The following is a 142,484-nucleotide window of genomic DNA, read 5'->3' as shown; positions in this document are numbered from 1 at the left end:
AAGAAAGTAAAGCAGCCGTAGCTGAAAGAGTACACGAAGACCTTGGAGAGCCGATTCGGACTGACTTATGGAACGACTTGACGCATCGAGATCTTAAATTGAAAGCGAACAAAATACAACTTGTGCAAGAACTGAAGCCGCTTGACCTTCCCAAGCGACATCGCTTCGCTCTATGAGGAGCTCTTGAAAAGTTCTGAGAAGATCCGACGTTTTCGAGCCAGATTTTATTCAGTGATGAGGCCCATTTCTGGCTAAATGGGTATATAAACAAGCCAAATTGCCATTTGTGACGAAGAGCACCCTGAAGAGATTCAAGAGCTGCCATTTATCCATAAAAAATAACGGCTTGGTGGTGGCGGTCGATCTAAAGTTTAAAGTCTTTGCGGACAATCCTGTTTCGATTCAGGCCTTAGAGCAAATCACCACTAGTGTATGGAAAATTGGATTAAGCGTCGTTATGGTTATACTACAGTCACCAACGAAGAAATTAACGCATTTTTCAACCCATATATTTATGGGAGATCGTTTTTCTATTAATGCTCTCTTAAGATTTTTTCAAGTTTATAGTGATCCTTCATTATTTATTTATGTTCTGTATATAACACCTGATCAAATTTTAGCCGGACTGAAAAAAACTAAATTTTCGCTTATTTTACAAGTATAAATATTTATTAGCGCCTTCATTGGTGACTCAAAAGAAGCCTATTTTGACAGTCGTTCTTTCTTTTCGCAATTTGGCGCCAATTAGAGATTTCAAGTGTAGCCAGGTCTTTCTCCACCTGGACTTTCCAAAGGAGAGGAGGTCTTCCTCTTTCTCTGCTTCACACGGTGGGTACTGCGCCGAATGCTCTCAGAGCTGGAGTGGCACTTTTTAGAGAAAGATTTGTGGAAAAAAGTTTGATAAAATATTTTTTTTAAGTGCAATGCAAGTTTTTAGATATTTTTGTGGGCAATAACAATAGTGCCAAATATGAAAACTTAAAGAATCCTTCTTCCAATGTAATAAGGATATTCAGCTCTTTTAGAACTACTAGGGATGATCAAAAATATCGACCAAGCATTCACAGCTGGTTAGATTACATATTTTCCGTAACCCTAATAGACACGTCCAGAACGGCCATAAACATCAACTGATGACCAACACAAAAATAAAATAAAGAAATTGAAGAATCGACGAGTAACAGTAAGAGATCTTATTGGCATCGAAGGAATATCGGAAGGATCAATGAAAACCATTTTGAAATATCATTTGGTGCTAGAAAAAATGAAAGCACGACTGGTTCAAAAACACTCACCAGGTTGTCATGAAACGTATTATTACTGTCGATGGATCTATGTTTACGACCCGGAAACAGACGATCAATTGGCCGAATATCTTGGCAAAGGTGAGCCGAAGCCGACAAAACCACGTCAGGGCAGATCAAAATCAATGTTATGTTGACAGTTTCCTTCGACTATCGAGGTGTGGTGGACAGCGAATTCTTTCCGGCCGGCCAAACTGTCAACAAGGAATACTAAAACGTAAAAAGAGTCCTCTTGGTTTTTGCACGACAGTTAATGCATCGTCGTCTACCGCATCGATTCTTCGTGAGTTTTTCGTCAAACTTTTCAACCAATATTGTGCCGCAACCACCGTATTCACCGTATTTACCTCCATTTGACTGCTGCTATTCAGCAAACTCAAACGTCCCCTCCGGGGAAACCGTTTTGAGTCAGTTGAAGTCATTAACCGTAAATCGCGACGGGCTTTGAAAGCTGTTTCAGAAATTAACTTTAACAACTGTTTCGAGGATTGGAAAAAACGTTGGCAGAAGTGTTTTTGGGCCAAAGGGGATTACTTTGAGGGGACGAGATAAATTTTGAAGAATAAAAAAATAATTTTAAAATTATGAATAAAGTCTTACTATTTTTTGCTCATAGTAGTGTTATACAAAACTAAACATTATTTCCAGCAGTTGGAAGCGAGATTTGAATTTTTCGATAATAAGAAACAAATAGAAAACTGTTAAGCGGAGAATCTTCCAATTTTTCAGAGTATTAAGCGAAAAGTAAAAGTTTGTTTTTTTTTGACGCACCTTAATTGTACATACGGATATTAAAAATGTATTGGGTTAAGAGCGCTAAATATACATATGTATATAAGATTATTTTTTTATAAACATTAAATAAATATATATACATATTTACGCAATAAAGCAACAAAATTGTGTAATATAAGATACTTCATAGGCATCTCTTTGATAAGGAGCAAATTTCTTAACCTCAAATTACAACTTTTTAGACGAAACGCTTTAAAGAAATCAAAGGCAGCTCAAAATGCATTACTTAATCCAAAAATATTTGTGATCTCTACGAGATAAGAATTCTTCAGCAGGCTCAAATAACTTGTGCGCCCGACTGATACTCGTAAAATATCGAGAGCAAAAGGTCCATGCTGAAGAAGAAGCAAATCGGCAGGTAATTTGTAGACAATTTGTCTGGCAGCTAGAGAAACACAAGAACAATAATTAGACAACCTTTTAACAAGGCACAGTTAAAGGTTGGATGTATTTATATGTATATATAGATATATGTATATATTTATTAAAGGGACATTACACACACATTATCTAATTGATATGTTTTCAATGTCAACGCGCATTGACCTGAGCTATTTTGTTCTCTACTTTTTTTCTTTTAAGATTACAAGTAGAAAAAAAATGCCTTAGCTAAGAGAGGCAGGACTTGTCGTGTCTGAGAGGCGCAAAGTAGAATGTGACAAAGCAAAGGATTATTCAAAGATTTATGCATACGCTTGAACTTTTCATTTCGTTTCGTTCGATGAATGCATTTTTAATTGAATACAATAAAATTGAAACAAAAGTCTAAATCGCATTTTCGTTGACAGAAGGTCGACAGGTCTTCGTACGAGAGAGTGACGAGTCGACAGTTGTGTGACGGAATTAAAGGAGCGTGTGCATGTGCGCTGCTCGTAAATTTGTTGACACACACATACATACATAAACACAACTAAAATTTTCTGATATTTACAGTTGTGGACCATATATAAATATATAAACAGCAAATAAAGTATTGCCACCATATATGTACATATGTATTTGTGTATGTATGTAAGTATGTGTGTGTGAGTGTTTGTGCCGTAGGTGCCAGCAGCAAGTCAGTCACCGTAAGCAGCCAAAGTATTAATTTTAATCTCTTCCTTTATTGTCTACAGTTGCATGTCGTGGCCTCGACTCGTAACAGACAGACAGACAGACAGAGCCGCAGCTCAGCAGCACACATTGCTCAACACTCAACACTCAACACTCCTCAACATGTCCACCAATTTCTGTGCTGAAGTCCGACACCAAACTCGAAAACTCAAGCGTACAGCCAAGGCAATTGGCATAATATCACACACATACAAACATAAATATATGTATGTGTGCATGTGTGACAGTTTAGAAAAGCTTCAAGTCCGAGTTGTGAATAGTTGAACGGCTGACAGACATATGGCAGAAGGCTACAACACACATTTACAAACACGCAAGTGGACAGGCGAATTGTCAATCAGACAGACTCACACCTCGCGTGAAGACTTGCTTGGAAGAAAGCGTGTTGGGTGGGTGTGGGTCTAAGCATGTAATTTAAAACCTTACGAAATGTAAATGTAGAAATGCATACATTCATACTTGTATGTGTATCTGAAATGTATGTACATATGTATAGATATACACTTACAGTCGCGATCAAGCAAAAAGTTTAGAAATAACTTAAATTCCATAATGACTAATTTTTGATTCATCCACATATGTAAATGTATAAAAATGATTCATGTACGTGTGTGCTGTCTCTAGTATGTATACACCTTGAATTCACCGGGCTGGTTTCGATTAAAAAATTTAGAATAGCTTTGCAGAAACCCCAGCCCTGTAAAGTTTAAATCCGCTAGATGGCGCTAATATTGGATTTTTATTGCGGTTTGAATTAAGTTAATTTTTTTCATAATTCGGTAGGGCAAGCCTTTAACAATAACATACGGAAATTTTAAATCCATATCTCAAATAGTTTTTGAGTTACAGCTTTTGAAGGGGTTACATGGGTTCACGGGTTTCAAAAAATCGTTTTTTTTATTGTCTTATTAAATTCTACAATATCTCTAGAAAATTCTCCTAAATTTTCAAGTTGAACCGGGTAATAGTTCCGGAGATACAGTCTGGAGAACTTGTCCGCTCGAGGTTAGCTAGGCTAAGTGCACCGGCTTTAAACGCGTTTTTCTCGAACTGTGTTTTTGAAGTCGGCTGGCAAGACTTCTCGAGAACTACTCAACCGATATTCATGAAATTTTACACAGGTCTTTGAGATACAATTCTTTTTTTCGATTACAACTATTTGAAAAAAAATTTCTCGAAATTTTCACTGAAATTTTCATCTTGTTGTAAAAATGTCTGACGAAAGTCCAATTTTCAGTGGTTTTTCCTTCGTCCGAGTTCTCAGTTAAGGTTTTAACTAAAAAACGTATTTCTTCACTTTAGATGATCTTGTAAGGAGTTATTCTGAAACCCCGGACGTTTTTCGAGGGGTCACTGGAAATGGCGGCACAATGGCAGAGTTTAAAATATGGTTACCAAAAATTTCAGAATTTCCTTGTGAATAGCGTATGTTTGTAAAAATAAATTGTAGTAAAATATTTAATTTTTTATATGAGAAATATGTTGAAAAAAAGACTGTTTTTACCCGAAGAAACACATGTAACAACTTAAATTTTACCCCCTCACTTCCATCACATCCATAAGTGTATCTTTAAACGCCTTTCTCCTAGAACTATATTTTTCAAATTTGATTGAGTGATTACTCAGAGTCAAATGAGTCGACTACCCACACATTTTTTTTTAGAATGAGTCAAACCAAAAACGGTCAAAAATTTCGGATAATTTTCGATATTTTTTTTGAGCCGCCATTTCGTCAATTTTAGGTATATTTTTTCGAGACAATATCTTCTAGTAGAACTTTTTTTCGGTTTCATCCATGGTAGCCATCGCATTCACTATAGTAATGGAGGACCTTTTTTAGCGGCGTCGTAGATTGCGTGTAACTCGAAAAATTTTGAAAATTTTCGTTCAAAAATTATAGAGCGTATTTTTAAAATATATCTTTAGATACCCTTAAAATTTTAAATTAAATGATAAAAATTTTCTTTTTTAGGCTATAAAAAAAGCTATTTTTAACTGCTCCCATAAACATGACCAACACTGTAATAAACATAAATACACTTAACCGTATATATACTTGTATAGACATGTGGCATAAAATAAAAATGTGTCAACGAATATTTAGTTTTGCATTCGTCTGGTTTCCAGAACTTTTGTGGAAACCTCCAGCTAACCTATGGTAGCGTTAGTTAGAGTGTCAATAGACAATAATCCAAGCCAATGCAGCTGGTTAAAAACATTGGATATAATGGCAAACTTTTCAGTAGTAAGAGGAAATAGGTGGCAAGTCGTTAAAAATTTATCAAGTAACGACACGAATGTGATACCCTTAGATTGTTCTCTAAAAATATAAGAGATACATGTACGTATATAATCCAAACTTTTCGATATTTCGATAAACTTATCCAAAAATTTTATAAATTATTTTGGTTCAGAATTTCTTTTCAGATTTTATATTCCAAATACCACAAGTTTGAGGCCGAATGCTAGTATCCCAGTACAACACCCTTTCGATTAATTAGCGGATGTTTTTTTAGATGCCTTGATTTCAATGAGGCAATATTTTTTTTGAATTGGTCCTTTTGACATCTGTTACTTGATTCATACTCAATTTAGTTTGCTTTCAGTCTAAGTTTAGCACAATATTTACAGATCGTGCAAACTTATTATCAAAATAATGTTTCTGTTCTCGCGGCGAATCGCGCAGTGCGTTTAATATTCGGTCGACCTAGTCGCTCAGCAGACTCGGTCGAGCAACCATGAGTCGGATTTGCACCGTGTTTATTCTAGTGGATAATGATCATAATCAGAGACGCCGTACTACGCACAGAAGACACCATAGCTGTTGTGGAGCAGAGAAGAAGACCTGAATGAGTTCATCCGCTATCGCGCGGTACAATTGGTGCTATGTTAAACCACTTTATGGGAGATTTTGCAGTAAGATCTTAGTTTGCGGGCTTGTAAAATCCAACTCGTGCAAGAATTGAATCTGAAGGACCATCAAGCGCGTCGCACGTTCGGTGAATGAGCCCAAAACAAGTGGCCTGCGTCCCCCAATTTTACAAGAACATGTTTTTCAGCGACGACGAAACTTCTTTTTGTTTGAATGGTTACTTTAATAGGCAAAACTCTCGCATTGGATTCTTTAAAAGGTCACTGTTTGGTGTCCTGTATAGAGGGTTCATATTTCTTCAAAAATGCGGCCATAATGTTCAGTCAATGGGGAACATTATAGAGCCATGTTTAATGACTTTTGCGTGCCTCTTTGAAGGATGTCGATGTGGATGGCTTTTGGTTCCAACAAGACGGCGCTACATGCCATACAACCAACAAAACCATCAGTTCATTGAAAGAAACTTTTGATGAGCTCATACATATCTCGTGTAGCGGGCATCTAAAATTGTACGATTTAATACCGCTGGACCATGTTTAGAGAGGTTATGAGAAATCTCTTGTCCACGAAGATAAGCCCGAGGCGATTGAAATTAGTAAGATCCCTCCGATTAACGGGTCGATAGGCGTGGATAATAGAACTTTTGAGTTTAAGGAATACTTAAGAATTATAGATTAGTATTACCAGAATTATAAACCGTCCGAAAGGACTTAGTAAAAATCAGTCTATACTAATTTTGTAGTGGCGTAGCTTTTTGAACGACCTTAGGTTAGGTTAGGTTAATCTGACAACCCAATAAGCCACGCATAGACCAGTTTTCGTTTTTTGCGATATCATGCTAGGTCCAAGAAATAGTCATCCTTTAGGATGTCTGCGCTTGATGCGAATTGTAACAGACTCTGCGGCTTCACTATCGATACCTCCTCCTCTGTATTATACCTTGGGAACCCCAGATGCTTATAGCGTAGTCTTACCAATGCGGGACAAGTCCACAAGAGATGCTCCATTGTTTCCCTGGTGTCCTGCTCTAGACATTTCCTGCAGTCTTCTCGATCTGTCAGCCCCATTCTGCGGGCGTGTGTCGACACCAGAATAACCTTAAGAATATATGTATGTATTTTAAGATCTTGCAGAATACTTTTAAACTTTCTTAAGAAGGACTAAGATATCAGTTATTTAACGCCTTCGATCTCTATTCATGACATTATCAAGTTTAGGGAAGCTAAAATTTCATATGTTCCTGCTATGACAAAGTACCTATGTATAAATATACAGCATGTACACACAATCCACGCACATAACCGAGAATATTCAATCAGGCTAATTTTGTTTTCTTTTTTATAGAAAAAAGATTTTCACAATCATACCATGCATTCCTACATACATACACACATAAGTATATGTATAAACACATGCACCGAAAAGTGGAGTGTAATTGAAGCGGGTAACACACGGGAAATGCCCTAATTGACAGTTTTTAGATTTTAATCGCATACGTGAATTTGATTCCTCCCGATGTCAATACAAAACAAAGAAACCGAGAAAAGAACGAAAGAATCAATGCAGAAGTGAAATGAGTAGAAATATGAGGGAAACTGTAACCCTGCGCCTTTTAATGCAATCTTAAGCCTATACAAGGTGTTCAGCAAAGGGGGCATGAAAATAAATTATATTCTTGATTTCGAAAAAGTAATGCATTTAAAAGTATTCTCATAATTTTTTTCTGAGATATCTAATAAATAGTTTTAATGAAAAATCAACAATTATCTCAATACGACTGGAATAGCAATGGAAATTGGATGCCTCCTGGATCTTAGAGGTATTTTTAACATTTTATTAGGATTTATAGTAAAAATAGGTTCGCTTGCTGACTAAAAATATGGTATATGGCACGGGATTTATTTTCAAACATTCACGAAGGAAATGCTAACCTAGGTTACTAGCTCGATCCCAACACGGATCTCACTTGGACAGCTTAGAGGTTAGGTTACTAGGTCGAACCCAACACGGATCTCACTTGTACAGATTAGAGTGCCAGTGCGTTGTGGTACCTAAAAAGTCCTAATAGTATATACTGAATCATCAGACCCTTACAAATCGACAAAGCGTCTTGAGCCTATCACAAATTTTTTGAGACGGCTAATGTCAGTTTCGGCTATGTCTTCTGGTCAATAGAGAAGAAGGTGTCTAGATGTTCTCCTCTCACTCTCCTCTATACAAATATCAGAACTAGTGTCCGCCAAGTTTCTTAGCCTTACCGCATGAATGCCTATTAAACAGTGTTCAGTAAGAACTCTTTCGATTGCGGCAAGATGAACTTTGCTCAAGGTAAGTAGATCTCCTGCGTTCTACCTTAGACCAAGAAGATCCCACATCCGCGCAAAAGATGGCCTTCGTCCAACGAGTGCTAAGCGAACGCGAGATCCATTGAATCACTGCTAGAACGCAACACGCCAAAGGAAATCCAACTCGGTGCCATTGCGATGTGAGCGGTGCAAGGGTAGCTCTCTGTCTAGTTCATCTGTTTTGTAGTTGCAAGCGATTGCGCGGTGACCAGGCACCCAAACGAGTCGGTTGGTGAGGACATACGCTCCTTGACTAGCTTTGAGCGCACAGTTGGCGAGCTCAGAGCTGGTATTGTCGCTTTGCTGTCGGAGTGAATGCTCGCCTCCTTGAAGGAAGCTGCACTTTGTAGCAGTCCATCGCCATCTTGATATCAGTCACTTCTACCTGAAAAACACTAAAGTGATAAGTCAATTAGCTGTAAATCTTCTTACAGAAAACTCCTCCTCCACCTTTTCCTACTAGCTTCGACCCAACGGTGAGGAAATTCACTTCGCCTCTTCGCCAGCGGCTTCTCCCGCCACAAGCGGCCTCAGAGATGTGTGATCCATGTTTTCCAAAATTTAACGTGTCCTGGTTCGGACCCCTTCATATACCCAGAGCCTTAAAGCACGCTTCATTCATAGCAACCGCTTTAAATTCACTGAAAGCTCAATTGAATTTTTTTTTATTTATGAATACACAAAACGATACACCCTGTAAACAAAAATGATTTCCGCCAGCATTGCCTACTCGTTGATTGCCTAATTGCGGCGAGGCGTGGAGTGCAACATATCCGCATCATGCCGATTAGAGAGTGACATCTTGGGCTTTTACTGCCAATAGCTTTTAATATTTCGGTTAATTTCGATTTGACTTCGCTGCAATGGTGGCGAAGTCACCGTCCAACACTGCAATATGATGACTGCAATACACATAACCGCTTGCCCTACAACTGCAGCAGAGCGAAGCTGAGGCTGGGGCTGCGGCTGTGGCTGGGTTTATGACTGAAGCTGAGGCTGGGGCTGTGGATGTGGTTGTTGGCTGTGGCTGAGTTTATGACTGAGGCTGCGGCTGCAGAAAGAATTTAAGTGCAGCTGTCAACCGGCCGCCAAGTTCCAATCACACATGGGTGGCATGGATTTGAAATTTGAGTTGTGCCCTAAGACGTTGTCAATCGGTTGGTTGGCCGTGATGTTGCAGCCTGCGCGCTGTGCTGTGTGTGTGGCGTGGACCTTGCCCACCAACGGCGTGTGAAATGGCATTTATCATATGCTTTTTGTCAACGCGCCATAATGTGAAATCAACAGGAAGCTGCCTATCATAAATCGATCTGTTGAAACCCGCTCAGCCTACGTGAACTTTCCGACGCTAAAGGTAAACACGGCGGTGGGGGAAGCGAGCACTTGACCAAGCCAAGGGTCCCACGAAATTAAATGCCAACTGCGGTGAAGGCAAACTCATAAGCGGAAATTTCGCAAATTTCAAACAAGTGTTCTTTGGTATGTATGTATGTATGTATGTGTGTGTTATATAAATGAAAAAAGTCAAAATTTAATAATAAGGACCTCATGCGGTGCTTATTAGTGTATTAAAGAATGTAACAGTAGTGGAAAAAATAAAAAAACACACACATACACACAAACACGCACAAAGCGTGAGTTGAAAGGACGATCCCATTGAGAAACCCCGCCAGCCACACCCACTAAATTGCAGTAGCGCCTCAGTCATTGTGCCGCGAGCGACCACACAAAGGTGTGTAAACACTAATTGTTCGCATTTCGAGTATTTGAAGAGGACCGACATGCACTCAACAGCCTGGCATTGCATTCATTCCAACCCACTTATGGACTCATAAAAAAGCGAGCAGAAGAAGAAGCACCAGAAATAGAAGAGCAGGAAAAAAGCCGAGCATTACTCAATGCACTGCGGCAACGCAATAATAAAAGTCTTACTAAGTTCATAATGAAAAATGGTAAAGGTAATAAAAAAGGCGCACACACACACACACTCAAACGCGCACACTTAGGGGCTCACTAGTCAGCAATGCGTGTGTATGTGTTGCTGGTAGTTCGTAGCAAAATACAAATTGAATAGCTTGACAAGAAAGTCACTCACAAGGGGTTGCATTTCTTTATGAGTACCGTTATACACACACACACACGTACGTACCTTCATATACGAAATGCACACACATGCTGCCGTTGCTGCCTCTGAATTGCTCATTTAGAAAGGCACACTTCAGCGTTAAGGAGCACACATCAACAACAACAACCACAACAACAGCGCAAACAACTTTTTACCATCAACGAAGCTTTGTTGCAGCGCACCACAAGGAGCGCAATAAAAAAGGCAAAAATATATTGTATAATGGGAAAAAATGTCAGGAGTGGCTCCACTTAAGTGTCGACTTATGCTTTGCCTTGGGAGTCAAATGCGTCGTTTTTTCGTCACAAAAAAAGAAGAAAAATTAAAATAAAACCCAAACTAAATACTCACAAGAAATGCAAAGGAACTTTAATCCTCCTACTTCTGACTGAATGGGACGGAACTAATATCAAGCAAGCTAACACCGTACCATAAATCGAAAGGAAATATTCGAGAAAGCGGGAGATTCTTCGCATGACATGTTCTTGGGAGGTTAAGATTTCCAAAATTATTTGAGAAATCAACGACTTTTTTGAGGCTTTGTTGCTAAAAAAGTGGCTGGAAATAGGTTCTAGAATTAAAGACTTTTAGCACAACTGAAGAATTTTAAATCAAATAAAATTTAAATCTGAGGATATCATCATCTGCTGTACTTGAAATTTTCTTTCCACAGGATACCGAATACTTTTTTGTCTCTACAAGAATTGAAACAGATAGACGCTTAAGACCCGGTTGTTAGGTATGAACTAATTTCACTTTTAATTTGCTAGATTTTGTCTGTCCTAACCTATATTATATATACAGATTCAGGGTGTTCTAATATTTTAGAGAAGGCAAGTAGAACCAGTTACGGCGCCGGCATTTCGAACTACATACATATGTGACTGGTGATTCTAGTAGAGGTACAATAGCAATAGCCTTTTTTTTGACAGATCATGCATGAGTTGTGTCAAGCTGTTATGTTATTTTTGTTCGGTATTCTTTGGAATTTCAACGTGGAAACACTTACGCCTGATCAACTTTTACAAATCGTTCAACTTTATTGCGAAAATTCACGTTCTGTAAAGAATGTATTTCGCACGCTTCGCTCAACTTATGGTCGATATAAAAGGCCTACTGAGCGTTCTATACGCAATACCATAACCCATCTTGAGCCCCAGCATTCATTACTGAATAATATTTGACCGAATAGACCACGTCCAGCGTATATTATGCAGTGAAAGAAATATTGCAGCCTGAGAGTGTGCACGGACCGACGTATGGAACAACTTCGTACATTTTACGTCGAGATCTACATAAAATTCAAAAGCGTACAAAATACAGCTTGTACAAGAACTGAAGCCGCTTGACCTTCCCAAGCAACATTGCTTTTTTCTATGAAGAATCCGACGTTTTCGAGCAAAATTTTGTGCAACGATTAGGCCCATTTCTGGCTCAATGGGTATGTAAACAAACAAAATTGCCGCATTTGATACGAAGATCAACCTGAAAAGATTCAAGAGCTCCCATTTCATCCAGAAAAGAACAACGGTTTGGTGTGATTTGTTGTCCGGTGAAATCATCGGTCCATAGTTCTTCAAAAATGATGCCGGTGAGCACGTAACCGTCAGTAAGGACCATTATCGCGTTTTAATAACCCACCATTTCATACCTGAAATTTAAGCACGTGATCTCGGCGACATTTGATTTCAACAAGACGGCGTCACTTTTTACACATCGCATCAATCTATGGATTTATTATTTATTTTGGGCCGGTCGATTGGCCACCAAGATCATGTGATATCACACCGTTAGATATTTTCCTCTGTGAAGATATGTTTAAAATCTGTGCGGACATTCCCACTTCGATTAAGGCCTTGGAGCAAAACGTCACCCGTGTCATTGAATTTCCAGGTCATTGAAGTTATCAGGTGAAATGCTCAAACGAGTCATCGAAAATTGGACACAATGGCTAGATTATCTGAGGTGTAGCCGACATTTGAAAGAGGAAATCTTCAAAACATAAATGCTGAAAAATGTTCCTTCGAATGATAAAAAAAAAAATTTGCAGTTTCTGTATTTTGTTTTTTTTTTTTTTAAATAGGATATCTCGAAGTGGATCATCCTTTATAAAAAAAAATCAATAATCCATCATTGTTTTATTTTTCAGATGACATAAGGGTAGAAATCAAGGAGACCAATCAATGAAAATTTTTTTTATTAATTTTGTGTACTCTTCAAATATAAATAAACAAATGATAAAAATTAATAGCAAAAATATAAAATGTTTTTTTTTTTTTTTTTTATCAAATGCCAAAAAAACACTCCACATTCGGGCCTATAGACAAAAGTAGCTCCATAATTCTTAGAAAAAGATCAAAGAATCTAAGGTATAGTTTTTAAATATATCATGACTTTGGGGAGTGAAGAGAACCTTATATTCACATGCTGTGACATCAAAATCGGTAATTTTATTTTATAATTTCCTCTCAACCATATTAAGACCGTCTTTCGTGACATTTTAATTAGTATCCATCTCAATTCCAAAATATACTTGTATATTCAGGTGACGAGTTTCATTGACTTCTCCACTTCAGGATCATTTCGGACCACTTTTTCAAATTTCCATATCTAGGTCACATTATCACAGTCATCTAAGTAATTTTATATTTGTAAAAAATAAATTAAACAAAACGAAATGTGTTGATGGAAATCATTATCGATGGATGTGAGCTTAGTACGTCTACATGCAAATGTGTGGGAAAAGTTTTGACGATTACTGAACGATTTTGAGGAAAGTTTACGTCAAGACTTAAAGACTTTGTAGGGTTCAATTTCTGCAATGTCCTTGATATCTGTAAAATGTGCTAGCATTTATAGATCACCGAAGTCTCCATATTCGACTCCTGCCCAAACTATTTTTGTGTAGTTAATTGGAAAACCAAATACATTGGGTAGGTCTCCGGTATTTGACTAGCTCAATGGAAAAATTCGTTCCAAAATAACCACTACACTCCCCATAATGTTCGACAAAGTAAATGAAAATGCAACAAGAAGACCCACATTGATATTGTACTGAAGTCATTCAAAGTAATGTATTAATTAAAAAATAATAATAAATCAATAAGTATATTTTCTTGTTAGTTCAATATTCGAATATCGATAAATGAAGGCGCACTCTAAATTTAATTGGTCCAATCAAATTCCTGGGACATAGGACAGTTGTGGAATTACTGTTCGTTTCGGAAACAAAAATGAAACCAATTTTTGACTTCTCTGATCACATGCCGACGAGAGATATGAATGTGGATGGATAGAAGTCTCTGGAGAAGAGGCACTGTGTGATTCGCGGTTGGTTCGAAGATAGGAAGGGAGTTTGGATGAGAAGTCTTCTGTAAGAAGCTTTCCGCCAAGCTTAGTTTTAGGCTACAAGATCACTTTAGGATTTTTCAAGCGGAAGTGGCTATTGCTCCTAAGTGCAGTGTTTTGAGAGAGGGGAGTATTCAAACCGACGGCAGAACGACAATACTAGCGTCGAGCTCGCAAACTGTGCACTCAAAGTCTGTGAAATAGTGTAGCTTGAAGCTACTTATTTCATTATCGGCCTCATTTGAATGCCCGATCATAACGGAATCGCTGGATATTACAAAGTCGATTAGCTAGCAAGTTGGGCTACTTTTACACCGCCACTTCAAAGTGGGTAGTTGAACACTGGACCTATGGACCATACATGAGTTGATCGGTGGTAGGAAATCTACTGAGCTACTTGTCCTTAAAAAAGTCCATCGTAAGGCCCTTATGAACTATTATATAGTATTTTTTTAGGTACCGTAAGGGGCTAGTGTTATAAGCTGTTCAAGTGAGATCTCTGTTAGGATCGACCCAGGCGATTTAAGAATATGTCGATTTCTCTTTGTGAATAATTGCTTTTCCGTTTCAGAAAAAAATATGGGATATACAACAAATAATTACATTTTATTTTGTAAAGACTTTTCTTAAACGTTTGATTCGATTTCGTACGAAAATTCAGTTTCGACTGGTCACTAACCACAAGAAATCAATAAACACGAAAAAATTTAATATTTTTACAAAAAAAACCCAACTCGGAATGATTTTTGCATGTTTTCGTTTCCTGGCAATTACATGCCGGCACATTCACAAGCCTTCAGCAGTAATACTGAAAACAACAACAACAAAATAAAGCATAGACAAATCAAATGGAATTGTTAAACAAGTGAAACACATTGCGGAATAATTCTTAAGTATTTATTTACATATAAAATCTCTGAGAAACTCGGCACAGGCTTGAGTTGGAAGCATGTTGCACCTTTGTTGGTTTAGTTCAATGTGGCGTTGCTACTTACAGCTGTATACATGTACCATATATATCTACAATATATATTTACCAAAAATTCCGAGTAAATTCATGGTTGGACGGTGTTAATGCGCTGCCTAGACAACACGGCTCGAAAAAAATTATATATTTCAATTGTTGTTAAAGCATTACAACAAGACAACAACCTTAGCAATTACAATAACTGCAACAAGAAGCTGAGCGAAGTTAGTTCAGTTGTGGCGGGCTGAGCCGATTACCAAATTAAGCTGCGTGTTGACATGGATTCGTTTTCATTGATTACCCATTTAAGAGGGGAAAGGGGTTAATATAAATAATTGTATGATATCTAATACATTTTTTCCACTTTCATGCACTTCCTACTTGCAGTGCTCTTTACACGCAGCTGTAACAAGTGTAATGACGAATACATACATACAAACATTTGCGAAAACAATAAGAAAGCGTTATTACTTTCTATGCACGCAATGAGAGCAGGGAGTTGGGTAGAGAATAATTTCTTCAACAACATGAAACATGGCAACACAAGCCACCCACTTGCCTCTCCTTCAGCACACTTGCATGTTTCGCTTATCGGCAAATCTCAGCGAACACATTTAACTTCCAAAATTTAATAACGACATTTGTTACATTTCATTCATGATAATATACATATATATGTATGTATATAGTTCATGAAATCAATCAGTCAGCGCTCGATTCAGTGGGTGGTGGTCATTTGTAGCTGACTCAGTGAGTCGGGTAGCAAGTAAACAAGAACTTATTAGGGTGGCACTTTTTTTATCAGGAAATTTTTCACTCTTTTTAACTGAAATTGAATTCACTTACTAATATTTATAAAGGTTTCAGTTTGTTCTAAATCTAGAAAACATTTGATTTTACCTAAAAACAAAAAAATAAACATTAAAATCCAAATATCTTTCACTACAAATATCTCCAAAATATTAAAATATATAATTTATTTGCTAAAAGCACTATCGCGAACAAATCTGAAATCTTGACAATTTATCAAGAAAATAACTTTTTAGTTAAGACATAGAATAAAAAATATTGATACATTGTCAATCTTGACAAAATAACAAGAGGTTGAATTTGCCAAGTACACAGAATAAATGTGATAATGAAGAACTGAACTTGGACAAGTGAGGAAGGGTTAAGTTTGGGTGTAACCAAACATTTTATACTCTTGCAACTTGAAAGAAACAGTTCCAAAGAAATACCTTAAGCTGTAAAAAGCCATCCAGAGAATCGGAATCCAAGCAATTTTATACATATGTACATACGTTCACTGGTCAACATCTTCGACATACGGTATGTTAGAAAAAAAGAAAAACATTACACTTATATTGGGACAAAAAAGTACCCAGAAATTGTAAATAAAATGAAAAATGTTTAACTAATCTCAATATTTATTTAGTTGCCTTCAAAGTTATCCCTATGTATATTTCTGTCCACGAAACACGCTTCATAAGCGCTTTTTGGGATGACATTCAGCTCCTTCAGTGAATTTTGTTTTATCTCTTCGATCGACTGAAAGTGGGTTCCATTCCGATGATTGTTGACTTGTTTGCATGACAAACTCATAAGCCCCCGTTTCATCGGCAGTTATGATGCTTTCCAAGATTGTGCGATCGGTATACGCACGATTAAGCATGTCCAAAGAGACCTGTTTGTTTTACTATTTTTGAAAAAAAAAAAATCAGCTTTATCGGGACGAGTGGAGCAAGAAAGAATTTTATAGCCAATGTATCCACAAAAATTATTTGATCGGACTCGCGAGAGATATCCAGCTCTCTAGCACTTCACTTTTGTTTTTTTTTTTGAAGACGTCGAAGGTCGTCCAGAACGAGGCATGTCTTCAGCGATCTCTCGACGGTCTTTGAAGATTTTTTAACACTCGTTTACCAATATTCGCAATGATTCCGCACACTAAATTTGGCTAGAAATACAAATTTGAGACAAATTCTTTGTTCGTTATTTTTATCCATTGTAAAAATCGCAAAGCTCTACTAAGGTATACCGACGTGAGCAGCTGCTGCAAAGAAACTGGTTGACATATCGCGCTTATATTTGGCATAGTAATTACGAATAGTCCTATAAACTTGCCAAAATCAATTTTTCTATAAAAATCATTAATCCTGGGAATTTAATTACAATTTCTGTGTGCTTTTTTGTTCCTATATATGTAGTATATGGGAGTTGGGGGTAGTATCGACCCGATTTTATTTATTTTTGATAGCACCACATTCTAATAACATACTATATACTGAAGAATGGTTCCCTAGATTTCATAAAATACTTCACATACAATCACCAATCATATGGAGCCGGATGTTCGAAAATCCTGATATTAGTTATATGGGAGCCACTCAAGCTTTCGACCAATTTAAACACGGTCTCCTCATTTCTTTGACATAACTCACATATTGGAAGAAACTTGCGGTATAAAATCGCCCGCAAGTTCTGAAATCATAAAGATTCATCAGGTATATGCGGGCTAAAGGAAGTATTGACCCCTTTCAACTCATTTGACGGACTGAATTCCATTTATAAATCTGACACATTTTGACCAATATTTTCGGTCAGAAGTAAACTATGGATTCTGGGGTCCACACATTCGGTACTAAGGGCTTGAACATTTTTACTTTGAATTGGACAATCTTAAGGTGGCATGCCCTAAAGGCAATACTCGTGCAAATTTTTATCCCGGTACATTAATTGCTTTTTGATAAGTGTACTAGAAAGTGAAAAAACCAGAATTGAATTTAAAGTTGTGCTATATGGAAAGTAAGCGTGGTTCCAGTCCGATTTCACCCATTTTCACACTGTGACAAGAATATGAGAAGAATGCCACGGACTAAATTTAGTCGAAATCGGTCGGACAGGTTCCATGATATGGGATTTCACCTAAAAGTAGGCGGTGTCACGACCATCATCCAATTATTACGCCGGCTCCCATAAGGTCCTATCGTATTTTCATATCATTGATTTATCGCACTTTTAATAGGTTTTAAAAGTGCCGTTATATGGAGAGTGGACGGGGTTATTTTTTGGTTTCATCCATTTTTACAGTGTCGGTAGAGGTACTAATGAAGTTTAATCTTTACATGTCGGCGTATGTCTGTCGGAATCGTTGGAAGTGTTTTTTTGTGAAGTTTGCTTTATCATAAGCATACATGTTTGAGTGGCACGAAGCATTCAGTGAGGATCGTCATCGAAAATATACCTCAGTTAATGACGATAACATCGAAAAAGTTAAAGAAATAGCGCTTGAAAATCGTCGTGTTGGCATCAGAGAGATAACAGAGGATCTCAACATTGTGTATGGATCGACTCAACACATATTGATTAGGCAGGGTTTTCACACGAAGACTTTCGTCGCTCATTATCAGAGATCATACTAGACAATCATCTTACGCGTCATTACTGGTGATGAGATTCAGGTTTATTAATATGACGTCGGAACTGTACAGCAATCTTGTGAATGGCGATACAAAAATGAGCCAAAACCGAAAATACCAAAAAATTCGTTAAAGGCCATTCCAGGCGAAGCTTAAAAGTGTATAGAAAATTGGATATTTAGTACGGTTTATATTTGATCAGATGGCAGACCATGGCATTATGGTGTCTGGTGCAGGTCTTGACTTTACTAGGCCTGCTGTTTTAATTTTTTTTCTAAAACAAAATTTCCTTAGAAGCCTTAATAACACAATCCGAGAGAAATTGACTCTGCGAAACAGGTATTAAGAATAGGCATTTAAGGAATAGTTTTTTTTAAGGAGGCAACGATATTACAAATATCAAGCATTTTCTCTTTAAGATATCCATAAATAAGAAACGTATGTAAAACACAATTCGCTTCGATCTGAAGCAAAAAAGTCTAAAAAAAAAATTCGCAGTGCACCCACCCTAAAGCTATATCCAACATTACATTTCAATTGAGCATGTGGTTAGTGTGGTTTAACCCACAGCGCAGCGACAGACGATTGAAGGAGAGCAGTTCTGGCGCACTTCAACAACTGCCAACCGGCAACTGACTACATTTTAGTCAGTCAAACAGCGTGGCGGCTTGCGCAGCAGTCATCGCTCGATCAATTCCACTGAGACCGTGGATATGTAGGTCTATTAGGGTTAGCTGACTTAATCGAAAATGCGAAATTCGGCCAAGCGTGCTCGTACATTGTTGTTATTGTTATTATTGTTTTTGTTATTGTTATTATTGTTGTTGTTTTCAGTTACATTTCTTTGTTCGGCTGTTGTTATTATTCAATGCTGACATGTCTTAATGCGAAATCTATTAGCGCCTTCTGTTGCATGCCACACACAAAGCGAACGCCCATCAAACACGCCCTCTAACACACATACACACACACATACACACACACACACACACACACACTTATACATACATAATTACATCTCTAAACTCTCAAGTGGATTTTCCACCGGGCGCTGGCACGAGTAGGTGTAATTCGAGAAACCTGTTGGGCCGACCGGAGTGGAGAAAAATGGGCAGGCTGTGCACATCATCTGACCACCCCCTTCAGACAGTCACTTGCTCTATTTAAGTAATTGCAGTGGAAAATATGTGCTTTCAATTTGTTTCGCATTCATACTCGGACAAGTACTTAGAGCAGAGATAGACACTCATGAGCAATTGTTACTGGTAATTGTTTTTTGTTGTTTTTGCAAGCAAGTCTGTATGTGTGTGTGTGACTGTTGTCTGCCGTCTGCTATTTGCCGCATGTCGCTGTCATACTTATTACTTTTTTATGTTGATGCAAAAGTATTGAATTACTATTAGAACGGAGCGGAGCGCAACAAAAGTGACGAGTGAGACAGAGGGGAGAGTGCTGAGGAAAGCTGAGCAAGCTTTTTTTGGTACATTTGTGGCTTCGGCAGCAAATCACAGGGTGTAGTTGTTGTTGTTATTGTTTTTACATTTGTTGTTGCACTTTATTATTTTGTTGTTGTTGTTTTGATATTTGTTATTGTTATTGTTACAACATTTGTTGTTCGTGTTTTTTAGATTTGTTGTTGCGGTTTTCTTACTCTTGTGGTTGTTATTATTTCTGCATTTGTTGTTGTTATTATTTCTACATTTGTTGTTTTCATTTTCACATGTTGCTGTCTTTAGCTTTATTGTTGTTGTTTTTGTTTTGGTCTTTGTTGTTGCTGCTTTTCCGTTTCTTTGCATTTGTTGTTGGCTACGTATATCTTGTTGTTTTTGTTTGCATGTTTGTTGCATGTTGTTTTCGTTGCTGTTGTCGGTTACGTCAATGGCATGAGCAGGTGTCACGCTGGGCGGTGGTTGGCCCGAGTTAATATGCCATTTCCCACAGGACTTGTGAAAATTCATTAGTTTCTTTTCAAGATTTCAACGCGCTCTGTCACTTTTCTAACATTCTTCGCATTCACTTTCATTTCGTTTATGTAAGTATCTGTGTATATTTAGAAGATAGCTACATTATCTTTGTCGTTGCTTCTTTTGAGGGTTTTTTATGATGGCGATACAGAAACAACTTCATGGAACTTAGACCATTGTGAGTTATTTTTGTCATTCAATCTCAATCCTGACAATATTTGCTGTGATTTTTTGATTGCATTTGTATATCTTGCAGGGATTGGAGAAATTTATAGCTTTGCAAAATCTTGTTCCGACTATGGTTCCTGGGGAAAAACGGAAAGACTGATGAGCTTGCTAGGACCGGTACTAAGTGCGCAATGGGATCGGGTAGGAACTCTGTTGGTTTCCTGGGCTTCACTACAGGTTTGTTGGAACTCATACTAGCTCAGCAAGCGTTGGTCAACTACTAGCAGCTGTGTAGTCGCAAGATTCTTCTATCGCAGGGTACAACGTAAGAGGTCTAGAGAACTCCTCGCTCTCAACAAAGTCAACTTTTCCGTGAATACCCTGCATCAACTGCTTGAAAGAAAATGAGAACACTTTCTAATCGAAAGTTCCTCTTTTGCCAGATCAGCATCTAAGCAGACTTATGTTAGGTTCAGGACGCTTTGCTGTCTAAGTCTAAGTGTGATCTACCGCCATTTTGAGGGATCAGCACTCTAACCTAACTTATCCCAACATTTGGTTATATATAAATAACTTTTTATAGGTCGGTATATAGAGAAACGGAGAAGTCTTGTGTAGAAGTGAGAAAAGTTCTCGGATTGCCATTCACATTGGAGTGGCCAGAAAAGATTCTTTTACATATGGCTCAAGCAGCACACGACTTCCGGTCCTACACCAAGTATCTTCTGGCTAACCAAACAACATCCGTTTGAAGGCGAGTTAAAGTGAAACGGCGAAGCATCTCTTTCCAGGGTTTGCACCCGTCACATAAAAAAAACGTCCCTTTTGATGACGACCATGACAAACGTATTAAAGATAACGATTTAAGGGCATGCACTTGAAATGTCCGGTCCCTTAATTAGGTAGGTGCCGTTGGCCAGATGTCTTCGTTAGAGTGAAGGCTGACATCACCGCCGTCCAAGAAATGCGGTGGACGGGACAAGGACTGAGGCGAGTATGTTCTTGTGGCATTTACTATAGTGGCCATATAAAGGAACGCAAATTTAGTGTGGGATTCGTGGTGGGAGAGAGACTCCCGAATACTGGCATTCACCCCGGTGGTGAAACGGAGTTCTTCAACATATCGCTTATTTGCGCCCACGACACGACGGAAGAGAAGGACGGTGTGAGCAAAGATGCCTTCTATGAGCGCTTGGAGCGCACCTATGAGAGCTGCCCCGCCACGAAGTCAAAATCGTGCTGGGCGACTTTAACGCCACGGTGGGCGACAACAGTAGGTAAATTCAGCCTCCACTAGAAAATATCCCCAAATGGGTTGAGGTTGATCGACTTCGCCGAGGTCCGAAAAATGGTTATCTGTAGTACTAGATTTCAGCTTAGGAAAAGTTACCAAGCTACCTGATTGTCTCCGGATTGGAAGACATATCTCCAGTATTTTAAGCGTGCGTCCGCTGCGAAGTTCTAACATCGACTCCAACCACTAACTTGTTGCAGCTAAGATACGCATCCGCCTCTGTGCAGCAAAAGCGCGGTTATAGCGTTTACAACAGCGCTCTAGTCGTTTTTCCTCTTCGCTGGCGCTAATTGCAGATTCTAATTGTAGCCAGGTCTTTCTCTACCTGGTCTTTCTAACGAAGTGAAGGTCTTCCTCTGCTTCCCCCGGCGGGTACTCCGTCCAACACATTCAGAGGTGGGGCGCTTTCATCTCTTCGGACGACATGACCTAGCCAACGTAGCTGCTGTCTCTTAATTCGCTGAACTATATTAATGTCGCCGTCTATCTTCCGCAGAATCTTTCTCTCGAAAACTTGTATCGTGAATTCATCAGATGTTGTCATCGTCCATACCTCTGCATCAAAAAGCAGGACGTGGATGATGAGTGAATTGTTCATCGAAAAGAGACTTTACTTCTGAATTTCCTACCGAGTTCGAAGTAGCACCAGTTGGAGAGAGTTATTCTGCATTGGATTTCGAAGCTGACGTTGTTGTTGGTGTTAATGTTTCCAAAATAGACGAAATTATTTATGGCTGTCAACAGTGACGTGGAAGACAAGTCACGAGAGCGATGACTTTTTGATTGATGACAGGTGGTATTTCGTCTTCAAATCATTCGCAACCGGGGGCGGTGGTTGAGGCCAATGATATCAATATCATCGGCATACGCCAGCAGCTGCACACTCAAGTTGAAGAAGTCGTTTGATAGGGAATCGCCTTGTCTGAAACCTCGTTTGCTACCGAACGGCTCGGTCCTACCCGATCCTGACGGAGCTTTTCTCAACGTCAGTTTACACAGCCGTATTAGTCTTGAGGGGGCACCAATTTCAGATATCGCGGCATAAAAGCAGCTCCTTTTCGTGCTGTCAAAAGCAGTTTGAAATCGACGAAGAAGTGATTCCCAGATTTGGCACATGGTGAATATCTGATCAGTTGCTGTTTTTCCAGGTCTAAAGCCACATTACATTGATAAGGTCGAAACAGTTTGTGAACGATGGGCTTTAGTCTTTCACACAGTACGCATATAGCATATAGCTCTCATATAAACTGACCTATCAAAATCAAGATAAATATCTTCTTTACCTCTTTATGCTATAAGAAAGACACCCGTAAAGTGTATTATAGCAACCGTGCAGCCGAACTTTGTTTCTTGTTTAACTTTTTTGAAAAACCCCAAACCTTCAGTTTTGCACAAAATTCAGGAATTAAAAATATCTATTGAACTATTGTTTTTTGCAGAAAATTTGTTTATGGTTTGACGATTTAGATAAAATGAAATGGGTCAACTTTGAACTAAGATTTGCATTCTTAAAAATGTAGTGTTTTCCATTATAAAAATAAAATAGATTAAATTTTAAATATAGGACTGCTAGAGCGGTTAAACAAACCGTTTCCTACTTATTTCCTCCAACTTAATTTATATATATATTTTCCAAGTCTTTTACTTTCGCTTTTTACTTCCTTTTCAAAATCTATAGCACTTGTTATCGATATTGTCAATATTATTTGTAGTTGCTGTTGTTGTACGGTTACCCAAATTCATTGTGGCATTTATTATTCCGTTTGACAGCATTTGTAGTTCATTAAAATTGTAGCAGTTTCGTCGCAATATGCCAAGCACTACGTGTATACATATACATATATATATACTATAAAAACATACATATATAGTACATCTTTACATACATATATACATACATACGTAGCCACCCATGCATTTCACGCTCCCTTACCACGCTCAGCGCGCATTTCTTTGCCTCGAAAAGCCTGTGATGTCGCAACCCACACATGTCAGTCAGTGGATTTATATCCGCAGATAGTTACTGTTGGAAAACGTTCGACAAAATACGCTTGTGAATGACACGCTGCAATACAATAGTATTTTACGATGCACCTACTAACACTGACACGACCGACCATCCTCATCTCTTGGCTGACATCAAAGGACACAATGGTAGCTTTGTCAGCTCTTCCTGCCAGTGCGTTCCCGCTTTTTGTATTACTTTTTCTTCGATTTTCCGAAACTATTACCACTTTTATGAAATCTTCGAATTTTTTTTATATTACATTTATGTTTGTTTGTGTGATTTTGTAATTTTTATTCGAGGAACTGCAGTTTCCCACACTCTGGTTGCAGCAGCGACGCCGTTGACGTTGCATGCAACAACCTTACCTGTCAAATACTGAAGCGGCACAAAGGAAGTGTACTCCAGACGCTCACCAGGCGTTCCAAACATTTCCTCTCACACTTCCTATGAGCACCTATACAAATACACACATATGTACATACATATATATGTGTGTATGTGTATGGAAAACTACCTGCAATGGTCGCGCTAATTTGAAATTGGCTTCTGAATTTTGTTGTTCATTCACCTCCACTGATTATTGTCACCGGCACTCTCCCCTTTTGTCCACAAGTTCATACACACGAACATATACTAAAATGCTTCGGCTGCAAATTAGCTCGGTCCATTAACGAACTGTCGCAATGCCTAATGTCTCGCCTCATTTTTCGGCCAAAACTAATTTGACAATTGTCACCTCGAAGAAAATCAAAGTCATCCCGACAAATTGGTAACACCAACGTAAGGTCAATACAAACACACACACACGCACACACTATACGATGCCAATCAGCGCTCGCATTCTGTGTTCTAGCTGTAGTTTTATATGGAGAAATCGTAACCGATCTGCTTTTCAATTAGCCTTTCCATTCGTGTTTCCTAACTGCCGCAGTGTGAAATCGCTGTTGACTCGGTTGATCATTTGCCGCCACTCCCGCTCCCACTGACGCTGCCGTCGCCCACAATTGTAGCTGTGAAAATTGCTTCGTTATGCTGCGCTGCGCTCGGCTGCTCTGTCGCCCGGGGTTTGCGTCGTTGCACTCATACTTTGTTTTGATTTCTATTTCGATTTGCCCATTCTCATCCAGGTCCGCTTTCCATCAACTCAATTGCCGATCACTGATCTGTTTCGAATTTGTTTGGTAAATTTTCACTGCAGTCGCCTTTGTTCGCGCACAATCGTAGGCAGGAAATATTACAAAGGAAGATGGTACCATTGCAGGAAGGAAATTCGTTGGCTGCTCTCATTTCGCTCCTACTTCCACTTTTCTTCAATGACTCGACTCGCATAGCGGTTGTGCGCTATGAGTTGAATTTATTGCCTGTCAACGGTTTATTATTATGGCAGTGATTTGTTTACATGAAGTCAGCGAAACGCATTGTCCGCGCTCAATGGCGCAGCGTAAAAAAGGTGAAACGTAAATGAACCAATAAATAACCATAAAAAATATGTTTGGGTAATACCCAGTGGAGGGGGAATAGATTTTAACAAATAAGAACTAAAAAGCTATAATACCCTTCACATATACATACTATAGATTCGTTACAAGAGCTTGGTTCCGATTGTTTCTATGGTAGCTACATACATATATGCTATAGTTTTCCGATCTGAACACTTCCTTAGGAAATATCTCGTCAAATGAAAAATATAATGAAAATGATTCCGATTGTTCAGTTTGTATGGCAGCTATATACTACTTGTATAATGGTCCGATAAATGAGCAAGTGAGAAAAGGACGAGTGCAAAATATCAGATCAATGTTATCAAAAACTGAAGGACTGGTGCGCATATATACAGACAGAAGGGCGAACAGGCGTATAAAGGGTTTGTCCGGAAAGTAATAGGACTAATTTTCTTTCGCCGCGACTGTACTTTGGAGCGTGCGCGCACCGACAGGATTGGGTAGAGGGCGTTGTCAGTTATCTCCGCGCACTTGGAGAGTCAGGACAAACATTTTCGCGCGACGTGTTTCTTTGAGTGGTGCAAGCCGAAAATGCAGCGTTCGTTAGAGCAGAGGTACGCGATTAAATTCTGTGTGATACTTGGTAAATCTGCGACAGAGACGTTTGATATGATCAAGCAAGCTTACATAGATGTTGCTTTAGCAAGAAGTACCAAGCCTTTTTGGAGGGCCGGCAAGAGGTCGCTGATTAATGAGCTAATCCAAAGTGAAAACGATGCTCATTGTCTTTATTGGCATCAAAGGCATCGTCCACCTTGAATTTCATCCTCTTGGACAAACCGTCAATGCCAAGTTTTGCTTGCAAGTCCTCAAGATACTCAAATGAAGGGTCAATCGGGTCCGGTAAGACATCGCAGCCGATTGGAAGTTGCAACACGACAACGCCCCTGACTTCACACCGCCTATTTGTGAACAGCTACCTAACAAAGGCCGCCAAGCAGCCCAAATGTGGCTCCCCGGACTTTTTTTGTTTCCTTGCCTGAAAAGATCGATGAGAGGCAAGCATTTTGTGACGACAGAAGGGATCCAAGTAGTATGCATCTCGGCTCTCAAGGCTATTCCGGAGAATGCCTTCCGTGACGCCTTCTATGCTTGAATATCTGGCAGCGCTGCATCGACGCAGAAGGAGTCTGTTTTGAAAGTTTTTAAGAATTGTAACGATTGGTTAACTAAATTTTTTTAAATCCGAGTTTTCTTCAATTATCGCATTTAGATACATTATGAATACGTTCCTGAGCGTCGAATAGATACTCGTAATATGAAATAATATTTACTAGTGGTTTCGACGAAAGTCGAGGATTTCAGTAAGGAACGTTCATGGTTAAAACAAAAGTCAGTACTGGCTCAAACAGTTCAAAAATCTATTGATAAATACATATGTATATGTTCCATTATCAAAGCTTCCAGAATGTCGAAAACGTCTGTGTACAAATTGAGCTTACTTTTTGTCTTTGGTCGCGTGTTCAAAATGTGTTCAGGAAGTGGTTAAAGCACATTCGTGTCACATATACTATACTATGCCGACTAAAAAGTTTGTATCGTTGCTGTTAGAGTTCGTGACTCTGACTTGACATTGAAAAGACACTTTCATGTATTTGGCTCGTGAGATATAGTTTTATAAGAGATGCAAGTTTCAACATTTCGGGCGAAGCAAATACTGTTTAGTGGTTAGTGGTTTGCTAAATTCCGCACAGAGGCTCGAAAAGAGGTCTTATGGACTTCGAACAAAAGATTGTTAGGGAGGTGAGCATAAAAAATATACGAAATAATTTTAGATGACCCTAAAATGAGGTTTATCGATAAAACTCACACTCGATATAAGATTTGAGTAGACAAAATCTCGTTGCTACCAAGATCATGGCTCCATAATTTCATTTCGGATATTACTTTAATGAACGGTGCAGGAAATAATTGTCACGACTAACTTAGAAACGTAAAAAATTTTGAAGTGACATTATTGGATCGCTTGAACGGCGAACTCGCGGAAAAACTCGAATTTAAACAACACGAATGCAGTTTTATCAAAAAAAAAATACCGTTTCAAGAATCTATCAGAACGCCAATTTTATGCTAATATTAATATTCTCTAAATCTAAACCCTGAGACTTTTTCTTCTGCATGACCTCAAGAAAATGCAATTTTTTAGCTACTCGTATAATGAAGAGACAGTGGCCCATACCAAAGCCTATTTTATAGCAAAGGACCAATTGAACTTTGAAAATGATATCGAAAATTGGAAGATCGCATTAACGATGACAAATATGTTGAATTACACCGGCTGACACCATTTTCCTTGTTCAAGTTCTGATTATTTTTTTCCACTAATTTGGTAGTGCTGATCACGAAATTATACCTCATTTTATCAATCACATCAAAAAAAAGGTGTTCTTTTACACAACACTAATCACTCTGCTTCTGTTCCAGCCGCCCATTCTGTTCATTTGAAAGAGACTTATGAAAATTTAGAAACATTGTTAGATAAAATTGGATATGAAAAACAACGTTGGCAGCTTTGTAGAGATCTAAAAATTATAACTATGATATTAGGCCTGCAGTCAGGATATACAAAATTTCCATGCTTCTAGTGCGAATGGGACAGTAGAGCACGAGACAAGCACTACGTACAAAAACAATGGAATCCTCGTAAAAATCTCAAAGTAGGAACAAAAAACGTTACACGAAAATATTTAATTAGTCCTGAAAAAATTTTACTACCTCCCCTTCATATCAAACTCGGTATGATGAAACAGTTCGTTAAAGCATTAGATAAAATCCATGCTAGTTATGAATACCTGTGTAAAAAAATTCCAATATTATCTGATGCAAAAATTAAAGAAGGAGTGTTCGATGGACCGCAAATTAGATCTTTAATGGTTAACACTGAATCAGAAGCTTGGCTGGCGTTCAAAGATGTTTTCAACAATTTTCTAGGAAATAATAAACGCCCCGACTATAAAAATAAGGTTGCGAATTTATAAGATAAGTATCGAAAATTGGGGTGTAATATGAGCATAAAACTCCACCTTCTAAATTCACATGTGTACTTTTTTCCTGATAATCTTGGTGATTACAGTGAAGAGCAGGGAGAAAGGTTCCACCAGGACATAAAAACTATGGAGACAAGGTATCAAGGTCGATGGAATGTGAATATGATGGCTGATTACTGCTGGTATATTACTGAAGATACTCACAAAAAAACTACACCCAGACGTAATTTTGTCGCGAAACGTAAAAGATGTCACTCCAAATAGTCCTGTAGCATTGTTTAGACTCAATGTTTTCTTTGTAAATGTTCAAATATATGTTTTTGTAATATGACTATTGATTTTTTCTTTACATTTTGAAAAAATGCTTTTTCCTTCTTTTAAAAAAATCCGATGTGATAGGGCAAATATGTAGGTGCTTTCGTGTTTAAAATAGTAAAAATTGTTGATATTTGTGGCACAAATACAAACAACGTTCAAAAAATTTTCATTTGTCGGCCGGTGTTATTTATATACTGATTCGTACATATTAAGTTTAGCACGAAGTTTGAAATACCCAGAAGGAAAAGATGGACAATGTATGACAAGTCAATTGAAAAGTTCCCGGCCTGACAAATAGATAGCGCTACTAGAGTTGAATCCATATGATTTGGTTAGCCCTAACCTTCAAAAGACGCGTGTATTTAACAGCTGTCGGATTATAAATTTGTGAATTATATAACTTTGAGTGAAGAAACTCTTGTTAATGTGAAAAAAATGTATAAAAAAGAATGTCGCGTGTGAATAAAATATTGCTTTTTAAAGAAAGAAATACAGTTGAAGCAAAAACTTGGCTTGAAGACAAGTTTCCGGATACTGCACCAGAAAAATCAACCATCAGGCATTGGTATGCTAATATGAAATGATGTAAATGAGCACCGAAGACGGTGAACGCAGTGGATGGCCTAAAGAGGTTGTCATCAACGAAAACATCAAAGGAGTCCACAAAATAGTTTTGGATATGCGTAAAGTGAAGTTGTTCAATATAGACAGGCACTGTAAAGATATCAACTGAACGTGAACATCATATCATTCACGAATATTTGCTTTTGAGACACCGCTGTGCCAAATGGGTGCTGCGCGAGATCACTTTTGACCAAAAACAACAACGATGAGTTGATGAACTAGTGAGGTATGTATGCACCCGGTTAAGGAGCATAATAAACTCCTCCCCAGGCAGTTCCTGCTGGGATGCTATCACAGTGGAGCCATCAATACCTACACCGACTCCCTTCCAGTGAATGGCGTATTCGAAGTCAAACCACCACCCATTACAGAGGAAGAGCAGAGAGAAATGAGAGTGACTCTTCCGCAACTTCGTTCTGGATACTATAGCAGGTTAAACTCCTAACTATTCAGAATATCCGACATATCCAATACATATATGTCCTGCGTGCAATGAGTTTCCGCATGATATTGGCTACCTCTTTGCATGCCTCACGAAGCCCACTCATCTGACACCCCTCTTCCTTTGGTCTGAACCCATCGAAACAGCACGTTTCTTGGGCCTTCCATTAAATGATGTCGACCATAACTTGGCTAATCCTTACCATCCTATCGGGGACTAAAACAGCAACAACAACAACGATTTGATGAGCCGGAGCTATGTTTGGAGATGTTGAAACGTTATAAACACGAGTTTTCGCTTCGATATGTGTTAATTAATGAAACATGGCTCCATCATTTCACTCCGAAGTCCAATCGACAGTAATCCGAGTGAACTGCGCACGATGAACTCGCTCCGAAGCGTGGAAAAAGGCAACTGTCGGCTAACGGGGTAATGGTGTCTGGGATGACCATGGAATAATTTTTCTTGAAAAAGAAAAGATCATCAATTGCGACCATACGATAGTGTAATTGGCCCGTTTGATGGATGAAAGACAATTAACCGTGTCCCAAGTCAGTGAAAACGATGGCAAAAATCGATTGGGTTTTGAATTGTTTCCGCACCCACGGTATTCTCCAGAGCTGATCTCAGTGACTATTTCCTGCTCTCAGATCTCAAATCCTCGCTGGGAAGCAATTTTCGTCAAATAAAGAGGCGATCGCTGAAACTGAGGAATATTTGCAAAGGACAAACCGTACTACAAAAATGGTGTCGGAAAGTTGGAGAGTCGTTATGATCAGTGTATTAGTCTTGAAGGGAACTATGTTGAATAAAAAATGAATTTTGCCAAAAAAATGTGTTTTACTACAGTAGGACGAGGACTTTTCAATTGCCATGTTATATGAGTATATTAATACATATGATCAGGTGACGAGCTGAGATCTGAATTTTCGCGCACGTCCTTTTTTCTAAATAAACCACCGATATCAGACCACTATAAGATATGGTTGCCATTCAAACTGACCGATCAAAACCCAAATGTAGTAAATGTCTTTTAATATGTATACTTTTATGTCATACAACAAATGTGAAGGGTATTCTAGCTTCTGTATAGACGTAGTTCACATTTTTTTTAGTTATTTTTTCATATATACTGCACACATACATGAAAATATGTATTTATTTATGTATATATATACTCATATGACTTATTTCATTGTTATGCCATGCGACAGCGAAGCAATTATTCTTGATTACCCAATACTAACGACTGGCCAATGAGCAAAAGGCCAAAAAACAACCAAAAAATAACGAAAATTTTACCAATCAATATTTCTTTAGCGGACATAGTAATTAATTGATCGTACAATTATTGCAATGACTAGCAGTTGCCAGCTTAAAAGTCCACCGAAACAGTAATTTGGCATAAAGGAAAATATGTGTATACATACAAACATATCGCTAGCATTTGATTATAGGATATACATACATATGTATGTATATATGTTTATACATACATATGTATGTGTATATATATAAATATATGAATGTTTGTATGCGATATTTATTTCTGTATTTGTGGTAACTAATTTAGCTGAATTAATTGTATTTTTTTCGATGTTCTATTGCAGGTCTAATCTTTAAAGTAAACATTTCCAATTTAGCGTTTGAACATAAAAATCACTCACTGGTTAACTCCAATGCCTAATTATGGAGTGACAAACATGTATGTATGTATTTAAGTATTTTTACCTAATTAACCAAAAGCTCATGTCATCCAGTGGGACGTCAATTAGAGAAAATTCACAAATTGATTTCTTGTTAAAGCGTAAATTTGGGAGTCTAGATTTACTTTTTGGTGTAAAAATACCTTGATTGTTATAGATTATATACGCATATAAATATACAAGTAAAAAAAAAACACAAAACAATATTTTTATTTCACATAACATAGATGCTTCTTTTATATCCCTTAATATACAGGGTTCCGGCACTCGAAGTGTAACCAATTAAAAATTCCATAAATTCGGTTTGGAAAATTATTTTTATTTATTTTAAAGCACAAAATGTGTGAAAATAATCATAAATTCAGGACCAATTCACTTTTGCTCGATATGACCACCTTTTGCCTTAACTATGGCCTTGAGACGGTCAAAACACGAATCGCAAGCTGCCCGAATGTGACTTGCCGTTATTTTGGCCCACTCACGGACAGTGGCTTTCTTCAGCATCTAGAGACTGTTGTATTTTTTACTTCGGACCTCGTTCTCCAAAATAGCCCAGAGAGAATTATCCATTGGATTCGCATCTGGTGAATTCGAGAGCCATTGTGTGGTCGTAATGAAGTTCGGAACATTGTTTTTCAGCCATCCGTTTTGTGAGACGGTGCTGAGTCTTGTTGAATCGTCCATGGTTTGCGACCGAAATGTTTGTTTGCCCGCGGCTTCAAAGCAGCCTCCAGAACACTTTCCCGATAATATGTCGCATTTACTTTCGACGCCAGGCTGGATGAAAACAATTGTAGAGCGCTCATCTGCGGTGACAGCTGCCCAAACCATTATTTGTAGCGGCCAACCGATGATTTAGATTCTCGTATGAACGGTCGGTCAAGTTCAAGTAAACCTTATCGTTTTGAGAGTTTACGAATTGCTCAATTGGAAAAATTTTTTCGTCAGAAAACACAATGTTCGGAATTTGACCGCTTTCGGCCACGCGAAGCAACTGCTTCGCTCTCTTAAGTCTTACTTGTTGCTGCTTCGGTGTGAGATCATGGGCCTTTTAGAAGTTGTAAGGCTTGACCTTGAGCTCATTTTTCAATATGCGTCGGCTGCTGGGGTCGGATATTATCAGTTCTTTAGCCATTGGCACTTCGTCGTGGATTTCGCTCACGTCGGTTCTTCACTTTCCGAACCATCTCACGTGACGTTGCAGTCTTTTGATGAACACCTCCATGGCGTCTTGCGATGCTAGCAGTATCATTGTAACGAGCAATGGTGCGATAAACAAAAACTTTATTCACATTAAGGTGTTTGAGCTCACGAACAATTGCTGGCTGTGATTTTCCAGCTAGATATAAAGCAATCACACTATTATGTTTGAATTCCATCGCTGATCACTTTTTTTGCGTTCACTTTTGGCAAAACGATTTTGTACACTTGTGGGCAATACTCCGAACTGTCATTCAGCAAATTAAGAAACAGCTGATTCCAGTGCGACAGCTGCGTGAACGGTATGAAGTTGGTTACACTTCGAGTGCCGGACCCTGTATAGTGTTTAACAGCTGAGCCAACTTTCGATTGGCCCGAGTAGTAATCTTAAATGCAACACTGTTTCTCTCAACTACCAAACTTTGAATGAAATAAATATGTTATGTACACAGCAAGCCTGGATAGCACGGGTTCAATAACTCTCAAAGGAAGTCGAGGCTGTATTATAGACAGGATACTTTTACGGGTAATATCGGGCAGTAAGCTGAAATGGTGTAGGAAGCTGTGGTAAAGAATAAATGGGATCAATAATGATGTATATACATATATAGAAAAATATGGGTCTCTCAGTCAAACTCTGGCATTCTCGGATTCAGCTCAATTCGGAAGATATTCTATATTAACAATTAGTTACAAACGGGGACAACTAAACCTGTTAGAAGTTCGCAAGCCCTGTTTCATAGACCTGACAGCTTTAGTAAGAAGTTAATAATAGATCAGGAGAAGTGAAGAAGCTAAGTAGGGTCGAGGTTTCAAACTTACAACCTCTTTGTAGATGTATCCTTAATGAATAATGAGTATAATAAGAGCAGCCCAATCACCAGATGAAGTCCAATAAAGATGAACCCTTTCATATCTTCTGAACATATCATAGTTTGGCGAATTGAATTCGAAATCAGGTAAACAGAAGCGAAATTCTTAAGATACTTGTAACAAAACTTTTTGATCATCGATTTTTTGTGCTTTTAACAAGAAAATCATATGGACAATATTTATATTTCATATAGCTTATTTGCAAGTGAGACTTTAACATTTTAAATCTTACATATTTTCTACAGAAATAATATATTTTACTCAACAATTGATGAAATCACAACGCGATTTTCAGTTACTGGGTTCCAATTCAGTTCGCTAGAATGTTTGATATAATACGATGATGTATATAATTATTTGAGCACAATTACTCTATTTTAAAATAAGTAAAACAATTAAATTTTTAAATATTCTCACATCACATAACACACTTTTCCTACAGGGTTCTGTAGATTTACTCCATTACTCCGCAGATAAAATGGTTGCTAACTATGCTAGTACACTTTATCTTAGTGGTTTATGTCTGCAATATTTAGCACTTTTCGCATGAATAACTGCTAATAGTTTTAAAGCCACTGCTTAAAGTCTGAATTTTTGACCCACAGCAAGTAACCAACGGCAAAGTTAATACGAGGGTCAGCATGCCATGATTATTTAGTAAATTAAAAAAAGTTATTTTTCAATAATAAAATGTCTAAATTAAATACCGGATAGTTTAGCAAATGTACACATACAAGTATGACATACTTAATAGTTAAAAAAATTATGTAGTGATCTAGAATTGTAAAACTAAAGTACAGCTTCACTCACTCAGGTTATCATAATCCACCAAAATAAAAGACTATCCCAGTAGTTTATGTACAGCTTTACTATCGCGTCCGTAAGTGCCTAGCAAATATCAGGGCAGAGACGAAATCACCAGAAGCTGTCTTAGCAACACAGTCATCTAAATAGTTAGAAAAGATATTGAAGATATTTGTTGTCTACGACTAGAACCAATATATCCTATATCTTATCTACAAGTTGTATGGGCTTTCCTCTAGTTGTGAAAAACAGCCGGCACCTTATTCACCATATCCTAAATGTTTGAGTTCACAAAGGTTTTCTGTCTAGCGTTAGATATTCCAATATAAACAAAAGTGTTGGACTTCTTCACCTACATGAAGATATATTTTAATACAGCTTAACCCAAAGATCCCGAAACAGTTGAGAGTTGGACTTCTGAAGAGAATAATTCTACTCTAAGACCAAAGCCCCTCTTTACTAATGAACGCATAGCGTTTTTTCACTTTGGACTTAAATCGTGGAAGGAGTTGTTACTAAATTCAAAAAAGTGAACTTTCAAAATATGGTTCAGGCTTTACATTGTACCTTTCTAGTTATAATAATTTTTGACGTAATACAAGAAATATATTATTAGAAATATTCTCAATTACCTATGCATGAAATCGTGACATCTGTAGTATAATTATTACTGAGTTCTACGAACTCGGTGAGTTGTGGCTTCGACTCTTAGAAGTAGAAAAATGAAAACTTATGTCTTTTTAAAATAACAGTAAACACAACTTTTTCAAAAATTTGCAGAAGCTTAACCCAAAAAAGTTCACCAGTTCCAAAATACTGAGCGAAGCAGAGTTGAAGAACTTCAGTGAAGCTGACCACAAGTCAAGCTTATAAAAATTGTTCAACGACATGCGACGAATTCTCTTTCTCTCTCAATCCTACTTCAACTTTGTTAGGAGTGGGAGTCAACACCTGATGGCTGTGCTCTAACTTTTATTTGAGTCGCTTTTGATATTCTGCAGACTAACAAGACGAAGAAGAGTTCTTGACAAAAATTTCTATGCAACAAAGAGCGGAAGCAATGTATTTGAACTCTTCATTTACACTCTTTGTAATAGACTACTAGTCTAACATCGGTATATACAAGCATATATGTATGTATATTATAACTATTAGATAACGGTAGCAATATAAGTCACGTCTTTCGCAAATCATTTCTCATTCTAATATCAGATCAGTTAAAATGCAGTTGACATTCACACTTTTGGTTTCTCTGCTGACCTTTTTGGACTCGGCGCACAGCACAGACTACTGTAACCCCGATTTATGTCCTCATGGAACGAATATTGCCTGTGACAATGATGGGGTAAGATCATAAACTAATAAAGAACCCGAAACTCGAGAACGGTCCAACAGCTTATGTCCGTTACTTTATAGCAATTCTCTTCAAGTTGCATAAATCCGAGAATCGTTGAACTAACAACCGCGCAAAAGGAAGCTTTAGTCAACATGCACAATGAAAAACGGAACACTGTGGCCGGTGGTAACACAATGTTGAAGCCAGCTTGTCGCATGGCCACCATGGAGTGGGACGACGAGTTGGCCTCTATGGCGGCGTTTAACGTGAAACGTTGCGAAATCGAGCACGACAATTGTCGCAACACCGACACCTTTCGGCATTCGGGTCAAAATATAGCATGGATGAATTTCTACGGCGCCCCGAATGTTACAATCATGTCGGATCGTGGAATGGATTTGTGGTATAATGAAATTATGGACACCGATCAGCCAATTATCGATAAATATCCACGGAATTATGACGGCAAGTAAGTATTGAACATCACAAACAATCGATAAAGTTGTGGAATGATTATTCAGTGATTTTGCTTAGCGTTGTTGGTCATTTCACCGTTATGATGGCCGATAGGAATATTCGTGTGGGCTGCGCTTCGATCATCTATAGAGAGGAAGGCGATGATTTCGACGGTTTCCTATTAACTTGTAACTATGCAACGACGAATGTTGTAAATTTCCGCATTTACAAATCGTGTTCGGAACCAGCAGTTGAATGTGAAACCGGTAAAAACCCTGATTTTCCAAATCTTTGCTCCAAAAGTGAAACATACGATCTCAATAAATTTGTATAGACCATGTGAGTTCAAATAAAATACTTGTACAAAAAGGGTCGAATGTGTGGGTGACTAAATCATGGTGCGCTGTGATTTTGTGTATGAATATCGGGACAAATACAAGGTGCGTTCCAAAGTAAACAGGACTTAAAAAAAAAACAAGAAAAAACGTTAACTTCGGTTGCACCGAAGCTAAATACCCTTCACAGGTGCATTTCTGTTAGTAACTATGTGTTCAGTTTGTGTGGAAGCTATATGCTATAGTCAACCGATCTTATCAATTTCTTCGGAGATTACATTGTTGCTTTAGAAAATAACATATACCAAATTTCGTGAATATATCTTGTCAAATGTGAAAGTTTTCCATACAAGCATTTGATTCCGATCGTTCAGTTTGTATGGCAGCTATATGTTATAGTGGTCCGATATCGGTCGTTCCGACAAATGAGCAGCTTCTTGAAGAGAAAATGACGTTTGCAAAATTTCAAAACGATATCTTAAAAACTGAGGGACTAGTTCGTATATATACAGACAGACAGACGGACAGACAGACGGACATGGCTAAATCGACTCAGCTCGACATACTGATCTTTTATATATATACGTTACAGGGCCTCCGACGATTCTTTCTGGGTGCTACAAACTTCGTGACAAACTTAATATACCCTTTTCAGGGTATAAAAAAACAGAGCAAATGGTTTTTTCGGCAAAATCAGTTTATTATCTTCAAAATAGTCTCCTTCTTCTTCAATACAGCTTTTTGCACAGTCCAAAAACATGTCAAACGAGTGTTTCAGCTTGTTGGCCGGTATGGCCGCCAGTATGCCGGTGCAAGCCTTTTATATGGCCTTGACGTCTGCATAACGCTTTCCTTTCATGGGCAAATGCATTTTCCCGAAAACGAAGAAGTCGCCCGGTGCCATATTAGGTGAATACGGGGAGTGGCTAAGGGTTAAAATGTGATTTTTGGTCAAATAATCGGTCACAAGCGTCGATTGATGAGAGCAATTTTTGGCCGTCAGTCAATTTGTGCGGAACAAACCGTGCCCACAGCTTTCGTAAGCCCAAATGTTCGGTCAAAATGTGATAAATCGATGTTTTGGAGATGTTCAATTCCATTTCAATGAATTTCAATGATGATTTCGGCGGATTTTCGATGAATTCACACTCAGTTTCGATGGAAGTTCCGGTGATCATGGATTTTGATTGGGCCACATGTTGATCGTCAGTTACGTCCTCACCACCACTTTGAAAACGTTGAAGCCACTCGAGCACTCTGCTACGGGATAGGCAATCATCGCCATAAACTTATTTCATCAATTGAAACGTTTCGGTTAAAGTTTTAACAATTTTAAAACAAAACTTAATGTTGGCTCTTTGTTCGAAGCTCATTTCGCACCGATAACACAAACATAGTGACACTTAAATGGAATAACTTCACTTCCAATTGATGAAATGTCATGAAATTCTTACTGGACAATCGATAGAAATAGCAGATTCTAACGCACCAGTCGACATATAGAAGGCGCTATCAGGGGGCGCTAGATTCAAAAATCCTGTTTACTTTGGAACACACCTTGTATAAACTGGGTATGGTAGTTTTAAAGATGTTGCGTGATTTTTTGTAATCTATAATGTTATTTCGAAAAAGATTTATGGCGCTTGGCTAATTTCCATCTTCTTAGACCCTACAGGTAGTAGCAACGGAGTTGGGCGCACTGTATATGGCTCACTATTTTTAGTGTGATCTCTACAAAGGGTTACTAATAATGAGATCTAGAGATTGCGGCTTGTTTTATTGAATACTTCTTGGACAATTTCCTTTGAAGTTATATTACTTTCTTGAGAATTTGTTATATAGTTTTGAGGAATGAATGTGAGTTGACAGTTCTTCAAAAATTAAGGTTCATTCCGGTTACGCAGAGCCGACTGTCGTGGGAACAGATAATTCTGTCAATCGTGGTAATAATTTAAAGATGCATTTGTCAAAAGTCGTGATAGAAGGGTTCCTCCATCCTAACTAAACTACTATTTAGCGAATTTCACCACTCGCTTTAGGTTAGGTTAGGTAGAGTGGTTATCTTACGACGCACCTAGGTCTTTAGGAAGCCCATTGTGATACTACTGGGACCAAAGTCCCTTTACTCTATTATTTGTTCTCTGAACCGATACGTCGTCGATAAACCGTCTGCCGATAGTTGAGTTTCTTTTCCGGTATAGATTCTTACAGTCGCATTAAAGATGCTTAATGGTCTTCTCCACTTCTACCTCCTGAGAGCTTCTATATTAATCGTTTTATGGCATTCCTAGTGTACTGCATGCCGGCCAATTAGATAGTGACCTGTTAGCACTCCCACTAAAGTTCTTATATCATTCCTTTAAATTTTAATAGTCGGAATGGGCGGCTCATGTTCCGTTCACGTTTGCCTGCTTGTTGAGCAAGTCAGGTATTTTTTGTTCCGTGAATCACGTACTATATTTGTCGATTAAATATATACCAGTACGTAGAGGTGCCTGTTCTGGTTAGTTCATCTGCTTCACAGTTTCCAGGGATATCACTAAGTCCCTGAATCTTTTGCAGGTTGATCGTGAAGTAGGATGCCAGATCCACCAAGTGATCAAGGCATTCCTACACTATCTTAAACGAGACACTTTGAGACTTTAGTGAGCTCAAAGCCGTCTGGTTATTTGTATATATGAAAATATTCCTTGTTCTGAGCAAATTCCTTGTTAGAACAAGAAGGCTTTCTCTAATCGCTGTGATCTTCGCTTGCAAGAAACTGCTTATTGCTGTGCCCCTTTCATCTCGTCCCTTTCTTACTATGGGGGACGTACATATTTAAATTCATCTCTATAGGATTTCGAAAAACCGTACTATTGGGAAAAACAGGGAACTTTTTAATAATCATAGAATGTCCCTTGTTACTGCGACTAACAGGTAAGATTCGCAAACAAGTCTGTAGGCAGTAAGTGTGGGATTACGTTTAGTGACTGGCTTGGCATTGTTCTAAGAGTTCCACCGATATAGAAATTGACTGCTATTTGTATACCGTTTACCGTTACTGGCCACCATATCTTGTATTTACCGTAAGTCATAATCGGTCTTGTACTGCTTTAGCTGCTTTCTTTACCCTAACCCCCAGTTTGATTTCCATGAAAGCTTCCTGTCTAAAATTTGTCCTAATTAGTTTGCCTTATCTCCTTGTATTTCCTTGTGAACATTACTAGCTCCACTTTGGCCATCGACAAATATCATTGAAAACTGTCTGCATAAGGTTTGCGAGAGTATTACAGTATTTACCTCTAACCGAACCGTCTTCTTCACAACCCCAACGAACCCCAGATCCACAAACATTTTTTTTCATTGTTAGGATCCAGAGATCTTCTATTTAAGGACGTCAAAAGAATTTAGAGAAAAAACTAATTGACTTAGGCGGAAGGTGATTTAAGAGTTAAAACGTTCTGAGACTATATTTCTTAATTTGTTTATTATGGTAAACTAATAAATCCGTATGTGCCACACATAAACAGTTTACATAGAATAGTCATTTAATTTAAAATAAATTTGTTAGAATTTCGCAAAAGAGATATGAAATCATTTTATTTGAATGGAGTCGACGTCAAATTGCAAAATAAACACACGATAGTTCGAGAGAATATAAAGCAATTTTTAGGTCCTTCCTTTCAAACTTTATAGTATGAAATACTTTTACGAAAGGACAAATCTCATATTGAGATCTAGTCATTAAGATATACGACCTACGTAAGACATTTATAATAACATCATCACATGGCGTAGGGTAGAAAAAATCGGAAACTGCGGAAAGACAGAAACCCGACGTCTTTTGGAAGAAAATTATTTTTCAGCACTTTCAGAAATCTATACGATTATATTTTAAATTCCAAGCCATCATTTTGTTTAGAGACACCAGCTCAAATGACTGCGAGCTCCAATATTTTAATATAACAACATACCGCCGCTTGAAAGCGTGTATCTATTTCTCTTCCTCCCTGAACCAGAACAAAAGTTCCATTCCATCATGGCATCATGGAAGGATATACGACCCAACAATGAGTCGAAATTATTAAAATTTACCACCCAAGTTCGGAGTCAGTGGTTTCAATTTTAAGAGCGCCACGACTAATTTATGGTCGTCATAATCGTCTTGTCAGATCAACAATTGGCTTCGTCAATAAGCAAAATATGCGTTATTGGTCAGGCAGCAGTCAACACATACTCCATGTACCATTGTATTTCAAAAAAATTACGGTTTGGTGCGGTTTATGGGCCGGCAGTGTCATTGAGCCGTACTTCTTCCGTGATGATCGAGACCGGCACGTTACTGTGAATGGGAGTCACTACCGCCCAATGATAACCGAACAATTTTTGTACCGAATTGTATGATATGGACTGGAACAATATGTGGTTCCGACAGCGTCACAAGCCACACAACCAATGTCACAATCGATTTATTGAAAACCAAGTTTGGTGAACGCGTTATCTCACGAAATGGCGCAGCCAATTGGCTGACTCGGTCGTGCGATTTGACGCCGTTAGACTTTTTCCTGTGAGGCTACGTCATATCTATGGTCTATGCCAAGAAGACAGCGACGTTTGATGAATTTCGTACGAATATCAAACGTGAAATTGCGGTAGTATTGGCCGCAAATTGGGTTCAGCGTCTGGACTTCTGCAAGTGTGAACTTGGTGGCCGTACAAAAGAAATCGAGTTCCATATATCATCTATTTTCAATAGAAAAAAGAATTTCATTGGTATCCCCACCGTTTTTGTTTTATTTCATGGATTTCTCTAGAAGATTGAAAAGTTTAACAAATCTTGGTAGAAAGATCCTCAAAGATTTGGGTACAATTTTTCCTTGTTAAATGATAATCGTAGAAGAGGTTATTGTTTATTTAAAAAGAGTGAAATTTCGAAATATAGATCACGCTTTACATTATACCTTTCCGGTTACAGTAATTTGTGACATAGCATAAACAAATATATTATCAGAAATATTAGCAATTACCTCTGCATGAAATCGTGACATCTATAATATAATTATTACTGAGTTCTACGAACTCGGTGAGTTGTGGCTTCGAATCACAGACGTAGAAAAATGAAAACTTATGTCTTTTTAAAATAACAGTCAACTCAACTTTTTCAAAAATTTGCAGAAGCTTAACCCAAAAAAGTTCACCAGTTCCAAAATACTGAGCGAAGCAGAGTTGCAGAACTTTAGTGAAGCTGGCCACTCGTCAAGCTTATAAAACCGTTCAAAGACATGCGACGAATTCTCTTTCTCGCTCGATATTACTCCATCTTTCTAAGTAATAAGAGTTAACACCTGATGACTGTGCTCTATTGTCTGAATTGCTTTTGATATTCTGCAGACCAAAAAGAAGAAGAAAAAATCTTTATATTTTTCTATGCATCAAAGAGCAGATGCAACGTAACTCAACTTTTCGTTTACGCTCTTTGTAATAGAATACTATTAAACGATCCACCCTAATTTAGAAGTTTAGTCTAACATCGGTATATGTATATTTACATATTATAACTATTAGATAACGGTAGCAATATAAGTCACGTCTTTCGCAAATCATTTCCCATTCGAATATCAGATCAGTTGAAATGCAGTTGACGTTTACACTTTTGGTTTCTCTGCTGACCTTTTTGGACTCGGCGCACAGCACAGACTACTGTAACCCCGATTTATGTCCTCATGGAACGAATATTGCCTGTGACAATGATGGGGTAAGATCATAAACTAATAAAGAACCCGAAACTCGAGAACGGTCCAACAGCTTATGTCCGTTACTTTTTAGCAATTCTCTTCAAGTTGCATAAATCCGAGAATGGTAGAACTAACAGCCGCGCAAAAGGAAACTTTAGTCAATATGCACAATGAAAAACGGAACACTGTGGCCGGTGGTAACACAATGTTGAAGCCAGCTTGTCGCATGGCCACCATGGAGTGGGACGACGAGTTGGCCTCTATGGCGGCGTTTAACGTGAAACGTTGCGAAATCGAGGACGACAGTTGTCGCAACACCGACACCTTTCGGCATTCGGGTCAAAATATAGCATGGATGAATTTCTATGGAGACCCGAATGTTACAATCATGTCGAAGCGTGCAATTGATTTGTGGTTTAATGAAATTATGGACACCGATCAGGCATTTATCAATAAATATCCACGTCATTACGGCGGCGAGTAAGTATTATACTATACATCGCAAACAATCGGTAAGTTTGTAGAATGATTACTCAGTTATTTTGTTTAGCGCTATTGGTCAGTTCACCGTTATGGTGATCGATAGGAATATTCGTGTTGGCTGCGCTTCGATCATCTACAGACAGGAAGGCGATGATTTCGACGGTTTCCTATTAACTTGTAACTATGCAACGACGAATGTTGTAAATTTCCGCATTTACAAATCGTGTTCGGAACCAGCAGTTGAATGTGAAACCGGTACAAACCCTGATTTTCCAAATCTTTGCTCCACAAGTGAAACATACGATCTCAATAAATTTGTATAGACCATGTGAGTTCAAATAAAATACTTGTACAAAAAGGGTCGGATGTGTGAGTGACTAAATCATGGTGCGCTGTGATTTTGTGTATGAATATCGGTACAATTACAAACTGGGTATGGTAGTTTTAAAGAAGTTGAGTGATTTTTTGTAATCTATAATGTTATTTTGTGAAAGAAGAAATATACCCTATAGGTATTTCAAATGGAGTTGGGCGCACTGTATTCGGCTCACCATTTTTTGTTTGATTTCTACAAAGAGTTACTAATAATGAGATCTTGAAATTGCGGCATGTTTTATTGAAAACTTCTTGAAGAATTTCCTTTGAGGTTAATTTACTTTATTGAGAATTTATTACATAATTTTCACATATGCAGTTGAATTCAAAGCCCTTGGTCAAGATTCGTTTCGGTTACGCATAGCTGACTATCGTGGGAATAAATAATTCTGGTAGTAATTTAAAACAGCATTTATCAAAAGTCATGATTGAAGGGTTTCCATCCTAAATAGACTACTTTTTAGGGAACACCATAATCTAAACTCTCTAATCTATGACATTAATCGTATAGCTAAACTAATAAATCCATATGTGCCGCACATAAACAATTTACACAGAATTCCTCATTTAATTTTAAATAAATTTGTTAATAACGACAAAAATATGAGAAAAAACTTTAGAAAAGCCGACGTTTTTGGTAAAATATTAAACCTTATATTTAGAATTAGAATTTTGCAAAATAAATATAAAATTCTTTTATTTGAATGAAGTCGACGTCAAATGGCAAAATAAACACACGATAGTTCGCAAATTTAAAGCGACGCGTGTGACATATGTTTATTCATCTAAATACATACTTACACGTAAGAAAACAAGAATAAACGTTAATTTCGGTTGCGCCGAAGCTATAATACCCTACACAAAATACAACAGAGTCCTTACAAAAACTTTGATCGGCCAGTTTGTATGGCAGCTACATGCATATATGTCAAAGTCACTCGATCTGATCAATTTCTACGAAGATTGCACCGTTGCTTTGGACAATAACCCATGCCAAAGTTCGTTAAGAAACTTGATCAAATAAAAAAAAATTCTATACAAGCATTTGATTTCAATCCTGCAGTTTCTATGCCACATATATGTTCTAGTGGTTCGATATCGGCGGTTCCGACAGCTTCTTAGGGAGAAAAGGAGATGCGCAAAATTTCAGATAGAGATCACTGAGAGCCTTCTATATATACATATACAGACGGACATGGCTAAATCGTTTCAGCTTGTCGCTCTGATCATTTATATATACTTTGTAGGGTCTCAGACAGTTTCTGGTACAGGGTATATCGGTTCATGGTATAAAAAATAAATTTATATACAGTAGCCACTGGATAATTTGAATGAATGATTCAATTAAGTTTTTTGACTGCTTTGGTTAATCTATTTTTTCAGATCAATATACGTATGACTCAATGTCATTAATGGGTTAATGGTCTATGAAATCTGTGGTTGAAGGAAGATGTTTTGGGTTGTATCAATCCATTCTTTCTTTCCAATAACATTTTAATCTAATGCAAAGCATTTTTAGATCCTTCTTTGCAAACTTCATAGTATGAAATACTTCTACCAAAGGACTTGTCATCATTCCTTCGTCATCTTCTATAGGAAACATTCTCAAATTAATTTAATTTACATTTAAATTCCATGCTTTCATTTTGTTTGGAGACAGTAGCTCAAGTGACCGCTTCCTAAACCAAAAAATGCAAATATTGAGTAGTCGAAAAAGTCTTTTCGTATTTCAAACCAAACTTTAATTTTTTTTATTTATACTAATAAATAAATAAACAAATATGTACCATTTTGGTCGACCACTTTCTGGCATTTTTCCGCTGGAGACATTATTCCATCAGTGTAAAACTTTCATTAGTGTAAATCGAAATTTAGAATTTCCAGTACGGAAGTGAGCGAATCATTGTTGTGCTACATGAACTGATACAGCATTGTCTTCGTGAACTTCACAAATTTCATTCGTGGCTATGCCCTTTTTTGTACAAAAATTTCAAAATATAGCGAATATCTTCATTATTTTCAATCATTTTTGAGCAGCTGTAACTTTTTTTCAACTTCCCCGAATTAATTTTTTTTTTTTGACTGAATGAAACTTAAAATCTCACCTTTCCAATACTATATGGTATGACACAATGTGGTTGGAGATATACGATTGCGACAACATCTATTGACAAAATACGAAAAGACTTTTTCGACTACCAATAATATTTCTTAATGTCATATTTTTTTTCATTTTGACCTGCTCTCATTGGCTATATAAAAGGCGAAAATTTTTATATGAAATATTTATGAGTTGCGATCAGGGGATTCCACTGTTATCTGAGTAGTATATTATATATTTTCTTGAGCACAAATATTTATAAAATGCGCAGAACTTGGTAAATACTAAATATATGTATCTGCAAGTATTTACTTTTAGTGAACTTGGCAGCGTGTCGATTAAACATATGAAAGACAAGTTGATAAAAACAACTGTGGCCTTCAATTATATACACAGTCTGTCATTTAGCTTACTGGGAAGCGTACGAACTTAACTATTTTAACGGTATTATTTGCTGAAACATTGCAATGGAATTGAGGCTCGTGTTCGTCGTCATTTCACTGACAGCGCTACAATTCGCCGAAGCGGTAAATTATTGCAACACATCACTTTGTGGTGCCAAAAAGCACATAGCATGCAACAATAATGGGGTGAGAGCTGCGCTTAAGCGCTGCAGAATCTTCATGCAACATCTTCAGTTAATATCTCAAACTTTTTAAAGAAATTCGCAGCGTCCTGTCGCAATGCCGCCATGGTAACCTTAACGCAGGCGAATAAGAATCTTATCGTTAAGTTGCACAACACCAAGCGGAACACAGTGGCGAGTGGTAAGACCAAATTGAAGGCGGCCTGTCGCATGGGCACCATGCAGTGGAACGACGAATTGGCCGCACTGGCCGCGTTGAATGTCAAACAATGCCAAATGAAGCACGACGCGTGCCACAATACTCAGGCCTTCAAGCATTCGGGTCAGAATTTGGCTTGGTCCAGTTATTATGGCACGCCGAATGTACCGCAATTGTTGCAAAAATTGATCAATTTGTGGTATAATGAAATCAAGTATACGACTCAGGCGTACATCAATAAATACCCGAACAATTATAGTGGACCGTGAGTATTGCAAGAAGTTGGTGTTGTGTTCGGACTAATTTTCATTTGATTGATGTGTTTACAGCGCCATTGGTCATTTTACGGTTATGGTTGGGCAAGCGAACATACGTGTGGGTTGCGCTGTCAGCACCTACTCGGTGACGGGTCAATCATATAAGGCGTTTCTGCTGGCCTGCAATTATGCAACCACCAACATGATCGGTGCCGCGATGTATACGACGTGTGCAAAGGCGGCTTCTGGTTGTAAGAAGGGTACAAATACGGCCTTCCCCAGTCTTTGTGCGAAAACCGAAGTTTATTAATTATGGAAATATAGATATAATATAATTAGAAGCATATGCTGTATTTGTATTTGAGAATTTTGCGGGGAGAGCAGAAGCAGATGATTTTTTTTGTAGCTTAGTAGGAGTTTTATGACTAAACCGTTAAGCTTTTCAAATGTTTTTTAGGGGAAAAAGTTTTTTAACTCATAAAACCAGCAGTAGAAGGTAAAAAAGACCGAGTTAGAGAAAGAGAAAAGCATTTTTGTGGTTTATGTTTTTATACTTTTTGGCTGTTTTACTCTCTATCTCTGAGAGTAATTGCTCAACTTGCGCACTATTCTGCGTTTCTTAAAAAAAAACAATGCTAATATTTACAATAACTACAAAACCAAACAATCAAGCCCCTTCAAAGCAAAGAAAAAACTCTTCCGCAAGCTGGTAATTTTCCAGCCTTCAATAGCGCTTTTATGTTTAATAATACAATGCGAAAGCTCAAAGCGGCACTCAGTTAAGCCAAGTTCAAGTGTTACTCGCCAAACAAGCAAACAAAAAATTTAAATAAACAGTAAACAGTTATTTTATGGATATCGTTTAAGGGGGTATTCTGGTTTAGAAGCCCGAATTTTAGGTATTTTTTTGACGCGATAAAAAAAATTAAAAATTATTTTGATTATCCATTTTTTTACATGCTTTTTATTGATATTCCAAGAATACAAAACATAAATAATATAAAAAAAAACTAAATTAAAAAAAACTGCAGTTCGGCTAAGTAGAGACTGATGAAACAATGGCTTGTCCTGTTGTGCAGGATATAAATCCTTTCCGTGACCTAAAATGAAAATTTATGCGAAATCCGTGAAGAGTAAAAATGTACTTATCGAACTACGAAACGTTTTTGAAAAAAAAAAAAAATTTTTTTTTTACAAAATGGTGGAGGTTTGAAAAAAAAGTTTCGTATTTTCCCTGTTTTTTGTGGTTCGGAATTTTTTAAAAATAAAAAAAAGTTCTTTCGAAAGATCTTCGTAGTGCGATACTACAATGTATAAGAAAGCTCTGTGTAAAATTTCATGTTAATCGGTTGAGTAGAACTTGAGATATCTTGCACACTGTTTCTTGAAAAGTTGTTATGAGAAAAACGAGTTTAAAGTTTGAGAACTAGTCGCGCGCAGTCGGAGTCGGAGTCACAAAATGAGCTGTAACTCGGAAAATAATTTGAATTTCGAAAAATCTTCTTAGGGACATTTTCTTGGAGGGTTATACAATAAAATTATGCAAAAAAAAATCGATTTTTTCGAATTTCTAAACTTGAATACCCTCTTAAGAAGTTGGAATTAAGTACACAATGACTCTTTGGGTCCAGTTCAATTTTGTTTGGCAGAGAGAAATATTTTTTAGAGAATATTTAGACTTTTTATGACTAGTAAATAGATAGAGCTTTAACATATATTTTGACAATATAAATATATATTTTAAGCTGAAAATATTATGTAGAACAAGAGTTACAGCGCTCTGAACAGCCCTGCCTCGAAAAAATGGGCTCGCACCTTCTCTCTGATTCCGGCTGATTGGCTTATCGAAATAAATACATATAAGCGGCGTTTTAATCTGTAAGCCTAAACGCACGGAATGGACTATTATCAAATGAATATATGTATGTATTTAAAAATTAAAATTTTATAGACATTTGAAAAAAAAGTTGCGATTTTTTTGGGGTTTGCTATAAAAAATCGCAATTTTGAGAATTTTTTATTGCTCATATATAATTCCATGCGTTTACATGTGCTTAGTGTTCCCTAAAATAAAGTCATTGGGCCAAGACGTTTATTAGATACGATAGAGGAAAGTTTAGAAAACCTGTTCCGTGAAAGTTTCTAGTTCCCTTAATCATCAGCCGAACAGCTTCTTTTTCTAACTGCTGTATCTTTAAAACAGCTTCGAATTTTTAAAAATCCCTTTACTACCGCATTTTAGATGAGTTAAGAAAGTAATTTATGAAAAATAAAACAAAATCGATTTTTTGAGCCCAAAACATGGAATGACGTTACTATACTTAGTAAATAGATTTGTAGAAAAAAACTGTGGCCAACTTCAGCTATATACTATAGAAAACAATAACTGTGTTTACGTACATGTACTTAAGCATACAAGGGGTGTAGAAGAAAGGCGGATGGTGATTATCTTTCATCATTAGTAAGTATATGAATTCACCACGATCTTTCTTTTGAGTTTATTTCTGTTTTTTGTTCAAAAAACACCAGCGAAATCTCTCAGTTTACTGACTTTGGAACAAATTGATAATTTAAAAGCGAAACAAAACAAACGGTGTTAAAAAAGTATTGTGGAACCGACGTCAAAGGCAAAATAAAGTACCAGAATTCATAAAGACCACAGAAAAACAAAACAAAAGAAATATAACAAATAAATAAAAACTTCAAATTTGCTGAACTAAGACAAATATTTTCCAAAATATTACTTTTTTTATATTTGACATAAACGATAACAGCTATGGCCAGCTAGATAGATAAAATATATTATATTGTCGAAATACACTATCAGGGGTGTTGTAGAATCTGATAATTGTCGGAATCAGAATTGAAACCGATCAAAAAAGAAGTAGGTGTCATGAATTCTGATATTATTGGTTTGATATTCGAAACAGAATTTGTATCGGTTTCGGATGTCACGGAAACCAATTTTATCGGTTTTGCTATCAGAAACAAAGCAAGAAGATAGTCGCTCACAGATTTGAAATATAAGTTAATTCGAATATTGGTTTTGCGTATGTTCGAAAAGACGAAAATCCAATCAGATTCTGTGACACCATTGAAAATCAGAATTGGTTTGCAATTCTGACAGCTAAGCATTATGTCTTGGATTCCACAACACCCCTGTATATTATCGAAAACTGCGCGGCACGACTACTGGTGGCAGAAAAATTCACATGTAAAACTTTCAGGCATAAGTAGCTCATTGGATAATGGCGGTTTGTCAAGCACCGATTATATACTTCCACTTTTCAATTAGTAAGGAATGCTCAGGCATAGAAGACGATGGTTTACGTATACGAATGGTAACTGCAAGCACCACATTCAACATATACTATATATGGATGGCTCGATAGCGGAAGACAAAGTTGGGGTGAGTATACACTGCCCGGCGTTAGGCATAAAACAGCTTTTTAAACCGTTGGACCACTGCAGTATATTGAAACGCATCAGCAGATAACTCCAATGTTAACATATACGTGGACAGCGAAGCAGCAATCAAGGCTTTAACCTCGTTACGCATATCGACCAAAGGTGTCCTGGTAAGCAGGGTAGCTGTGGAAAGGACCGCCAGAAACAAGCGGCTTAGATTCTATTGGGTCCCAGGGCACGCGAAGGCATTGTAAGTAATAAGATAGTGGACGAGATTACCAAGAGTTGTGTATGGCTGTCATTCGAAAACGTGACTTATGGGGTTACATGGGTTTCCTCATATATAATTTCATGAAGATCGATTGAGGAGATCTCGAGAAATCTGCCCGACCGACTGCAAAAACACACTTTCGATAAAAACGCGTTTGAAGATCGCGCACAACTTCTTAAGACTGTATCTCCGAAACTATTACTCGGATCAACTTGAAAATTTGGGACAATATTCTTGAGGTGTTGTAGGTTAATAAGACAATAAAACAAAAAATATATTTTTTGAATCCCGTAAACCTATGCATCCCGTTATATTGATAAAATCATACATTATCTACGAACGACGACATAGACAGGAGCATGACAAAGAAGGTAAAAACACAATGGAACGATCTACCAGGATGCAGAACTGCAGAAGTCATATTTAAAGCGGGAACTCAGCAGTAAACTAAGTTTTTACTCCTGGAAGATTCAAACATGGTTGAAAATATCAAGAGCAAAGTTTCGCATTGGCTTGGCAATGCTGTAAGCATTTCACATATTAAGGGGTTACATCGGTTTACGAGTTTCAAAAAGTCGAATTTTTTTATTGTCTTATTAAGTTGGTTCGAGTAATAGTTTCGGAGATAGAGCCTTGAGAACTTGTGCGGTCGATGCTAGCTAGGCTAAGTGCGCCGACTTTAAACGCGTTTTTTTCGAAACTGTGTGTTTGCAGTCGGTTGGCAAGATTTCTCGAGAACTACGCAACCGATCTTCATGAAATTTTACACAGGTCTTTGAGATACAATTCTTAAAGACTTGGACGAAGGATTTTATTTTCAATTACAACTATTCGAAAAAAAATTTCTCGAAATTTTCACTGAAATTTTCGGTTTTTTTGTAAAATGTCTGCAAAAATCAAAAATTCAGTATTTTTTTTCTTCGTCCAAGTTCTAAGTTAAGGTTTTAATTAAAACACGTATTTTTTCACTTTACGTGATCCTGTAAGGAGTTATCCTGTCACCGGAAATGGCGTCGCAATGGCCGAGCTTAAAATATGTTTTTTCCAAAAATTTCAGAATTTCTTGGTTAATAGTGTATGTTTGTAACAATAAAAAATTCTAATAAAATATTTAATTTTTTATATGAGAAAACAATTGTTGAAGAAACGCAGTTTTTTACCCTAGGAAAACCCATGTAATCCCTTAAAAAGAGCATTATATGAAAAAAACCGATTTTTTAGATAAAAAATATTAAAATACTAGCGTATTTTTTTGCAGATATACTGTATATTGTATTTAATTGAACATAAAAATGATGTACAGAGTAATCCAAAAATGTATTGAGAAACTCCATCGAACATTTAAAAGGTACAGCTGACGAAGAAAAATTAAAAAAAAATGTAAATTAAACTTTTTTCTAACGTTCCTAATTATATGGCCGCAGCTTTTGCAATATTTATTAATTATTTTAGCTCAAAATAAATACAAAACAAAATTTGTTGTTGAAGTGTTATCTAATGTAATTAAGAAATGAGTTACGAAAACCATAAAAAGGCCGGAGTACCGGAAACTTATCATAGTCAATTATTACACAGCAGATAAACACAAAATATTAACTCACAATGGAGCTGAAATTTCTGTTACTCGTATCCTTCATAGCGGTGCTACAAATCGTGTACGCTCAGGATTACTGTGATTCGTCTTACTGTAGATCCGGCACGCACATTGCATGCAACAACAGTGGGGTGAGTTGGAAGAGCTAAACTAGCACCACAATGACTAATACACAATTCTTTGCATCGTTAGGCATTCGCAGCGTCTTGCCTAAGTCCAGCCTTGGTCAGCTTTACACAGGCGCAAAAGAACTCGATCATCGCTTCCCACAATGCCAAACGTAACACCGTGGCTGGCGGCAAGACAGCGCTGAGTCCAGCCTGTCGCATGGCCACCATGCAGTGGGACGACGAATTGGCCACACTGGCGGCACTGAATGTCAAACAATGTCAGATGAAGCATGACGCCTGTCACAATACAGCGGACTTCGACTACTCCGGACAGAATTTGGCGTGGATTACATTCTATAACACGCCGAATACTACACAATTGTCATTGAAATCTGTGGATATGTGGTATAATGAGATTAATAACACCAAAATGGAGTATATAAATGCGTATCCGAGAAATTATTCAGGCCCGTAAGTATGACTTTTTTAATTTTCGAATAAGTTTAAGTAATTTTTTTAAATGAAATTTCTGTATTTTAGCGAAATCGGACATTTCACCGTTATGGTGGCAGATCGTAATATTCGCTTAGGCTGCGCTGCTTCCACCTACAACGTAACGGGTCAACAATATAAAGCATTCTTGTTCGCCTGTAATTATGCAACAACAAATATAATAGGCGTCCCAATTTATAAGAGTTGTTCGGTAGCAGCTACGAATTGCACGACTGGTAAAAATCCGTCATACACTAGCCTTTGTTCGGTCGCGGAGGAGTATGATGTTAACACATTTGTTTAAAAGCGTGTAATTCATAATGGAATTCCAGTTTTCTTATGTTTAATAAGTCGATAAAGGTTAGGTTAATATATAATTAATATGCAATACATGGAATTATAAAGTGGAAAATACCGATTTTATTCGAGAAAAGCAGTTATCCAAAGCTCGAACCTCTCTAAGATCGTTTCAACGAACACTAATCCACTCCGCTTAGACCTTCTAATGAGGTCAACTGACTTAGTTTAGACAACGAATCACACCTCAAAGCTCTTCACAAATCTTATCAAATGTAGCTATTCTAATAGTCCTCTCTTCCATATTCTTTGTTCAGACCCTACCAAAACTAGGTTCATTCTATTACAGGAGAACCATCAATGATCGAGATTGAATACTGATTTGAGGGATCTCCTATCCAACAAATATTGCAGAGACCGAAACCAGTAATAGTCCGGTGGTGCCTAGTTTGGAGAATATGGTGGGTGTGATAGCACAACCCATTCAAGCTGTAAAAGCTTTTGGCGAGTCATCAAACTTGTACGAGGTCTTGCATTATCCTGGTTGAACACTCTACTCTTTAAGAGCAGCACTCAGTTCAACCAGCTGATGACAATACTATTTAGAATTAATCGTGTAATTAATTAATAACAATGTACATCAAAAATACATAGATCAAGATAAGAAAATTATAGTCGTTAATGGGACGAAGCAAATTTCCTTCTCTAAAAACATGGGAAACCCATATGTTAAGCTTCGAAATTAATCCTAGACGTTTCACGTGCTTCTGAACGGTCACGTTAGAAAAATTTAATCCTTGAGTAATCTCTAGAATTATTATTCAATCATTTGCATCGATCAACGACTTTATTTTACCAACATCGGATTACTTTTGGGATAGATAAATACAGGTAATGAATCAAAGAAATAGCCAAAATTTTGATTTGTGACTATCCGCCGCCATCTTCCCAACAAAAAAATCTTTTTTGCACAAAAATTTACACTTTAAAGTAACTTAAAAATCGAAAATAAAAAAATTTTATCAGAAATTTTATTCCTTCGATCATTCTGACAAAAGTATCTAAGAAGATCCTGTGAAACTTTCAAGTCAATCGGTCAAGCTGTTTCGCAGAAATATTCCTCACCGACTTTGAAAACATTGTTTCGAGATAAACGCATTTAAATTTTTGCTGCTACACCGGGATACGGTTGCGCCTACTTTCAAGCGCTCGGAGACATCTTTACAAATATGCTCATTACTCCGAAACTATTTACCGGAATACTTTGAAATTTACAGACAATATTCTCGAATATGTATACATTCAAAGTACGCAAACTTTTTTTTTCGATTTTTTCAAAACTGCAAGTGGACATAACCCCTTAACAAGGCCTTCCAAAACGTGGTGCATCCTCAAGATCGAAATTTCCGGAACGAAATTTTGCAAACCAATTAACGTACACATCCAAAAATTAATTAAACTGCATTTTTTACCTTTTTGATAGTAAAACGGTAAAATATGCCGCAATTGCTCTTTTCCAACTTCCATCTTCATTAGGACAGTAAAGAATATGTATTCCAAAAAATTTGAGAAATTTTTTTACAAACAAGCCTTGCAATGTCAGCTGTTCAAATATGTCACGGTAAATCGGTTAAGTGTGAAGTTGGCTGCAAAAAAATTAAATAAGATCAGCTTTTGTCATGAAACGAAATTGCTTAGTGAACGACCCTATATGTTTAAAGGTTGGTGTCTTCACTAATTTTACTGGAATTTTTTTAAAATATTTTTATAAGTCGTGAACATGGTTAAACGTGGTAGCTATTGTAAAAACTTAGAGCTGAGAATATTTATAATCAAATCGCCATTAAGCATAGGGCTCTGCAATTACTGGATTTTGCACTTATGTATCTTTGCTAGCGGAACTTAAGTATTAGTAGGGAAAATTCTCGGTAGTTTCCAAGTAGTATCAGAGAGCTTCACCCTATTAACTTTACCTACTAACTCTGTTCCATGAAACTTTAATCATATACAGTTCAATTAACTCAATAACATAATATTTCCCAGGAAGCTTGTGTGCTTAGCAGTTTCACTTTAAGTTATGGGCAACAGCGGTATAATTAGAGCTTGGTTTTTACGTAAGTAAATATGCCTTATCTCCAACAAATTCCTTGTTAAATTTTTTAAATAATTTTGCGCTGTTTGAAAGAAAAAACAGAGAGATTATATGACTCACTTCGGAGAATTATATTTACACCAGTGAAATCTCCCAAAGTACATAATCTCCAGTTTGTAGAGCCCTGGCAAGAAAACGGTATACAAATTAAACTCCAGAGGTACAAGAAAGGCTAGTGCCTGCCCACATAGTTTCCCACTAACAGTGCAATCATACCAAGCGATTTTCAGAAGAAGTTGAATAAAGACATCACTAATGTACATCTGAACATGTGGTGTCTTGAACTTCTTTGTAAAGGTAATGAACTCTGTCGCGAAATTAAATTGTGCCCAAAAAATAAGGTGACATTTGAATTTAAACTCCGCGCGTCAAAGGATTTGGATAATTTTTTTTTTTTTTAGGTTGGTAGTACTGTCAGTCACATTTATGTCAAATTTCATGTCAAAATAGTCATTAGTGTGTGAGATACGTGTCGTTTTGTGAGCTGCTAAAAGTGAGTTTTTCGGTTTTTGCGATGTCGAAATTTGTTGCGCAAAGAATTTGGACTAAATTTTGTTTACGGAATCAATTTTCTGCTGCGGATACGTTGAGGATGGTGCAGAAAGCCTTTGGTGATGAGGCTATGTCTTAAAAATATGTTTACAAGTGGTATAGTGAGTTCCAAGCCGGCCGTGAACGTGTCGAAGACGAAGAGCGTCCAGGGCGACCATCAACTTCAACCGACGAAGCTCACGTTAAACAAATCAAAGATTTGGTGTTGAAAAACCGTCGATTAACAATTAGAGACCTTGCTGATGAAGTTGGCATATAGAAAGGCTCAGCCAATACCATTTTGAAGGATGTTTCGGGCCTCAACTGCGTCAAATCTCGACTGGTACCGAAAACATTGCATTTTTTTTTAAAAAAGGCGTCGCGTTGAAGTGTGTGAAACGATGCTTTCCGACTACCAGGATGTCATGAAACGCATTATAACTGGCGATGAGACTTGGATCTATGCTTACGACCCCGAAACAACCGATCAATCGAGCGAATATCGTTCCAAAAGAGAGCCGAGACCAAAAAAATCGCGCCAAAGTCGCACAAAAATCAAGGTCATGTTCACTGTTTTCTTCGATTATCGTGGTGTTGTGCATTATGAATTCCTTCCAACCGGTCAAACAGTCAACAAGGAATATTATTTGAACGTTATGCGTCGTTTGCGTAACGCTATCCGCCTAAAAAGGCCGGAATTGTGGAAAGACAATTCTTGATTTTTACACCACGATAATGCACCATCCCATACTGCCCTCGTAATTCGTGATCATTTCGCCAAAAACTCAACCCATGTCGTTCCGCAACCACCGTATTCACCTAATCTGGCGCCGTGCGACTTCTGGCTGTTCACCAAGCTCAAAAGACCGCTCCGGGGACACCGTTTTTATACGTTAGAGGAGAGTCAAGCCGCAGCGAAGACTGAAGGCCATCCCGGAAAGTGACTACAACCAGTGTTTCGAAGATTGGAAAATCCGTTGGCATAAGTGCATTGCATCGGGAGGGGATTACTTTGAAGGGGATGAAATTGATTTGGAAGAATAAATAAAGAATTTTCAAAATAAATACAATGTCACCTTATTTTTTGGGTACATATATAGCACACTATCCATCATTATGCCTCATAACCTTCACTCAGCAAGCTGACCAGAATCGTAGCCTGCCCTGGGAATACATAATTTCATTTTTGAAATTCTTCGAATATATCTGCTTTTTACTTTGGAGTGGAGTACTACAGTCGTCTTCTTCACCCTTCATTATACATATGTCGAAATGGTTTACTGGGCACTAACAAATAATCTAGTAGAAAATGACTCACTTAGAAATGTAGGTAATTGTTCAGTAGAGTTGTGAGTGTTGTGTATATTAGCACTGATAAGAAGAGACAAATATTTGTAAATGAAATTAAGTTACGTCTTGAGATTATCAATTAATTTTTTGCATAAAAATGAACAATAGAAGAGTTGTCAAGCTTTTTAGAGTAATAAATGTATGTAGATAAGAACATCATTATTTCGGATTTGGAAGAGTTACTTGTATAATTAATAAAATATAATAACGGGTGATCCAAGTGGAGGTCATTTTTTCAATAACCTTTTTTGGACAGATCGCGCGTGAATCATGTCAAGCTGTCATGTTATTTTTGTGTCGATTCGGCGACGTTCGAAGCAACTCGAACTGACGTATGGACGCTTTCTACGTCGAGATCTGTAATTGAAAACGTACAAAATACAGCTTGTGCAAGAACTCAAGCCGCTACATACTCCCAAGCGACATCGTTTTGCACAATGGGCTCATGAAAAGTTCCAAGAAGATCTATGCAGACAATCAACGGACATCACACGTGTCATTCGCTAGTTATCAATCGAAATGCTCGAAGAAGAAATCGAAAATTGGATTCAACGGATGGACCATCTGAGACGTTGCCGCGGGCAACATTTGAAAGAGGTAATCCTCAAAAAATAAATTCCAAAAAATGTTCTTTCGAATTATAATAATAAACATTTCCCATTAGATTTGAAGTTTCTGTATTTTTCCTTTAAACAAGTAAGGAACCTCGAAATGGATCACTCTTTAAAAGCTGAACTAAATATGTACAACAAGGTGCTTTCCAAAGTAAACAGGACTTTTTGAATCCAGCACTCGTTCGACATGCTTTGGGACCGTGCAAAAAGCTGTATTGAAGCAGAAGGAGACTATATTGAATAAAACAAATTGATGTTTCCGAAAAAACCATTTGTTCTGTTTTTTATTTTTAAGTCCTGTTTACTTTGGAACGCACCTTGTATATGGTAAGTGTGATAAGTTCATACAAGGTTTGAATAAATAGATTTGCTTCTACAAAGCACAACTCTCGTCAACAGCCGATTTTTCTCATTTGGAAACAGCTAGACATAACTAGTATTTCGGAGCTATGCTATGCCTTGAAAGCAAAATTCAAGAGGTCTAGTCTTCATAGTAGAAAGTAAGGAATATAAATCGAAACTTAGCTCTGTGCTCAGCGATTATTCACTATATACTTCAATTCTGATATAAGTACATATACCGAGTAAACCATTAGTAACGTTTACTATTCGGTTGACAAGTTTTGAACATATGTACAGAAGACCATTCAAGATCCAACAATATCCTTAAGCCGGCATTTAGCCCAAAACCATCATAAATCCATATTTTTTCAAACAAACAAAACAATCAACAGACATCGATCTAGATCGATTTTCGCTCGTTTTAGACAACCACAATTTGTGAAGGAGGTCTTGATAGTTATTAAACCTAACAAGAAAGTGCCAAGTTAAACTGCGGATCAAAAACAAAAAACCTGCACAAAAAAATTCCCTGGTCGTCTGTCAAAAAGTGGTGACATTAATTGACATCCAGATCCACACATTAGATTTCCCGGATGAAGTTCATACCCAAGTATTTACAAGGTGTCTCCGACGAAAAATTACTCAATACACAGGTTGATCTGACTTTAACGATAATAATATTCTAAATAATCGGTTTAATTGAAAGTGTTAAACAGTACTAGAATATGAATTTGAAATCAGCATTAAAATATTTGCAAAACAAGCACAACAAACATAAAACATCTTTTATTTGAATGGAGTCGACGTCAAATGGCAAAATTACCCACGCGCATAAAGTTTGCAAAATAATTATTGCGACATGTGTGACATATGTATTTTCGTTCATCTCCAAATGTATATATTTACAGCAGGCACTAGAAAATTTTAACTAATCTCCGATCTATAAAATTTGTTGCAGAATAAAATTATAGTATTACGGGCTTATATATATTAATCTTTCCTTCCAACAATATTTAAATCAAAGGTAAAGATTTTTCTACATTCTTTCTTACAGGCTTGAAATATATACTTCTACTAAAGAACAAAAGCACTTACCTTGTCCTCATCCCTAGTATGGTTTTCTCATATTGAGACCATGTCATTGAGATCCACCATGTGATCCAAGGTAAAAAACTAGGTAGGTCAGGCTATATTTATGAAATTGATAGAAGCAATTCTTACACCTATTTATAAGAACTTTTTGTAGGATAAATTATGATTTTGATAAGGTGCTGTATATAGTATTAACTCTCTTAAAGATTTTCGAAAAAATATACCATAATTTGCGCCCGCTTCTTCTTCATGATAGTATGCTAATTCTAGCAGTAAAGAAACAAAGCTAATATTTACAATAATTACAAAACAAAAGAATCAAGTTCACTGAACTCGCAGAAAAAACTCTTCCGCAAGCTGGTAATTTGAGAGTCAATAACGTTGTTGTCTTTAATTATACAATACTACAGCTCAAAACGGTATTCAGTTAAGTTCAGGTAAAAAGGTAAAAAAAAAAAAAACTTATTGTATAAATATTTTCCGACTATATTTTTGTGTAATTAGTTGGCTAATAAACAAGCCATACAACGGTAATGTTTAAGGCATAAGAAGTGAAACGAATTTTGAAAGAAAAGGGATGCAGTAAGGTGAAAAAGGTTAGCTTTAGAAATGGGTCAGACCAAAAATTGGCCTTTGGGTGCGGCATCATCTAATTTTGGTGAAATGTATTTACCCAAAAAAATTAACAGCTGATTTCAAAAAGATTTTGTTCTCTCCAATATCAAAATACTGACTTTTAATAACCTGAGAATACTTGAAGAAACTATTGGTACTCTGCACATCCTATAATTTGAACTCTAAAACACACTGACAATGTCCTAAAACAGCATATATTTATAGCATAACAAGATTAGGAATATTTCCCAGATTGAGTACATTCGATGCCGTTATGTATAGAGCTCGATTTTTTTTGCTTGGCCACCACAGGCACGATTGCAGAAATCCAGACTCTGAGCCCAATTATCGACGGTTTTCAAGCATAAATCGGCCGATTGTGTGATTCGCTATGTGGCTTGTGACGCCGTCCTGTTCTATTGTCCAAGTCCTTATCATCCAGTTCGGGCCAAAAATATTCGGTTATCACTGACCGCTAGCGATTCCTATCCACAGTAACGTGCCGGTCTGGATCATCATGGATGAAATACGGCCCAATGACACCGCCGACCCATAAACTGCACCAAATCTTAATTTTTTCGGTATGCAATGATGACTCATGGAGTACGCATATTTTGCTTATTGAAGAAGCCATTCAGCCAGAAATGAGCCTCATCGCTGAAGATGATCTTTCGATGAAAATTACGAACATACGACGATTCTGGTGGGCAAACCTCGCCACAACGACGTCATAGAGATACCCAACGCTTGAGAACCACTCATGTGAGAATGATTTGAGTCTTCCTCAATTGATGCGTTAACGGCAGAAATGTTCTCGACACTACGATCACTTCTTCAACTCACTGGCACGGAAATATTTTGTACGGTGCATGTGAATTCAAATTTTTCCACTAGACGTTCAACTGTTGATATGACAGGACGATTATGACGACCATAAATTGGACGTAGCGCTCTTAAAGTTGAGGCCGCCGACTCCGAATTTCGGTAATACATTTTAATAGTTCCGGCTCGTTTTTGGATCGTATATTTTTCTATGGTGAAATGGCAGACCTTACTGAAGAGAAATGTCAAAAGAACGGGAAAAAATATGGCGTCCTTTGCCGTCCTATCGGCCTACTTTTGTAGCGTCCCTATTGAAAAACCTATTACCTTATGGCTACTATTCACTTCAAATGCTGGCCTGATCCAGAACACCTCTTTACATATCCTAAGTAGTCACTCACATACATTCTCATTGCTGAAGGCCTGCCATTTTTATTGTATTATCAGTCAATGTAGGAAAAGTTCGTGAGTGCGTTCTTGGATTACATACAAAAATGAATTTGCGCAATTACAATTGTCAAGGCTATGTTTTCGGTTCGTTATAACTTACAACTTTATGAGACTATATGAAAACCCTAAGTATATTGTGATTGGCTACATAAAATGTTCAGTTCAACAGGGGTTATTATCTTCCACGGGCCCCCTTGCCGACGAAAAGTGCATTCGAAGAGTAAATATTATTCTGTTATCTTATCATTCACGATTTCGCTTCGATTTCATTTGTGTGCTTCGTATCTTATCTCTCATTAATTGCATTTAGTTACTTATGTACCGTTACATGCATTTATCTCCGACGGTAGCTCTATATGTATATACCAAAACTAAAAAACGCAACAGCAGCACCTTGACCCGTTGTTAGCTCGTTTTACTTGGCGCGGATTGATACAGTCGGAAAATAAAGCGACAAAAAATAAAGTGAACTTCATCTCATAAATAAAAAAGTGTGGTTTTGGCGAGGTTCTTATCAAAATAATATTCGTGTATGTAGCTGAGAGTTTTACCCAATTGATACATTCTTATTTCTTGACGATTTCTGATATCTAAAAATCGTCTCAAGCCAACGAATTTCGTCATTATTTTCACTCATTTTTGAGCAGCTGTAACTTTTTTTCAACTTTAATTTTTTTTTGGCTAAATGAAGCTTAAAATTTCACCTTTCCAACACTATATGGTATGACACAATGTGATTGGTAGCACTGGAGATATATGACTGCAACGACATCTATTGACAAAATACGAAAAGACTTTTTCGTCTACTCAATATCATATCTCATGTAGTCCACAATCTACCCTAAATTTGAAACGAAAAAGAACAGAAACAACAAGGAAGGTGGTGTATATGAAAAAAGAAAACGAAAAGAGTAAGAAAAGTTCGGATAAGCTCTTTGTATTACAGACTTTAACGATCGAGTGATGATCACTAACTCAACGGAACCAATGTGTGGGGAGTTGTGGGAACTAATTTGTCCCTTTGAGGATTTCAAAACCCAATATTAATCTTCAGCGGGCCTATATGATATTTTCAAAAAAAATTGAATAGCCCGGATCATTTTTACCTATTTAATAAGAAAGTTTAAGATGAGAGCCATGAGAACAAGTGCTTAGTCTAATTTCAAGGAGAAAGACTGTATGTTAGAAAACTTAAATATATAGCTATAACTTATATAAGGCGTGGGAGAGGATGACGCTTAGCTTTTATCATGGGTGAGCAAGTAATTAGAACTCTATCTGTCTTTTCCAAACAAAAGGGAAACCCCTCAGTTTCGCAACATTGGAACAAATTGATAATTAAATGGCAAAACAAAAAATAAGGCGTTAAAAAAGTATCTTGAAACAGACGTCAACGACAAAATAAATTACCATAATTGATAAACAAACCTCAAAAACAAACCACAAAAAAATAGAGCAGTTAAATAATAACTCTAAGCGTGCCGAACTTGGACAAATATTTTCGAAAGATCTATTTTTTTCTCATTTTTGAGATAGAACAGCCATGACTAGCTCAATAAAGACGGTGCAAAACTAGATGGATATAAGGTTATTCAGATACAAATGATCAGGATGAAGAGACGAGCTGAAATCTAGGTAACTGACTGTCTGTTCGTCCGTCCGCCCAGGCAAGCTGTAACTTAAGAAAAAATTAATTTATCTTGATCAAACTTGGTATGTGCTTTCCTTGGCAAAAAAAAAAATTACGAGTTCAGAGATGGACGTAATCGGACCACTGCCACGCCCACAAAACGCCATTAACCGAAAACCACTTAAGCTACAACAACCAAATTCACTTAGCGCAAATATTATACGAACTCCTACCGACCGTATGAAAATGAGCGAAATCGGATATTAACCCCGCCCACCCACCATATAACGGTACTGTTAAAAACCAATTAAAGCGCGATAAATCAGTAACTGAATACGCCAGAAACATTAAATTTTACTTGCGAGATGGTATGACAGGTAGTTAATGGAGCCGGGGTCAAAATTAGACGATGGGTGTGGTACCGCCCACTTTTAGGTGAAAACAGATATCTACAGACTCGCCCGACCGATTTCAACTAAATTTGGTATGTCACATTTTTATATTACAGTACGAAAATGGGCGAAATCGGACCAAGTGCTCCGAAAGACTCCGAAAATGTATTGAGCACCGCACATCTAATAAAACTTTCGAAGAAAAAAAATTAAAGTGTCTTAAACTCTTTCCAGCGTTTCTAATTAGATGGCCGCTGCTATTTGCCAATTTATTTGCGCTTTAATTTAGCTTAGAACATAAATACAGAACGAAATTCTGGTTGAAGTGTTATCTGGAGTAATTAAGCAATGAGTTTAAAAAGACCATAAAAGCGGCCGGAGAACCGGAAACTTATCATAGTCAATTGCAGCACAGCGAGGCGTACTATCGTGCTTTCACACGCAAACACCGTAAATACAACAAGACTCTCACTTATTGTCTCACAATGGAACTGAAAGTTGTGCTAATCGTCTTCTGCGTCGGGGCGCTACAAATCGTAAATGCACAGAATTACTGTGATTCGTCCTATTGTGGATCCAGGACGCACATAGCTTGCAACAACAATGGGGTGAGTGGGTAGAACTAAACTAACACTACAGTGACTCAAATATAATTTCTTATACCGTTAGGCATTCGCAGCGTCCTGCCTAAGTCCAGCCTTGGTCAGTTTTACACAGGCGCAGAAAAACTCGATTGTCGATGCGCACAATGCCAAACGTAACACCGTGGCTGGCGGCAAGACAGCGCTGAAACCAGCCTGTCGCATGGCCACCATGCAGTGGGACGACGAATTGGCCAAACTGGCGGCATTGAATGTCAAACAATGTCAAATGAAGCATGACGCCTGTCACAATACAGCGGACTTCGAGTACTCCGGACAGAATTTGGCGTGGATTACATTCTATAACTCGCCGAATACAACGCAATTGTCATTACAATCTGTGGATATGTGGTATAATGAGATTAAGGATACCAAAATGGAGTATATCAATAAGTATCCGAATAATTATTCAGGCCCGTAAGTATGATTCTTTTTTTAATTTTCGAATTAGTTTTAATAATTTTTTTATGAAATTTCTGTATTTTAGCACTATCGGACATTTCACCGTTATGGTGGCAGATCGTAATATTCGCGTAGGCTGCGCTGCTTCCACTTACGGCGTATCGGGTCAACGATATAAAGCATTCTTATTCGCCTGCAATTATGCAACAACAAATATGATAAACTTCCCAATTTATACGAGTTGTTCGGTAGCAGCTTCGCAATGCACGACTGGTAAAAATCCGAAATACACTAGTCTTTGTTCGGCCTCCGAAAAGTACGATGTTAACAAATGGTATTGAAACAGTGTAGTGCTAAACCGTGTCCAAATTTTGTAAGATTTGAAATTTGAATAAAACGACGACATAATTAATAAATAATAATATACAATCACGGAATTATATTGGTAGATCAATGAAGGAAAAGTGGAAAAATAACGATATTCTTCGACAAAAAATCAATTACTAGGAACTCGCACCTCTTTAGAAGATCGTATCAACTGCATGTATTAACTTCTATTTATAATGAAGTTTCGTTCATAAAAAATCTGCTTCGTTCTTCTTCAATAAAAAAAAGAATATTCATTGCAGCAGTCCTCAAAACTCTACACAAAATTATATTAGATAGAACTAGTCTGTTTGTTCTTTCCTAAAACTAGCTTCAGACTTTCAAAGCAGAACCAATGATAATCGAGTATTCCGTTCCCACGACAGTCGAGTCTAAGTAACCGAAACTGACCCGGATTTTTGTCCGGCCAAGGACTGTCAACTGACACCATTCTTCGAAATTTATTCAGGAATGTTTTCTGTCACTACAACAACAACAACAAAATGATCGAGTATTTTTCAGTCTGTATAATATAGTATAAAATGTATCTAGCTCTATTAGGGTATGTGCAAGGCCCGAAATTTTGAAAATTTCTTTATAGACGCTAAACAGTTAAAAGCTTGTTTTGGCGGCGTAGTTCTCTAGAAAGACTGAGTTGGAAATATTTGTAACCAAATCACAACTAAACATTTGATTTTAGGCACTGTAATGTTGTAATCACTTATCTTTCCTGAAGAATCCCATGAATAATTTTCGTTAGGAGCACATGAGTAGAAAAAATTCTTGAAATTCGCTAATTAGGGACAAAGAACTTCACCATATCTAATAATTGTCTTGCAAGAAGTTTTAAAACATAACTCAATAATACATTTTCCCGAAAGCAATAACAAATAGAAGTTGAACTTAAAGTTACGCGCAACAGCTGTGTAATTAGAGTTCGGTTTTTATTTAGCAGGCCTACGGGAGCAAACATCACCAACAATTTCCTTATTACGTTTTGCAAATATTTTTTTTTTTTTGTTTTGAAAAATACTTTGTATAACAGAAAGATTCAATGACTCACTTCAGTAAATTACATTTAGGCCAGTGAAATACCTCCAAGTATTCCCCAAACATATACCCAGTAAACCAAAAGCAACGCATTGACGTATGAAATATGCAAATACACGAGTGACTAGTCCTAATTATACTCATTTTTTTTATAATAAATTAACAGCAATTATGAAAAAAGCCGAGAGCAAAATTAAGAAAAATCTCCAAGTAAACCTATGTTCTAAGTTAACTACGTTCTCAGCAATTACCCTTCTGAAGAGCAACAAAGCAGCGGGGGCGATCGACTGCCGGCCGAGCTATTCCAATACAGCGGCGAATTCCGACGATTGGAATTTAAGTAAACTCTGCTCAATCAACAAAAAAAGAGACCCTACAATCTGCGCCAACTTCCGTGGAATACACCGCCTCAACATCGCATAGAAGTATCTATCAAAGCTGAGTGTAACCGACGCAGTACCCACCGGTGCAGGCAGAGGAAGAGGGATACCTCCACTCCAGGTGGAAAAAGACGTGGCTACACTTGAAATTTCCTAGCGTAAGCGGTGTCTATGCCAATAAAGAAAAAACAACGTTCTTATATAATATTTGTAGGAGGCGAACAATTCTGATGAAAAAAATTTTATTTCTCCGGAATAGCCTTGAGAGTCGAGGTGCATGCTGCTTCCTCTGTGGTCTCAAAAGGTCTTGCCTTTCATTGGCCTTTTCAGGTAAGGAAACAGAAAAGTCTGGGCTTTAGGGCAGATGCGGAAGCGTTGGGACGCCGGCCTTGGTTAGGTAGCTATTCACAAGAAAGGCGGTGTGAGCCGGGGCGTTATCGTGGTGCAACTTCCAATCGACTGCAATGTCTTGTCGGACCATTTGAGTCTCTTGAGGACTTCCACGTAAAACTTGGCGTTGGCGGTTTGTCCAGGAGGAACAAATTCATGATGGACGATGCCTTTGATGTCAAAAAAGACAATGAGCATCGTTTTCACTTTGGATTTGCTGATTCATCAGCGACCTCTTTCCGGCCCTCCAAAAAGGCCTGGTGCTCCCAGCAACAACTGTGTTAGCCAGCTTGATCATATGAAACTTTTCTGTCGCAGATCTCACAGAAACATGTTACGCGAAAATGTTTGTTCTGACTCTCCAGGTGCTCGGAGACAATTGACCAGCCGCTCATTCGTTAACTAAGAACGCCTAGGCAATATTAAACCCAGAAGTGTATTGCTGAGATGATGAAACCGTTTCTAAAATACATCACGTCCTCTAAAGTGACATTATTTAAGTAGAAGAGAAGCTTCAATTTCCACCAAAAGTTTAAGTGTCCACAAAGAACATAGATTGAACTCCAAAGCTCCAGTCTTAACACTGAACCCGGACATGCCTTAATGACACAGTTATTTTCGGTATCCATGATCTCCCTTATACAAAATTAGTTCTTTTATTGGTTAACTCTTTAACGGGAAGGCTAATGAGTGTCAAAGCAGCTCCCTATCAACAGTATAAGAGCAAGCTACTTTCTGGAAATTGTTTCGGTAAAGGTCTAAATTACTTGAATTTTTTTGTAGAGACAATTGGCTGGTGGTTATGAAGTTACGATATATGTATATTCAATCTCTCTGCCCTGCGATTCTGATTATTCTACAAGTAAAAATGTCGCATACTTTTGCTGACTTCCCTTTATAAGCCATCCGAAAACGTTTACTGGGTATTTATAAACAATGTTGTAGACATGTAATCACTTAGAAACCTGTATTTGGATGGAGGTATGGTTGTTGTACACATTAGCGCTGATAATGATAAGGAAACGGAACGAAAATATTTGCGCAGGTAATTAAGTTATTACTTCGAATTATGGTTCTTATGTATTCATATATTGCGCTGGTTACGTCTTGCGATTATGAATGAATTTCTTTCGATAAAGTAATGTACATAAGTACATATTTACAAACAAAATATTTTGTAATAGGAGAGATATTAGAGATTTTTAGGAGCACTAAATGAAGATAAGAACATCTTGGTTTTGGATTTCGAAGACATGCTCGTAGAATTTATGAAATAAAATACATCGCCATTAAAATAGAAGAAGAAGATAAGTCGGTCGTGTTTAGATAAATGTGAGGCTTGTTTCAATCAAACACACTTCACGCTAACATACAATTTTTCTGATTGCAAGCACCAAACTTAAAGGCCTTTTTCAGAATTACTATACAAAGTCTGTCGCAAAAGAAACAGGACTGTTAAAAAAAACAACAAAAAATTTATATTTTTCAAAAGTTATATTTTTTTATTCAAAGTAGTTTCCTTGTGCTTCGATGCAGCGTTTAGCCCGGTTAATTAGCATTTCAAATGAGTGTTTGAGGTAATTTTTCGGAATGCTCTTGAGAATATCGGTCGCCGCCTTTTGGATAGCTGAAATGTACTGAAACCAGTGTCCTTTCATGGGCAAATAGGTAAAAATCACAGGGTGATTAATGAATAATATGGAGTTTTTTGTCAAAAAATCAGTGACAAGCGTCGGCCGATGACACGGCGCATTATCGTGCAACAGGCGCCAGAACCCTGCCTCACGGTATTGTGGTCGAGCACGACGAATGCGTGACAAAAGACGCTTCACACCAAGGTAAAATACAGCATTAATCGTTTGGTCAGGTGGGACGAACTCTCCGTGTACAATACCCTCGGAATCGTAAAAACAAATCAGCATTGTCTTTATTTTTGACTTCTGAAGACGACCGACTTCTGATCGTCATAGAGGTCCTCACGACCTTCTTGGAATCGCTTAAACCACTCATGCGCATTACTACGCGATAGGCACTGATCACCATATACTTTTTTCATCATTTGAAATGTTTCAGTAAACGTTTTCCCAAGCTTAAAACAAAATTTAATATTTGCTCTTTGTTCAAATGCATTTTACGAGCGATGACCAAAAGCTGCTGTCACTTTTTGATCGATAACATCGATTGTAGTAATCCAATTGTCTTAAAATTTTTACGAAATGTCAACAAGAGATCAAACTTTTTATTTCATGTACCCACCAATAGGTGGCGCCACCAGAAACAGTTATATTTAAAAAGTTCTGTTTCTTTTGCGACAGACCTTGTACATCAAGCATTAAAAGCGAATTTCAGGAGGTCTGGTGTTATGATAGGATGGAATGGATACAAAACGGAACTTAGCTCTGTGTTCAACGATTTTTGTTTAACACTACACTTGTCGTATGTACATAAATTTCACATTTTATTTTTAACATTCATAAGAATACCATGCAAGATCCCAAAACGCCTTTCATTACCAAAAAATGATTGCCTGGGTCGGCGTTTCGTACAAACCTATCATTAGTCCATATTTTATCAAACAAAACAGTTAACGGAAATTGATAATGATGGATCTTGGCTCATTATAGCTACCCGAAAATATGTGAAAAACGTCTCGATAATACCTACGTTTAATAAGAAGATGGAAAAAGTCCAAGCGCGAATCAAATTATTCATTCTCCATTTTTCCTAGACGTCAAACTGGTGGACTCAACTCTCAAGAAATGGTAGTTGACTGTCCGGTATTCTATTGCTCAGAATATTTGAAAAGCAAAGCTAACGCTAATCCTTGGACAATTGACGGCTTTAAGTCGTCGATAATGCCAAAATTGTGGCTATGTTAACCGAGGAGAAAAAGTAATGAAAAACACAGTAAAAGTAACATACTTATATGTGACCCGGTCTACGAAAAGGGGAAAGGGAGCTAACGTGCGAAAACTAGTTTTCTGGGAAACAGCTGTTAAAAATTTCATCTTCCATCCGAATCAACTAAAAGTGAAAATTGATTTTTTAACACCTAAGCCCCCTTTCCGTAGACCAGGTCACATATACGATTATAGGCGCCACTTGATTGGTGATGCATTGAAATTTTTTTAAATAAGTATTTAAGGGCAGACGTTGATTTACAACGGTACTCAATGTTTACATATTTGGGGCGATAACCTCCTCATTCGATTCAGATGACTTAAGGTGCCTTCTGCCTCGGCTTTTTGAAGGTGCAAACGAGGGAGAAAAGTATACTACATTCAAGCGCTCTGTGATCTTACTACCCGATTTCTCTTCAAAAAACAGGGGCCTATACACCCATCGATGCTCTTTTCACATTTTTCCCTTCAACTAAATACATACGTGACATCATGAACAAGAAAATTAAGGATATTTACAATTACTATAAAGGTGGGACTGGTCGTTTTATTTATGACTTTGCTTGTCGCAATCTTGTCTCCGTCATTCTTGATACTGCGGATTATTGATAAACGTTTTGTTATACTCGGAGTTTTTAAGTCCTTTAGCAGAGTGCCGACAAACTATAGACCACGTCCAGCACACAGTGAAGAAAATATAGGAGCCGTAGCTGATAGTGTACACGAAGACCAGTTAGCAACAACTCGGACTGACGTATAAAACGACGTGGCGCATGTTAGACCGATATCTTAAATTGAAAGCATACTAAATACAGATTGCGCAAAAATTGAAGTCGCTTGACTTTCCCACTTGAAACTTGAACTTGAAAAGTTCCAAGAAGATCCGACGTTTTCGAGCAACATTTTGTTCAGCGATGAGGCCCATTTCTGGCTCAGTGAGTATATAAACAAGCAAAAATGCCGCATTTGGGAAGAAGAGCAACCTGAAGAGATTCAAGAGCTGCCATTTCATCCAGAAAAAACCAGGGTTTTGGTGTGGTTTGTGGGCCGGTAGAATCATTGGCAAATATTTCTTCAAACACTTCGGTGAACAGATAATTTCAAGTTTTGTGCCGGTCGATTGGCCACTAAGATCGTGTGATATTACACCGTTAGACTTTTTCCTGTGGGGATATGTAAAGTCTAAAGTCTATGCGGATAATCCCGCTTCGATTCAGGCCTTGGAGCAAAACATCACGCGTGTCGTTAACCAGTTATCAGTCGAAATGCTCGTACGACTCGTCGAAAATTGGGCTCAACGAATGGACCATTTGAGACGCCAACATTTGAAAAAGTTCCCATTAAATTTCAAGTTTCTGCGTTTTCACTATTTATTTTTTATGTTCGTGAGAATTTTAAACTTCATATATCAATTAGTGTCTGTTTGACAGCTGTTTGTCAGCGACGTGAAAGGTTTGTCTGTCAATACTTAGCATGGAAAAAAATTGAACAACGCGTTTGCTTAAATTTTGTTTTCCCAATGGAATCACAGGTACGTAATTTTTGAAAGTGTTCCAGCAGTGATTTGTGTAGTCTACTTTAACACAAGAACAAGTATTTGAGAGGCAAAGGTCGCGAAATCATCTAAAACTTCCCTCAGACGAGTCATTCACCCGCCTCTGTTACTGTTGACAGTAAAGATCCAAGCCGCCGAGCAGCTTAACAGCTCTTATGGATCGACTCAACACATTTTGGTTAATGTTTTGAGTATGAAACGCGTCAATGCTAAACTTGTACCACAAAACCTGAAGTTTTTGCAAAGACGAAGTCGAGTAGTGATCGCTGGACAACGTATTTTTGAACCCCAAATTCTTAAAACGTATCATTATTGCGAAGATATGAATATGATGTCGACACTTTCCACAAATTTAACGATTTGTGCTCCAAAACTAGCGCCGAAGAAACGGAATTTCGCGGAGAACACTAAAGGCCATTCCAGCCGAGATTCATAGCAAAGGTGTGGAAAGTTTGATTAAACGTTGGCAGGCATGTATTGACTCAGCAGCCTATCCTGAAGGTGACAATTAAGTTTTTTTATTAAAATTTGTGAAAGTGTAGTTTTTTGATAATCCGGTTTAAATTTGATTTTAAGAGGAACCTTTATGAGATTGCGAAAAACCAGATATTTGAGTAGAAATCAAAACGTAATGGTGGGATGACACTGCAGACCGAGATGTTCTTATATATTCGACAAGGATCATAACTCAGTGAGTTTTAAATAAGTTGTTTTGAAGAATACCAACTCCAACCAGTTTCACAAAAATTCTCAGGCTCACATAAAAATTTCTCAAAACCAGCGACCATTTTTAAATATTTCGAAATCAACTATGGAGTAACAACGAAATGGCGAATAAACAGTAGTAGACACATATCACAATTCGGTCGAAAATAGAACTAACTTTTCTGGATAATTGGAATTTTATTTGGATTTTATTTAAAATGTTACAATAATTCCATATGTATATATTAACATTTCGTTGACTAATGCCAAGCCTCATATTTTTCCGAGGGCGAGCAAAGGTTACGGTAACGCCGATTTCGGCCAGTCTCGCAGAGTGAAGCAGCACTGGTGCAACTCTTATACGTCGGTGTGCCGACCAAATTCGTGCTTGCATAATTACAGGCGAATAGGAAGGCATATTGTGACTCATCCGGGTCCATGTATGTGGAAGCAGCACAGCCTACGCGAATATTACGATCCGCCACCATAACGGTGAAATGGCCAATAGTGCTATAAAACAGATATTTCAAACAAAAATTATTCAAAATAATTCGAAAATTTAAATTTATTACTTACGGGCCTCGATAATTACTCGGATACTTATTTATATATTCCATTTTGGTATTCTTACTCTCATCATACCACATATCCACTGACTTCAATGACATTTCCGTTGTATTGGGTGAATCATTGTAGGTCATCCATGCTAAATTTTGACCGGAATACTTGAAGGTCGCCGTATTGTGGCAGTCGTGGCTGCCCTTGCACTGTTTGACATTGAACACCGCCAGTGCGGCCAATTCGTCGTCCCACTGCATGGTGGCCATGCGACAGGCCGGCTGCAGAGCAGACGTGCCACCAGCGACGCGATTGCGCACCTTATTGTGTGCGCGTACGATCAAATCCCTTTGTCTTTTTGTGAAACTCACCACTTCGGGATCTATACAGCGCGCCGCAAAAGCCTAACGGAAATTTCGATTACTTAAAACTGTGCATGTGTATTCAAAAACAAAAAATTTCGTAGACACTCACGCCGTAGTTGCCGCAAGCAATATGCTTTGTCCGACCGCACAGCTTCGGATCGCAGTAATTTGTTGCCAATGCCGCAGAGACTGCCGTTAGAATGAGTAATATTAATGGCATTGCCATCATTACAATTTAACGCCGTTATATTGAAATTGGTGTAGTTCGTAGAATTCCGAGGATCGCACTGATTGTTTTTCGCCGCTTTGCAGCACTTTTATAACCGTAAAACGTCTGGCGATAATTGGTTTAAGTAACAACAAAAACAAAAAAAACGTTAACTTCGGCTGCACCAAGACTGTAATACCCTTCACTACTGCGTTCTGACAGCAACTGTTCTTATTTAACGGGTGATTGAAGGAGAGTTACTTTTTTCAATAGCCTTTTTTGACAGATCTTTTTGTTCAGTATTGTTTGGCATTTCATCATGGAAAGACTTCGCCTGAACCACGAAGATACGAGGTTTTCGAGCCAAATCTTGTTCAGCGATGAGGCCCATTCCTGGCTCAATGGGTATGCAAACAAGCAAAGTTGCAGCACTTGGGACGAAGAGCAACCTGAAGAGATTCAAGAGCTGCCATTTCATCCAGAAAAAAACAAGGTTTTGGTGTGGTTTGTGGGCCATTAGAATCATCGGTTGAAATTTGTTTAAAAATGATGATAGGAAAAACGTAACCGTCAATGGCGACCATTATCGCGCCATGACAACCAACTATTTGACGCCTGAAATTGAAGCTCGAGATCTCGGCGACATTTGGATTCAACAATCGAATGAATCAATGGATTTATTGAGAGGACACTTTGGTAAGCAGATAATTTCACGCTTTGGGTCAGTGATTGGCCACCAAGTTCTTGTGATATCACACCGTTAGACTTTTTCGTGTGTGGATATGCAAAGTCTAAAGTCAATGCGAACAAACCCGTTTAGATTCAGGCATTGAAGCAAAATATCACGAATACCAGTCGAAGTGCTTGGACTCAACGGATGGATCATCAGAGGCGTAGCCGCGGCCAACATTTGAAAGAGATAATCTTCAAAAAGTAATTGCCAAAAAATGCTCTTTCGAATGATAATAAACATTCCCCATTAACTTTGCAGTTTCTGTGTTTTTCCTAAAAAAAAAAGTAGGGAACCTCAATCGGAGATCGTAGCGCTTTCTTAGAAAATAATTCTTGCTAAATTTTTGAAAGATATCTAAACAGACAAGGACTCGATCTTGATTGTACTGTTTGTATGGCAGCTATATGTATACCATTGTGGTACAACATCGGCCGGTCCGACAAATGAGCAGTTTCTTAGGGAGAAAAGTATGGGTGCAAAAATTCAGATTGATAACTCAAAAACTAAAGGACTAGTTCGCGTATATACAGAGAGACAGACGAGCAAACATGCCTAAATCGACTCAGCTCGTCATCCTGAGGTGAACGTTGTTCAGGGTATAACAATTAATCAGGTATGTGTGAGTAAAACATGTGTTGCCTGTTAATTAAAATTATGTTGTATTAAAGCTGTGCTTTTAGCTGTTATGATGAATAGAAAAAACTATTTATTTTTTAGGATTAAATTATTTATGATCGTAAATAAACTGTCAGCATACTTTCAGCATGAATCTCGTTCCACTAAACCCACTAACAAACACTCATCAGAGAAAGTTACAATCGAAGGGAGAACGATGTGTTTCTTAGATGCAAAAAAATACACCCTTGTAGTGATTGCAGTACGGTATGATAGATTATACTGACTTCATCCAGTTAGCTACCTCGAAACCATGAAGTGAAAATTAGGGAGCATGCTAAGAAAAGGCCATAAAAATAGACCGCTTTTTCAACAAAAGAACAAAGAGAGGTTAGAAAAAATTTGGTAGGTTTAACAGACTCAGTCAAAATAGTTGGTTTCCTCATTAGCAGAGAGAAAGAATAATTTGAAGAGAAAAAATCTGAGTAATCGATTGTATGGGAAATATGTCATATAGTTGTCCGATCTGTCCGTTTTCGAAAAATTATCCATAGAATATCAAAATACATCTACGTATTAAATTTCATTACGATATCTCAAAAAATGACGTACAAATTATTATGAACCCTAAAAAACTTCGCCATAAAAATCGCTGACACGAAGCCAGTTTTAGATCCATTAGGCAAAGTTGTTCAGAATAAAAGGTAGAACATTTCCCGCAAACCCGATTTTCCATTTTTTCGGCTCCCTGTAAATCAACCCCCTCTAATATAAGTACATACATAAAAATGAATATGCCATATGTAACAGCATGGCGTATGAGTAATCAAGTAATTAAAATCTGGTAAATTCAAAAAATGAGTACCTAATCTTTATATGCAGCTAAGTAGCTGTACACTACAGCTATGTAGTTTACATTAACCTCAATTAAATATGCTTAATTTTACTAAAAGTTTTCACTATTTTTATACTTATAAAATATAAGTAAATTTTATATTTTATATTTTGTATATAAATGATTTACGAGCATCTACACATACACACATATATAATAACTTAACAAAGCGACATCTATATGTCAAATAACGTAATATGATGTGACCAACAAATACACACACACACACAAACGCTCTGTAAAAAGCAAACGTCAATACGCCATGACAAGTCAATAATTGTAAACTAAGTTTGGATTGCAAAATTTTTCTTAAGCAAAACAAATTGTTTTTAACTGCGTTATGCTTTAAATATTAGTTGTCTAATTTAGAAATTGCACAAAACTGTGAAGCAAGCAAAGCCATTGTAAAATGGTGTACATAGATCGAGGTATATGGTGAAAAAACTGGCAGTTCTATTAAATGCTTTAAATATGTGTCAACTTCCTGCATAGTGTAGCTGCTGATAAAAATGTTATATTCTCTAAAGTACACGTACTGCAATATTTAGCAGCTTTTGTTTACTATTAAATTTCTTTTGAAAAATCCATAATACGTTAAAACCAACAAAAATTTTCAAAAAGACAGTATGTACATATGTGTTAACTTCCTATGTAAGTATATATTGGCATGTGAGGAAGTTTGAATTCGTTAAAGTACACGTACGCTGTGTGTTGTTCAAAATAATATGCCGAAAATTTATTAAAGTAAACAGAAATCTGAGGCAATGCACAGCTACACGTTGGTTTGGAATAAAATAAATAAATAATAAATGTATGCACAAAAATATGTGCTTTGGAAAAGATTAGTTTCTCTGATTAAATATGGAAAAAACTAGATATATTTCATATGTGTAGATGTACATATGTATATATGTTTTTGTGATTTTGTTGATTTTTTAAATGTCCCTGACTTTATTTTGCATTCGTTTTGTTTTTTAATTAAAATGGTTAGATTTCTTGTATTATTCTTTGGGCTCTAACCAATATAATTAATTTATTTATAATGTATAATTATTTTAGGATACTGCTGTTATATATTTTAAATAAATTTTAAAAACAAACTTGAGCAATATTCCTTCTCAATTCACAGATGGCAGCGTTTTGCAACGCCGGCCTTGGAGCGTATCTCGCGTATTGGAAATTTTCACAGGCCTTTGGTTCATATCGATTACATTGTAAGTCAGAATATGCAATGCACTAAACTACTTATATATAATATTAATTTAATTAATGATTTCGTAATAGTTTCAGAGGACTACTATCGCCATTTATGAAGGATGAGCATAGCAGCAGTGGTGGTAATAGCCGCAGAGGTGGTTGGGGCGGTGGCTACGGCGGCGGCGGCGGAGGAGGTGGAGGCGGTGGCGGTGGTTCTGGTGGTGGAGGAGGCGGCGGCAGCGGCGGTGGTGGTGGTAACTTTGGCCCAAACCGTCGCATTGGACGCATAAATAACACATCAATGGACGCACCAAGTTGTGGCAGTTGTTGTGGATAAATGGCAATTATGCCTACTTATGGCTCACAAGACTTGACAAAAAGTGAAACAGTACTGCCTTACAGCATTTTGAGATTCGTTAAAACGAACCAGTTATACATAATATATACTACATATACGCAATTCCAAGCTATGAATCGGGCTTGACGAGGTTATCAAGTACCTCCGGGTCATTAGAGTTTACATAACTTTTAAGTTTGAAATATTTCTTGTGAAGTAAAAATTTTTGAACTGACTAAAATCAAATCCTGAATGCATATAATGCAATAAATATATATATTATATTTTTAAACGTTTGTTTGTTTAATAGAATTCCATATCGAAATTTTGTCTATTATTATATATAGTATTTTTCATAATATAAAATTTGTTTGGTGTTACACCTAAAATTTTTTAAATATCACGCAAAAATAAAAATCAATAAGCCCTGCGCTAACCTCCTAGGCTTGGGAATAATAAAAATGGTGACATTTATAAAATTGCCTATACTTTATTCACGTAAATCGATGTGTGTATGTATGTACATATATGTAAGTATGTATAAATTTGGTAAAATCTTACAATGAGTTAAAAATAATATATAGAATCACAATAAAATATGTAAAATTTTTTTTTTCCTTTTTTTAAAAATATGGTAATACGTATGTATATATGTATGAAGGTATACTTGTTCTACTGATCAGTCGAGGTGTTAATAAAAAACATTGGTATGCATTTCAAATCATTCACGCGCGGCGGCATTTACATTCAACTTTCTTTCACACAATTTCTTAATGTGCACCTGATTTGTGAGTTCGGCTTGTCGTAGTATACGACGAATATCACCAATACGTTCGTACTTATTCGCTAAGAGGTATGCCGATTTCAGCTGGCCAATAAAGATGTGACAAGATATACGCAATTCCACGCTATGAATCCGCTTGACGAGATTATCAAGTACCATTTTTACATCCGGGTCATTACAGTTGCAAGCCGAGTTGACGGCAATCGATAAGATTTCATCAATGTCACGCGTCTGTATGCCATTGTTGGATGTTATGCAGCTTATTAGCTTTTCCACTTCGGCAATGCGCTGATTGCAGGCAAGAAATTTGGCAGTCGCACCGAATACCTTCACCTCAGGCAGCTTGTAGTGGTGTATGATTCTATATTAGAGTTTAAAAAATGTATTAAATTGTATGTTGAAGACTAGAGTATTGTCACTCACCTGTAGGCTAAGCCAAAGCCCTCCTCGATATTCTTACCGCATAGCAAGATCAATATGCAAATTTGTATGCGCTCCTGCGCGCCATCGAAGAGTGTGGGCAACTTCAATTTAAGCGAGTTGTCAAGGCGTAACTAAAAGCATTTTGCATGGTGCATTTGTGAAATGAGCAAGAACTAATTTTTCACACTTTACACTTACCTGCTTAAGCATTTTCAAGGTGTTTACTTCATCGGAGGCGCTCAACTCCCGCTCACAATGCGACAAGAATTTCGCCACTTCCAATTGCATCGAGATCGTATTGATGTGACTGTTGAGTGCGCGCGCATCCATATGCATTAGGAAGCTGATGTTCGCAGCCGGTGTATTCGCACCCGAGCTCACACTCGAGCGCCGACTGCCCACCGAGCTCCTCCGATTGCGCAGCAACGGCTCGAAATTCACCTTATCCCACTGTGTCAGCTCCAGCTGGCTTTGCAAGTGCTGTTGCGCATTGTGCAAATGCATGGCGTTCGCATGCAGATGTTGGAAGCTCTCACAATTGGCCGAGTAGAAGCGTACGCAGGTCATGCTGGCGCGCACGGGATCGTGCAGTAGCAGCTGAAGTTGATAGAGCGAGTTGAGATGATTTTGTGTCTCCAAGTAGTGACAGGTCTGCAGCAGCGTCACACGCCATATGGCCAAAGTGGCGTCCATCTTCTGCATGTGCTCTATTAGCGACGGCAGACTGCCATAACGCAGCGAGACGAGGAAAATATTCTGTATAAAGTATTCCGATTCGAGATTTTGTTGCAGCAAATACTTGAGCGCCGCGTTGAGTTCGCGATGGCGCATGAGAAATTGCAGCACATCCGTGTGTGAGCCATAGGTGAGCACATAGTAGAGGCATTCCTCGAAACCGCGCGTGTGTTGCACATACTGCCGTGACTTATTGTCCAAATTGGCATGCGTGCCGCTGAGATTATTGTGCAGTTCGTTGTACTGACCCTTCGCGATGTGCTTCAGATTGGCCAGTGTGTTGAGTATGCCCAAGGCGGGTTCGTGCATGCGTATCGGGCACGGGTCTTTGCGTCGCGACAATAGGGAGGCGAGTGAGGTATTCGAGTTGCGTATGAGTGAGGCGCGCTTCAATGTTTCCGGCTGCGGTTTGAGGCAGGGTGTGCTCTCTATAGTTTTCACTATTTCTTGGAGTAATGGTGGGCCGCGTTGTGGACGTTTAGTTGTTTGCAGGTCCGTTTCATGGTGAGTCGATTCGAAGGGATTGTCATTCGTGTCCGTATCGGTGTTTGTCGTGGTCATTATGTATTTGCATATTTTCTCATTCATGTACTCGCTACTCAACTTCGTCATGCAGTAGGAGAACTTCTCGCGTGCTGAGAATAATTTTATTGTTATTGTTATTGTAATCTATCTTTAGGTTTTTTATGTGCGAGTTTTTTTATGTTAAAGCGGATTATTAGTAAATATCCAATGGATGAGTTTGAAACCAATGAAGTGAGGTTAGTTTTTGTATGTTGTGATATGATGATATTGAAATCCTTATTTTTGGTTATTTGAAAGAATTTTTTTTATATTTTTTTATCAAACAAACATTTTATCATACACTTTTATAACACACTTTTAATAAAATTTTCCACACTCACTGCTCCACAGACACACAAACAAATTTTGAAAAATGAAAAAAAAAATTGTTTGAATTATAACTAAAAATAGTTAATTCTACTTATAAATTAATAATGATAACTTTTTAAGATTTTTCCAAAAAAGAATTTAAATGGAAAAAATTATGGGATGATCAAAATTCGACAGCTTTTCATTTTCATGCAACAACAAACCATTAATTATGTTTTCGTAACTCTATTGGGTCCAAATTTCTATGCTCCCACCTCAGAAACATTTACCGAACATATTTCGGAGATGTTGTTGTAGCGGCAGAAAACATTCCTGAAAATAATTTCGAAGCCTGGTGCCGAGCTGACAATCTTTGGCCAAATAAAAATCCGAATCCGAGTCTGTTTCGGTTACTTAGACCCGACTGTCGTGGGAACGGAAAAGTTTTAGATTGCTACAACAAAAACAAGTCGTATGTGTGCTTCATAAAACAAAACCCGTTATACTATATGTGCGATGAATATACGCATAATACTGCTAGGGCAGTGAACCGTTACAATGATTCATTTGCAAATGTTGTTGTTGGGGACTAGATAGCCATTACAACAACAACATTAATTTGCATATGTTTTCGCAGAAATCAACCCTGCATTCATCTGCTTGAAGCGAAACCAGCGAATCAAGAACACATTCCTACAATATGTCAACGAACTTCCACAATCCATCGACGCCGTTTTTCGTACGCGATTATATTGACGTGTGCCAAACGGCATTCCCAGCGAAGCTGTAAACACCTTCATCGACTCGCTTCCAAAGGATGGCGTCCTTGAAGTGGAAACACCTCCCAAACACCGAAGTGACCCTAGCGCAACTTCATTATAGAAGAGAATAAACCCTGACAAACTATAAATATGTCTTGCGCGCAAAGGATTCCTGTAAGGCATTAATCACCTACCACTCATCTAACACGCTTCCATAAATGGTCCGAACCCCGTTTCCAGGACTTGCCGCTAAGTGATTGCAATAACACCAGATTTTGCACTTCCTCCCAATAGGGTTTAGGATTTAATAGAATTTAATTCTATAACATCGATATTTTATAAAAGCTAACCTAACCTAATTAAACCGTTATATGATATATAGTAGAACTGTGCTAACGTACCTACGTCAGTAGGACACGACAGGATCCGGGTAGCCGGAACGTACACGGATTTTTATACAGCCAAGAACTGAGATGTCGGTTGTTTTCCTCAAAGCTATTTGAACAATATCCCAAGTGACTACAACAACAACAACATGTAAGCGCAACTCAACAGGTTGACGTTCAAAAAGGACCTACTTAGCAGTATGACGAAAGCTGTTTGGGGAATGTTTTAAGACGCTACAACAACGACAACAAAAGAGCAACAAAAGAGCTAGACTTCCAGGGTTAAGTCCTTACTTTTATCTCTCTAGGTACATATTTGCCTGAAGAATGAGGGTTATATACAAAAAGACAAAGAAAATGTGAGACAAACAAAAGTCAAAAATAATTAGAAAACGACACCACCACACACATCACCATAGCCTTCACCAATGTGCATGAACCGCTTACTGATATCCAAATGATTTCGCATGCTTATAATGTTTAGGTAAGAAAGATTGCTACGATACCTAGTAGAAGAAGTGAAATAATATATGTGAACACTACTCACCAGTGTCAAAGCAGCCCGCGCGCAAGCAAGACAGACCATGCGCCGCCATCACACCGACAGTGGGAAAGCCACACTTGAGATGCACCTCGAAAGCCAAATCCCATTTTTCTGCCTGCACCAGCGAATCGCCCAGCTTGCGTAGGCTGTGATTGTTGAGCGGACCTGGTGGTATTAAAGACTCACAGCCATTTTGCACCACAGACATGATGATCATAGAATGTTCGCGTATAGTTTCAATTTCGGGAGGGCCACCACGCACCTATAACAGTGTTGGAAAACACATAAATAAAACTATAACACACCACTACTACCGTTATACATACCTTAGCGGCCAGTGCAAGACAGTTCATCATCTTTGCGACCAGCTCGTAGTCCACCTCTGGATTTGGCACAAACAGCTTTTCCAATTTATGGCAATGATACAACAGCAGATCGACGCATTTTTGCTGTCCCTGATGGAAGGCGAGTATGGAAAGACATAGCGCCACGCTGGGCGCGTGCTCATAGCAGAACTCTTCACGCAAGAGCTTGTCATGCGTAATATTGCCGCACAGCTGCCACTTGTAAGCGTCGCTATCACGCGCACGCTTACCACCGCCGGCGTTATTGGCCACGCCATCTTTCGCCGCAGAATGCGCATCCTGTGTACGCCTGCGTTGCACCTCCTCCGTTTTGCTGAAGCAATCATTACAAACGCGCACCTCGACATCTTCGTACAGATCGGGTATGCGCATGCGATGTGCGGAACAAGCAAAACAAACAACACGCCCACAACGTCGACAATGATGGCGACGCATGAGCATCGTGAAGGCGGCACGATGGCAGCACATGCAGTGTGTGGCATCGTCGTCGCGCACCCAATCCTCACGCGTCGGCGCCACCGCCGGCATTTGAAAGGCGCCACAAAGCGAGTCCAACGACTGCTGCATGTCGGTGGTTTGTGAGATGCGCTCGGAGGAGGAAGCCACATCCGAGACGTGATAATCCAGCGCCTTCGTGCCATAAATACGCAACAGCAAATCAATGCACTCATTGGTGATGACATGATGCTTCTGGTACAAATTGAAATTCAGCAAAATGAATGCCGAATTGTTGGTCTGGCCGATATCGGTGCCGAGTTGGAATTTCACTTTATGCGGCGAGTTCGTGCTGCGCGTATGTATGTCATAGATGTGCCCGCGTTTGTCGAAGCAGAAGGCGCACACTTGTGTGCCGCCAGCGTCGAGCTGTGAGAGCGCCGTACGTACAGCGGTCAGCACTTTGGTGAGCGTTTCGAATTTGGTATTCATCACCAACTGTTCGATGATCAGCAGTGGATAGGTGAAAAGTTTCCAAAATGGCGCAAGTTCACCGGGCGTCAGCTGTTCGAAAATTACAAGAGAAATTTTATAATTTCGATAGCTGTGACTCTCGTTCGGATTGCAACGCGTCAAATAATCGACGGTGTAGCGCATTAAGTGTACCGTGCGGAACTTGTCCTTGTGTGTGTCTAAGAAATTGGCAACATCGGCTGTGGGGAATGTCTCGAGTATCTTTAGTAAGTATTTGTTGACTTCGCCATCGGCTTCGCTGCTGCCGCTGCTACTGCCGCCATAACTGACATCGTCATGCAGCTCCAGCAGCGCGTTGAGTAGCACATCGAGAAAGCGTTGCTTCTGCGCCGCAAAGCGTTCGGCCAACTTGACCACACGACACCAATTGTAGCACAGTTTATACAAATGCGTTTGCAAAAGTTTCTCGAAAATTGCTGTCGGCGTTTTCATGCCGAAGTCATAGGCTTGCGGCCATGTCTCGAACTGCAGCACCTCGGAGACTTTCGCATAAATTGTTATATCGGCCAAGGTGGCCTCCAATTGTTGTCGCAGCGCGGCCGGTATGCGTTTGGCCGCCTGCCGATTCTGCAGCGTGTTCTCGATCAGCTCTTTGGCCAGGCGTGTGGTGGCAATTTTTGTGAAGTTGGCTTGTATCAGCTTGGCGCGCGTGCCGACATCTTGTATGCGTCCGGCAAAGCGTATGTTGCGCGCATCCTCTTCGATTAGCTGCAGTAGCAGTTGGTCTGTGCGTCTTTGCTGCAACGCCTTCGGCTGGTAACCCAAATCGAGTGTCTGCAGCTGCAGTTGTGTCATCTTCGGCGCGACATCAGCAACTAGCGTGCTCGGATCGTAGTCGGAGCGCAAGGCGGCCACGAATTTGTTGTCATTGAAGAGCGTAGCGACGCGCTCGATCTCTTCCAGCTCGAGTAGCGCTTGTAGAAAACTGGTATTCAATTTATTTGCTGGCAACGGCACACCGGCCGCATTAATGACACCCTGCAAGAGGCATGCCAGCAGCGAATTCTGATTCGCCACATAGTTCAGTATGCTTTCGGCTTTCTGTGGCGTAATTTTGCGCCGCGCCAACTTGCCAACGCCACCGGTACATTTGCCCGCAATCTCCGGGCAGACATTCAACGCTATGACGTGTACTAAATTCAAATTCAACGCGGCCACATTCGCCTCTATCTCCAATGGCGTCATATTGCATTCGAAAATCAATTCGCCGATGACATCGCAGACGTTAATCTTCAGCAGCGCGCCGGTGTGATACTCCAAATTGCGATCACGCAACTGCACAAGCTGTGCCAGCTGCTGCACGTAGCTGATAAAGCGTTGATAGTAGTTACACTTCGCTTGCAAATCGTGAAAGAGCGGCGCATGCATTTTCAAATCTTCAATCTGTCCGACTTCTCTGTCCGCTTTGTGAAAGACTGCGCCAAAGGCGCGCTCACGCTGCAGCTCCAACGCCAATTTGCGCGGCTTCAGCGTATAGTAGTTATCGTTGAGCAGGCGACAGAGTCGCTGCTGTGGCTGTATTTGCAGACATGCGCTGAGGCTTTCCAGTAGCGCTAAAGCGCCGATATCACTGTGCAATTGCTGCTTGTTGGCCGCACCGTCATCACTGCGGAGTGAACGCGTCATGCTGCTACTACCGCTGACGGTCTGCTGACGTCTTACAACCATTAAAATATTTGAGGTTATCTCACGGTTGAATGGCAAGTTGAGCACCAAGTCGGTGATGATGAACGCGTTCATGTTGTCGGCGTCGAAGTTGCGCAAAAATAAATATTGCGGATTGTTCATGTGACGCTGGCACAGTTGCTGCTCTTCCGCTGTGGGTTCTATGCGTTGCGTGAGCGCAAAGGTGTCAATAACGCTGATTATGCGCGACACATCGAAGCCTTTGCCCGCGACGTTGCGTATCTGCTCAACAGTGGCGGCTGGCTGCTCCACATCGCCACCGTCGCCGCCGCCGCTTTGCTCCTTCTGCAGATAGTTTTCGTAAATTGTTGCCAACTTCTGTTTGATGTGTTGTTGTTGCTCGACAAACACCAGCTCACGATTGAGTGCGGTGTCCTGTAAGTGGAAAGTCTGCAAAACAAAAAAATTAAATATATATACATAGCACAGCGATAATATGAATAATATTAGTAAATTTATAAATTTTTCATAGATATTTGTCCTGCTCTTGCTGTTGTGCAAGTGGTTGGCTGTTGTAAATGGCTTTTGGCTGAAACCGGTCGAACTCAAGTACCATTATAAGGAAGAATTTTCTTTGGCGGATAACCACAGCGACAAATAGCGGATTGTATACAGCTTTGTGTGTATATAAGACGCAACAACACATATCTATTTTTTGTTATTATTCTTTAAATCTTACTTTGCGAGTTCGAATTGAGAAAGTTTAGTAACAAAATAAAATACAAAGACTTTTTAAATGATCAATTGGCCTTATGAGACAACATCAGAAGGTTGTGGCAGAGGTAAGCTAATCTCATGCTAGCGGATGAAGGACTTAAGTGGTATAATACCATTGCCTCTTCTCTCAAGGGACAAAATTAACCAACCAAAAAGTTCAAGGTTTACCCTAGCAGTAAGGCTGAATGGAACGATTCCGCTCTTGAGCTACTGCTTAGGGATAGTACAATCAAGTGCTAAGCTAATGGCTCGAAAACGTCGGATGGAATTTGTGCAGGAGTCGCAGGACCACGCACCGAGCATATTTTAACCGTTCCCACGACAGTCGGGTCTACGTAACCGGAAAGGACCCGGATTTTTATCCGGCCAAGGACTGTCAACTCGGCAGAATTGTGCCGCTACAACAACAACAACAACAGAATATTTCCAGCAGAAGTCTTTGCCATAAGTCGGTATGTAGAGATAAACCTCCAACGCAACTATTGCAACGAACGTATAGCCATACTTAGCCAGAGCGGCACTTAAGGCAATCTTTGACTATGAGATACTACTGATGCAGGAGTGTAGAGAACGGCTGAACAGTTTATCGGAACGTAAACAAGTGCACCTTATCCGGATGCCCGGCACAAAAGTATACTCTGGAATGAACTGGCTGATGAGCTCGCTCGCTCCCAGCATCCACGAACATGGTAGGACCTGAACCCTTCATCGCGGTGGGTTTTCATACCATAAAGGAAATGCTCCGTAAGGAAGAAACAATAGGCAGAGAGAGGCATGGACAAGACTTATCGATCTAAATGGGCATATCCCACAAAGCCTGCTCCACCTCTCTCCCTTTGGTGCGATTCCGTCGAAAAAGAACGTTTCTTGGGCCTACCGTTAGATATGTCAACGACAACTTAGCTAACTCTTACTATTCTATCGGGGACTAGGTACCCGTTACAACAACAACAACAGGTATTGACAACAACTCCAAGTTACTGATGGGAGTTTACAATCTAAACAAATTTAAATATGTAATCAACCTCCCTAGGGACAAACTCAGTCTACCTATCGCGTTCTACACTGCCCACTGTAAGCTCAGAAAGCATTTATATAACATAGGCCTAGCTTCTTGTGGAATTTGCCGATTCTGCGACAGGGAGCCTGAAACTCCACAACACAGCAGTGCACAACAGTCTGTAGCGCAGGATAAGAGCTCTTTGATCCATGTTTCCAATTGAGGATCACATCGCTTCACTGGCACCTACCAGCATATTGGAGTTTATCAATATAATTGGGTCATTGTAGAGATTAAGAGAGGGCACAATAGTTCTTAACTCTATAAAGTATATATCTGAGGTAACGAGCTGAGTAGATTTACCAACGCCCAACTGTATAAGCGCGTACTAGCCACTCAGTTTTTGAGATATCCATCTGAAATTTTGTCATTTGCCATGTCTTAGTATGGAAAACTTTTTAATTTGACAAGATATCATGACAAAATTTGGGATAGAACATTGTCTAAAGTACTGTTACAGTTCCCGAAAGCATTGATCAAATCGGACCACTATAGCCTATAGCAGCCTTTCAAACTAATCTCTTTTTCCTAACATTAATTCGACTTGAAAGTTGTTCATATCATACAAACTGTCAAACCGTTTTCAGTAGGATGCCAGCTGTTAGCCGCTTGATGATTTATAACAAAACTAATTATGAAATGTTTGTGAAAGCTGTTGTGAACCAATTGTGGAAAATAATAGGTTATGTAATAGCTGTGTTAATTCAGTTATAACGGCCGTAAAGTGGCATTGCAATAAAATGACTAATCAGTACATACATACTTATTTACATATATGTATGTATGTATATAAACGACAATATAAAAAAATCCAGTAAAGAATATTTGAAAAAAATAACGCAACAACAGAAGTGTATCCACAAAGAGCAAAGAAAGACAATAAGGCAAGCATCCACATAGTGGTTCAACAAAGCCACGACTAACAAAAGCATAACATACCTCAATGATAAACTTAACATCGCTGAAATTCTTCAAAGACAAAGCCATTATAGCCAGATTCTCTGGTGAGCCCAACATCTGCGGTATAATACTACGTTCAGCCAAGCGATTGAATTCACGCCGCGACTTTAAATCCTCAATAGCATTGCACTCCGTATCCTCTGCAGCATTGACGCTATTAATCATTAAATTAGCTTTGGCATTATCTGCTTCACCAGCTTGCATTACGGGACGCGCAATGCCGGCGGCAACACTAATAGTGGCACGCCGTTTCTTACGCGCTGCTTTGCGACGCGACAAACTAGCGTAATTACTACGATCACGACTGTCATCGTCACTCGAAGATTTTTCTATTAGATCGATATGTGCATGTATCAATTGGAGCAACTCTTCCGCCTCAAGGCCGAACTTCTGCTTACGGCTTGATAGCGTAAGTGAATTATCAAATTTCTGCAAAACTGCATACTTCCACAGTGCCTCCGTTATTACGTCGATGATACGTTGGAAGCGTAGCTGCACACGACCCGAAGCCAATTTATAATCTTCGGAATGTATTTTTTTGGTAATGAAATTTTTGAGAAATGCAAAGATTGCATGTAGCGCTGGGCCACGACAAATGAAACCTTGACGACCGCTATCAGCAGAGAGTGCCGTTGAACGCATAGATGCTGTGGGTGTCTCCACAGCTGCTTCAGCTGTGCTACTAACACCACTTGAATTCGCCGCTAAGTGGCCAAGATTTGTGTGGAATGCTGTTGAATAGATGTTTGAAGCGTGCCGTAAATGCTCCCAGCGTAGGAATATTAATTGGAACATATCCTCAATCAGAGCACATAACATGTCGACATTGAGAATTTTACGCAGCATGCCATTTAGCTGCTGCACCTTACACTCGTAGTATGCATCGAAATTATGAGGGTTTGTGTTGGGTAGCATTATGTCGCACACAGTTGAGAGCGCTGTGTAGTAATTCAAAGTTTCCATTTCGAGTTCGTAAATGCTTTTCATATTTGTTAGCTGCATTTGCCATTTTCGTGTGGCTTCCAAAAGGCGGCGGGTCTCTTCAAAGCTGTAAGTTGTTAAAATATTATTATACAGTTTCTTACTGATTATAGGAAAAAATATGTAACTTACCTGGTATCAATGTCATAGTCGTACAGTAACTTCAAAAGGCTTCTGCTATTTAATATTGGTTCTAATGTTATTGTTTTATATAAATCCGTGTATCGCTTTAGAAAATCTAAAATTATAGCTATGCGCTGAAAATCAGCATAAAAGAATTTATGTATTTCTTTTAAATGTAATGGAGTGCCGTCAACGGCATACTCCGACAGCCACTTGTTTATGTTGCCGAGTTCGGACAATGTTTGCTTTGTATTTGAGAATTCATCGGCAATCTTTAGTATCAATAGATTGTTACGTAAACCTTTATTTTTCACATTACTAGCATTTTTTAATTGCTTTGCTATCAACGGTGCAAAATGCAATTTATTTCGCAATGCTTGATGTAATATAAATTGTTTATTTGGCACACCATTTGAGCAATTCTGGTATTGTTGCTGTGTTTGTTCGAGCACCTCCACTAATAAGTTGGAATCCTGACGTGCCAGTAAAGCAAGGCATACGTCGTCAGAACTATTGACTTCCGCAATTAAAGTTTTTATTAATTTGAAACGTAACGTCGGACCATCGAGTATGTTTAGCGGAAAATTTGCAATAAAATTGATAAACTGTGTACCGTTTTCTTTCGAATTTTCTTTCAATAATATTTGTAGTACTTCCGCAAATACACGACTGATTTGAAGTTTGCATCTTTCTCGACTAGCATTCAATATTTGCACAGCTGGGTATATATGGTCCAGCAGCAATTTTATTATATTTTCGAAATTGGTTGGTATTATTTTGCTGTTGTTGGGTTGTAAACTTTGCAGCCAACTCTGGAAAAGTTCAAAGTGCATAATGAAAGCAAAATTAATAAATGCTTATGTATATGTATGTAAGATTACCAACCTTTAGGAAATAGCATTCGGAATATGGTAGCACTTCCAAGTACTCCTGAATCTGCATTTCTATGCCATCCATTGTTTGCGCTGCTCCAACAATTCAGTGTTTAACAAATTACTATATATTTGCTATAAAGCTGTACTCTTTAGCAATATCATCTACCCAATATGACTATATGTACTTATATACAATACAAAATGCATTTATTTTATTTAATTGCATATCATTTTATATCATAACAATATAATAATGATTGCTACAACTCTGTAATCACGTTTAATTGCTCTATTGTTATTTCATTGCAAACCTTTCTAATAAAATTGTATGCTATGCGGGAGAAATCAGAGAAAAATAATGCAGTTTTCAGAAATGTATGTAATTTTCCTTTGTTTAATTTTCACATCTGTTATCAGCTGATATTGTTTTGATGTGCACAAAATAAAATAAAGTTAGCGCTGCCAGGTAGCATATTTTTATGATTTACGTTCTCTGGTTATAAGCTGTATTATTAATAAGAAAGCCAAAGACACGCTATAATACACAATAGATTTATATAGAAATTAACGTACAACCGATCGAAAAGTATAAAGAATATTAAATTCATATAAATAATAATCCAAAATCAATATTTAAAAAACCAAGAGCGCCATCTTATTGTGAACTCTTCCAGAACTAAAACAGATAAAATACACGTCACTTTTTGTAAATATCACATTGTCGTCAAATTGTATTCTTGATTTTTCCAAAGTGCTAAATTTTTTGTTAATATTTATTTACTGAAATTATACAAAATTTATTGTTATAATTAGACAAACACTCAGCAATTGTGGCGCCATTGCAGAATGGTGTATATAGACCGAGGTAAATTGTTTAAGATATTCGTGTATAAAATATATTAAAAACTAATTAAAACAACAGATGGTCGTGTCTTGGAGCGGAGACCATGGAGTGTGGCGCGTGTGCTGGAGATTTGCACAAGCATTTGGTTTGTGACTGTCACATTGTAAGTAAATTCTTAGAACTCGCAATATGGTGTAATGCACTCATAGACCACATACACATGTTCACATTTCAGCTTTAGAACACTGATGGCTCCCTTCATGAATAATGACAATCCGCGCAGTAATACGCGACCGAGTAGATGGGGAACCGGTGGTGGTGGAGGTGGTCCAGGTGGAGGTGGCGGTGGTGGACGAGGCGGTGGTAATGGTGGCGGCTTCAATCAAGGCCTTCGTCCAAATCGTCGCATCGGACGTGTTGTTAATACATCAATGGATTGTAATATACCTGGTGGCGGATGAGCACGGTAACGTGTCCAAGCAATTTTTGACGTTGCATAAAGTTTTTCAGATGAAGAATTACTTTAAGCACGCTTGGACACAACAGACTTAATCATCACCCCCAAAAGCACTGTTAAAACAACTCGAAACCTTTGACATCGCCGGCAGTGCGTTATACTTTGTCGATCTTTTGGCATTTATTGCTTCTATGACGATCAACTTTGCAACCCTAAGTTGGGAGAAGTTGTTCTGAAAATTATAAGTCGACAAGGTGTAATTTTTGAGGCTTACTCTAATAGCTAAATATACATTTACATGTAAATATAACGAATATGCTTTAATACATAGTCAAGATCAGTGCAATAGCCATGTTTTCGAATACATACTTATGTTACTAAAGATAATTTTTGTGAATATAGAAAATTTGTTCCGTCTCTATGGAATTTATCAACAGTAAAGAGCTTAAAGTTCTTTTTGTATCAAATGTTTGGAAGGTACTCATACTGTTGCATAATTACAACAGCTTTTGAAATTGTTTTGAATGTGAAGTATACGAACTTTAGAATTTCTTCGGCAGACTAGTTATTGGCATGATAGAAAGACTAAATCGTGAAAAAAGAAGAACACCATCAAACCACCCGTGGCTACCGAAACTCCAAAAAGTTGAAAGCTTAGCGTGGATACAAACATACCGTGCAACTCGAGGCTTTTGCGTAAGAAAGGGATAAGTGCTTACAGTTAGGCAAGATTTCTGCTTAGAATTGTAAATTCAGCTTTAAGAAACTTCAACAGAAATCTCTGGTAGTGTCTGTTGGGTAATTAACCGGTGATTTAACCGATGACTGCCTTGCAGGAAAAGCGCCTTATCAAAAATCAATAAAACGGATGAGAAATTCAACTCTATTTTCGGGATTCAAAGCAGTGTATCGCTTAGCTGGCAGCTATGTTGAATAAAAACCGTTCCGACGACAGTCGGGTCCACATACGCGCAACGGACCTGATCTTTTATCCGGCCAATGACCGCCAACTCCGCAGCATTCCAGAAAGTTATTGGCATGATTCAATTTTAATCGATTCATGGTTATTAGATGAATATTTGCTGTCGGTTCGACAACAATACAAAGATTCTAAATTAAGATTTTATCAAAAAAATAGTCCCAAACTTAAAGTGAGCACTTTTGTTTTTGCGCATGCGCCTGCATGTTTACTTCTCCATTTATAAAAAATTCTTAATTAAATACATACATAAATTACAAACAATAAATAATCGACATATTTCAACTTAAAAATCTATCCGAGCCTTTTTCGTGCATACTTTATCGTTCCAAAATGCATTTATATCTTCATAGACTTGAGTACGTCTAACGGTGGGTTTTGAGTGAATACGCTCACATAACTCGCAATATGGTAGCATTTGGAGGCCGCCTTCATTAGCCTCGACCCTGTAATAGCGACGCCACCAAAAGTACTTGGCATACTCGTAGGGATGCTCACTCAAGTAGTTGAGGTATGCAGCCAGTGATGAGGCGTTTTTGAAGTCCTGCGCATCAATGTATGAGTGCGGTGGCGCGAAACGCGTATAATTTGCACCTCCGTAGACCACGGGCACAATGTGTCGCTGCAGCGCGTTAAAAAACTTTTCCGTTACATAATCCTTGCAAAGCGAATTCTCAAAACTCAAATAGAATTTATAATCTTTGTCGAGCAACTCATGGCAACTGCTGTTGAAGCGTTCGCATCTGTAAGAGGAGAAAAAAGTGGAATTATTTTAACAAACAAAAAATATAATATTTTTAAATAAATTTTTGTTGAAACATATGTAGTTTGAGTCATAAGACCGAACTTGTAACACCGAGTAGGAAACGTCGAAGAAAAGTCTGACCCGATTCCCCAATCGATGACGATGGCGCAGACGTTCCATTGCCCGACCATGCAGAAATTGGAATACCAATTACCCATCTGCAGAACCACACAGAGGCGGGAGCCGATGGATTGCTGGTCGGCGAAGAAGGGATAAGGAGCATGCATCAGCTTCTTTGCAAAATATGTTCGAACGAAAGCATGCCCAACGATTGGAATTTAAGTGTGCTCTGTCCAATCCACAAAAAGGGAGACCCCCTAATCTGTACCAAAAGGCCTTTTCAAAATCGCATACAAGTTTCTATTGAGAGTACTGTGCGAAAGATCGAAGTCCACCGCCAACAAACTGTTTGGATCTTATCAGTGTGGCTTTAGACCTGGAAAATCAACAACCGACCAGATATTCACCATGCGCCAAATCTTGGAAAAGACCCTTGAAAAGAGAATCGACACACACCAACTCTTCGTCGATTTCAAAGTTAGTTCTGGAAGAAGCGAAGCAAATGGGTCTGGTAGTGAACGTCGTACTCGCGACTAGGCTCCCACGTCACTGTTCACAATCATAACTTCGTCGTAGATAATTTCATCTATCAACAACAACGTCAGCCACGAAATCCAACGCAGAATAATTCTTGCCCACAGATGCTACTTTTGACCGAGTAGGCAATTGAGAAGTAAAGTCCTCTCTCGACAAACAAAGATCAAATTCATTATTCTCGTCCTGCTATATAGTACAGAGGCATGGACGATGACAACATCTTATGAGTCGGCGTTATAAGTTTTCGGCAGAAATGTTCTGAGGAAGATTTATGATCCTTTGCATGTTGGCAACGGCGAATACCGCAGTCGATGGAACAATGAGCTGTACGAGACATACGACGATATTGACATAGTTCAGCGAATTAAGAGACAGCGGCTACACTGGCTGAGCCATGTCGTCCGAATGGATGTAAGCACTCCATCTCAGAGAGTATTCGACGCAGTACGCGTCGGGTGGAGCAGAGGAAGGGGAAGACCTCTACTGGCTAAACTTGGAATCTCCAATTGACGCCAAACAATGATAAGAACGACTGCCGCGCTGTTGTAAACTCGGTTAAAACCGCATAATGGGTGTCTACGCAAATAAAGAAAAATAAGAATAATTGACATTTCATATAAGATCCCTGATCTGTGGAAGTTCGTATTACCATTGGTCGCTACATGGACGTGATCCATTCCGAGTGATATAACTTCTTAACCAACTCACCTACAAAAGTCAAATTAGCCACAAAGTATCACACACCTTCTAGATAACGCCATTTTGAATTTAATCATCATATTTCCGATATATGGTTCCTCTTTACTAAAAATAGAAAAACTCCGAGGGTTACATGGGTGTCGCGGAGTCTCTGAAGAAGAGGTGCAGTGAACTTTTTCACGGATGGATCGAAGCTCAAGGGTAAGACTGATGGAGGAGTCTTCTGTCGGTAGCTCTCAATCAACTCATGCTTCAGACCGCCAGTCCGCTGTAGTGCTTTTCAAACAGAAATGGGCGACATCAAGGTAGTATCAAATGTACTTCTTCGAAGTGCGGCTTCTTTTAGTGAGGTATGCATGCATTCACTCTGATAGTAGCGCTGCTATACAACCCTTGAAGTCGCTGATAGTGAACTCAAAGCTAGTCAAGGGGTGCATGACCTCACTGGCAGTAACATCAAGTTAGTTCCATATTAGACTTGTCTGGGTGCCTGACCACAGCGGAATTATCGGAAATTAAAAAGGCAACAAGCTTGCAAGGAAACGCACCCTTACCTTGATTCCAAAAGGATGGAAATAAATAAGGCTCTGTCTTCTTGCATTCGAGTGCTGGATCTGTGGGCCTGGCGAGAGCTGGGCAAGCGTTGGTCAGCAAGCAGACCTTGTGGGGTTACTGGGCAAGAGTTGGTCAGCAAGCAGCACTTGTGGGGTTGCGACTGCTTTCTGGCACAGAGTGGAACGTAAAAGTTCAATTGAACTGCCTGCTCTTAGCAAGACTCACATCGGCGCAATGATAAGTGCTTTAACTGGACACTATCCCATTGGCACTCACGCGGTGATCAAGCAGGCCAGATGTTGCTTTAGCAAGAAGTGGTGTGTTTCGGTGGCACCAGGCCTTTTTGGAGGGTCGAGAAGAGGTCGGTGATGAAGACCGGAGGAATGGGCAAGTCCAAAGAGAAAACGATGCTCATTGTCTTTTTTGACATCAAAGGCGTCGTCCACCATGAATTTGTTTCTCCTGGACAAACCGTGAACGCCAAGTTTAATGAAGAAGTCCTCAAGAGACTCAAACGAAGAGTCAATCGGATACGACAAAACATCGCAACCGATTGGAAGTTGCACCACGGCAACGCTCCGGCTCATGCCGACTTTCTTGTGAACAGCTACCTAACCAAGGACGGCATCCCAACGCTTCCGCAGCCGGCCTACAGCCCAGATGTGGCGCCCGGACTTTTTTGTTTCCTTGCCTGAAAAGGCCGTCGAAAGGCAAACATTTTGAGATAACAGAGGGGATCCAAGCAGATTGCACCTCGGCTTCGCAAACTAACCGTACTATAAATAATTGAAGTTCATTAAAACTTCGCTGTTATCTTGTTGTAAACACAGTATTTCACCTCCTCTACAATTGTTTCTATTATCTTTGAGTACCTATGGGTGTACGAACACACTGACACTATTTGACACATTGCAAACACAACAAACAATTTACCTCAAGGTCCCACATTTGCCATACACATCCACTTGCACGTGCGCCTGCAGCGCCTTCACTAAGCGCTCCCGCCTCGAGGCCACCTTACAGTTGGACACAAACCAAGCGGCCATTTTACGCTTTCCTTCAATTAACAATAACAAATCCGCATCGTTTTGGGTCCACGCCACCTCCACCGCTGGCCATATGGGATCTAGCGCGGGCGCAATAACTTGTCGCGTTTCAATCGTCCTTACCACATTATAACTCCACACCACGTCGGAGTCGAGGCGATAACTCAACGTGAGATTATAGAAATTCCTCTCGGCCTGGAAATTGTGCCAGGTGTGCTCAGGCGATTCCAGTTGTGCGAAGACATACGATTGATTGGGCGCACGTTGTGTTGGTGTGCCGTTGAAAAGCGGAAATTTACGTGCCGTATGAAAGACGATCGCTGCATAATCGACAATGGCGGGCAAAAAGTCATGTTGATTGGTGAAAATGCAATTGACTTGTGGACACTGCGCATGCAGCGTGTCCGCCGGTAAGGTCCAGCGCTTGTCATCGAAGAAGCCATTCCAGAAGAGTACAACACTGCCTTGCGGCGCCGGCAACTTCGACATGCGCAGGGCTGTATTTCGTGCATTGTTGCGCGTGAAGATCACCAAAATGATGAGCGTTAGTAAAAATATGATGCAGATGATGGTGCGCAAAGCCAACTTCAGGCAGCGCGTATTACTGTACATTTGCTTGGATGTGTTGAAGGACATCACGCCCACTTTGTAGATATATATACGTAGCACATATGTAACTGTAGGATTTTTGTTTTTTGAAATTCTTTAATTGACCGGTTTTGCACTGTGTAACACGATTGCTATTTTTTGGTGAGTTGTAAATTGTTAAAAATTATGTTGTGATGAGAAAAATTCTTGGAATAAACTTCTGTTAAAAAACTGTTTTTTTTTTTATTTTTTTATTACATAAGCTATTTAAAAAGCAATTTAAATTGTTTCGTGCACTAATTTCAACGTGCTTAAGTATTTTTCTCGAACACGAACTCAAGGTTTAGCTCACTGTTTGCTTTAGACCGACTCGTCGTGGTTTAAGCTTCTGTTAGAATTCAACCACTACAATTAGACTTTGTATGCGCTCACCGTTTTCAATTTGAAAAAAAAAGAATAGAAAATATACCATATATACATATAATATATACATATATACTACTATGCGCAAAAAATAGTAAGACTTGTTTATAATTTTAAAATTCTTAACTTATTCTTCAAAATCTATGTCATCCCCTCAAAGTAATATCCCTTGGTCAAAAATCACTAGCGCCAACGTTTTTTCCAATCCTCCGAACAGTTCTTAAAAGTCAATTTCCGGAATAGGCTTCAATGCACGTAAGGATTCACCATTAATGTCTTCAAAACGGCTTCCCAGGAGCGGCCTTTTCAATAGCCAGAAGTCACGCGGAGCTAAATCAGACGAATACGATGGTTGCGGCACAATATTTGTTGAAAAAACTCATGAAAAATCAATACAGTATACGACGGTGCATTATCGTAGTGCGAGAACTAAGAGTTGTCGGTATACATCGGGTTTTTCCAATATGAAGAAAAGTAGACCGATAGGAACAGCAAACGACGCCATATTTTTCCTGCTCTTTCGACATTTCTCTTCAGTAAGCTTTGCCATTTCAACATGGAAAGATATACGATTCAACAACGAGTCGAAATTATTAAAATTTACTAACGAGATTCGGTCATCATAATCGTCCTTTCAGATCAACAATTGAGCGTCTACTGGAAAAATTTGAACCCATCGGCACAATGTACAAAATGTTCCCGTGTCAGTGAGACAAAGAAGTGCCCGCAGTGTCGAGAGTATTGCTGCCGCTAGCGCATAAATTAAGGACCCAAATCAGTCTCTTACACGTCGTTCTCAAGCGTTGGGCATCGCTGTGACATCGTAGTGGCGAATTTTGCGAAAAGATCTTGGCCTACAATCTTACAAGATCAAATTCACACAAGAACTGAAACCGCTTGTACACCAGAATCAACAACTTGAAAATGATCCGGATTTTCATCGAAAAATCATCCTCAGCGATGAGGCTCATTTCTAACTGAATGGCTTCATCAATAAGTGAAATATGTGTTATTGGTCAGGCAGCAATCCACACGTATTCTATGAGTCACATTGGATCCCGAAAAAATTATGGTATGATGCGGTTTATTGGCTGGCGGCGTCATTGTGCTGTACTTCGTCTGTGATGGTCAAGATCGGCACGTTACTGTGAATGGGAATCGCTATCGCTCATTGGTAACTGAATATTTTTGGTTCGAATTGAATGATATGGACTTGGACAATATGTGGTTCCGACAGCGCCAGGAACCTTATAGCGAAAAAAAGCGCTTCCGGCCTCATCTTACGAATATCTTCGCGCAAACGAAGCATAAGACTCAAATAATATTCCTTGTTGACAGTTTGGCCGGTATGAAGAAATTCGAACAAAACTTTCCACATATCCTTGATTTTTGACTTGCTTCGAGGTCTTTTTTTCGGCTTAGGCTCACTTTTGCCACGATATTCGGCTGATTGATCGTCTAATTCTGGGTCGTAAGCATAGATCCAATACTCATCGCCAGTAATAATACGTTTCATGACTTCCTGGTGGTCTGCGGGCATTGTTTCACAGACGTTAACATGACTATATTTTTCGAAAAAAATTAGTGATTTTGGTGCTTTCACTCTTCTGAAACCCAAATGATCGTTCAAAATGGTTTTCACTGATCCTTCCGCTATCCCAACGATGCCAATTCCTTTGTTTCATTGAAGTGTTGATAGTCAGTTAAGTTGATAGCGGTCCTGGACGTGGTTTGTCGTCAACGCGTTCTCGACCTTCTTTGAATAATTTGTATCAATCAAAAACTCTTGTTCGCAACAAAAAATTATCACCGAAGGCCTTTTCCAACATTCTGAACGTTTCGACAAGAAAAATTTGATTCCTCGCACAAAATTTAATGAAGCTTCTTTGTTGAATAATTTCACTCAGATGTCACTAAGAGTCATACGAATGTAGAAAATGTCGAATGGGTTTTCGCGCGAAATTTAAAATAAAAAGTCTTGCTATTTCTTGCCCACAGTTGTTTATACATATGGTATATACTGTAGCGCTTTTGGTAATTTGTAATACAATGCTTTGAAATATATATTGTGTATATATATATTTCCTATTTATATTTACTTTTAATAACATATCGAAATTTTTAATACTCCAACATTAATCTTTTAAATAAAAACTGATGACTTTTTTAAATATTTTTATTTCAAACTCACGTATGTCTAAACCCAATTTCTGTGCGCGACAATGAGAACTAAAGACCACCGATAGAAACGCTTATCACAGATTCCAATATTGGTAAAGTTATCAGGTAGTAACCCCTTATTGGTTATTGGCACGCCTGTATGAGACTACATATGTATGTATGTATGTATGTGTATATTTGTAAATATGGATGTGTTATATTTTCGAGTGCGTGTCCACATGTTGTTAGAAACACGCTGCACTGATCGACAATTCTCACTTTTTGTCGTTTGAATGTTAGTAGTTTTATCAACCCTGACGGTACAGATAAGAACTACTCATAGCTCTAAGGCCCGAACGAATTTATTTGATTTAATGTTGTTGATAAATTAAGCACACCACAGTTGCGCAGAAAGTTGGTGCGTAAACAGTAAAATACTGTTATCTACCCCGCCGAAAAATATTTGAGAACGCCTAGTTTGATATATAGGGTGCTTATTTAGCGGCAAGAATGAAACTAATTGCAAAGCTTGCATAGCAGTTGTAAAGAAAGCCTTCAAGCGCTTTTATTCAGGATGTCGGAAGCCAACGTATTTTGCTATCAAAAGCACTTCAATAAAGGTGACGGAACAAAGTTGTTGTAAACTCTATCGCTACCGCTCTTTGCGCTATGAAATTCTATAGAGGTTTAACAGTTATGTCAACTGTCAAATAATCTTGTTTTCTGACATTTCTGTTGGGAACATTTTGGCAAATTATTCCTTGGAATATGTAAGAATTCTTGAAATTTATTTCTACAACTCTATTGAATCCTTAGAAAGAGTTTTTGCGGTCAAGTCATACAAATATTTCTCTTAATAAGGACTAACTTCTAGTGACTGGAACAAATTAAGAAATATTTCATCTAGATAACATGATTTTACACAAGTTCTCGGTGTAGATCCATAGAAGTCCGGCTATGCTGGGAACTTTTTTTACCATAAACCGAAATTACCGAAAGGATGGTCTTCAGGCAGACTCAGTGAACATTCAAGTCCGATGTGATGCTCAGAAATTACATGCCCAGAAAAATCAGTGTCCCAATAATGTAATCATCCCCAAACCTATACGTCTGTGTAAACTGACTTTGAGCAATACCAAAAGCTCAGTGGGGATCGGGAAGAAATCTCCGAGATCTTCGATACCAAACGAGGTGTCAGACAATGCAAATACCTATAGTGCGACTTTTTCAATCTACTCCTGACGAAAATAATTCGAGCTGCAGAACTAAATAGAGAAGGTAATATAATAATATTAATCAATAATATTGATGTCATGGGCCTCAACAATCGCGCCGTTAGTTCTACTTTCTTCAGACTGGATAAGGAAGCGAAGCAAATGGGTCTGGTGGTGGAAGAGAGCAACACGAAATATCACCTGTCATCAAACAAACAGTCGTCGCATTCGCGACTTGACTCCCACATCACTGTTGACAGTCATAACTTCGAAGTCGTAGATAACTTCGTCTATCTTGGAACCAGCATTAACACCAACAACACCGCCAGGCTCGAAATCGAACGCAGAATAACTTTTTCCAACAGGTGCTACTTCGGACTGAGTGGGCAGTTGAGAAGTAAAGTTCTCTGTCGACGAACAAAGACCAAATTCTACAAGTCACTCACCATCCTCGTCCTGCTACATATGTGGTGCAGAGGTATGGACGATGACAACATCTGAGATGTCGGTATTACATGTTTTCGAGAGAAAGATTTTACGGAAGATTTATGGTCCTTAATACCGCCGAATTCCACAGTCGATGGAACGACGAGCTTTCGAGATATACGACGAATTTGACATATTTCAGCGAATTAAGAGAGAGCGGCTACAGTGGCTAGGTCATAACGTCCGAATGTCGTCCGGGGAAGCAGAGAAAGTTGGAAAGACCAAGTGGAGAAAGACCTAGCTACACTTGTAATCTCCAATAGGCGTCAAAACGTAAAGGAAGAACAACTGGCGCGCTATTGTAAACGCGTAAATGGTGTGTACGCCAATAATGAAGAACAGAAGAACAGTAATCTAATATCATCCGAAATTTGACTAGGTATTTTGGTACGACCATTTTTTACGTTGCTATGAGTTTAATCTCCACGTATCAAATAGGTAGTATGCATGCCACCCAATTGTTTACAATATGAAAAAATTATCTGGCAATTTTTACCATGGAATAAAATTGAACAACGAGTGTGCTTAAATTTTGTTTTGGGCAGCCTACTTTCTGACGAAAACCAGAATTGGGGTGGTAAAAGGCATTTAGTGAAGTTTGTGAAGTCATCGAAAACTTGCCTCATGTGAGTCGTTTATCCACCTTTATTAATGACGATAGCATCAGAAAGGTTAAAGAAACTCTGTTGAAAAATTAACGTCTTGGCAACTGAGAGATAGCAGAGGATCTCAACATCTCTTATGGATCGACTCAACACATTTTGGTTAATGTTTTGACTGTGAAGCGTGTCAATGCTAGACTTGTACCAAAAGATCTGAATCTTAAGCGAACTAGCTTCCAATCGTGCATTCTTCAAACTCATCATTATTGCTAACGAGACGTGGGTTTATGAAAACTGTCTGACAACCTAACGAATTGCGCAACAAAAATGAGCCGAAAAAGTAAAAACCAAATTCGCTGAAGTCGCTGGATGCCATCGCAGCCGCGGCTTATAACTGCTGTATGGAAAATTAGATTGCGCGTAAGCATGCTTGTATTAGCTCAGAAATTTATTTTATAGACGATAAGAATTATTTGAAATAAAAATTCTAAACTCTAAAAAAGTACCCTTTATTCGAATTCGATCAGAATGACGAATTGGTTTACTGAATCAGATTTTCGTTCGTGCAAGCGATTACGCATAAAAAAAAGGTACAAAAATGGTTTTTAGATAAGAATTTTGGTACGCAATAAATAGAAGGCAAGGCACAAAGAACAGTACTAACAAAGAATTGGGTGAAGTGAATGACAGATTGTATGGAGCAGTGCAAAGTTTCCAAAGCAATTTTGTTTTTTGAAACATAACCAATAAGTTGCGGTGCAAAACATGATATAACCGAATCTTAGTTCAGCCAAAAAATGGACGTAATCGAACCATTACTATGCTTATTTATCTTCGAACCCATTTTGAATTTCAATATAAGTAGAATATAAGTAACGGGGTTTTCAATAAGGACGCTACAAAAGTAGACCAATAGGGACAGCATACGACGCCATATTTTTCCCGCTCTTTTGACATTTCTCTTCACTAAGCTTTACCATGGCTTTACCAAAGCCAAACTCTATAAGTAGCTCATAATTCCCGCCCTGCTATATGGTGCAGAGGCTTGGACGATGACAGCAACTGATGAGTCGACGTTACGAGTTTTCGAGAGAAAGGTTCTGCGAAAGATTTATGGTCCTTTGCGCGTTGGCCACGGCGAATATCGCATTCGATGGAACGATGAGCTGTACGAGATATACGACGACATTGACATAGTTCAGCGAATGAAAAGACAGCGGCTACGCTGGCTAGGTCATGTTGTCCGGATGGACGAAAACACTCCAGCTCTGAAAGTATTCGACGCAGTACCCGCCGGGGAAGCAGAGGAAGAGGAAGACCTCCACTCCGTTGGAAGGACCAAGTGGAGAAGGACCTGGCTACGCTTGGAATATCCAATTGGCGCCACGTAGCGAAAAGAAGAAACGACTGGCCCGCTGTTGTTAACTCGGCTATAATCGCGTAAGCGGTGTCTACGCCAATTAAGAAGAAAAAGAAGCTTTACCATTTCATCATGGAAAGATATACGATCCAGCAACGAGTCAAAAATATTAAAATTTACTACTAAAATTTGGAGTTAGTGGCCTCAACTTTAAAAGCGCTACGTAGAATTTATGGTCATCATAATGGTCCTGTCAGATCAACAATTGAGCGTCTAGTGGAAAAATTTTAATTCACAGGCACAGTATAAAATGTGCCAGTGAGACAAAGAAGTGCCCGTAGTGTTGAGAATATTAATTCAGTCTCTAACACGTCGTTCTCAAGCGTTGATCATCTCTGTGGCGTCGGTTTACATCCTCACAACCTCAAATCAACGTAAGAACAGAAGCCGCTTGACCACCAGAATCGTCGTACGCAAGATTTCCAATAGATCTTGTCAAGAAAATACTGGACATTCTGTCATTTGGTACTAAATATGTATATATGAGGTTTAAACCTTTCACTGGCCTCTAAATACATAATACTTGTGGCGATTTTTTGGCTCCTGAAGAATTACAAGATATCCCAAAAATTAGTTTGGAATATCTAACATTAGTTTTTATCAAAAAATTGTATGTCCACATTGATCTTCTTTCGAAAAACAATAACCATCTGTTAATTTGACTCTGAGGGCACAATAGACCCTAGGTTGCGGTGCAATCTTCATTTACTTATCTAATGTGACTCTAAGTGATCCTCTGAGCAATTTAATAACGAAAAAAATATATTAAGCTCAATTGCACCGAAACTAGAATACCCTTTACAGCTACATTTTTTATAGCAAAAAAGTGTATAAGAACTTTAACTTGATGTTGCTCGATTTTGAATGGCGGTTAAATGCTACTTTGGTCCGATCTGAACAATAAATCTGTTCTGTTGATATCTTGTCAAATAAAAAAGTTTTCCTACACAAAAACTTGAGTTTGATTGTTCAGATTGTATGGCTGCTGGATCTTATATAATGGCTCGATATCCGGTTCCGACAAAGAAGCAGCTTCTCGGGGAAAAAATGACGTGTGCAAAATTTCAGATCGATTCTCAAAAACTTCGGAACAAATTTGTGTATATAAAAAATGGGACAGACGTACATAGCTAAATCGAGTCAGTTCATCATACTCATCATTTATATGTATATGTATATACATCATAGGGTCACCGACGTTTCCTTCTGGGACAAACTTAAATGAACCAGTTCAAGGTAAAAAACCTCTAATTGCTCTTCTGCTGTTTCGTCAATACGAGAGTACGTTAAAGCTGTGATGAGCATGAACTCTGCAGCAGTGAAAGAACCTTCCCTATATCTAGAACATAACGTAAACATTCATCCATACTTTCTTATTGCTTTATTAATCTCGTAATCAGTTACATTTTTTGTGCATTAAAAATTTATCGGTTCATTGAGCTCTCCGCGAGCGTTGAGACCCTTAATTCGAAAGATCTTGCCACAAGTTGTTGTTGCATTTTCCGCATCTACAGATGTTACATAAAGTTCATTGTACTTGGCGCCGCCAAAGGTCGCAGACGATATTGAACTGCAAGGTATTTCAATACGTTCGACTATTCTCCATTTCCTGAGGTGATATGTATGGAGAGATAAGTTGAAGGGAGTGTGTGAATACAAGTGCAAATTCAGGTGCAAATTAATGTGTAAATATTTATTGAACAGCGAGAATTATTACCTGGTGCAAATTTTTAATATTTTGGTGCTGCCGTGTACAACAACATAGAGATAACCGGACGTGTCTATGGTCATGCCGTCCATGATTATCCAACCGCTGTTATTGGGTGTGAACTCACTTACATCCAGGTGAAAAACGACTTTTGGATTTACTGCAAGAAAAGAGATATACATAGACTACAATTGAGATTATGATCGTGACCTACCTGTACGCCCAGTTTTCAAATCGTAATCGAAGCGTATGATATTATTTCTGCCACTATCCACGTAATAGTACTCTCTGCGTTTATAATTCCAAGCCATGCCATTCGAGAGATTTACATTGGCTAAAATCCGTTCTAGTTTACCGTTAGCGAATTTATACAAACTTCGATCACTAACGCCCGTAGTGCCGAAATCACAATCAACTGTGCCGGTAAAGAGGCGTCCTTTGGCATCACATTTCGCATCGTTTAGACATTTGCTGTTGCCACGTGGATTCTCTGTCTCAACTTCAAACAACTTCTTAACGACCTGACACTTCGTGGCGTAGCCATCCCAGTAAATTTGTGCGGCAAGCCGATTGAGACCAACAGCAAATAGTTTGTCGGAGTTTTTATATGGTATAATAAAGGAAACTTTTCGGTGATTTGCTGTGGATTGGATAATTCAATAATGGGAAATAAAGTATTGGAAGTAATCATATGTGGTGGGGTGGTATTTTCTTACTTTCCGTTGACATTTTCATTTGGACTTTTTTTATGAGGGACTTTACAAAAAATATCAGTTCCTGAAGACTCAAGACACCTTAAAAACTTGTTACCACAGTATACATACCGGATTTTGCGGGAAACTGTAAGGCTGATGTGCTTTCTATGACATTTACTTCAGTCTCAATACCTACGGGTAGGAGCTACCGTTCACTGCTGGAGTGTTGGGCTTCAGACCAAGCAAACGTTAGTCACCTGTGCAGTCGCAATATCCTTCTGGCCTAGGGTAAGTTGCAAGAGGTCTAGGGAACTCTTCGCTCTCAGCAAGGGTCACCTTTCAATGGTTATAGGAGTCCTAACTAGACACCATCACCAAACACCAGGTGAAATGGCCAAAATAGAAATAAAACACCTAAGCAGATTTTTGATACGTCCAGGATACATTGTCGTTAGCTAATATCTAACCACATGAGTTTTTTTGTCTGGTTTCACAAAGGTCTGAACATAACAGTCTAGGTCTAGGATCCCTACGCCATGCTGAAGGATCACCCATCTATCCTAACCTAGTTTAGATATTTTAACAGGCGAAGAACATTGTGATTATTCTACTTCAAAGTTTTTTATATCTTACTTTTCTCCTGGGAGTGGCCAGAAATTCTTTTAGATATGGGTCAAGAATCTGACCACTTCCGATGTTAGACCAAGTATCACCTGGGTAGCCTACAAACATCCGTTTGAAGATGTGCTAAAATTAGAAGGCCACCTTATGATAAAGACCTCTCTCAACGAACCAAAACCAAACTATGTAAATCGCTCATTATTCCCGCCCTGCTATGTGGGGCAAAAACGTGAACGATGTCGACATCCGATGAGACTCGACTAGGAATTTTCGAAAAAAAAGACTTTTCGGCAGATTTATGGTCCTTTGAACATAGCAGATCGCGTAAGCCGCAGATGTTGGAATGATAAGATGCACGAGTTATACAACGATATTGATATAATTCGGCGAATAAAAAGATAGCGGCTACGGGGACTAGACCAAATCGTCCAAATGGATGAAATCACTCCAGCTTTGAAAATGTTCGATGCGATACACGCTGGTGGAAGGAGAACACCGCCACTCTGTAGGAAAGAGAGCTCCGTGGAGAGCCATGTTGTTTTACTGGGCATTTTCAACTGGCGCCAAACTACGAGAAGAGCAATGAGTGAACGCTATTGGTGGTTGGACTGTAATCGCGTAAGCGGAGTCTACGTCAATGGAGTAATGTAGTAGACTTACCTTTAAGTTTAGTTAGGTTAGGTTAGTTTTGTTATTGTACAATACCTACTTATTTGACATTTGTGGGTCCTCCCGGTTATGGAATCATATCGCGCCACTTCACCAGTACCCATATCGACATAGTATAAGTTCGGGTACTTCCAATGTGGTCCTTCTCCCATACTCACTCGTGTGCCTTTCAATGCTTCGATCTCGTAGTTAGCCTTTTGTTCGGTAAAGAAACTTGTAAAGGTCTTGTTTTCTTTATTATGTTCATTGAAAACTTACCGCATCGCTACAGACATATGGACGTAATGTCAGTATCACTAAATAGATTGAATTGGTATGTTAATTCATTTTTAGGAATTATTTAAAGATTACCCATAAAAATAAAAATAAAGCCGCAGTTCACTATTTGAGGCATTTCTCAAAAATAAGAGACTAATTCATCAGCATGTTTTAATAGTTCCACACTTTTTAAGCAGTTACATACTAACTTTTGAATCCCCCTCAGATGTCTATTTATACTTTTCCGAAATATGAAAACTGAAAATAACCCTGTAACAGTTTTTTTTTTTTAATTTTACACTTGACCTGCCTGTTTTGAACGATTTCAAAACACATGTGTTCTTTTTTTAATTTCTCAAGCTCATACAATAGTCGCTTATTCATATTCATTTTGTTAAAAACGGCTCAGGACTTAACTCTATTTATAATTTCAAAGTCAACATTTTCGGGCAGAACTGAATTTTGTCTGTCTCATCTTTTTCAAACACAGATATCTCAAGATCCTATCAATTTAAGTTTTATACATATGAAAAACGAAGCCTCGGCATGATAATGACTCAACTTTCTATCCAGCAGCGACAGTCAGTATAATAATTCATAATTCGTAGGTCATAGGTCAGGATTATGATGGAATGAAATGTGTTTTCGAGACATGATTCTACTTCTGAAAGTCCAAACGATACGAGGCGGCCAATTGACTGGGCCATTTCGTGAGATAACACGTTCACTAAACTTCGTTTTTAATAAATCGATTGTGACATTCGCTGTGTGGTTTGTGGTGCCATTCTGTTGGTGCCGTCCTGTTGGAACCACATATCGTTCAAGTCCATATCATTCAATTCGGGCCAAAAATATTCGGTTGTCATTGTACGGCCCAACGATGTCGCCGGTTCATAAACCGCACTACACCGTAATGGTAACACATATTTTGCTTATTGACGAAGCTATTCAGCCAGAGATGAGCTTCATCGCTGAAGATGATTTTTCGAAGAAAATCCGGATCATTTTCATGTTGTTGCTTAGCCCAATTCACGAACATACGACGATTCTGGTTGTCAAGCGGCTTCGGTTCTTGCGTCAATTTGATTTTGTAAGGATGTAGGACAGGATCTTTTCACCAAATTCGCCACAACGACGTCACAGAGATACCCAACGTTTGAGAACGACTTGTGTGAGATTGGTTAGGGTCTTTCTCAATTGATGCGCTAGTGGCAGCTATATTCTCGACACTTCGGACACTTCTTTGTCTCAGTGGCACGGGATAATTTGGTGCTGTGCTTGCGGATTCAAATTTTTCCACTAGACGCTCAATTGTTGATCTGACAGCACGATTATGACGGCCATAAATTGGACGTAGCGCTCTTAAAGTTGAGGCCACTGACTCCGAGCTGTCCCTATTGGTCTACTTTTGCAGCGTCCCTACAATCCCCTTTATTTCGGATAACCAGGAAATAGTCATCGACGTTTGGAGGGTGTGAATATAAGAGTTTTAAGCTGGCCGAAACATTCAAAATACGCTGATAGACACACTCTTCAGTCTGATTTCTATCCGATAGTCGCCGCTTCACATGAAAACACACAAAAATTTTACAATTTACCGTTATGTGTAAAAGAAAACACTTGACCTTTGCGAAAATTGAAATGCATTCTTGTATTTTTTATCTAGTAATTTTGATATGAAACTTCACATAACAACAGTGTATGATTATAGTTGAACCTTTGTCATAGGTAAACCAGTGGCGCCCAAGCCGGTAATCTTGTAAGTGGTGCCAGCCGGTGGTGGTTGATCGAATTCGGCTGATGTTGTTACATATAAGATATCGAGATTGGGACCACCCCAGGCGGCAGATGTGATCTGCTTGGTTGGCAACTTGATTTCCAAGAGAACTTCTCCGGTGCTGAATAGAAAAAAATAATAAAGACGATTAAAATTTGCCAACAGGGGAATCCCATGAAGCATATATCTGCATTTAAGACTTACCTTGGATTGACCTTGTATAAGGTGTAGCCATTGTAAGTGGCCACATAAATATTACCATCACTATCTATGGTCATACCATCGGGCAACAAATTGTTCTCTGGATTCGGTCGGCGCACATCGAAAACTACCTTCGGTTTAGCTGAATTAATGAAAGTATAACAAATTTATTTCTAGTGAAGACTTTCTCAAATCAAACCAAACGTATGCTTACTTGGTACACCAGCTTCAAGATCATAATCGTATTCCTTCACTTCATAGTCAGCTGTATCTATAAAATAGAACTTATTTGTCTTCTCGTTCCATGCCAATCCGTTGGAGATGCCGACATCGGTCTTCACTACCGTTACTGTGCCATTTTCATATTTATACAATTCACCCCAACGATCTTTGTATGCATCGCCGATATAGCGCATCGTGCCGGCAAAGAGACGTCCACGTGGATCAGCTTTGCCATCGTTAAAACGATTAACAATATACCGATCTTCTTGTTGCACTTCGAAGAGTACACGGTCTACCTTGCTTGTCGGCGTAACACCATCCCAAGTGACGACCAGTACACGACGACTAGATCCTACAACAAATTTATCCTTTTGTCCTTCGATCGGCAAAATGAAGGAGGTGAATTGGAGATTCTCAACTTTGCTACGGTACACCTTATCCTCCTGGTAGTCATAGCGTAGTATCAAGCCAGAATCAAGAGAAACATAGTAGAGACTCTGCGTCTCAATATCCCAATGGGGACCTTCGCCGAGGTGGGCATATGAGTCGGGCAATGGTGCGATTTTGTAAGACAGCTGTGTTTGGAAGATGTGAGTATTCAAGTATTTCGAAATTTATAAGAAAACTGTTATATTTTTGTGTTATAGTTGGGTAATATAAGCCTTATCTGTGTAAATACTATATACTTGATATACTTGTACATATACATTTTTCCCTATTTTTAAATGCAATGTAATTATAGTATTACAACTTGTGTGGCTTATCGGCTTAACCTTTCAAAACCCGATGATTTATGAGAATAAGTAATTTGTTGCTGTTATTCATCGATGACTAAGGGCATTAGTTGTATATAAGCAATTTTTCGTAGATATATTGGGTAGTCTAAAAAGTCTTTTCGTATTTCTAATCAAACTTCAACTTATTTTTTTTTTTATATTTATAATGAACTTTAATGAACCAAATATGTACCATTTTGGTTGACTACTTTTTGCCATTTTTCCGCTAGAGTCATTATTCCATTAGTGCAAAACTTTTCTGGTTTCTCGGCGAGAAACTGCGACAAGTAATTTTCACTGGCCTCTCTGGAAGCCAACCTTACTCCATTAAGGGAATACTGCATTGACTGAAACAAATGGTAAACTTTCCAGCCAAGCTCTCCCAGTTTTTGCCTAGTCATGAAAGATGTGTGTGGTCTAGCGTTGTTTTGATGGAAGACGAAGAGAGTTTTGTTCATCAGTTCTGGTCGTTTTTTTCGATTGCTTGCTTCAATCTTATCAGTTGTTGACCGTAAAATTTAGAATCAATCGTTCGACCAGGCTGATGATTCCTTTTCAATCCCACCAAATACTCAACACAACCTTTCGATTCGTTAATCTTGGCTTTGCGGCAATTGGTTGAGCTTCATCACGCTTGGACTTTGATCTTTTTCGCACATTATTGTCATATTTGATCCTCTTTTCGTGACCTGTTACTATTCGCTTCAGAAATGGTTCAACTTCATTTCAGGTGTTAATTCGGTCCATTAAAATTTTCACAGACAATTCATGTGGTACCCAAACATCGAGCTTCTTTTTGTAGACAGCCTTTTTTTAAATGAGTCAAAACCGTTTGATGACGAATGTTAAGTTCCTTAGCGATGTCATGGCTGCTTATGTGACGGTTCTGGTCAATCTTTTCCACAATTTCATCGACTTTTTCAACGACAGATCGACCAGAGCGAGGTACTTCTTTCACACCGAAATTTCAAGAAGAGAATCGAGCGAACCATTGTTGTGCTACACGAACTGATACAGCATTGTGTCTGTAAACTTCACAAATTTCATAGGTGGCTTGCGTGGCTTCTTTAATTTTTTTTTTTGATTAAATGAAGCTTAAAATCTCACCTTTCCAACACTAGATATACGACCGCAACGACATCTATTGACAAAATACGAAAAGACTTTTTCGACTACGCAATATTAAAACAATATATTCATATTATTTGTTCAATGAGAACGAAAGAATAAAGTAAGTTATGGCGAACTAGAGAATTAGATGGAAATGAGATCGACTGGATATAATGATGCATTTCCTTGTTCTAAACTAAATGTACAATATTTCCATACGCTCGGAGGGAAAGTTTTAATTGTATAGTAGTGGAGGACAACATTATTTGAGACTTCTTTTAAGTTATGTATTTCACGGAGCGTCGGTGTTACACTATAAAACGGAAATGCATCCTTCCTTTTTATCAAAAACACCCTTCACATGACACAAAAACAAAGATTGGTTTGTATTCTTATTTAATATTGTCGGAAATACCGTTAAATTATTGTTTTTCTCTGCTGCCGAATTCTCATCACTGTGTACTTGGAAAGCGTTTAAGCACACTAAAATCGAAATAATTGCAAAACTTCGAAAACCCATATTTTTTTTTTCAATTTTCAATATTTTTTATACACGACAATCCGTCGGTATAACTGTAAGTACGAAATTTCACGTCCTTAAATAAACAAATCGAATGGAACCAAAGATTAACACAGTTAACAAACCAAGACAAAACTGAAACCTTGGCTTGAGCTGCCGCGACACTTATAAACTATCACAGAGCGACACGAAAGTAACTAGTACACAACTATATGCCTACACATATACATATACATTATATATATATATATAGCTAATTGATTTGCAATGGCAAAATCAGTTGTTGTCAGCGATACACGATCCAGAAGTGCAAACAAATAGTTTTTCAATGAATGAGCATTTTTTTTATTATGAAGGGTGCTCAAGTCTGGGAATTTGAAAAAAATTAAATCCTTTTAAATATGTAAAAATATATCTCTTTGAGGATTTTTCAAAATAAAAATTACATTTGGTCTTTGGTCGTCGAGAGAGCACTTTACTTCTCAATTTCCTGTCGGCATGATTTATTCTGCGTTGGATTTCGAGGCTGACGTTGCTGTTGGTGTTTATGCTGGTTCCAAGATAGACGAAATTATCTACGGCTTCAAAGTTGTGATTGTCAACAGTGACGTGGGAGCCTAGTCGCGAGTACGACAACTGTTTATTTAATGACAGGAGATATTTTGACTTTCCCTCGTTCACTACCAGACCCATTTGATTCGTCATCGATGTCATCGGCGTATAGTAGAAGATTGTACCTTCTCTATTCAGATCTGCAGTTCGTATTATTTTTTCAAGGAGTAAATTGAAGAAGTCGAACCTCGCTTGGTATCGAACGGCTTACACAACGTATTAGTTTTGCGAGGATACCAAATTCAGACATCGCGGCATAAAGACAGATCCTTTTCGTGCAGACAAAAGCAGCTTTGAAATCGACGAAGAGGTAGTGTGTGTCGATTCTCTTCTCACGGGTCTTTTCCAAGATTTGGCGCATGCTGAATATCTGGTCGGTTGTTGTTTTTCCAGACCTAAAGCCACACTGATAAGGTCCAATCAGTTTCTTGATGATGGACTTTAATCTTTCACACAATACGCTCGATAGAATCTTATATGCGATGTTGAGGAAGCTTATCCATCCGTAGCTGGCGCAGATTGTGAGGTCTCCCTTTTTGTGGATTGGGCGGAGCACACTTAAAGTTCAATTCTCGAGCATGCTTTCATCCGATCATTGTCATAAAGAAGCTGATGCATTCCCCCAATAAAGAAAATTTGTGAAAACATCAACCTTTATTTTTTTGTAACCGCCATTTTATGTAAATTTTGGTTCTGTTTGGTCTTATGATTATAAAATTTGTGCCAATAAAAAATCCACATTTTTTTAAACTTGCTCTCTGAGTATCACTAAGACACCTCACTTATTGTCTATAAAGTCAACATAAAATCACGCGGAAGTTCGAAAATCTTTAAATTAGGCATATGGGAGCTAAGGAGAACTATTGCCGATTTCAGCATAAAGACACATTATTGTGAGACAAAAATTATCTCACGGGTTGATCTATATTTTTACTATAATCGGTATCTATGGACTTCAACAGTTCTGCTCTCATTTCGACAGTTTAAAGACGTGAGATGTTTTATTTTTTTAAGACACTATTTGTGCAAGGTTTTATTTCGATATCGGCAAAATTCCGATTTCTCTTTCCTTTCCTCTTTCTTTATTTAGCAATCTTAGTTCTTTTACAGAAAGGAGTATTACGCGAAGGTACTTTAGTCACCCCGGGTATTGACTCGACCGGAGTTATTTTTTTAGAACGCGCAGAAAAAACATCACGCGAAAGTACAAACAAAGAAAAAATTCATCACATTTGGTCTCTAAGATGTGGCAACGCTCGTTTTCCTCATAATTATAAACACTCTAACCATTTCAGCTATGAGTGTGCTAAGTGATTTTTAAATTAATTAATTTACTAACTAAAAACACACAAAATTAAAGTGAAGTGAGCTTATTTCAATGTTTGTCTGAAGAAGCTTCCGTATCAGCATATACCCCATTTATACTGGAACTCGTTGTCAGTCTCCGAATGCCAAAGTAATCGATGTCTGGTTCGGTGCTTGATTTACATTTTACAAAGTGAAAGTATATCATCCACAGTATAAAGGAGTTGCTAGAAATGCTCCTCAGCAAGGATGGTCGATATAGCTTTAGTGGTTCATGAGATATGTATGAGCTCAAACCTTTCAGAGGGCGACTGTATCCACTTTTTTACAAGACTTTTAATCACAGTTGCCAATTGTTCCTTCGAGGTTCTCTACCAAATTGAGGTTTCGGATCTGTTACAAAATCCAAGAAGGATCGCACTCAAAACGTCGGTCTTTTGCGATACTTAAAGCTACTATATATTGACCATGAAGACACCAATAAATCGACAATACCAGTTTTGGCTATTTCTACTATGGAATGATGAGCTATTTGAGATATTCGACGACATTCACATAGTTTAGCAATTAAGAGACAGCAGCTATGTTGGCTAGGTCATGTCGTCCGATTGGATGAAAACTGAGAGTATTCGACGCAGTACCCTCCTGGTGAAGCAGAGGAAGTGGAAGATCTATACTCCGTTAGTAAGACCAGGTGAAGAAGAATCTGGCTACACTTAGAATCTCCATTTGGCGCCAAACTGCGAAAAAGAAGAACGATTGGGGCGCTGTTGTAAACTAAGTAAGACTTCTAACATTGCGGAAAGATGAACCTTATTAAGAGCAAGCAGTTAAGTGGATCTTCTGCATTCTATTCTAGGCTGGAAGAAAATCGCAGTTATACAGTAGCTGGACGGTGGTCAAATGCCTGCTAAGCGTAAGCGAGATCCATAAATTCAGAGCAAGAACCCAAGAGGACCACAGACCCCAGCACATCACCACTCCAATATCAATGTAAGTTAAAATTTCTAACGATTTCGCTACGGCCAGGCACCCAAATAAAGTAGCTTGAAGCAATTGATAGAGATGACTCAACGCTGGTATTGCCGCTCTGCTATCGAAATAAAGGCTTACATCCCTGAAAGAGAGCAATACGTATACTGTTACTTTAATGGCAGTCAATTCCGCTTGAAAATCCCTACAGTGATCCGGTAGTCTAAAACTAAGCTTGACGGTGAGCTCTTTACAGAAAACTCCTCATTCAATAATTTTTTGCGAGACTACATACTATAAATCTTGACCCAAATAATTTTAAAATGCAGATTTATATTTTTATGGCGTAAATTTAATATGAAAACGTATAAAAACTGTTCAGATAATATAACTGTGTAAGATTATAGTTGAACCTTGGTCATAGGCAAACCGGTGGCGCCCAGGCCGGTGATTTTGTAAGTGGTGCCAGCCGGTGCTGGTTGCTCAAATTTGGCTGATGTTGTTACATACAAGATATCGAGATTGGGACCACCCCAGGCGGCAGATGTGATCTGCTTGGTTGGCAACTTGATTTCCAAGAGCACTTTGCCGGTGCTAAAAAGAAAAACAAAGGAATAAGAAAGTTAGAATTTATTACTTAAATGCGCCAATATATACTAACCTTGGGTTGACCTTGTAAATGGTGTGTCCATTGAAAGTGGCCACATAAAGATTACCATCGCTATCTATGGTCAAACCGTCGGGCAACACATTGTCCTTCGGATTCGGACGACGCAAATCGAAAACTACCTTCGGTTTAGCTGAATTAATGAAAGTATAAAAAGGTCTTGTTGTAACAACTTTCTCAAATAAAACCAAGCACGTGCTTACTCGCTACACCAGCATCAAAGTCATAATCGTATTCCTTCACTTCATAATCGGTTGTGTCTATATAATAGAACTTATTTGTCTTCTCGTTCCATGCCAAACCGTTGGAGATACCAACATCCGTCTTCGCTACCGACACCTTGCCACCCTTCTCATACTTGTAGAGTTCGCCCCAGCGATCTTTGAATTCATCACCGACATAACGCATCGTGCCGGCGAAGAGACGTCCACGTGGATCAGCTTTGCCGTCGTTAAAACGATTAACAATATACTGCTCGTCTTGTTGCACTTCGAAGAGTACACGGTCTACCTTGCTTGTTGGTGAAACACCATCCCATGTGACGACAAGTACACGACGACCAGCTCCAACAACGAATTTGTCGCTTTGTCCCTCGACCGGCACAATGAAGGAGGCGAGTTCGACGTCTTCAACTTTGCTATGGTACACCTTATCCTCCTGGTAGTCGTAGCGCAGTATTTTGCCAGCTTCAATGTCAACATAGTAGAGACTCTGCGTCTCAATATCCCAATGGGGACCTTCACCGAGGTGGGCGTAAGAGTTGGGCAATGGTTCGATTTTGTAAGACATCTGTGTACGGAAGATAAGGTAAAAATTTGGAAATCAGTAAGTACATTAACATATTTTTGTATTATTTCCGTAGGTAGAATAAATTTTGTTGCATTTAGTATATAGTATTTATAAATAGTTGGCTTAAATAAACCTTATCTTTATTTACATATTGAATATATAAATTTCATCGGTTTTATACCGTTTTATTTATTGACAATCTCATATTATTTTCCATTTTTTGGTCACACAACAACTTGTATAGGTTATCAGCAGTAAACCTTTCAAAAACAGCTGTTTTAATTGAACAAAAAATCGTATAAAGGGTTTCAGATTAAAATTTAATTTTTTGTGCTTTGTTAAGAAATATTAACTTTTTGAGGTCATTAATCCGTTAAAATGTTTAAGGTCAGTTATATACATATATAGAATTTGTTATAGAGTAATAAGAATGTTCCAGATGATCATGAATATTTAACCAAAAATTCGGAAAAGTTGAAAAAAGTGCGACTTTTTGCTGAAACGAAATGAAATCGAACCATTTCTGAAGCGAATGGTAAGAGGAGACGAAAAGTGGATCAAATACGACAATAATATGCGACAAAGATCATGGCCCAAGCGTGGTGAAGCTCAACAAATGTTTGCAAAGCAAGGAGTGACGCCTCGAAAGGTTATGCTGAGTGTTTGGTGGGATTGGAAAGGAATCATCCACTATGAGTTGCTCCAGGCTAGTCGAACGATTGATTCTACATTTTACTGTCAACAACTCATGAGATTAAAGTAAGCAAATGCGAAAAAACAGTCAAAACTAATGAACAGTAATAATAATAATGTCCATCAGGACAACGCTAGACCACACTCGTCTTTGATGACTCGGCAAAAACTGTGAGAGCTCAAAGTGCAGCTTTCCATTACCGAGTATCGACACCGAACAATATTTAGACTGTCGGTTTGTGGTTTGAACGATGAGAAATCGTATGGTATTTTTCAGCATATTTATACCCGAATGGGGTATATCAAGTCCAGCGGAACGTAACCAAGTGCACCTGATGAGCTCGCCCGCTTCGCAGCATCCACTAACATGGTAAGATCTGAATGCGGTGGGTCCTCACACCACAAAAAAGCTGCTACGCAATGAAGAAGAAATAGACAGAGAGAGGTGTTGGTAACAATTCCAAGGCATGCGCTATGCTAAGTTGCTAATGGGATATTATAACCCCAGTAGATTGAAATATGTAATCAACCTTCTTAGGACAAATTGAGGCTACTTCTAGCTTCTTGTACAAATTGCCGGTTCTGTGACAGGGAGCCTGAATCTCTGCAGACGTAGGATAAATGCCGTGGGATCCATGTTTCCAAATAGACATCGCCTCACTAGTATCTAACGGTATATTGGATTATTGGACTTTATCAATATGCTGGGGCAAGGTGAGTCTTTGTGATTTAGGAGAGGGCATCGTCTATTTGCCTTATCTTATTTTATATTAAGTTTGCCACGAAGTTTGTAACACCTAAAAGGAAACGTCGGATACTATAAATTATATATAAATGATCAGCATGACGAGCTGAGTTGATTTAGTCATGTCCGTTTAATCGTCTGCCTGTATATACGCGAACCAGTCCCTGAATTTTTGAGATATCGACTTTGCACATATCCTTTTCTAACTAATAAGCTGTTTGAACCACCGATATCGTACCACTATAGCATTTAGCTGCCATACAAACCGGACTATCGATAAAAAAAGACTTTGTATGGGAATCCTATTCATTTTAAGAGACATCTTCGATTAATTTGGCACAAGTAATTGCTTAAGGCAAAGGTGTAATCTCCGAAGAAATTATTCAGTTCGGATCACTATACCATATAGCTGTCATACAAATTAAGTTTCATTTTGGTCAATCAGTTTGTTCATAGTATAAAAAAATTAAACCGCCACTGATGGATAGCAGTGAATTTTCATCGGTCTTAGCACTACACAATCCATTAGTTATTCCGCAATAATTTGCAACAGATCAAACTACTATCTAACTCATAAAATATTAATTTCCAATACTTATGTTGTTGTATTGAACTTGAATTTAATTGCTTATGTTACTTCTAAGAGCAAAAACTGCTTTGTGAACTCTTTTAAGATACGCTAGTTCTACTGCAAGTCGGAAGTGCAATTCTGTTCCTCACAATAAATAAAGCATATGGTATGACGCACAAAATCGTTTGGATTGGATTTATGCTAATAATTATGATTACATCACTGTTATATAATATTAAACATTACGTGGAAATAAGTTTTTATTTAAAATTTTCGCAAATACCGTTACATTGTTGGCACGTATGGACACTTCCATGGATACTTCAACTTTTTCTTCGGTCTCCGTAACCTCATCGCTGTATATTTGGCAAGCGCTTAAGCTTAGTAAAACCGCAATAATTACAAAGCTTGGAAAATTCATTTTTGAGAAAGACCAAATTCTTTAATTGCACGGGTTTTTAAGTATGAGATCTCACGTTCTCAATCAGACAAAGCGAATGGTAGCAAAGATTAACACAGTGAACAGACCAAGACTCAACTGAAACCTTGGCGTTAGTTGCTGCGACACTTATAAACTTTCATAAAGCGGCACGAAAGTAACTGGTACACAAGTATGTGTGCATGTCTATGGCTAATTGATTGGCAAACGCCGAAATCAGCTGTTCGCGGAGATACACGATCGAGAGGTGCAAACAAAGAGTTGTTCAATGAATGAGCATTTAATCGCTATGCATTTTAATGTTTACAAATGTGAGTATGTAGGTATGGTGCATGCCGATTTTGTCTGGTTCGAAAGCAACAAGCGATTCAACAAAAATAATTTGACAGCGGTTCCCAATCTAATATTTTTGCGTACAAATTTTTGATATTGACTTTCGTGTTGTCACTATGAAGCCTTAGGGTCGCAGTTTTTAATAAGAAAAAGAGGCTTTCATAGTTCTATTGGCATTCATTACTTAGATAACCGCTACTTGGCTTACTACCTTTTTTCTGCTAGGAAGCCTTAAGAATCAAAAAAGGGTGTTATCTCTGCTAAATTAGAGCGACCCAGTATGTATATAAATCAACTCAATACACGGGCTTTGGAAATTAAAAGTATAAACTATGAAATAATTTTTGAAATTAGGAAAATTGTATCGTCCTTAGGGGTATTTTAAAATAATTGGTAAAAACGTAAGTTGCATCTAATGCTTGTCGAGGTATGTGGTATATGGTATGCTCTATCAGAAGCGACATGCAAAAGGTGGTTTGAACGGTTCAGAATAATGATTTTGATGTTGAGAAATGAAGAACGTGGAAGACCACCAAAAAAGTTTGAAGACGCAGAACTGCAAGCAATTTTGGATGAAGAAAAATTATCAATAAAATATTAAAAGCCACCTACGTATTAAATTCCATTCGGATATCTCAAAAACTGACGAAAAAATTTATATGATCCTTAAAAAATTTCACCTGAAAATCCCTGGCTTTAAACCGGTTCAAGAAACATAGTCTCTTGGGTAAAGTTGTTCAGAATGATCCATTAAATATTTCTCGCGTACGCGATTTTCCGGTTTTTTGGCTCCCTGTAAATCGAACCACTTTAATGTATGTACATACTTTATAGTCTCTCCTACGTTTCCTTCTTGGCGTTCCAAACTTAGTGACAATCTTAAGGAATTACAAGGGGTTTACTGGTATCAAAATAATCGATTTTTTTTATTATCTTATTAAATTCTACAACACCTCTAGGATATTGTTCTAAATTTTCAAGTTGATAGTAATAGTTTCGGAGATATAGCCTTGAGAATTTGTGCGCTCGAGGCTAGCTAGGCTAAGTGCGCCGTGTTTTCTCGGAACTTTTTGAAGTCGGTTGGCAAGATTTGTCGAGAACTACTCAACCTATCTGCATGAAATTCTACTCAGATATTTGAGATAAAATTCTTAAAGTCTTAGACGAAGGACTTTTTTTCGATTACAACTATTTGAAATGAAATTCGCGAAATATTCACTGAAATTTTCAGATTTTTGTAAAAATGTTTGCCAAAAATCCATTTTCATTTTTTTCCTTCGTCTAAGTTCTAAGTTAACTAAAACACATATTTTTTCACTTTAGATGATCCTGTAAGGAGTTATCCTGCCAACGCGGGCGCATCCTTTTTCCGAAGGGTCACCGGAAATGGCGTTAAATGGCCGAGTTTAAAATATTTTTTTCCAAAAATTTCAAAATTTCTTTGTTAATAGTGCATGTTTGTAACAATAAAATATTTAATTTTTTATACAAGAAAAACATTTTTGAAAAGGCTGTTTTTTACCCGTGGAAACCCATGTGACCCCTTAATGGATATAAAAAAAAAAATAATTTTCGAATTTAACATTAAAAAAGTACAAAAACAACTTTCATTTAATTGATTTACATTTGTTTTATAATATTCGGAAGTTTTAATTTTTTTTTGAAAAGTTTGATGAACACTGGCCGAGGGTAAAGGCATATTGCGACAGTCACAGCTTGAACTACAAAATCTATAGTATTCTAACATAATAAATTATTTTGGCGATCACGCTTTTGAATACATTTATATGTTGTTGTTGTTATATGTACATCTGTATGTGCATGTTAAGTTGGAAGAATGCTGAGAGCAAGTGCGGCACCTACTCTATCTCTAAAACGCTTGTACGAGTATAGCTTCATTGCTACATTCAATAAATTCTACTGCTAAATTGATCTGATCTACTATATGTAGATTACTGCTTTATGCTCAACTTAAATTGCAGCTGCGAGTACACTAGTGGTACTGAGAGAGCTTTACTAGCTTTCAGCGCTAAAGCTTTGCTAAATAATTTTCGTACACGGTTTGATAGTAAAATTGAGCATAAATTGATTTGTCTACAATAAATTCTATTTGAATGCACGAGACCACACTTTTATTTACTTATTTAAGCACAATAACACTTTGCACGCAAAATAAACAAACACAATTTGCAGAGTATTTTCATACCTTTGGTAATATTACGTTGGACTTGTTGAAGAACAGAGTACAATGTGAGACACACAGAAATGTAAAGACTGAATGTCAATGAGCAGAGCAGATCTTTTTATAGTCGATTTGCCGGTAAAAAATATTGCTATACACGCTACACACGCTGCTAACGGCAAGTTTAGTGTGCGAGATGGTTTGCGGGATGTGTTGATTGAGAGAAGAAAATCTATTTTGAGTTATGCCAAAATACATATAAGGGAAACTGTGACCTTGGAGAAATTGAAATTTATTTTCTATATTAGACTGCATTACAAAAAATTTGTATCAAATCATATAAAAAAAAAAATATTTAAAAAATTATTTTGATTTTTTTTAAATAATTTTTTTCTTTATTTTTACTCGAAAAATATCACTGCTTTATTATTTTATTAAAAACTATTTTTTTCCCTAAAATGTATTATTTTATATTAATAATCATTTTTTATTTTAAGAATAAAAATAGTTTTTTTCTCATTTTGCTGTAATTCATGGAAATTAAATAGTGAATACAGAATACAACAAAAATAGCCAGTTTTTTTTTATTATTTTCCAACTTTTCCTTGTTAATGTGGAAATGTTTAAAATATTTTATTGGTTTTCTAAAAAAAATAAAAATAATTAAAAAAAAATTTTTATAATTTTTTTTTTTTTTCTTCATTTTTATCTAAAATCTATATTTTTATTATTATTTTTATTAAAAAATATTTTTTTCTATACTTTATTATTTTATATTAACAATTATTTTTTATTTTAAGAATAAAAATAATTTTTTCCTCATTTTGCTATAATTCATGGCAATTAAATAGTGTATACAACAAAAATAACCATTTTTTTTTATTATTTTCCATCTTTTAAATCAAATTTAAAGAAAAAGTTATTTTAATGCACCGAAAAGTTAAGTGAATAATGAAAAACTAGAATATTAAGGATTCTCATATAATATTTAATAGCCTCCAATAGATTTTTTTTTATTTTTTTTTCGCTTTCCTAAAAGATTATTTTCTTTTTTTAGTTTTTTGGGCTGTCAATTCCATAAAAAAACATATGTACCTTTTACATAAATTTATGGACCCTAATATATAAATATTATATGTATTTCGATAAAAACTTTATAAACCATGATTAAAATATTATTGTAGCGCCCTCTATGAGTCCCTTATGCCGCTTCTCAAGAATATTTTCTCAAGTCGCTTTCTTTTGATAAGCGGGCACCAAGCATGTGTATTATAAATGAAGGAAATTATACATATATTTTTCATAAATATATCTGTATATATATACATATATATTTATATTTGATTAAGACACATACATACAAATGTACATACGCACATACATAACTGGGTATATTTTCGCATGCCGGCTATGAATGATAAAGCGTACTGTTTCTTGTATACGTACAACAAGTGTCTCTAGTTGTCTAGAGATGCCAAAATCACTGATTCTTGCTAGCGCGGGTGTACTTATCAGCAATATTAAAATAGCGAAATTCATTAACACGGTTTTCGATATAGAATCATGATAGAATAGAGTGACATTCGGCTGCCAAGCATATCAAAGCTAGGTAACTGAAACGAATACCACAGAAAACCAAGTGAAAGAGTCATATCTGAATCTCTGCAAATTTACGCAAAGGATCCCTTGTCGTTCATAGCAGTAGATTGTTTTCCATAAAATGGTTAGGTTAGCATGTTTATCTACGCCAAAGAATCTTAAATGCATTATTTTAGACAAGCCAAGCTAGGAAATAGTTGATAAATGCTGAGAGAATGAGACCTCCTCACGAAATGTTTGAAAGAGATTCTCCTCCCGCAGGAAGTGCATGACAGTCGCTTGAAGACACGGTACTGCCTGTTGAGAGCGAGTTATAAGAAATACAGAGAGGTCAGTTTTTAGCAAGATCCGCTTCGTCACGTTTGGAAGACCTAACTGCAGAGCAGTAGTCAAGTTTGAATCCCACACAAATAATTGGTTCAGCTAAGCATCGTTGGTTTAAACAAGGGGAATATTGTTTTGTAAGCCGTTCCCACGACAGTCGGGTCTACGTAACCAGAACGGACCCGCATTTTTATCGGGCCAAGGACTGTCAACTCGGTAGAATTACGCCGCTACAACAACAACAACAGCATCGTTATGTAAGAGATCGTTCATGCACTCTGTAAATATAATTCAGGGTTCATAATCGGATCGATTGGTAAGACTGAGAAAATCCTAAACTGGTTATATAAAGTTCAAAATACAGTTATATCTCAAGTAAGATGCTCATTAAAAAACACTATAACTGCTTCAATTGCGAAAGTTAGATGAAATTTGTGGCAAACGCGAGGATTCAGAAGATTTTTGAATATAATTACTCAAAATATTTGAAAAAGCTGCCTTGGCAACTCCGTTTGTAGCCTTCGAAAAATAGCCACAAATCAAGAACTCCCAGTTATTTTCTTTTTCTTGAAGATACGGGTATCTTCCGTTTGTTGTTTGCGTGCAATGTCTCCGGCTTGACCTTTGGTTATGCTTTTTGATTAAAAATATGCACAAATAAATTAAAATAATTTATTAATCATAACCCTGCAGATGCTCACATTAAAATATACCAAACGTAATGGAATTGCATTATTTCTGTTTTAAAATATTTAGAAAGTCGGATTTTAATATAAATCAATAATTTCAAATCAAGTGTTGTTGCTTGGTGCTGGCAGTGAGCTAGTACCGCATAAAGGATTTTTGGAGCTAAATGTACATAAATAAAAAACAATAATAATATAAAATAACAAAAAACGTTAAAGTCTTAAGCTATAATACCCTTCACAGGTGCATTTTTTGTAACCAAAAAGGATTTGATTTTATTCGGTTAGTTTGTATGGGAGCTATGTTTTATAATTGTCCAATCTGAAAAATTTGTTCGGAGATTATAGGGCCTTGCTGGATAATAAACTGTATAAGTTTTCATGAAAATATCTGGTCAAATAAAAAAGTTTTCCATACCAGTACTAAAATCTGATCATTCAGTTTGTATGGCAGCTATATGCTATAGTCGTCCGATCCGAACAATTTCTTCAGAGAATGCGTCACTGCCTGAGGCTACAATTCGTTCGAAATGTCGTGAAGATATCTCGTCAAATGAAAAAGTTTTCCATACAAGCGCTTTATTCCGCTCAGTTCAGTTTGTATGGCAGCTATATGCTACAGTGGTCCGATTCGGCAGTTCTGACAAATGAGCAGCTTCTTTGTGAGAAAAGGACGCATGCGACATTTTCGATTGATATTTCAAAAACTGAGACAGAAATGAAAAAATTAAATTAATTTTCAAAAAAATATCCAAAAATGTTCTAATGTCTACTGGGTATATAACGTATGTTTTTAAATCGCGCTTAGAAATACGTATTGCTTACTTTTTTCTTTTTCTAAAGACTTGAAAAAAAAAGATTATGCTTATCATTATTAGTAGCATTATTGTTAATACATATTTTTTAATTGTTTTAATGACATTTTAATTAATTGCCTACATGACTTTTTTAATTAGCAAAGTTCAAAAATAATTTTTAGTTTTTATGAGTTCTTGATTTATTAACAATGTAGTTGGCATATATAATTTATTATACCGCTAAGCCGATCCTTTAATTGTATGTAAATATATTACATACATATGTACATACATTTGCGTTATCGGACCTTCCACATGCACGTAAACTTGCCGGCCGGATTTTAAATAAAAAAGGAGGCGTGATAAGTTGCTACTCAAAGCAATACTATTGCAATTATATAAATATTATATATCAACATAAGTATGTACATACATATGTATGTACATACTTGCATACTAGTCGCTAAATTTTGCAAAAAATTACAATGCAAAAATAGTATTTTTTGCACTGTTTGCATATAATATCCGCTAAACGTTGATAACATCCTTATTTTTATAATAATTTTTTTTTTTTCATATTAACTGAACAATTATGGTAAGTTGTGTATGTAAATGCACTTTTATCACTTTTCAGTTTGATTCAGTTGAATTTAAAAATTGCAAAAACTGCCATCAGATGCTGTTCTTAGTACAAATGCAAATGTGTTTACATATACATATGTATATACAAACATATCTATACATAATATATCCATACTTGGAATCTTCAATTCTAAAAATTATAAGTTGATGCACATTATATAAACATTTTGAGAAATCGGTAGGGCGCAAAGGCCACGTTGCAACTTCAAACTCATCTTAAAGCAACCGCATATTTTGAACGTCTTGACAAAGCATATTTTCAGTGGATATTTACCAGATAGGTAATATAGGGATACTTCAATAAGACACAATATATTCTGCTTTATATGTATATTTAAAGAAGCTGAGCTGCCTCCACTTGAAGGAGCCAAGGAGCCAAGGGTAGATTCGTTTGGTTATGGTTTGAAATAAAAATGTCTTACTTAAGAAGAAAACACTGTAATTTGCCAATTTATGTTGCACTCAAATGTCTAAATGCCATGTCTTTGAATTTTTTACTTGTCTGGAGCTATTTTCAGATAAATATCCATTGATATAAATTTAGTAAATCTAATAGTCAGCTGAAGGAAGCGGAACTTTGGCGGGATACAATGTTTACGTTCTTGACATTTGAATGTCAAAATGTACAACAAACAAACCATTGTGACTTTTTAGAAACCAAATGAAATTGTAAAATATTTGTCAAAGCAAAATAATGTGCTATATACGTAACACACTTTCCAGTTTTAAAAATTTAATTATTAATAATAATTTATTTTTATTCTGGTGCTATTTAAAAGGATATTGTTGAACTATCAATTTATAACATTAAGGACCATTTTTTCAATATCTGGTTAGCAGCCATTTGTCAGTTAAGTTCTGTTTACTGAGAGAAATAGTCTTGCTTAATTTAATCACTAACCAAAATTAGAAAAACTCTAAGAATTTCAAATATCTACGTAAGCCTAAATGAACAAATATTATTATATATAATAAAGTTGTTGTTGTTATAGCGGCAGTAAATATTAAATAAGTTATTTCTAGACTTGGTGCCGAGTTGACAGTCCTAAGTCAGAAAAAAATCCGATTCCAATCCGGGTTTTTAGACCTGACTCTGCTGGGGATGGGTTATTTATATATTAATTGTCACCGATACCATTAACAAATATGTAATAAACATCTGTTGATTGTGAATGAAACTTTGAAATTTAATAATATTCCAACGCCTCTGCATCGTTTTCAACGGCGGCTAAAACAGCTGATTGTCTTTTTCACAGAGTCGATTTAGTTATTAGTTATTTCTTTTTACACTAGAGAGTGTATTTTACACGCTAGATGTCGCATTTTTTGTTTTCTTGTCTCTGTATTTCCACTTTTCGTGCACGAAAATTCCCGGTAAAGAAAAATTAACCAACTCTGAATTCAGTTTTGTAGAAAATCCCGTCGCGTTCAGACTTACAAAATTAAATGTGACCGGAAAAAGTATGATAAAAACAAAGAAGTCGGGAGAGAAGTGGAGAAGAAAATAATTGTAAAAAAATAAACGATAAACATTAATAAAAAGTGAAAAGAAGTGCGAAAAAACGCAAAAAACAATTGAAACTGAAAGTGAACTTAAAACGTCGTTGCTTCAGCAATAACAGATTCCAAAACCAATTAAAAATCATACAATTACAATATATACATATATAGAGAGTTATCTGCTCGTCAGTTGGCTACGCTTCAGTGTGAAATTTCTGGGAGGGAAGAGCGGCGTCTGACGGAGTCGTCGTTACAAAATGTCGGACGGCAGCCCAGTGCGTGCGCGACAAAATTGCTGTCGCCTCTGCTTGGCTCCGGGCAGTGAATGCATATCCATATTAAACAGCTATGCGGCGGACAAGGAACCGTTGGCTACTAAGATACAGAACTGCGTCAGCATCAAGGTGAGTACATAGTATAACTACCTACACATATATGTAAATATAATGAGAAAAACTGGGTATGACCCAATCAATCATGGATGGCGATGAGTGGTTCCTATCTAGAAACATGCATATGTTTGAGTATTCTATATGTATGGAATCTAGTTAAAAATTTATGTTGTAATAGCTAAGGAAAAATAGGAAAATTACCTAAATTTGTTAATAAAGAATGTGATTGAGGTTAGGATGAGCACAGTGAACGACAGCCAATGCGATTGATTGTGCAAGTTTTGCGTCCGTGCTCCCACATGTGTCATGCCACGCCATGCGGAATTGCCAAGTCACCATATTGGTGTTAATGGCGTTTGTTGGTTAGTTGCGCTGGTGTAGCGTTGCCAGCCCGTGAGCTCTGAGCAATCTGAGCAAGCAATCAATGATGGTGCCGTCTGGCGCGTTATATGTGCGCGCGCTCTCTTCCGCTGCCGCTCAGTGCCTCCACGATTGTGACATGACATGGCTGGCTAGCTGGTGTATTATGGCGTATAATAATGTTGTGCTGTTGTGTGGAATCGATTCCATTTCGGATCCGGATTCACAGCGCTCACATCGTTATCGCACTCGCGTTGACTCACTAAGACTCGTGGTTGGTTGGTTGGTTACTTAGTTGGCAGTTGTTGATTGTATAGCTGAGTGGTTGAATGGCTGAATAATGGTTCACTGTGTGTGGATGTGACCGCGAGGTGTATTCGGCTGGTAGCTACGACCGCAGCTGTAGCTACAACGACTGCTGCTTTCATCGAGGCAGTCGTCTCAAATACCATCGCCAGATTCGTTAGTTAGTTGTCACGTTGCCTGCTGCTGTTGCTAATTGCTCACAGAACAAAGCGTGTCCACTATTTTCACAGTAAGAACCGGATGGATGAGCAGCTGCAGAGGGCGGTACATTGAATTTTCTTACTAAAGTTCACTTACTACTGGTTGTTTTTCTTTAATCTATGTAGACCCTAGTTAGAGGTATTTTATCGGTTTTTATGTAAAAATTGATAATTGATAAGAAATATCAATAAAGAATACCAATCAATATGTGCGTATATACATATATTGAACTAAGTACATATTTACATCAGTGATCTCCACTCCTATCCGTAGCCTTAATCGCTTGACATATTTTCTTTACAAGATGCAGGAGGAATATTTGGCTGATCAGTTGAAATTTGACCTGAGTTTTTCTATAGAAACCATGGCAAAAACAACAAAGCCGGTAATAACAATTATACGCACACATGCATACAAACGCATGCATACTCGATTACGAAGGAGCGAAAGACATAGTCGGTGATAAAGAACGATATGTGCAAAGAAGCGATGAAAACAATGCGATTTTTTTTTTTGTTGTATATCAAAACAAAAGAGAATTGGATTCGGAAAGCGCTGTAAATGTATGGAAGATTTACCAACTCTAAGGATGAATTTCATTATTTTAGGAAACTTTGCAAAATGCGCGTACAGAACGGTACGGTGCACGAGGAACATTTCATAACCGTAACTGCCGACGCACATGTGCTATTTACTGGAACGCTACGATTGACAGGCAGCAGTTAAATGCTTGCTGGTAACCGAGTACCGTGTGGTATTGGCTACTACGCTATCTCTTTCTGGCCTGCGTTCGATGCGCATTATCGGTGGTAGTAGTGCGTCGACTACATCGTTGTCATTTCCCTCGCTTGGCATGCTGTTTTGTGCTGGGAATTGACGACGTGCATGCCTGTATCGACTACTTGGAATACGTTGTGACTTCGTTGTTGCCATTACCTTATGTTCGTTCCATAGCCGTTATCTTCGTTGCTGTCTATCGATTCGCTCACCATCTGTGACCGATTCCAAAAGTGGAGATGGCTTTGTTTGTCGTCTGGCGGTTGTTGGTATACGAGTACTACGCTTTCCACATGAATTAATGTTGATAAGTGGAGTAATTTGAGAGCAGCTCTTAGGTACGAAATAATGTAGGCAGTTATTTTGCTACATCGTTGGAGGGATTTAATAAATGTGTATTCGTTGCTTGAGCCGTACTTCCAGCTAGCACCAGACAAACTGTATGAGACTGAGGCGCTGTCGCGCAGTTTGGAGTAACTAAGCAGTTTCACCTTGAGAGTTGCATAACGTGTTTGAGCAGCTGGCAGCTGCTTACACATTTTAATGCGTGTGTTATATTTTGATAAAAAGATTTTGAGGTTATGGAGACAATAGCTTTTTGAGACATCGTCCCAAGGGAAAGGTGTACATGCATTTTTATCAATAAGGGCTTAATTGTTATTTCTGTTGCAGTTAGACATTTTTGGCGTTGTCTCATGACATCGATACGTCATATTGGCTATAGAAACTGAAAAAAATTAGGCGAATGTATTCATCTAAGATTTTCTATCGCACTTAGATTGATTTTCCATTCCGACTACGTTAATTTTGTTAATTAAATGTAAGCGGAATATAAAAGTAAATATTTTTGTAATAGTTTGTTAAAAATATATGTATATATATATAACCGATAAGATTATCTACAATATTATCTTATTTAATGGCTATGGTTTGGCCGCCCATCTTGAAAAAGAATTCATTTCAGGCTTGTATCGTTTATAATATGTCAACACTTTACCTTGGTCAAACGTCGTACCAATGTTGCTATATAATAACAAAATTAAAACTGCCTTCACGCTAACTACCATAGCCTCATTTGCCAGCGTTGTCAGCCAAACACGCTAACGTTTACTTCGTTTCACGCTACGAATTCTCAGTGCGTTCGTCATGTGTTTATCAGGGCACGTTGTTCCACTTGCCGTTCTCTGTGTCGAAAGGGCTGTGGTTGAAGCTAAATTCATTCGCTTTACTCAGAATCGGCTGTAATGTTTAAAAGTTCGCTCCTACCATATAGTTAACATTCAAAACTTTCTAAATATGTGCCTTGATCATTTCAGTTGTATGTTTGTACTTGTATAACTAACTATTATAATTTGTCACTTTTCAATAGCTGGTACTCTAGTCGCTCCAGGTTACCACGTCAGCGTATTTGTTAGCTAACTCACCCTCACTATAAACCAGTGTTGACGACGTCATCACTCCCAAGTTATTTGGTAGATATACTCTTATCGTTGTATTGGAGCACAAATAGATAGGTGCCTATAATGTTTGCGTACATGATATCATTGCATAGTGAGGTACCCAGCTAAGTTGTTATGTGGTTTGGAACTTTGGACAATTAGCAGCTCTACATTGTGTTCACGTGGCTTTGAGGTTTCACTTGAATGGCTCAGTAATGTTCAAATATCCCTTTTATTTGTAGAAACCTGCATATGTCTTAAGTTTATTTAAGAAATTTTTAAGTTGAATATATAGAAATATCAAATACTCTGGAATTGCTTTGTATTGTCGTAAGAACGAGCTGTCATTTTTTCGATATGACGATGACTATTGTCTAGAGGCCAAGGAACAAGTGAGTAAATGCATATTGAAACCAGTATTATACAAATGTACTGATACAAGATTTTTATGCTTTCAGATTAGTAGAGATATATGCACAACACATTGCTTGGAGGCTTTTGAAGTCGATCAAAACAAATACTGTTACATTTTGGGCATTGCTTGAACACCTATAAAATGTTTCTTTGATAATTTACGTGCTAATTTTGAACTGAAAAGAAAGAACTGGTAGTTTCCAGTAGCAAACTATTCGCATTACTCTCGTCGGTTTTGAGATATCGCTGTGAAACTTTGCGTACTTCCTTTTCTCTCCAAGAATCTGCACATTTTGTCGGAACCGCCGATTTCGGTTTACTGTAGCATATAGCTGCTATGCAAACAGAACGGTCAATATCAAGTTTGTGTATGGACAACTTTTTTTATTGAAGGAGATATTTCTATGTAATTTGGTATGGACTATTTTCGCAAACAACGCTGCAATCTCCGTAGAAATTAATGGCATATATGTACATGTGTATGTAGCTGTCATACAAATGGACCGCAAATTTAGTTCACAATGATATTGAAAACGATTCGCCTTTAAGTTGAATAACTCTTTTATATAATTTTACAAGTTCTTTATTTCAAGTTTTTAACTTAACCTTTTTCTCTAAAGTAGACAGCTCGTTATATTCTCATTTCTCTCAATATGCACCATTTCGATTATCAGCCAAAAAATAACGATGCAAAATTTATATATTTCCTTAAATGAATTATATATTATGCTTCCATTATCGATCGCTTGAAGAAAAGTTGAATGATAATAATGAAAATGAGGAGTTCGACGCAACACAAAAAGCCAGTAGCTGCCGTGCATTATATGCTACGCAGTCACAGATGAGCGACGTTGAGTCTGTGTGTAGCTTTAGGTAATTCGTTTGCAGCGCGGAGCATGGGCAAGGTGAATGAACATCAAATGGACCACCGCCCAGTCGCCGTATGGCTACGACGCACTATTATAACCCTCCAAAGCAATGCTTAGCCATATACAGTTAGGTCTATGTGTATACACATTTACCCTCGCATGTGTTTGTTTGCGTGTTCATTGGTATGCTGTACTCCTACCTGCATAATTAAAGGAAAATAAGGAGTCATAATTAAAATACATTTTCTTATAGTTGTATTAGTGCTTCTTTATGTATAGAATCAATATTTCTGCATATTTGCGCATCTGTGTATGTGTGTGTGTAGTAGTGTATGCGTAGATTGGCATCTGTAATTTTCTTTATTCGCCCATTTAATTCTATCCGTTTAGTCTTTCTGCAAGGATAATTATAATTAGCATTGTTGTTGCACTTATTGGTAGGTTGACTGTCATACAACGCTTTGATAAGATACACGTATGTGCATATGCATGTGTATGCATATTTAAGGTTATGTGCATTGCTTAGCACATATGCATGTACATACATACATGTAAATTTAGCAACAATATGCACCAAGTTATCAATCTATATGCATTCATACAAATAAAGGGATATGTAATACATACATATGTACATACATGTATATGTATTTCTTAATTATTCTGGTTAACTAAATGTACTATATGTATGTTTGTCGGTATGTGGTAATGTACTAATGTTATGTTCTTATATACACACATACATTTAGGCGCACTTTCAACAATGTATACCCACTCCAACTTCAATATTTATATAGCCTAATGTGTTGTATATACAGTCACGTGCGTATCGAAAGCATAAAATTCAGATTTTTTTTTTATATATTTATGGGTTTCACATAGTTTCATAAAGTTATAACGATCCGAAAACATAGCGTTCAGAGTTGTATTTGCGTAAACTTATTTTAGTATGCAATCAAACAACACATTTTTTAAACTAGTATAAAAATTTATGATTTTATGATTGTACGATGCTTTATGACACGTTGTGAGTACCCCAATTATTATATTTGACCTAGTTCAGAGGGAATATTTATAGGATTTTGTGGTAATTTCTATAATAAAGAGAATCATTAAATCTTTTGTGATGAAATAGCTTACATAGATCTTTCTAAAGTTACAAAAAAATATTTTTTTCATATTTCGAGAGTCAATGTAAAACTGCAGAGATATTTTTCTTAATTTAAAACGTCGTTAGGAATATACCATAAAATTAATAATACCCTATACAAAATAAAAATGATGAATATCAAGTCCTTGTGATTTTTATCGGTCAGTTTGTATGGCAGCTACATGCTATGGTGTTCCGATTTGAACAATTTCTTGGGAAATTGTTGTGAAGCTTTGAACAATAGTCCATGCCAAATTTCGTGAATATATCTTGGCAAATAAAAAAGTTTTCCTAACAAAGACATGATTTTGAAGCCCAGTTTGCATGACAGCTACTTGTTATAGTTGTCCGATTTGAACATTATGTTCAGAGATTGTAACATTGACTTGGACAATAATATATGCCAAATTTCAGGAAGGTATCTCCTCAAATGAACAAGTTTTCCATATAAAAACTTGATTTTGATTGGTCAGTTTGTATGGCAGCTAGATGTTATAGTTGTCCGATTCGAACATTATGTTCAGAGATTGTAACACTGACTTGGACAATAATCTATGCCAAATTTCGGGAAGATATCTCGTCAAATGAACAAGTTTTCCATATAAAAGCTTGATTTTGATCGGTCAGAATGTATGGCAGCTAGATGTTATAATGCCGATGCCATCCGATCGTCTTAGGGAGAAAAAGCCGTGTGAAAAAAACACAAAAACTGGGGGAGTAGTTCAGTTCGTGTATTTTTATACATTTTTTTTATTTATCCGCTCCGTTCACACACTGATCATTTATATATGTTAATACTTCATAGGTCTCCGAAGTTTGTTGTTGTTGTAACAGCAGCATTCTGCCGCGATGACAGTCCTTGACCGGATATAAAATTTGGATCCGTTCCGGTTACGTAGACTGACTGTCGTGGGCACGTGTCTTTGAAGTTTCTTTTTGGGTGTTGAAAACTTTGTGGCAAATTTAATATGTACTGTTCAGGGTATAATAAATGTATTATGCCGTTAAAAAAGTAAAAAGGACTTTTGGCGAAAAAAATCGATTAATATCGAAAAATTCGAATATTTCTAGTCCCAGCGCTACATAAAGCTTACTGCTTCTGAATTTAACACAGTTGTACTGCATTGGGACAAGCATATATGATGCGTATGTATGCCCTTAGGTAAGTAGGGACTTAAGATGAGCGTATCCATGTATACATATATTAGTACATAATTATTAGAAATACATTTCGACGCACTTATTCGATTTAGCTACACTTTGGCTTACACGCATGAACGCAAAACACCTACATACATACATAATATGTCTTTATATGGCTATGTATGTATGTCTTCGTGTGTTTGTCTTTAATCATTATCCTTGCGAAATGACAAAGGTTTTGTGTTTAATCGGCTTGAGTGCCTTCATAGGCCAATACAAAACACAACTAACACCGGTCTCTATGCCTTGTCAAGTCGTGTTTAAGTGCCTGAAAGCGTTGCGTGTGTGTGCAGGTGTGTTTTTGTCAGATTGCATGCGGCAACAAATGATATTAAACTTAAATATTAAATTAAAATATTCAATTAAATACCATTGTCTGCAGCTAAAAATGTTACGCACACACACACGGCAGCTGCATTATCCTTTTTGACTGCTGCTTAACGCAATGTGTGCGTGTAGGTGTGTGCATGTAGTTGCTACTTGTTCATAATCACACTCAATTGTTTGTTTGTTTATCTTGACCTCTTGTCTTTGCGGCGGGCGGCGTGCATAATGAGACATTCCACACACTACATATGTAATAAACATACACACATGTATGCAAGTACATTACCATACATGTATGCGAAATCACTCAGTCAAGCATATAAACCCCACATGTTCCATTGCTAGTGAAATTTAGAGTGTGGGAACTCATTTGTGCGGGTCAAGTCCTGGGGTGTAGGCTTATAAGGATACATATACATATGTATGTACATATCAGCATGTCTACTTATTCGCATACATACATATATAGCTACATATGGACCAGCGTTCGTACATCACAGCTAAGACATTTCCGTCGTCTATACATATATATTTACTGTTGTTTTGAGCAGGAACAGGTCATTGACATCAATATCAAATAGAAATTGCGGCAGTTGGTGTACCCCTGCCTGCCGCTCTCATTATTATAACTACTGTTATGCGTATATAGTTGTGCTACCGCTCCTGTTGCTGTTTGTTGTTGTTGTTCGCCTGGCCGGCGGTAGGAGTAATTTGCGGCGACAATTTAAAATCAATTTCCCAAATAGATTTGAAGTGCAATTTGAATATTTCATTCGCAAGAAATTAATTAAAAAAGATTCTTCATTTTTATTAATTAAAAATTCATCTATGTACATTCGTCTTCATGCATATTTCATTAGACAAAACGAAAAGTATGCAATACACGCGCTTAAACTAAAATAGAAAACATAACGGTAAAATTTTCGGCAACATCGAGGTCTAGAGTGAGTTGAAGTTAAGAAAATATTCCTTTGTATTGTTGTTGTCGTTACAGCGTAGAAAATACGCCCAAAATAATTGTGATAAAGTCTGCAGAGCTAAAGGTCCTACGTCGGAAAAAATTTCGAAACCATTCTAGTTACGCAGACCCGACTGTCGTGAAAACGTATTTAATTCGTCTTTTAGTGGCAAAACACAATCTCAGAATCCAAAACGAGGCGCTCTTAAAAGTATGCAATATACGCGCAAAACTAAAATGAATCCCTAAAAGTTAAAATTTCGACAACATCGAGTTATGGGGTCAGTGAGAAATAGGAAAATATGCTTATCCTGTTGTAATTCTTCTTGGTCTCCGAATATTTTTGATAAATTCCGCGGTCCATAGTGGGATAAAATCCAGGAACCGTTTCGGTTGTGTCGATCAAATTGTGTAGGAAACGGATTTCAAATCAATTGTTGTTGTTGCTGTATCACTAGAAGACATTTCTCGTATAATTTTGAGTTCGGTAGAACCGATTCTATTCGAAACGGATTTCAAACCTTCTGTTGTTGATGTTGTATTACCAGAAGACATTCTCCGAGTAATTTTGAGGGAATCTGCAAAGTTGGCAGTCTTTGCCTCGATAGCAATACGGATCTGTTCTGTTTCGGTAGACCCGACTCTCGTGGAAACGAATTTCATTCCCTTTGTTGTAGATGTTGTGTCATCAAAAGACATTCTGCTGCCGCGTTGGCTGTCTTTGACTCCATAACAATTCTTATCTGTTCCGTTTTGGCAGATCCAACTGTAGTGATAACGGTTTTCTATCCATAATATTCACTCGTTGACAGTAATAGTCGTATTCAATTTAAGCTCGAGGCAGTATGAAAGTCTTTTTTTCCAAACCATTAAATTTAGTTGTGAAAAATGGGACAAAATACTCTCAAAGTTAGGTCTATGTCTTCATATATCAAAGTATACGAGTATCTATCCGCCCTAATAATACGATGATTAAATAATACATTTTTACTAATTACTTAATATTAACATTTTCCACATATCAGTAAAAAAATGTACCGTTATATCTGATTTTCAATAATTTCGGAGCCTTTAATTAATAAATTATTCCGATATGAATTATTTTCAATGTTGATTATCCTCATTAATCTATATAATCTCTACGTACATTCATATGTTTATAAAAACATATTCTTTATCCTTCTTATATAAGCTACTAATCACGGCAATACTCAATAAAACACTCTCTAATAAAAAAAATTTTGCTCTTCTCTCACTTTCAGATCAATCCCGAAGATCACCTATCACTGCGCATTTGTCATGCGTGCATCAGTTACCTGAATTCCTGGCAGAGTTTCAAGAATCGCTGCCTTGCCTCACAAAGCAAGCAACGCAGTTGGTTGGACACGAATAAACGTCAACAATTGCTCGACAACAATGTCAGCATATCAACGATTGGTGCAGATGGCACCGGCCAACAACAGCAACACCAAGCGGACGACAGTGAACAGCACAACGCGCCGAGTTTGGCATCATCGATTTTGGATGGAATTTCGTCGTTGAAGAAACGCAAATCTTTAACTGTTTATGTGAGTCCTAAAGAAAACCCTACAACCACTACTACTAGCACTACTACCACTACTTGTACTAGTACTACTAGCCACGCGGTTAGCAGCACTGCTGCTACCACCACGATTACTAGCACTACTACCACGTCTACCGCCAGTAAACAGCAATTGCCAGCAACCGCAGCAGCTCCGCTTCATGCGAAACAGACAGCAACACAACCATTGCTATTGGAGCAACATTTACCTTATAGGAAATACAGTCGGCAATTTGCGCCCACAGCCGGCTTGATAGCTGCTGCCGCTGTGGGTCGCGCACCGCCGGTCGCTGTGGCTGTGGCACCACCGTCGCAAGCGCCACCGCGTCGTGCGCGGCATTATCATCGCAATCAGCAGCAGCGGCAACAGCAGCAGCATCATCAGCAACAACAACAAAAAGAATTGCAACAACATGTGCAAGCCGAAGTGGAAAAATATCAACGGCAACAACAACAGCAATTGCTCTTAGAGCAGCAAAAGTTGTTAGAACAACAGCAAGTGCAACAACAACTTCAACCACAGCATCCCCAACAGTTAGTGCCACATCAAGCACCGCCAATTGCCGTTGCTGCTGCAACTTCCACGGCATCGTGTCAGAGTGCCGCACAGCAATTGCGTTTATTTAGACGTTACACGTACAATAACGTAAACGTATCGGCAACAACGTTTTGCATATATACCTATATACATACCTCTATATATATTTTATATTTATGCTTATGTATATATTTCTTTTTTCTATCCTTGCGAAAGAAATTTTTTATTTTGAATAGTTATTTATATATACAATATTAGGGTCTAGTGGGCTGTCGGTCTGCATATAAGCGAACTTTTTCCTCAAGTTTTAGGATACCGATCTGTAATTTTGCACATGTTCTTTTCTCATCAAGAAGCTGCTCGTTTATCGGAATCGCTGATATCGCACCACTTTTCCATATAGCTGCCAAACAAACTGGCCGTTGAAAATCAAGTCCTTGTATGGAACACACTCTTATTTGAAAGGATATCCTAACGAAATTTGGTATGGATTATCGCCCAAGCAAATACTACAATATCCGAAGAAATTGTCCAGATCGGGCCACTATTCCATATAGCTGCCATACAAACTGGCCATTGAAAGTCAAGTCCTTGTATGGAACACTCTCTTATTTGAAAAGATATCTTCATAAAATTTGACATGGATTATTGTCCAAGCAAAAACTACAATCTCTGAACAAATTGTCCAGATCGGACCAGTATTTAATATAGCTGCCATACAAACTAGCCGTTGAAAATCAAGTCCTTGTATGAAAAACATTTTTATTTAACGAGCCATTTTTCACGAAATTCGACGGCAGATGACTGTCCAAGGCAGCGTTACATTTTTCGAACAAATTGCCCAAATCGGGCCACTATTCCATATAACTGCCATACAAACTGACTGACTAAAATCTTGTATGCAATACTTTCTTTTATTTGAGCAGGGTATTATAGGGTCGGTGTAACCAAAGTTAACGTTTATTCTTATTTTATCGTATATTTTATCAAAAATGTGTTCCTTTTTCGAGTATTGACAATATAGGAATTTAATTCCAAAAGACAGACTATAATTTTATAATTTAGGGGGTTTTTCTATGCGAGCATCAATTTTCAGCAGACAGCTATTTAGGGAGCCTTTTCTATATGTATTATATTTTAAATAATATGTAAACCGTTTGCATTCTAAATTTTGTATTTTTGGTTATAACAAAAGAAAACAAATATTTTTATTAACCCAATTTTTTTTCTATACAAAAAAAACGATATAATTTTTTTCAGCGACTCTAATGAATTCAAAAATTACTAACATAGAAAACCCATGTCCATACATTCATTTAATTTTTGTTGAAATCTTAACACCACTAATTAATTTTTTTATATTTTTTCTCCTCTCTCCTCCACAGCCTTTGCCAGCTGTCGAAATCAAAGATGAACCGATGGATCCCGATGATGAATACAACACCAAACAGCATGACGAGTCCGATGACATGGTTGACCCAACACTCTTCTTAGAACGCACCGAGGAGGAGGGCGACGAGTCGCTCATGGTATGTCTCGTATACATTTTCAGTATAAAACGTATTTTCTTGCAATTAAAATTAATACATTGTTTTCGCAATACACCACCTGCAGGAACACATGCCCTATCAATATGAGCAACCGCGACCGCCCATTGAGCTAGCCGCACTGGTGGACACCAAAGAGGCGTCCTGTCGCGCCTGCAATCTGAAATTCTCCACACGCGCCAACGCACGCCGCCACGAACGCAATCTGCACCCAAATCTCTTCGAGCTCTCAACATCGACACCCAACAATATGCCGGTGACCAAACCCACACCCGCCTTGGCAGCCGCACTGGAGCTGCAACGCGCCACAGCGGCCGCCGTAGCCGCGGCAGAGGCGTCGAACGCCGCTTCCGGCATGATAACACCGCTCAAGTACCGACAACAAATCGTGAACGCATTCAATAAGTGTGAAATCGGCGGTTTCGACTATGAGCATCCGGAGAAGTATCAACACCATTTGACCGATGAGAAGATCGTGTTCCTGCAGCAGAACGATGAATTTTTGCGCCAATACCAGAATATGACTTGTCGTTGTTGTAATAAAACCTATTCGACCTATAAGAATTTCATGGCACACATGCGCAAGAAATACCTAGCATTGCCGCGCAATCTCTGCTTCAATTGCCTGAAGCTGAACGACTCGAAGGCGCTGTTCATCTCGCATTTGAAGCGTCGCAACTGCATCAACTTGTACAAAGTATTGCATGCGCTCATGGCGAAGGACAGCAACTTCGCCGCTGCAGTCACGGCCACAGCGGCCGCAGTACCGGACAAGTTGCGCGCCAAGGAGTTGCTCGTCAATAAGATGTACGAGTGCAAGTTGTGTCCGCAGAAGTACCGGCTGAAGTTGGAGTTCCGTTCGCACGTGTACGACGAACACGCCGACATGCAACGCAAGGACACCATGCAAAAACAATGCTGTTACTGTGGCTTGGAATTGGACGATCCGGCCGAGCGTAAACGTCACTACAACAACATGGATTGCATCGTGTCGCTGCGTTGTGTCACGTGCGATGCCAAATTCGATAATCACCAGAAATTCCTTGATCACGTGTATGAGAAGCATTTGGCTGGCTTCGGCGAGCAAATGTCGACATCGTCGCTAAATGCTAGCGCCATAAGCACAGAAAATTCGCCGGCCAAGAAGTCAACCGTCGGCTTGGGTGGTGAGTCACACACGCGTCTACGGTCAACGCAAGCAGCTGTGTCATTACTAATTCTCCATTTTCTCTCTTACTTTATTTAGGCGCCTCCTCCACCGATGAGTCACGCAGCAGTCACCAAGCTGCCTCCACAAATCAACCGAAATCACAATATTTCTCACGTATGCCACAAGCTTGCCCCATATGCGATCAACAGTACAACAACTACAACAATGTGTTGCGCCACATGGAATCGAAACATCCGGACCAATTGCCACAGACATACAAATGCGTCAAATGCGGCATTGGCTATCCGCGTCTCTCGAATTTGCGCGAGCACATGGTCAGCGCTCATTCGGCGGACAAGGCGCGTCACACGGGCTTTGAGTATATTGTGAATGCGGATGCGGTTAAAATTGCCTATGGCACACAACAGAATGTCTACACGGGACGCTATGATTATGTGATGAAGGACTTGATGTCGATAACGAATGGCGGCTCAATTGGTAGGTGTTGCAACATTATTGTTGTAGTGGTAGAATATATTTTCCTAAAAGTTTGAAGGAATACTGCCGAGTTGATAGTTCTTGGTCGGATTAAGATCAGCGTTGGTTCTGGTTACATTGAGATAATATTGTTCATCTTCTACTTTATTGGCATAGACACCGCCGTTATAGCTGAGTTTACAACAGCGTGCTAGTTGTTTTTTTTCGCCAGGTCCTTCTCCACCTTCTTTTTCCAACAGAGTGTAGGTCTTCCTCTTGCTCTGCTACCCCCGGCGGGTACTGCGTCGAATACTTTCAGAGCTGGAGTGTTTTCGTCCGGCTGAAAACATTCCTGAAGTAAATTGGGAACTGTGCCGAGATGACAGTCCTTGGCCGGATAAAATTTCGTGTCTATTCCGGTTACTTATACCCGACTGTTGTGGGAAAGGTGTGATAGTAGATTGTTCGAATCTCCTTTTGAATATTTTTCATCACATAACGGTTGTTTGTAACAGCACAAGGTAACCGTGTTAGCTGTAGAATTTTAATTCGATGTGGTAGTTACGAATCCTGAATTAGATAGTTTTTGTAAATGGTCGTTATAAGATTATTGCCACGCCCACAAAAAATTATAGGCGGCAAAATCTCAAAATATTTGGAAAAAGTGCGCCTAACCGATCCACTTCAATCCGTCAAACTCGGTGATTATATTTTGCCTTATCTGCCATATAACGGTATATTGCAAAAGTAAAAAAACAACAAGAAATAACGGTATCTATGGCTGCGTCTAAGTTACAAATAAAAAAATCTGAAATTTTTTTTTTTAGACGTTAATTTATATTATTATTCATTACTTTCTAATAAAATTTGCTTATAACCTCAAAAACTGCAGCTGACGACGATGAGAACTCCAGCGAAAATCCAGCAAAGAAAATGCGCACAGACACGGGTGCCGCCGTGACAACCAGCACTGGCTCCGGTGGCAGCGGCGGCAACATGTACAGCAGCCTGAAGGAGTGCCCCATCTGCAATGCGGTCTTCAGCAACAACATCGGACTCTCCAATCACATGCGTTCACATAGTGCGGCGGCACAGAACAATTCGCTGACACCGGGTGCGATAAGCGCCAGCAAATCGGCACCGAGCGGTCTAACTATAACACCAGCGCCACCGGCGAAATCCACAACGCCACCGGCTATGCAACATCAGACCGCCGTGCAGAAGGCGATATTCAAGCGTAGCTTGGAACAGGCAGCCGATCGACGTTTCCGGCGCATGCGCTGTCGCCTCTGTCAGCGTCGTTTCTCATCGAAGAAATCGTATCGTTTCCACATGCTCAACGACCATCAAATACGCAATGTACAGTTTATCAAATGCAAGCTGTGCGATGCGGAATTCGCTTACGAGAAGGGCCTGAAGGTGCACATGTTCAAGATACACAATACACTGCTGAAGGACGAGATGATCGAGAAGCAATTTGAATGTGATATTTGTTCGATCGTGTACCGCAGTGAGCCGCAGCTGCAGCATCACAAGAAGACCGTGCACGGTAGCGCTGTCGGCGGCACCGATCAAGCCGATACGACCTTCGACGACAGCTTGGCCGGCGGTGCTGGTGGCGCTGATGTCGGTACGGCCGCGAATCCGGCTGATCGCTCGGGCTTGTCGACGCCGGTGAGTAGTGTGGGCGCCGAACGCAGCACAGTGGACAACTCAACGAGCGGTCCGCTCTACTGGTACCAGTGCAAGTACTGTCCATCGAACTTCAATACGAACAAGAAGTTGGCTATACACATAAATTCGCATGACGAATTCGATTCGAATGACTATTCCTGCAAGGATTGCGGCAATGTCTATAGCGGACGCAAGAGTCTATGGGTAAGGTGTCTACGAAAATATCGAACAAACAATATTTACTCACGTGCTTTTACTCCGTTTCCAATTTGCAGGTGCATCGCTACAAGAAGCATCCACAATTCCCCGAACCTTCGGAATGTGTGCTCTGCAAGAAGGTCTTTTTCGATAGTCAGATGCTGGAGAATCACATACCGACCTGTAATCGCAAACCGATCAACGCATCGGGCGCTGTCGCCGAAAGCGCTGGACCGCCACCTATTTACAAGCATAAAACGGGCGATGACGATGATGACGCCTCACACGATGCTAGCGGTGTAATAACGACAAGTGCTTTGGGTGGTGGTGAACTGGAGATTACACCGATACCGGCCAGTGGCATGAAGATTAAGCTACCCGAAGTGGCTTGTACCATATGTGGGCAGCGTTTCACCGATCAGGAGTTGTTCGCCAAACACATACAAATGCATGAAATGGAATTGTATACGGATAATCCGTTGGCGGCCATGTTTGATACTGGCCCAGCGGATCCGAATCAATTCTATTTGGATCGGGTGAATGATAATGGCGAATACGCCTGCGATTTGTGTAATAAAACATTTACACAAATGACTGCACTTAAAGTGCATCGTAAATGGCATTTCAGAGGTGATAGCAAACAGGTGAGCTTTTGGGCTAGTGCAGTGAGGCTGGAAGCAAAATGTCCCATTGTTTTGGTGTTCGAAATTTTAGTGTTTCACAAAAAAATATATACAAAATAGAATGCGTATTGACGGTTGAGGCTCGTGAAGCAGACACATTAAAGAGGGGAAGTGGAAATAGGGAGGGAGGAGTTGGTGGGAGGGAAGGGAGAGTGAGATAGAAGTGATAAAGAAGTAGGACAGAGAGAGGGAGGAGAGAGAGATAGAGGAAGAAGAGAGAGACAGGAAGGAGAGTGAGAGGGGAACGAGAGAGAGGGAGAGCGAAAAGAGAGAGTGGGAAGAAGAGCATGTAAGATATATAGGGAGAGATAAAGAGCAATGTATTGATTTTTAATGAAGTGAGAAGCAAAGAGATTCGCATACAAACGGGGAGAGATCGATAGCTATTAAGACCGAGAAGAGGAAGAGAGAAATATGGCAATTAACAAGTGGGTGGAAACTATTTTTGGATGGAAATTGTTTCTTTGGTTACATAGTCTTGCCTTTTCTACAAATATTACAACAAAAACGTTCGAAATTTAGATAGTTCTTGTGTTCCAATCTACACAGCGTACCCCCAATCGCAATCGCAACCGCATACAAATTTATGCAACAGTGTTTAGTCATCAAAATTTACAACTCGGCATTTTAGCATTTCAAGCCGCGTCCTCCGCACCAGTCACAAAAATAAATATAAATTAAATTGTATATAAACCAGCCATGAATATCCGTACTAATTTTACTTACCCCCATAGAACCAAGCCGACGGGGATCTTTCAGCCAATGCAGCAGCGAACCACTTATCACAGATCCAGATCAACCATCAACATCCACCGGGATTACAAGCGGTGGGCCTTATGCCCAATCCCCATCATCACTCTTCAAAATCCCAGAAACGCAAACGCGAACTTAAATGCGAATACTGCCCGTCCACCTTCATCAGCAACAACAACCTGCGTCGTCACATCTACGAATTGCATAAAGAGGAAATCGGCAACTTGCCGGTGCCGCCGAAAATCAACGTCGATCCATATTTGCAATGTCGTCGCTGCCAGGAGAAATTCGATACGAAGCACGAATGGATCACACACAAAGTGAACGATGCGCGCGTCACCAAACCATTTGGACCCTTCCAGTGGGGCTGTGACCTGTGCGGTGCCTATGTTTCGCGCAAAGAGAAGCTGATCAATCACATACACAATCACCTGAAGGAGAAGGAGATCGTGCCGGTAGAGGATCAGACGCATGATCAGAATCAGAATCGTGCGGTGAAGCCAAAACCAGCGACGACCGCGGGTGTGGTGGCGCCGATGACTATTAAAATGAGTGATGGTGAGGTGAAGGTGAAGCAAGAGCATGACAGCGATGAGGAGAAGGAAGACTTACATGACGGTGTGCTTAAGGGGGAGGATGAGGAGTCCGAAGAGGAGGATGTTGGCGGTGAGGTGGATGGTGAAGTAGAAGAGGATGAATCGGCACACCATGGTGTTAGTGCGGCGCGTCGTCCCGGTATGGACACAGATGACGAAGTCGATGAGGATGCTTCCGAAGAGGATGCAGACGCGGACGAGGATGAAGAATATGAGGTTATGCCAGCGGCTACGAATGAGCAGACCGACGGTGAGGTGGCGGAAGCGGATGAGGATGACGCCGATGATGCCGAAGACGGTGCGGAAGATGTAGACGAAGGCGATGACGTTGATATCGATAATGAAGAAGACTCCAATGATCGCACGATTACCGCACCAAATGGTCGCAGTTATACGCGCGTGCCACCGGCCGCAACACAAGTCACCATCGAACCGAATCGCATATCGACAGATACAACCGAAGACTCATCGCCGTCGTATGATGAGGATGACGATGATGATGATAACGACAATGATTCGGATGATGACAGTGATGCGGAGAGCGGCGATAGCTCATCGCAGGCATCGAAAACACCGGCACCGGCGCCGAAAGCACGCTTTTCCTGCGATCTCTGTCGCGTCTTCTTCGATTCGCAACAGGAGCTGCAGAAGCATGTGAAAATGCATTTCCTTAACGGACCCGGCTCGGTGTCGCTAACCGAAATCAAGCCAAAGACGGGCAACAAGTCGAGCCGCAGCAGCAGCAGCGACGTGGTGGCGGTGTAGTCGTGACGTAACGCCGCCGCTGCCGCAACACTCGCTACCTGCCAATGCTAAGTAATATCTTTGTTGTTGTTTTTACTACTGTCACATAACAGAAATGCCGTTAAATTTTTTTC

The 142,484-nt window shown here is 38.4% G+C and overlaps 14 protein-coding genes across 16 annotated transcripts in view; 8 read left to right on the top strand and 6 right to left on the bottom strand.

The window, feature by feature from the left end:
• Positions 1-35,400: 35,400 nt before the first annotated feature.
• LOC120775260 (antigen 5 like allergen Cul n 1-like) lies at positions 35,401-36,343 on the top strand. The gene is made up of 3 exons (XM_040105341.1): positions 35,401-35,523; positions 35,595-35,983; positions 36,049-36,343. Exons 1-3 carry the CDS (start codon positions 35,401-35,403, stop codon positions 36,302-36,304), a joined length of 768 nt encoding a protein of 255 aa, XP_039961275.1. The 3' UTR covers positions 36,305-36,343.
• Positions 36,344-41,912: 5,569 nt separating this feature from the next.
• On the top strand, positions 41,913-42,867 carry LOC120775164 (antigen 5 like allergen Cul n 1-like). The gene is made up of 3 exons (XM_040105211.1): positions 41,913-42,042; positions 42,114-42,502; positions 42,573-42,867. The coding sequence occupies exons 1-3, from the start codon at positions 41,920-41,922 to the stop codon at positions 42,826-42,828; spliced, it is 768 nt and encodes a 255-aa protein (XP_039961145.1). The 5' UTR covers positions 41,913-41,919; the 3' UTR covers positions 42,829-42,867.
• Positions 42,868-45,448: 2,581 nt separating this feature from the next.
• On the top strand, positions 45,449-46,333 carry LOC120774822 (antigen 5 like allergen Cul n 1-like). Its single transcript, XM_040104628.1, has 3 exons — positions 45,449-45,571; positions 45,643-46,031; positions 46,096-46,333. The coding sequence occupies exons 1-3, from the start codon at positions 45,449-45,451 to the stop codon at positions 46,331-46,333; spliced, it is 750 nt and encodes a 249-aa protein (XP_039960562.1).
• Positions 46,334-51,304: 4,971 nt separating this feature from the next.
• On the top strand, positions 51,305-52,305 carry LOC120774821 (antigen 5 like allergen Cul n 1-like). Its single transcript, XM_040104627.1, has 3 exons — positions 51,305-51,427; positions 51,489-51,877; positions 51,947-52,305. Exons 1-3 carry the CDS (start codon positions 51,305-51,307, stop codon positions 52,200-52,202), a joined length of 768 nt encoding a protein of 255 aa, XP_039960561.1. The 3' UTR covers positions 52,203-52,305.
• Positions 52,306-62,670: 10,365 nt separating this feature from the next.
• On the top strand, positions 62,671-63,650 carry LOC120775925 (antigen 5 like allergen Cul n 1-like). The gene is made up of 3 exons (XM_040106330.1): positions 62,671-62,793; positions 62,855-63,243; positions 63,314-63,650. Exons 1-3 carry the CDS (start codon positions 62,671-62,673, stop codon positions 63,567-63,569), a joined length of 768 nt encoding a protein of 255 aa, XP_039962264.1. The 3' UTR covers positions 63,570-63,650.
• A 7,130-nt stretch (positions 63,651-70,780) lies between these two features.
• Positions 70,781-71,784, bottom strand: LOC120774830 (antigen 5 like allergen Cul n 1-like). The gene is made up of 3 exons (XM_040104641.1): positions 71,607-71,784; positions 71,151-71,536; positions 70,781-71,084 (listed from the first exon to the last, which is right to left on the bottom strand). Exons 1-3 carry the CDS (start codon positions 71,724-71,726, stop codon positions 70,835-70,837), a joined length of 756 nt encoding a protein of 251 aa, XP_039960575.1. The 5' UTR covers positions 71,727-71,784; the 3' UTR covers positions 70,781-70,834.
• A 2,420-nt stretch (positions 71,785-74,204) lies between these two features.
• LOC120773750 (glycine-rich selenoprotein-like) lies at positions 74,205-75,961 on the top strand. Of its 2 annotated transcripts, none has more exons than XM_040102815.1 (3): positions 74,205-74,376; positions 75,078-75,162; positions 75,233-75,961. In XM_040102815.1, the coding sequence occupies exons 1-3, from the start codon at positions 74,358-74,360 to the stop codon at positions 75,480-75,482; spliced, it is 354 nt and encodes a 117-aa protein (XP_039958749.1). In that variant the 5' UTR covers positions 74,205-74,357; the 3' UTR covers positions 75,483-75,961. The 2 variants fall into 2 exon arrangements, with proteins under 2 accessions (XP_039958749.1, XP_039958748.1); XM_040102814.1 differs by lacking the exon at positions 74,205-74,376 and adding an exon at positions 74,383-74,599.
• A 106-nt stretch (positions 75,962-76,067) lies between these two features.
• LOC120773749 (zinc finger FYVE domain-containing protein 26 homolog) lies at positions 76,068-88,087 on the bottom strand. Its single transcript, XM_040102813.1, has 8 exons — positions 87,735-88,087; positions 86,859-87,661; positions 85,725-86,793; positions 80,315-83,398; positions 79,992-80,250; positions 76,888-78,059; positions 76,690-76,820; positions 76,068-76,627 (listed from the first exon to the last, which is right to left on the bottom strand). Exons 1-8 carry the CDS (start codon positions 87,804-87,806, stop codon positions 76,204-76,206), a joined length of 7,014 nt encoding a protein of 2,337 aa, XP_039958747.1. The 5' UTR covers positions 87,807-88,087; the 3' UTR covers positions 76,068-76,203.
• A 339-nt stretch (positions 88,088-88,426) lies between these two features.
• Positions 88,427-89,466, top strand: LOC120775799 (glycine-rich selenoprotein-like). Its single transcript, XM_040106143.1, has 3 exons — positions 88,427-88,589; positions 88,647-88,731; positions 88,804-89,466. The coding sequence occupies exons 1-3, from the start codon at positions 88,571-88,573 to the stop codon at positions 89,027-89,029; spliced, it is 330 nt and encodes a 109-aa protein (XP_039962077.1). The 5' UTR covers positions 88,427-88,570; the 3' UTR covers positions 89,030-89,466.
• A 790-nt stretch (positions 89,467-90,256) lies between these two features.
• LOC120775798 (alpha-(1,3)-fucosyltransferase C-like) lies at positions 90,257-97,058 on the bottom strand. The gene is made up of 3 exons (XM_040106142.1): positions 96,909-97,058; positions 93,594-94,446; positions 90,257-90,747 (listed from the first exon to the last, which is right to left on the bottom strand). Exons 2-3 carry the CDS (start codon positions 94,340-94,342, stop codon positions 90,291-90,293), a joined length of 1,206 nt encoding a protein of 401 aa, XP_039962076.1. The 5' UTR covers positions 94,343-94,446; positions 96,909-97,058; the 3' UTR covers positions 90,257-90,290.
• Positions 97,059-102,015: 4,957 nt separating this feature from the next.
• Positions 102,016-104,580, bottom strand: LOC120775627 (regucalcin-like). The gene is made up of 5 exons (XM_040105881.1): positions 104,551-104,580; positions 104,333-104,486; positions 102,522-102,947; positions 102,317-102,467; positions 102,016-102,208 (listed from the first exon to the last, which is right to left on the bottom strand). Exons 2-5 carry the CDS (start codon positions 104,442-104,444, stop codon positions 102,016-102,018), a joined length of 882 nt encoding a protein of 293 aa, XP_039961815.1. The 5' UTR covers positions 104,445-104,486; positions 104,551-104,580.
• A 1,596-nt stretch (positions 104,581-106,176) lies between these two features.
• On the bottom strand, positions 106,177-109,293 carry LOC120774731 (regucalcin-like). The gene is made up of 4 exons (XM_040104483.1): positions 109,052-109,293; positions 106,743-107,325; positions 106,532-106,670; positions 106,177-106,448 (listed from the first exon to the last, which is right to left on the bottom strand). The coding sequence occupies exons 1-4, from the start codon at positions 109,154-109,156 to the stop codon at positions 106,256-106,258; spliced, it is 1,020 nt and encodes a 339-aa protein (XP_039960417.1). The 5' UTR covers positions 109,157-109,293; the 3' UTR covers positions 106,177-106,255.
• A 3,082-nt stretch (positions 109,294-112,375) lies between these two features.
• LOC120774730 (regucalcin-like) lies at positions 112,376-118,545 on the bottom strand. 2 transcript variants are annotated; one of them, XM_040104482.1, is made up of 4 exons: positions 118,489-118,545; positions 112,916-113,501; positions 112,707-112,845; positions 112,376-112,639 (listed from the first exon to the last, which is right to left on the bottom strand). In XM_040104482.1, the coding sequence occupies exons 2-4, from the start codon at positions 113,499-113,501 to the stop codon at positions 112,447-112,449; spliced, it is 918 nt and encodes a 305-aa protein (XP_039960416.1). In that variant the 5' UTR covers positions 118,489-118,545; the 3' UTR covers positions 112,376-112,446. The 2 variants fall into 2 exon arrangements, with proteins under 2 accessions (XP_039960416.1, XP_039960415.1); XM_040104481.1 differs by lacking the exon at positions 118,489-118,545 and adding an exon at positions 115,794-116,048.
• Positions 118,546-123,932: 5,387 nt separating this feature from the next.
• LOC120773697 (zinc finger protein hangover) overlaps positions 123,933-142,484 on the top strand; it is an 18,926-nt gene continuing 374 nt past the window's right edge. Inside the window, exons 1-8 of the mRNA XM_040102729.1 lie at positions 123,933-124,416; positions 133,671-133,976; positions 135,914-136,057; positions 136,143-137,241; positions 137,322-137,723; positions 138,595-139,580; positions 139,652-140,218; positions 140,992-142,484. The exon at positions 140,992-142,484 is cut by the window's right edge and continues 374 nt beyond it. Coding sequence (XP_039958663.1) covers positions 124,270-124,416; positions 133,671-133,976; positions 135,914-136,057; positions 136,143-137,241; positions 137,322-137,723; positions 138,595-139,580; positions 139,652-140,218; positions 140,992-142,371 — 5,031 coding nt within the window. The 5' untranslated portion in view covers positions 123,933-124,269 and the 3' untranslated portion in view covers positions 142,372-142,484. The remainder of the gene's footprint in view (positions 124,417-133,670; positions 133,977-135,913; positions 136,058-136,142; positions 137,242-137,321; positions 137,724-138,594; positions 139,581-139,651; positions 140,219-140,991) is intronic.

Source organism: Bactrocera tryoni, chromosome 4 (genome assembly GCF_016617805.1).
Source record: "Bactrocera tryoni isolate S06 chromosome 4, CSIRO_BtryS06_freeze2, whole genome shotgun sequence".
Taxonomy (NCBI): domain Eukaryota; kingdom Metazoa; phylum Arthropoda; class Insecta; order Diptera; family Tephritidae; genus Bactrocera; species Bactrocera tryoni.
This window is presented reverse-complemented; position numbering and strand designations above follow the sequence as displayed.

What these genes read in the sequence shown, in the direction of transcription:
- LOC120775260 (XM_040105341.1), top strand. Translation starts at nt 35,401, where the DNA reads ATGCAGTTGACATTCACACTTTTGGTTTCTCTGCTGACCTTTTTGGAC. An exon ending in TTGCCTGTGACAATGATGGG is followed by an intron (nt 35,524 to 35,594) that starts GTAAGATCATAA and finishes GTTACTTTATAG; the next exon opens with CAATTCTCTTCAAGTTGCAT. An exon ending in CCACGGAATTATGACGGCAA is followed by an intron (nt 35,984 to 36,048) that starts GTAAGTATTGAA and finishes GATTTTGCTTAG; the next exon opens with CGTTGTTGGTCATTTCACCG.
- LOC120775164 (XM_040105211.1), top strand. Translation starts at nt 41,920, where the DNA reads ATGCAGTTGACGTTTACACTTTTGGTTTCTCTGCTGACCTTTTTGGAC. An exon ending in TTGCCTGTGACAATGATGGG is followed by an intron (nt 42,043 to 42,113) that starts GTAAGATCATAA and finishes GTTACTTTTTAG; the next exon opens with CAATTCTCTTCAAGTTGCAT. An exon ending in CCACGTCATTACGGCGGCGA is followed by an intron (nt 42,503 to 42,572) that starts GTAAGTATTATA and finishes TATTTTGTTTAG; the next exon opens with CGCTATTGGTCAGTTCACCG.
- LOC120774822 (XM_040104628.1), top strand. Translation starts at nt 45,449, where the DNA reads ATGGAATTGAGGCTCGTGTTCGTCGTCATTTCACTGACAGCGCTACAA. An exon ending in TAGCATGCAACAATAATGGG is followed by an intron (nt 45,572 to 45,642) that starts GTGAGAGCTGCG and finishes AACTTTTTAAAG; the next exon opens with AAATTCGCAGCGTCCTGTCG. An exon ending in CCGAACAATTATAGTGGACC is followed by an intron (nt 46,032 to 46,095) that starts GTGAGTATTGCA and finishes ATGTGTTTACAG; the next exon opens with CGCCATTGGTCATTTTACGG.
- LOC120774821 (XM_040104627.1), top strand. Translation starts at nt 51,305, where the DNA reads ATGGAGCTGAAATTTCTGTTACTCGTATCCTTCATAGCGGTGCTACAA. An exon ending in TTGCATGCAACAACAGTGGG is followed by an intron (nt 51,428 to 51,488) that starts GTGAGTTGGAAG and finishes TTGCATCGTTAG; the next exon opens with GCATTCGCAGCGTCTTGCCT. An exon ending in CCGAGAAATTATTCAGGCCC is followed by an intron (nt 51,878 to 51,946) that starts GTAAGTATGACT and finishes TCTGTATTTTAG; the next exon opens with CGAAATCGGACATTTCACCG.
- LOC120775925 (XM_040106330.1), top strand. Translation starts at nt 62,671, where the DNA reads ATGGAACTGAAAGTTGTGCTAATCGTCTTCTGCGTCGGGGCGCTACAA. An exon ending in TAGCTTGCAACAACAATGGG is followed by an intron (nt 62,794 to 62,854) that starts GTGAGTGGGTAG and finishes TTATACCGTTAG; the next exon opens with GCATTCGCAGCGTCCTGCCT. An exon ending in CCGAATAATTATTCAGGCCC is followed by an intron (nt 63,244 to 63,313) that starts GTAAGTATGATT and finishes TCTGTATTTTAG; the next exon opens with CACTATCGGACATTTCACCG.
- LOC120774830 (XM_040104641.1), bottom strand. Translation starts at nt 71,726, where the DNA reads ATGATGGCAATGCCATTAATATTACTCATTCTAACGGCAGTCTCTGCG. An exon ending in TTGCTTGCGGCAACTACGGC is followed by an intron (nt 71,537 to 71,606) that starts GTGAGTGTCTAC and finishes AATTTCCGTTAG; the next exon opens with GCTTTTGCGGCGCGCTGTAT. An exon ending in CCGAGTAATTATCGAGGCCC is followed by an intron (nt 71,085 to 71,150) that starts GTAAGTAATAAA and finishes TCTGTTTTATAG; the next exon opens with CACTATTGGCCATTTCACCG.
- LOC120773750 (XM_040102814.1), top strand. Translation starts at nt 74,575, where the DNA reads ATGTACATATGTGTTAACTTCCTAT. An exon ending in CATATGTGTTAACTTCCTAT is followed by an intron (nt 74,600 to 75,077) that starts GTAAGTATATAT and finishes CTCAATTCACAG; the next exon opens with ATGGCAGCGTTTTGCAACGC. An exon ending in TGGTTCATATCGATTACATT is followed by an intron (nt 75,163 to 75,232) that starts GTAAGTCAGAAT and finishes ATTTCGTAATAG; the next exon opens with TTTCAGAGGACTACTATCGC.
- LOC120773749 (XM_040102813.1), bottom strand. Translation starts at nt 87,806, where the DNA reads ATGGATGGCATAGAAATGCAGATTCAGGAGTACTTGGAAGTGCTACCA. An exon ending in GACTATGACATTGATACCAG is followed by an intron (nt 86,794 to 86,858) that starts GTAAGTTACATA and finishes AACAACTTACAG; the next exon opens with CTTTGAAGAGACCCGCCGCC. An exon ending in CGCGGGCTGCTTTGACACTG is followed by an intron (nt 78,060 to 79,991) that starts GTGAGTAGTGTT and finishes AATTATTCTCAG; the next exon opens with CACGCGAGAAGTTCTCCTAC.
- LOC120775799 (XM_040106143.1), top strand. An exon ending in TGGTTTGTGACTGTCACATT is followed by an intron (nt 88,732 to 88,803) that starts GTAAGTAAATTC and finishes TTCACATTTCAG; the next exon opens with CTTTAGAACACTGATGGCTC.
- LOC120775798 (XM_040106142.1), bottom strand. Translation starts at nt 94,342, where the DNA reads ATGTCCTTCAACACATCCAAGCAAATGTACAGTAATACGCGCTGCCTG. An exon ending in GGCAAATGTGGGACCTTGAG is followed by an intron (nt 90,748 to 93,593) that starts GTAAATTGTTTG and finishes CTCCTCTTACAG; the next exon opens with ATGCGAACGCTTCAACAGCA.
- LOC120775627 (XM_040105881.1), bottom strand. Translation starts at nt 104,444, where the DNA reads ATGGGAGAAGGACCACATTGGAAGTACCCGAACTTATACTATGTCGAT. An exon ending in TTTGAAAACTGGGCGTACAG is followed by an intron (nt 102,468 to 102,521) that starts GTAGGTCACGAT and finishes CTTTTCTTGCAG; the next exon opens with TAAATCCAAAAGTCGTTTTT. An exon ending in ATATTAAAAATTTGCACCAG is followed by an intron (nt 102,209 to 102,316) that starts GTAATAATTCTC and finishes ATATCACCTCAG; the next exon opens with GAAATGGAGAATAGTCGAAC.
- LOC120774731 (XM_040104483.1), bottom strand. Translation starts at nt 109,156, where the DNA reads ATGGGTTTTCGAAGTTTTGCAATTATTTCGATTTTAGTGTGCTTAAAC. An exon ending in AGAAAAACAATAATTTAACG is followed by an intron (nt 107,326 to 109,051) that starts GTATTTCCGACA and finishes TTCCAAACACAG; the next exon opens with CTGTCTTACAAAATCGCACC. An exon ending in TTATACAAGGTCAATCCAAG is followed by an intron (nt 106,449 to 106,531) that starts GTAAGTCTTAAA and finishes TTTTCTATTCAG; the next exon opens with CACCGGAGAAGTTCTCTTGG.
- LOC120774730 (XM_040104481.1), bottom strand. Translation starts at nt 115,931, where the DNA reads ATGAATTTTCCAAGCTTTGTAATTATTGCGGTTTTACTAAGCTTAAGC. An exon ending in TACGTGCCAACAATGTAACG is followed by an intron (nt 113,502 to 115,793) that starts GTATTTGCGAAA and finishes TTCCGTACACAG; the next exon opens with ATGTCTTACAAAATCGAACC. An exon ending in ATTTACAAGGTCAACCCAAG is followed by an intron (nt 112,640 to 112,706) that starts GTTAGTATATAT and finishes TTTTCTTTTTAG; the next exon opens with CACCGGCAAAGTGCTCTTGG.